This window comes from Pseudoliparis swirei, chromosome 17 (genome assembly GCF_029220125.1).
Source record: "Pseudoliparis swirei isolate HS2019 ecotype Mariana Trench chromosome 17, NWPU_hadal_v1, whole genome shotgun sequence".
In the NCBI taxonomy this organism is placed as follows: domain Eukaryota; kingdom Metazoa; phylum Chordata; class Actinopteri; order Perciformes; family Liparidae; genus Pseudoliparis; species Pseudoliparis swirei.
The window spans coordinates 6,107,666-6,251,844 of record NC_079404.1 but is presented as its reverse complement, the minus strand read 5'-3'; the positions used below and the strand labels follow the sequence as shown (position 1 = coordinate 6,251,844).

The 144,179-nt window shown below is 43.3% G+C and overlaps 4 protein-coding genes and 1 long non-coding RNA gene across 11 annotated transcripts in view; 3 read left to right on the top strand and 2 right to left on the bottom strand.

Moving 5' to 3' along the window:
• The window catches only part of sertad2b (SERTA domain containing 2b), a 48,313-nt gene extending 27,435 nt beyond the window's left edge, over positions 1-20,878 (top strand). For 2 of the 4 annotated variants that reach the window (XM_056436134.1, XM_056436135.1), the window contains exon 2: positions 15,555-20,878. In XM_056436134.1, coding sequence (XP_056292109.1) covers positions 15,559-16,788 — 1,230 coding nt within the window. In that variant the 5' untranslated portion in view covers positions 15,555-15,558 and the 3' untranslated portion in view covers positions 16,789-20,878. Of the gene's footprint in view, positions 1-13,012; positions 13,352-15,554 lie in introns of those variants that run through there. The other 2 variants (XR_008834298.1, XM_056436132.1) reach the window with 2 other exon arrangements.
• Positions 9,835-12,611, bottom strand: LOC130207497 (zinc finger protein 862-like). 3 transcript variants are annotated; one of them, XR_008834300.1, is made up of 6 exons: positions 11,818-12,611; positions 11,456-11,643; positions 11,244-11,369; positions 11,001-11,151; positions 10,738-10,876; positions 9,835-10,654 (listed from the first exon to the last, which is right to left on the bottom strand). XR_008834300.1 is itself a non-coding variant. In XM_056436140.1 (4 exons), the coding sequence occupies exons 1-3, from the start codon at positions 12,566-12,568 to the stop codon at positions 11,268-11,270; spliced, it is 1,041 nt and encodes a 346-aa protein (XP_056292115.1). In that variant the 5' UTR covers positions 12,569-12,611; the 3' UTR covers positions 10,901-11,151; positions 11,244-11,267. The 3 variants fall into 3 exon arrangements, 1 of the variants encoding a protein (XP_056292115.1); XR_008834299.1 differs by having other exon boundaries at positions 9,835-10,876; XM_056436140.1 differs by lacking the exons at positions 9,835-10,654; positions 10,738-10,876 and having other exon boundaries at positions 10,901-11,151.
• A 5,532-nt stretch (positions 20,879-26,410) lies between the features above and the next one.
• On the bottom strand, positions 26,411-26,898 carry LOC130207510 (uncharacterized). Its single transcript, XR_008834301.1, has 2 exons — positions 26,808-26,898; positions 26,411-26,701 (listed from the first exon to the last, which is right to left on the bottom strand). It is a non-coding gene; the product is annotated as an uncharacterized LOC130207510 (long non-coding RNA).
• On the top strand, positions 26,696-48,070 carry slc1a4 (solute carrier family 1 member 4). Of its 2 annotated transcripts, XM_056436130.1 has the most exons (8): positions 26,696-27,256; positions 31,948-31,990; positions 33,436-33,501; positions 41,434-41,600; positions 42,384-42,617; positions 43,527-43,721; positions 43,820-43,954; positions 44,541-48,070. In XM_056436130.1, exons 1-8 carry the CDS (start codon positions 26,751-26,753, stop codon positions 44,776-44,778), a joined length of 1,584 nt encoding a protein of 527 aa, XP_056292105.1. In that variant the 5' UTR covers positions 26,696-26,750; the 3' UTR covers positions 44,779-48,070. The 2 variants fall into 2 exon arrangements, with proteins under 2 accessions (XP_056292105.1, XP_056292106.1); XM_056436131.1 differs by lacking the exon at positions 31,948-31,990 and having other exon boundaries at positions 27,185-27,256.
• A 1,989-nt stretch (positions 48,071-50,059) lies between these two features.
• On the top strand, positions 50,060-143,557 carry LOC130207499 (stromal membrane-associated protein 1-like). Its single transcript, XM_056436141.1, has 9 exons — positions 50,060-50,318; positions 58,687-58,820; positions 63,357-63,442; positions 67,691-67,766; positions 109,801-109,864; positions 119,320-119,435; positions 136,842-137,013; positions 140,852-141,006; positions 142,368-143,557. The coding sequence occupies exons 1-9, from the start codon at positions 50,201-50,203 to the stop codon at positions 142,488-142,490; spliced, it is 1,044 nt and encodes a 347-aa protein (XP_056292116.1). The 5' UTR covers positions 50,060-50,200; the 3' UTR covers positions 142,491-143,557.
• The last annotated feature ends 622 nt before the right edge of the window (positions 143,558-144,179 follow it).

Below are 144,179 nucleotides of genomic sequence, written 5' to 3'. Positions count from 1 at the left end.
ACGCCTTCAGCAGTGATGCCGGTGCTGCCGTAACAAGGAAGGCACCGTGATAATAGGGCCAGTGCTGCTGTGATGAGGTGCATGCTGCAGTAATATGGCAGATACTGCAGTAATGAGGTGGATACTACCGTACACTGGGTGACCGGGCATATTGACGCTGGAGATTTCTGAGTGTCAAGCTGTGTTTCCCCCCGCCGTCTTCCAAAGAGGCTTGGTAGAAAGAGTGGAGCGGCATGTAGACACGTCTGCTGACCTAAATCTGCTCTCTTCTTCTGCCTCTTATTTATAGACTTAGGTGTGTGTGTATATGTGTATGTGTGTGTGTGTGTGTGTGCCCAAATACACTAATGACCAGACATTTGAGATGCAGCTATTGTGCATGTTTGTGTCATGGTGACTTACCGTGCAATTCGGCAAAAAAAAGCGGTTTGTCCCTTCATAGTCCCTTCAGCCTTAAAGAATTGGGCATTTAGGCAAAGCTCTCTCCGTTACGATTGCCTCGTAGTGTCCGATGCACCGTGCAGAAGTTTGGTTCTTGGTTTAATAACAGCCTCCCGAAATGATTGAATTGTGTTTCTTTACACTGAGAGGTGTTTGTAGTTATTTTTGTCCAGCCCCATTCTGTCAATGAGGGAAGACTGAATGTTAAGACCCCCCCCCCCCATAACAAAAACTAGCAGAATGTACCCAAAGTAACTAGCAACTTTATTTTCAATATGAGTCAGGAAAACCAAGGTTTCTTAACACACCTCAAACTTGCACTTTAAAAAAATCAGATACAAAAAATCATCCAGACAAAATGAAAAATACATAATAGAATTGCAATGCATTCATTGATCACAAAAAGGAATTAAAAGCATCATCAGCTCTTACACCGGTGTCGCTCTATTACCAGGGTGCTGCGTGTTGTGCAGCGGGAGCCCGTGTTGTTTTGTAACCGGGTCCGTCATTACGTAAGAGATAGTAGCGAATTCCCTGTCTGATACCCAGCTGACCTCTGTCATGTGAGTGTTTATGATCGCTACAAGGGAAAACACACACACGCATTTACACACACACACACACACACACACACACACACACACACACACACACACACACACACACACACACACACACACACACACACACACACACACATGGACATTGTTTCCGCATGATTGATTTATTTATCTGGTTATGGCTCTCCTCTACCATGCCCCTCCTCCCTTGTTGTTCCATAAAAAAGTGAAGATTCTTCTGCAATGTTGAAATAAAAGGGTTTTCAAGATTAGTTCAGAGTTGAGCTGCAACTAAGGATTATTTTAATAATCGATTAATCTGTTAACTATTTTTTCGATTAATCGGATAAAAAAGCAGGACTGTAATTTTAACCCTTTATTCAAAACAGGGTTCGTACGGTCATGGAAAACCTGGAAAAGTCATGGAATTTTGAAATGGTTATTTCCAGGCCTGGAAAAGTCATTGAAAAATCTAAAAAAAATATCCCAAAGGTTTTTGAAAAGTAATGCAAATGTGTTATATTAATATGTTCATTTAAGCTGTGTCTATACTTATGCTTTGGGATTATCATTGTTAGTTTAAATACTACATCTACTACAGAGTTTTCACAAAATGTTTGTTCATGCAAATTTGGTTGAAAGTCATGGAAAGGTCGTGGAAATCCATCGGTCAACATGTGTGTGAATCTTGTGAAAAACAGAACTGACAACACTTTACTCGCGTGAGTTTACCCGCTCGACTATTTGTGGTTAAATCGCGTCATTCTATTCAATGTTGCTTTGCTCCGTGGAAAAATCATTTCCGCCATCCACCACAGAAGAATGAACCACCATTTCTACGTTATACTTCTTGTGGACATCCCAAACACGTCGCAGCATCTAACAATCTTGTGTTTGGGTTCGTAACATCCCCCTTAGGCGCACACAGCTCGGTGAATGTCACCGACTTCGTCCGGATAACTTCCGCTTCCAGAGCTACGAGAGTAGCAGCAGCCAGTTAGATTCACCAACGGCGAAGCATCTCAACGCTGATTGGCTTTCACTCTTCTTTTCTGTTGCGACTTATTGAGTGCCGTAAATGGCACAAATTAGTCTCGGAGGGCTTTAAAATCTGTACACACACAACACAGGACCTCGCATCGGATCAGGAACAACTCCCCCAAAAAACGGAGAAAAAAACTTTCGCGGGAAAAAAAGGGAAGACACCTTCACGAGAGCAACAGAGGAGGATCCCTCTCCCCGGATAGACAGACGTCGTAGATGTCACGTGTACAGATGAGTAGTGTTGCAACATATTCAATGCATTATGCATAATGAGTAGTAGGCATGGACCACGATCTAGATCAGTGGTCCCCAAACTACGGCCCGCGGGCCGGATCCGGCTCGCCTCCACATTTGGACCGGCCCCCTGAACAATACCAGAGACGCGTTCCGATTTATTATTTTTTTCACCCTGCCAGCTGCCGTTGAGATTGCAGGAGAAAATGTGAAGTGGTGCTCTTCGCAATAAAACATCTTTGATGGGACGTGTCGAGTCTCGGCCAATCAGCGTTCAGATGTCCACAGCGTTTGGGAAGTTAGGTTAGCTTGAATGTTAGTCCGCTACATCTGCTGCTGTCACGCTGCACGGTGTAGCGATACTAACAAAGTACCCGTACGTTAAACACGATGTGATTTAGCATATTTTTAGTATCGATACTTCATTAAAAGAGCGATCAGAGCGCACGCAATGCTCCGATCCGTTAAATGCTGTCTGCACGCGCATGCGCTCACAGCGAGTGGCGCGCACACAGGTGAGCACACTCTCACCTCTCACTAGCCCCCCCCCCCCCCCCCCCCGGCTGGCCCTCCAGCAGACAAGGGAAATGTTATGTGGCCCTCTCAGGAAAACGTTTGGGGACCCCTGATCTAGATAAACACAATACATGTAAACAGAAGGAGGAAGAGAGGAGGAGGAGGGGGGGGGGCATCAGCAGGGCCACAAAGGCAGGAGGCGGGGCCAATGAAGCAGGCAGCCAGGGCAGTGCCAAGATGCAGCAATCAGGGGCAGGACGATGGTCAAGATTCCTGATGATGTTGTCACATTAAAAGTTCCCTGCAAAAATTGCACTTGCAGCCCCTCGAGATAAAAGAAAAACAAATTAATGAACGTCTATATTTAGTTCACCTTCATTCACCTTCACCAAACTATCAGCATTTCCCCGTTTAAACGACGACAATGTACCAAAGTCTGATTGAGAAAAAGACACACATGCTGTGTCTTTTTCCGTTTTCGGGCGTTGACTTGTTTTATTGCCTGTGCAAAAGAAGAATGAGGAAAAGTAGCTGGAGAGTCTTGATCAACATGGTCTAATTGAAGCACCTTCAATGCAAGTCCTCACAATTTCATAGAACTAGAATGGATAGATTAAGTAGAATAATACATAGTAGTAGTAGTAGTAGTAATAATAGTGGCAGCTCTCGTCATGGTCTACCTTAATTTGTGTGTGTGTGTGTGGAAGTGAAGCTGCTTTTGAGCGTAGTGGGTCTGGTCAGGCAAGCATCTGGGTTTTGTCTGGAATGTGTTTACTAGTATGTGTGTGTGTGTGTGTGTGTGTGTGTGTGTGTGTGTGTGTGTGTGTCGCTCGCAAAGCCGGATGCATTACAGTGCACTTACACGAACGGCGAGATTAATCCGCATCACATCCACCTGCAGCGGCGCGTCCGTACTCCGCGCATCCAGAGAACCTGAAATAGCCCCGGCGAGGGGGGAGGGGTGGACGTGCATCTCAGGCGTTGGAAACCAACGTATCCAGTTACAGGATCAGAACATCACTGCAGAGTCCGTCCACCCGGCACTGCACTACTGCACAGCACACACTCAGAGGCAGCCAGCTCCTGGCGTCACACGCTCGGCCCACATGTGTGTTCGCAAGACAACGCACCCTGACCTCCGAGCTCTGTAAAATAGTTTTACACCATTATTGTACAATTAGATTTATTTTTATATATATATTTATATGTATTAGAGATGCACCGATCAGGTTTTTGGTGCCGATCACCGAAATCAGTATCTGCCGATCCGATAATACCGAGGACCGATCACGGTGTCGATTGAAGCATTCTATTTATTGTGTAGCATTATTGCCTAGGACTATGAGGAAATACATATATAAAGCAACTCAAACATTAAAGAAATTATCGATTTCTTTAAACATTTAGGACTTTTACTTTGAAAAATGTCCTAATTGATACATCAAAATTGTTTGATTGCTATTGTAGGGGATTTCAGATATGTATGGAACACATCTGCATCATTCATTTCCTGGAACTCTTGGGGAAATCTATTTACAGGACTTTTTTTAACATACAAAAGTCTGACTTATTTTTATAAACTCTTCCTTGGTCCAGTAAACATGTTTTAATGTTAGCATAATTTAAGCTAAATCTCAGAAACGATCTATAAAGATACAAAATCAGTTCATTGTTTACTTTTATATGTTAGTGTTTGATTTGTCGTCATCTTATTTTGATAAACGGATGTTGTTTCACGGGGTTCTTTCCGCTAACTTTGCAAAACCGGATGTTGTCACTTAAATCCTTCCGCTAACTTAAAAAAACCTCTCGCTCGCCCGATCGAATGTGTTTACCGTGACCATCAGTCTATAAGGGGACATGTGAGAGTCGGCTGAGTCGACCCAGTGATTCAACTGAGGCGGCGAGCTGCGTGAGGATCTCGTGGACCTCTCTTCCTCTGCGGCCGCTGCGGCATTGTGTCTCCGTGCGGATGCGCGCGATTGAAACGCCTGATAGTTCTCACAGATGTTGCGATCTGATCGGCCGTTTGAACGCCCGATCAAACCGATACGGGAAATATATCGGATATGATCGGCGCCGATCAGATCGGTGCATCCCTAATATATATGCGTATATATATATATATATACACATATGTATATATATATTTTTTATATATATGTGTATATATATATATATTTTTTAATATGTATATATATATACATATATATTCAATTCAATGCAGTTTATTTGTATAGCCCAATTTCACAAATTACAAATTTGTCTCGGAGTGCTTTACAATCTGTACACATAGACATCCCTGTCCCAAAACCTCACATCGGACCAGGAACAACTCCCAAATAACCCAGGGGAAAAAAAAAAAAAAGAAAAACCCAGGAGAGCAAAGAGGGATCCTCTCCAGGATGGACAGATGCAATAGATGTAATGTGTACAGAAGGACATATTTAGAGTTTAAATACATTCAATGAATGTGACAGAGTGTGAAATATTAGTAGTATATATATTCCACGATGGAGACCTCCGATCCATCAGGCAGATGGCGCGGTCGAGGCGGAGCGGGCGGAGTCTAAACAGTGGGCGGAGTCTCAACAGGGCAGGGCGGGTCGGTAGCAGGAATTCCACGACCCAGACCTCGATGATCCATCAGCAGATATGAGGTATCATATAGGGTCCGGACCCCGACGAGACGTGAGAAGTCAAGGACTCCGGGAGAAAGCAGAGTTTAGTAACGGTGATTGAGAGATGAAAATTCATCCCTAAGGAGAGGAAAAAAGAGGAGATAGGTAGGTAGTGTATCCTAAACGCCCCCGCAGCTATAAGCCTATATCAAGGGGCTGGACCAGGTGAACCTGATTCAGCTAACTATAAGCTCTGTCAAAGAGGAAGGTCTTAAGTCTACTTAAACCAGAGACTGTGTCTGCCTCCCGGACTGAAGGTGCCCCATTCTACTTTTTTAAGATATGATGGTGCATCACCAATCAAGGCTTTGTAGGTTAAGAGAAGAATTTTAAAAGTGATTCTTGATTTTACTGGAAGCCAGTGCAGAGCAGCTAGTGCAGGAGTGATGTGATCTCTTTTCTTAGTTTTAGTGAGAACACGAGCTGCAGCATTCTGGATCAACTGGAGGGACCTAAGAGACTTATTAGAGCAGCCTGATAATAAGGAGTTATATATGTGTGTATATATATATATATATACATATATATGTATATATATATGTATATGGAAGGCCACTGCTTGTTCTTAAAAGTCTCCTTTCCTCTGCTTTGTATTATTATCTTACTACAAAGGACCAGCTCCCCGAAGGCATCATCAATTTTTCATGTAATATGTAAAAACGCCAAGCAGCCACACGTGTCCTGTACACTGTGTGGGCCTGGTCTCGTAGACGTTTGCGAATAAGATAGAAACTGTTCTGCCCGGTCTGAGTTGGTTCTCAGTTTTGTGTCTGGTTATCTGGTCATATTTTGTGCTGCAGGGCGAAGTCAGAAGTGTTTATTTTGAGGAAAGTGCTTTTCATAGACCACATTGCCCGCTGGAAGCAGCCATTTGTGCATTGATTTTGAGTTTGGTATCCGTTGCATATTTTTCAAGGTGGTTTAAAGGGTAAGAAAAGAATGTAGAAATACTGCAAATGGGATTACATGTATGGATAGAATTATGTTGGGCTTTTATTCAAGTCAATCCTTTCAGTTGGCGTCATCAGCCTCTAATATGATAGATTTACACAATACTTTTGATATCGCACTAGGGCTGCAACGAACGATTATTTTGATAATCGATTAATCGGTTGATTATTTTTTAGATAATCGATTAATCGGATAAAAAAACAAAAACAAAAAAAAAGTTCAACCCTTTATTCCAAACAGGGTCCGTATGGTCATGGAAAACCAGGAGAAGTCATGGAATTTTTAAATGGCTATGAGCAGGCCTAGAAAAGTAATTGAAAAAAATAAAATCCCAAAATATTTGGAAAAGTAATGCAAATGTGTTCTATTCAAATGTTAATTTACACGGAATATATACGGTATGCTTTGGAAATGTCATTGTTAGTTTAAATACAACATCTTCTCACTTTGTCACGTATAGACAGAGTTTTCACAAAATGTTTAATCATGGAAATTTGGTTTAAAGACATGGAAAGGTCCTGGAGATCCACTGGTCAGCATGTGGATGAACCCTGTTCACTGGTCAGCATGTGGATGAACCCTGTCACAAACAGACTGACAGCGGTTTACTCTCCTGAGTTGGCTATTTGTGGGTTAAACGCGTCATATGTGTCGGTGAGGGGGCGTGGCTTATCTCCGTTGCCTTTCTCCATGGAAAAATATTGTCCGCCATCCGCCACGGAATAAATAACCATGTTTTCTACGTTATACTTCTTGTGGAAATGCCACACACATCGTGACATGTAGCGCCCTGGTGTCTGGGTTCATAACGTCACCCGGAGGCGCACTCAGCTCCGTGAATGTCTCCGACGACGTGAAGGACTTCCGCTTTCAGAGAGCAGCAGCAGCCAATTAGATTCATCAACAGCGGAGCAGCTCAGCACTGATTGGCTCTCACAACGCAGCATCCTCTCCCTCCGCTCTTGTTTCTCCTGTGCCGCTCTGCGCTCAACTCAACTTTTTTTATCCTCCGCATCTTATTAAGTGCCGTAATAATCGCACGACACAACGAATCGATCATGAAATTGGTTGCCAACTATTTTAATAATCGATTTTTATAGATTTGATCGATTCGTTGTTGCAGCCCTATATCGCACTGAAGTTATTCTAATTTTAATTTGATTTCAAGGAGTAAGATTGAATACCACCATACTCATATTTTACTTCTTGGCCGATATAAAAGTAAGGAGAATAGACGAACAGATCTTTCCTGAGCTTCAGTTCAAAAATGTCTGACCTTCAAAACGGAAGGCTGGGTGGTTTTTAGTTGTAGCTGGTTGCTACTTTGCTCTGACCTTGAGCTGTATTTACCACAGTTTTGAGACGGCAGCACAGTTAAGTTACGGTGACCTTGAATGAAGATCCAGGCTCCATTTTGGAGCGCCATACTTCTGAGCTGCTCTTTATCTACTCTGCTCATTGATCTGCCTTTCTTCTTCTTCTTCTTCTCCTGGCATGTTAATATCTAGACGGTTCATAGGGTGTAGAATGGTTCTGGGCTTGTGAACTTTGACAGTCAGTGGAAGGAAGGAGGGAGGGGAGGTGATGGGGGAGGGCGTGGGGGGTAAAGACGGAGAGAGGAGGGAAAAAAGAGTGACTGAACAAGAGGTGGAAGAGAAGGAAAAGGGAAGAGGAGGATAATGAAGCGGAATGTAATGGGTGGGGCACTGTGTGTGTGCGTGTGCGTGTGCGCACCCCACCGTGAGTCAGACATGCGCAGCTGCTTCAGCCCTCGATCACACACCCGTAAACTGCTTTGAAACTAACTCTGTTGCTCTCTCTCTCTCTCTCTCTCTCTTTGACTCGCTCCATGTCTGTGTTTCTCTGACGCTCCGATTCGCCAGGCTCCGTGAGCAGTTGCAACGAATGCAGGAAACTCGAGTCGTAAGTCACAGAGATCTAACTGGTTTTTAAAAAAAAAGAAAAAACAGCAGCACATCATAAATTACTCATTTTATACCCCGTTGTTATTCATTACACACGCATAACATAACCGTAACGCGGTGCCTTGCTCCTGCTACGTCTCCAGACTCCTTACCGTGGTTCATGTGGGTTGAACCAGCAACCGTTTCTGTTACCAAGCCAAGTCCGGAGTATACACTGAGCTACTGCTTCTTGTTGGCACCAAGCGGCAACCTCCGAGGCAAAAAAAATGAAGCCAACGCTGCCAAAAGTTGCAGTACCTCCAACGGCCACCGTAGGCGGGCTCCAAAAGCAAGTCAATCCCCATAGACCACCATGTTAAAATGCCGATTTTACAGCAGAGATTAACATGTTTCCAGCCTGGTACAAAACACAGTTTGGGTCTCTAAATGCTGTCCTGGTAGTGAACATTGGTGTAATTGAGGGTGTGGTCACTTTGAGTGACAGGTGGGTGCAGTCTCAGGTCGCTAGTCGCTAGCTGTCAAAAACACCCAACAATGTGAATTTGGGCTAAAAAATTTGAATTTAAAGTTGATGGACGTACGTACATGGAAAAAGAATGAAGACATCTTAGACAAACAAATATACTTATTATACAAATATACTGTACTCTAATGGCATTTTCCTTCCACTCAACGACCGACATGAATGCCAATCTTTGTATCTGCAGTAAACTAATATTGGGATTTTTGTGGGATTACGCTAGTCCTGTCATAAATTAGGTGAGATGCATATCTGTGTGTCAGCTATTTATATACGGCTTGGAGATGTTCAGTTTAGCATAAAGACAGAAGGGAGTACAGCTCTATTAAATAACTAGAACGGGCACTCGGTAGAGCGCATACCTTCGCATATCACAAGATTGGGCATTGAATTATGAACATTTTGGCATTAGTTGCATGCCAATTGGATAGAAATTGACCGCGCTATGGTAAAAAGAAGATTTGCACCTTTTCATGACCTTGACCTTTGACCCGATCAATCCCAAAATCGAATCAAATGGTCCTCGGATAATAACCAATCATCCCACCAAATTTCATGCGATTCGGTTTAATACTTTTTGAGTTATGCGAGTAACACGCATACAAATAAATAAATACACGGTGATCAAAACATAACCTTCCGCATTTTCAATGCGAAGGTAACTGGCACTGTAGAGAGCGCATACCTTCGCATATCACAAGATTGGACATTGGATTATGAACATTCTGGCATTCGTTGCATGCCAATTGGATACAAATTGGGAAAAAGAAGATGTTGACCTTTTCATGACCTTGACCTTTGACCCGATTGATCCCAAAATTTAATCAAATGGTCCCCGAATAATAACCAATCATCCCACCAAATGTCATGCGATTCGGTTTAATACTTTTTGTGTTATGCGAGTAACATGCATACAAATAAATAAATAAATACATGGCGATCAAAACATAACCTTCCGCATTTTCAATGCGAAGGTAATAATATAATATATCCTTTCTTTATCCCAGTGGGTACATTCTTCTCTGTATTTGACCCATCCTGGGATATTAAGGAGCAGTGGGCTGCAGTAAAGCCCCCAGGGAGCAACTGGGGGTTCAGTGTCTTGCTCAAGGACACTTCGACACGCAACTATGGGGAGAGCGGGGAATCGAACCGGGTACCTTCTGGTTACTGGACGAATCCCCACTGAGTTACAGCCGACCCAATACAGACATCAGGGCTCCAGACTAACTTTTTTTACAAGGAGCACAGTGGCCCCTAACTTAAAATTGTAGGGGCGCAAGCAGAAAATTTAGGGGCGCACACTATAAATCGACTTGCAAAGTTTTCCCATCATTTTTACTGTATTACTGATAAATAATTTGACAATATACAATCTTATAAACTTGTGCAATAGTTTTAATAACATACACCAGTTATACAGCTTAAAAATACAAAACGAATATTTATGCTCTACTGACAACAACAGAACAAGTTGTAGACATAACTTGTGCATTAACACTTCCTACAAAAGATCACCCCTTGGTGGGGGAGAAGGTGCCTGTGTTGGCCAGCCCTTGTAATTAGGCCTCCTTGATTGAGCCACATGTCAACAGCCTCTTTGGCATCAAAATCATCGATGTTCGGTCCCTCCACACTAATTCTGATGAAGTCCTCAACAGTGTCTACATGAAGAGACCCCCTGACATCTGACTTAATCCTCTTCTGGGAAGAGAATCCTCTCTCGCACATAGCAGAAGACACTGGGAGTGCAAGCATCATGTGTACAAGATGTAGGATGTTCTCCAAAGAATAGAATAATAGTTTAGGTTTCAGTCAATCAAAAAGTCATATGCCAATTAAATTAATGAGAATATCATATTTACTTTGTAGTCGGAGCAGAACGGCATTTTGGTCAACATCATCCCCCACAGGGCATGGTATGACTTGTCCATATAGTTTGTAACAATGGAAATGTTCATCGACTGATACTCCTCTCTTGCCAGCTTGGTATCACAGGCATTTCTAAAAATAGTGAAAGGAAAAAATTATCAAACTAAGTTTCTGTAGGATCAAGGTAAATGTTTGAAATGCTGTTCTGTGTTATAATGTTTATATGTTGTCATGATCATTGATAAGAGCTACTAACCTTGTTAGGATGGGGGAGAAGTGGTCCAGCAGGAAGTCCAGCTCCTCTGCACCATAATCTGTCAGGAGATGTCTTTGTTCAGGCCAGGAATCGTGATTTAATATTTTGAATGACCTCACTGCCCTCGTTGTTGCTAATGAGGACCCTTCATCTATCAAAAAAAACAAAGAGAAAGAGAGATTAAATGAAAAGAAAAATAGATGTGTCATAATTATATACAAATTGTACTGTGTTTTCACTTGCCAAGTAGACTGCTGAACCTCTGCTTCAGGTGCAGCACAGTGCACTCGACTGTTGCAGCTGAGGTGTGCTTTCCATTGAGAGTCCATCTGCTCCCAGACCAGAGACTTCTCCTTTGATGGTGACCCCCTGCGTTAACAAAAGATTCAACATTTAGAGAAATATTACAAATAAATAAATAAAATCTAAAATAATATAATATAATAACTGCTCACCTGATATTTGTACAAAGGGTGAGCCTCACCATCACTCTCTTGTTGTCTTCTCTGGGCCTGACGGTCTGCCAGTAATTCTGCTCGCCTACCACCTGGCTTGCATCTCACTGACATGGCAACTGTCTTGTCTAACCACCCTGTTTCTGTCCCTAGTTTCTTGAAGGCCTCTTTGGTGGCATCATATACACCTTAAAATGAAATCACATATTGTGCACAATTATTTATGTGTTAGTCCTACCACCAGCCTAACAGCTTAATCATCATGGTGCCTGTTTGCCTTCATGAACTGCAAAACATTCACAACAGAGAACTCTTCAGAAGTTACTGTCTTGAGTTTAAACTTAATTTGAGAGAAAACATACCGTGAGCATGTGCATGTTGCACTTCGATGTGGCCAATCAAAACATTTGTTGGTTTCCCTTGTTGCAGGATCCTGGCATATATGATTTCACACTCTTTTGTTGACGTATCTGTGTCCCCATCAATCATGATTGACAGATAAGGAGCGTCCTTAATCTTCTCGTACGTCTTCCGTTTCAGTGTATCTGCGATGATGCCAACAAACTGTGCGCATGCTGTGTCGTTATTGTATGTTGCGTTTAGTTTGACACCATTCTTCCTTTGTAGATCAAGTTGGCCTTTAAATTTCGTAAAAGGCAGTTCTTCTTTGGCAATGAAATACGCCGTGTTAAACTTCAATCGCAATTCGGCCTCCTCGGCGCACTGGTTAGCAGCCTCTTGTCTTCTAAATGCGACTGGGAGTGGAGCTGCACTTTCATTGCACGGGTCGCGGCACATTTGATGTTTCAGACTGGCGTTGTGTTTGATCAGCGTGTCGTGTTTTAATTGTGTAGTGCCAGTCTTATCAGCACATTTCGTGTTCCCCGCATGTTGTGGGAATCGACAGCAGAATTTACAGTTCATTGAATTGGTCTCCCTGAAATACCTCAGCCGGGTGAACTCGCGCAGCCACTCATCGCGAAAGCTGAATTTCCTGCCTTTTTCCGCCGCGACCGTTTCCTCACAATCTGAGTCGGACTCATTCTCGGGATTTGTCTTCTCTATATCATGAGGTTTAGGAAGAAAGTACGAACTGATAGTCCGCTTCGCCATTGTCCATTGTTTACAGGAGACACCGCTATGTCAAATCTTTGGATTCGCGATAACCCCCAAGACCCGCCTCTTTTCACACGTTAGCCTATAACCGTGGTCATCCCCCCCCCCTTCCCGCTGTCAATCACCCCCCCCCCCCCCCTTCTTTTGTTGTCTCCAAGGCAAAGAAATCAAATCGTGTGTGCAGCCAGAGAACTAACCGGTCTGCATCATTCATGAGCCGGTCGCAAAGTCTGAAGTCACGACGAGCTCAAAGAGTGCAGAAGTTGTGATAGATGGGTGGAGAGGACGTCGCTCCCCCTCCCACCTTGTGCAGACCAGTCTCTCACCTACTGCTCTACTTCCTCCTCGCCTTCCTTCTCTTCCTTCCTGCGCCCCCGCCCAGCGGAACCCCCCCTCCTCTCTCCTTCTCTTCCTCCTCCTCTCCCCCCCATCTCACTCTTTGTCATCTCTCTGGGTGAATTCCCAGCTGACTCTGTTTGTCATGGCAACCAACCAGTCGTGGTGACTGGGCCTACAGCACACACCTCCTGTGCGTGTGTGTGTGTGCGCGCCTGTTCGTGAGTGTGTGTGTGTGTGTGTGCAGACAGCAACTGTCTGCATGAGCCCGTCAGCCTGGATTAGAGTCAAACACACTGCAGCGACTCCTGTTCTTCCTTCTCTTGTTTCCGTCCATCTCTCCGCTGCGTTCCCGGCTTTCTCCGGAGCGCCGACGATGAGACCATCGGGTAGTTTGACTCGACGGGGGGATCGGTTCAGCTGGAATATGTACAGGATGTTAAGGTGAGGGGAATGCAGCGTTCCTTCAAAGCCGCCCGGCTCGGATGAACTGCAATGAGCTGGAATTAAGGGGAATTCAATGATTCCGACAAAAGAGAGAGAAAAGCGAGATATACAAAAAGACAAATTGGTGAAAATAAAATGTCACTTCTAGCTGGTCAATTCCTGGATGTAATTGTGTGAAACCACACAAGTCTGGAGAGGTCGCAGCCGTCTTATGTGAAAGAGTCCCAACGCGGTTCCACGTGCGTGCCGTCTGAAGTGGTATAAGTAACTCAATGTGCTCTTCTCATATGGCAGTAACAGGGGTGGGCGGCTGGGGGGTTGGGCTTAAAATCTGGCCTTTGATCTTGCTGTACAGCAGGGGGGAACGCTGCCGTTGCATCAGGAGTGCGTGTGTGCTGGGCGACGGCGTGCAGCGGCGAGGCTCGCTCTGCAGCTGCTCTTGGTTTCAATGGATGTGTTTTTTTCCCTTTTCTTTTTAATCCCCTGTTGCAGTGAGCTCGTTGCATTCAAGCAGCTTTTTTAATCGCCACGCTTAAGCTGCTGGGCTTCAGTCTGCAAACGTCACTGGTGAGATGTGGCATGACAATCAGTGCGTTTACGTGATGGTATAATTCGAATCTTGCTTTAGTCGGACTCTGCTATCTTTTGGGGGATCTGCTATTATCCCAATATACATGGCAGTGAGTAATTCGAATCATTGGCCGAAAGCATGTCATATCCGATACGATAGGCGGCGCTGTTTTCATTACAACTCGTGGTGATACAGCCATTTCCGCTTGACCTCTTCACCACTACCAACAACAACCAACAACAACAACATCAACATTTCGAGAAAGATGGCGAACAGAGAGCAAGGCGGCTACATCCTCGACTATTCTTGCATGATGTTAATAGTGATATTATCGTCTCTTTCGACTTCCGGGTCAGACATGGGAGGGAGGGAGGGAGGAGGGCGGCGGGATCTCAAGCATGCGCAAAGACGCAAAGTCCAGTTCCTAATCCAATTCACCGTTACATGCCGCGATAGTCGAATTATCAACCGGATCGGATCGAGTTATCCAGGGGTGTTAATCGGATCGTAGTCGGACCGCACATAGTCGAACAAAGGTGTTTACATGAAACGGATAATTCGCTTTCAGTCCGACTAAGCCAGTTATTCGAATGCATGTAAACACGGTCAGTGATGATCTACGGCTAGATCTAGCAGTGCTAGTGGATTTGAATCAACTAACAAACATTAGCCATGTTTTTTTTTTATTGACTTTTTTTGCAATATCAGAATAATATGTACAATTTCACCAATGTAGAAATACTAGTACTGCTTTAAAAGTGATGGAAAAATGTAACTATTGAACCCCAACTGGCCCACGCCTAAATCATTAATTATGGGTTGTATTTCTATCGATACAGTTGATTAATTAAATGGTCGATCACGACACATTGAATGGCAGTCCCTTTGGCTCACTTTCATGCAAAGATGACACTTTTATTTTTTATTTAAATCTGGGTGAATCCCATTTTTTCCCGAGGGTGACGTGGCCAAGACGGGCAGCAACGTAAGAAACGCATAGTTACGAACAAAAAACACAGAACAAGATGAGTTAAGAGATACTAAAAGTTAAGAGACATAACCGAGTTGATTTAACCCTTGTGTTGCCTTAGGGTCAATTTGACCCGAATCAATATTACACCCTTGTGTCGCCTTAGGATTAATTTGACCCCATTCAATGTTTAATGTGGTGTTCTTTCGGTAGTCAACAAACAAACATAAAGTGCCTCACACTTAAACTTGGAAAACAATATTAATTCTAATAATTTTCTGGAGGTTTTAATTGCTGGCGTCAAATTGAACCCAAAGGGTAAAATATGTTAGTAAATATAAAGGTAACAGGAGGGTGAAACATTGAATCGGGTCAAAATGACCCTAAGACGACAGGAGGGTTAAGAAACATTGACATTTTTGGGAACCCGCCTCCATTTCTTTCATTTTATATTTAAAAGCAGTAAGTCATATCAGGTCTTTGAGTTTTAAATGATTCTGGAAACATATTTGCTCAGCTCCGGGAATAAGGTAAACAAAATGTAAATGCATCAAACACAAAAGGAGAATCATCTCAGAATAACCAGCGGCAACCCAAGATAACGTTTTCTTTGCCTTGTGATGAGCGACGAATTAACTCTCTGCTTTGATGTTTTCCAGATATATGTTCGGTAAAGGTGCGAAGCGGAAGCTGGACGAGGATGAAGAGGGGCTGGAAGGCAAAACGCTGGAGGCGCCGGTGGCGGGAGGGGGACTGGGCCCGGTGCCGGAGGGCCTGTCCAAGGTGTCGTACGCCCTGCAGCGGCAGACCATCTTCAACATCTCCCTGATGAAGCTGTACAGCCAGCGGCCGCTCGGCGAGCCCAGCCTGGAGCGCCGCGTGCTCATCAACAACATGCTGCGGCGCATCCAGGACGAGCTCAAGCTGGAGGGCTCCCTGCGGCCGCTGCTCCTGCCGCCCTCGCCGCCGCCCGACGACCCCACGGACGAGGGTTTCCGCGAGGCGGCGCCCTCCTTTGGCGCCCTGTCCACGGCGGCGATCCAGCCGTCGGCGCTGCTGACGGCGGCGATCGTCCCGCCGCGTTCGCCCCGCCCAACGGTGCCTCCCAACTGCCGGACGCCCCAGGCCGGCCCCGCCCCTCTGGAGGCCTGCCTGACCCCGGTGTCTCTGCTGGAGGAGGACGGCGGAGACTCAGCCTTTTGCACTCCGTCGCCGCCGACTCCTCCTCTGTCGCCCCCTCCGGCGCCGCCTCCTCCGCTACCCTCGGCACTTCTGAGCCCGGCGCCCCCCGCCCCGTCCAGCGGCGGTTTCCCCTCTGCTCTGAGTGACATGGAGTTGGCTCCTCCCACAGCCATAACAAGGACAGCAGCCGCTGATAGTACGACCGTGACTACCTCCCCCGCGCCGCGCCCCCCGCCCTCCCACCACGCGGCCCTCTCCCTTTCACCCGCGGGCCCACTTCGAGACTGCAGGCCCGCGGGTGCTAAACCAGCGGCGGCCGGCGTCTTGCTCGCAGAAGCCCGTTGCGCCGAGCTCAGGCCGATGGACCCTCTGTCCACGCTCCCCCCCGGTGGCCTCGGAGACATTTCCTCCTCTTCCTCCTCCTCCTCCTCCTCGCCCTCGGGGTTTCTCTCAGACTTGGCGCTGGACGACGTCCTGTTCGCCGATATCGACACGTCCATGTATGATTTTGACCCCTGCACGGCGGCGGGGGCCGTGGGAGCGGCAGGAGGCGGCCTCACCAAGTTACCGCCGGCGGTGATGGCGGACGACCTCCTCAAGTCGTTGGCGTCGCCGTACAGCGGCCCCGCCCCCCAGGTCTCAGCCAATCAGCCTTTCAAAATCGACCTGACAGAACTGGACCACATCATGGAGGTGTTGGTGGGGTCGTGACTCGCCGACACCAGAAACACACAGGCAGTTTAAAATGACAAAGACTGGAATTAACTTTTGGGGGTGTTTTCTGGTTGTTGTTGTTTTTGTTTTTTAACTCTCTTCAAAGGTCGGTAATTGTAAACATCGATGGGGATGTCAATTAATACTACTATGACAACTACTACTACACAACACTGTGCATGCACTGCGCTCGCCTTTCTAAATGCAGAAATGAAGGAACTGGGAAACAAAGACAGCCACACGCACACAGGTTTGTATTCCTATACTTGTGAGGACCTTCTTTGACTCCAATTAATTCCCGTATCCTAATTTTTAACCTAGTTTTAACCTGAACCGAAGCCTTAACCCTGGGAAGTAACTGTAAACCGAAAACTATGAAGACCGGCAGATTGTCCTCATTCTGGGGGATTTTTGCAATCATTCTTTTCTTTTGAGGACATTAACTCCTCACAGGTCTAGTAATACAAGTATACACACATGACACACACACACACACACACACACACACACACACACACACACTAAACACACTGAATTCATGGCTTTTTAGCAGATGAGTGCCTTTCAAAATGACCACTTCTTCAATTCCTGTTTTTACAGTATTTATCTTTTTTCTTTTCTAGTTCTTCTCACTTTTTAAATTGTATTTATTGTATGGTGTTCAAACTTATTATGAAGTCAGGTAATTTCTCATGATCACAAACTAATTATTTAATTTGCATCTTATGACAGAGGCTATGTTTTTATGTGTAAAGCGAGCATCGAAAAGGTATTTAATGAGGAATATATTGTTTCAACAGTGTGCCGCATTACATATGAGGTATATAACCACGCTTTGGGAACGGCTCTAAAAGCACATGGCTTTGGGTGTTCGTTAAACGTTTACACTTCATGACTATGAATTAATTTCAGGACTTTTTTTCCCTTCTTACCCTTCCTTATTGGCAGGCACATCTCCATGTAACTGTGCTGGATGCCGTTTTACGTGAGCCCGGACGACGTGCTCGTTATCACGCTTCAGTGACGGCAGAAATTCAAATGAGCGACGCCCACAGGAGAGCTTGACACGTTTACATCGGAAACCAAATGCAGATAATCTGAAAAGTCCAAAACAAGACAAGAGACGGAGACAAACAACTATTGCAAAGAATCACACAAAGAAAACGGCGTTGACGGATTTCCAACATGAGTGGCAGACTAATTACAGTGCGGCATACAGTACTACACACACACACACACACAGTATGTTAACTTAAGTTTGGCAAGAGGATCTCAGGGTTTGGCTCACACTTTTTTTTACGCTGAACCCCGGAGCTCAGCACGTATGGCAGAGGGAGGGCTAAATCATCGCGGGGGGAACACACACCACGGTGTCAACCTGATACTGCAACAATGCAAAAGACTCCCTGTCATCTCCAAACGACAAAGGAATCTTGCAGCACTAAACGACAAAACATGACGGCTGAGTGCGGCATCTAGGATGAGGATACCCGCGGTCTACATGTTTGTTTGTTTTTTGCCAGCAGACCACAACACACACACACACACACACACACAGTTTTAACCCTTGTGTTGCCTTCGGGTCATTTTGACCCGATTCAATGTTTCACCCTCCTGTCGCCTTCGGGTCAATATGACCCGATTCAATGTTTAACCCTCCTATTACCTTTATATTTACTAACATATTTTACCCTTGAGGTCAATATGACCCCAGCTATTAAAATCTCCAGAAAATTATTAGAATTAATATTGTTTTCCAAGTTTAAGTGTGAGGTACTTTATGTTTGTTTGTTGACTCCCGAAAGAACACCGACATTAAACATTGAATCGGGTCAAAATGACCCGAAGGCGACACGAGGGTTAAAGAAAAAAAATAGCGTATTCCTCAAATGTCCGCCGGTGAGCTTTTTCTATCGAAGTTAGAAATAGTCCATTCACACAAATTTCTCTACCTTTTTTAAAAGCAAGTTGCTGTTAAGTTTGGTGTTTTTAATATAACCGTTAACTGAGGTGTTCCGTGAAAAATGGGATCAAACTCGATGGACGAGAGTAGAATGGAGCCACAGCTTTTGAAAGGATTGTCCCAACATTTACACACAGCCCATTGTGAGAGACCAACATGACGGCACCAGCAGGGTTGTCACGTGACAGGGAGCTGAAGACACAGGTATCAGCCAATCACAGACCTGCCATGCAGAGGTCACGCTAATTACTGGACTTGCAGATACTTGGCGTGTTTACGGGAGGTGATGCAACACAAAGCCTTTTCCCTGCTGCACTATTCAGAACAACAGTCAGACAATTCAATGAGGTTTTAAATAATAGGCTGCAACTTTAGAGGAATAATCCACCCTGGGGGACGATTAACGCATCACCAGTCATTCATGTACAATCATGTTGGTACTTTCTGTGGGGCGATGTCATAAGTCATCTTGAGGCTACTTTTGGTGACATTGGATTCTGCCCCTTCCACACTCTTGTGATTGTAAATATCAACGCGCAATGACGACTTTTCAAAAGCACGAAGTGTGAAACACGCTTTGTCGTAGATCCCGTTTGCTTTTGACGCATCACAAGTGAATTACAAATGGACATAGTCATACCGGGGGGAAATAAATGTCCCCGGAAAAGCACGTTCAGAGTGCAGTGAAGTTGTATGGGAACGTGATTTCGTGGAAGATTGAGTTGGGCCATCGGAACATGCTCCAAACATTTCTTATGACACTATTACCCTAGAAAGTGGTTTTGGCAAACATGTTGTCGACGGTTTGCTGCACTTCGGCATTCTGGGGGAGTTCTGTCTCCGGCCGCCTGATGAGTTCAAGTCCCATTTTCACTCGCTCTCTTTTTGACTCTTTCGGCTGCGCAGTTTGGTGCTGCGAGTTCAAGCGTGAAGGCTCATCATGTCACGGTATTAATGTCAAAGATATTGAGTGCAGCTTTAATGTCGACGGAGGAAGATGCCCGCAGATGAACAGTGGCGCAGACATGCAACCAGGTGGATTTTTTCCTTCAACAGCAGTCACTTTTAAGTTGCACAATTAACCCTAAACACTTTAACGTCCGCCAACGCGGCCTCGCTATGGTAACAAAACGGTATGTTCATGTTTTTCTTTCGACGCAGCCGTTGTGAACGGGACAGAATGTGTGAGTCTGACTCATCGTACAGCGCGAGCCAACAGCAGAGAGGTCGGGCTGGTGTCAGAACGCGTTCCGGTGGAAGATCTTAAGTTTCCCAGCATGCATTTGACCTCAGTTAGTACGCAAGGAAACTGCATTGAAACCGAATCCAAAGCAACGTGAGCTGAGCAGAGAAGAGCACCGACGAAGAGCACCGACGAAGACCGTTTGCAGACGGCGGTCTCGTTTCTTTCTCCGTTAAGTGCTTTTTTCCCTCTTTTTTTTGTGGGGTCAATGAAGTTATTTATTCATATTGTTTTTTCTTCTCCGTGTAAATATATTTATTTTTTATGTGAAGTGAACATTTGGATTGTAAATGTGTGTACAGAATGTGTGGTAGGAATGTATCAGATAGGATTGTATCTGAGTATGGAATTATGGGTGGAAGCCATTTTATATATAGATAGATAGATATCTATATATGAATATATACAAAGTTAGTTATTATCTTTTTTTTATGTTTCTTTATCATTGTTTTTTGTGTGTTGGCGACGGCAACTTTTTACACCTTTTTTTGTACACTTTTTGTTCCACCATTTTTGTTCCAGATGTCAAGGCGAACAGTTCATGCAGCAATACTCCGATGTCAACGACTCCAAAGCCTGTCACAGACGCTTCAATGCCAAAAGTAATGTACATAGTATGAACAACATTCGAGCTCCTGAGGCTTTTTTGTTTTTTTTTGTCGATCAGTGTTTGTTACCGAACCTTGTTTTAGCGCTGGACCGAACACGCAGCGGTTTGAATCGGCCAGCGAGGCCGATTTCCTCTGCGAAGGCTGTATTTTACACAGACCTCAGAGCTGTGCCTTTTTCTATGCAATACACACAGAGAGAAACTATCTGCTGACCACTGTATTGGGATCCAAATGTGGACTGTAGATAATAAATACATATATATGTATGTGTATGTGCGTTTTATATTTGTCTATCTATATATATATATACCCACATATGTATGTGGGTATATATATATTAGTATATGAGATAAATGGACAGCTGTCTAGGAATTTGAAACAGTCTTACTTTTGTAGTTTTATATATATATCAATATATATATACACAATAAACTGTAACAAGGGCAGATGCCTGTTTTGTCTCCTTTCTGATATTGTTAAACGTTCTTGTTCTTGATGCATGCACATAAACAAATTGACCTTCACTTACATCATTGACGTTTGACCACTTAAAAAAAACCAACACTTGACTCAAGTTCCACTTTTTTACCAGGCATGAGGTAACCTTATCAAAAGGTCAAATTAAGGTGTAGACTTGATTCATTCATTCACACCTGGGTAGACTACAGCATCTGTTTTCTCATGTTCACCTCTGCGTTCACATGACCTCATTCAATTCAATTGAGTTTATTCGATACAGCCCGATATTACGAATTTCCCTCGGCGGGCTTTACAATCTGTACACATACGACATGGACCTCGCATCGGATCAGGAGGAACTCCCAAGAAATAGAAAAAACCCTTTCAGGGGGAAAAGGGGAAGAAACCTTCAGGAGAGCAACAGAGGAGGGTCCCTCTCCAGGATGGACAGAAGCATTAGATGTCATATGACCAGAAGGAATCATTACAGAGTTACAACACATTCAATGAGTATGACAGAGTGTATGAATAGTTGGTAGTAGGCATGGACCACGATCCAGAAAGGGGGGGCGCATCAGCAGGGCCATGAAAGGAGGCCGGCCCACCAGGCAGGAGGCATCAGACTCAGCCAGGTCCAATGGACCCTATGAGACGTGAAGTCACAAAGACTCCGGGGAGGAAGTCGAGTTAGTAATGTGCAATAGTAAGATGAAAATTCATCCTTAAGAAGAGGGAGAAGAGGAGATAGGAGCTCAGTGCATCCTAAAACATCCCCCAGCAGCCTATAAGCCTATAGGAGCATCTCTAGGGCCTGGACCAGGTGAACCTAACCCTAACTATAAGACTATCAAAGAGGAAAGTCTTAAGTCTACTCTTAAATGTGGTGACTGTGTCTGCCTAGGCGGACTGACGAGGTCGCGTGATGATGTCTTCTCGGCTCATTTAGCTGACTTGTTAGCAACCATTTTTTTAAGACACACGTCAAATTTCCCCCAAAGGGATTGTAGCAGCTCTATTGTCGCTACCCGTGGGTTTCCCCCACAAGCACCAAGGATAGCCAGATAACAGCGACGAGGTTCCGTTATACGACATATTTATTGATATCACACGCTCAGCAGACCGCAAACCTGCACCTCTGCTCACTCTCCCTTCCCTCCAGCTCTGCTGCCCTTTTTATATGAGCAACAATCAGTCAGAGCAGCTGACTGATTGGCAACCAGCCAGCAGCCGAGGCCAGATTGGGGACAGCTGCCACAGGGATGTTTACTGATTTTTGTAATATTATAGAAGAAAACGTTAAAAAACCCAGACCGTGTTTCAGGAATGTAACCAAAAACCATGAAAAAAATGCTGACTCATCTCCTAGTTTTAGGACTTGTTCCTGCAGCACTCTGTAAGCTCTCAAAGATCATGGTTCCCTGGACTTCCTGAACATGCGTTCTTGTTGTGTGGTATTCTTCAATTGGCCGGGAGGTTGCAATGACTCTGAACTCACCTTTGAAAACAAATGCTTGCTCCACCATAGCCCAGTGGGGCTCTACACATGTACACCGAAACAGCGAATGCATTTTCAGCTAACAACAAACCCCAAGAAAAACACCATGCATTTATCTAATCAACTGTTGCCGTGTATTTTCTGCAAATGCGAATAAGGTCTCCACAAGAGTCTCACACCTGCACTCCCACCAGCTAATATACACCACATAAGATGCATAAGCTCAAAACAAAACAACACTTGAATAAACAAAGGGATTTTCATGGGAAAGACATGAAATCAGATCTTCTTTTTTTTTTTAAAGAATGTAAGTTTTTTTGTTCAGGACGAAGGGAAATAACAGTCGTTGTCAGTCGCAGTATCCAGCAGAAGACCGGACGTGGATGGGATCCCATTTGATTTGATAACCGAGCGTTGGCCCCAGCGTGATGCTCTGGATGCTGTGTGTCTCTGGGTAACAGCTCAGTGGTCTCCATTATGAAGCTCGGCCTGTGTCTTTCTCTGTTTTCACAGTTTGCGGCGGCACGGTGCCAACATCGGCCACCGTTACACAGCCGTGACGCCTGATCCGCACGCCGGTGGTTATTTACAGCATTCAGGCCGCCACAGCTGTGGGGGGACAGGGACAGGGGGGGGACGACAATCCGTCTCTACTGGTGGAGGAAGGGAAAAGTTGTGCTCAATTTAGCAACAGCGAAGGTCATGGAGGACAACACGGCGGCTGTATGTTTCTGTCCTCGCTGCTTCTCATTTTCATTGTTATTCGGGCTTTGATGGCAGGTTAAGACAAAAACTTACATTTCCCAAAATGTAATTATTTAGTTTATAATTAAATTGATCAGACAATAATCCATACAAAAATAAATCCCCTTTAAAATAACTTGATTCGCAGTCCACTCCTTGAATATTGTCAGAAGTTTTTTCAGTTTTTTTTTTTTTTACAGGTTTTACAAAATAAAGCGGATTATAACCATTCAATGTGCCTACATTACTCGCAATGCATAATGATGCCTCGGACTGCTTCTCCAGCAGAGATGAGGAGCTTTCTTCCGCCGAGCTCCACATCTACCAGACTTCAAAGGGATCTGGAGACAAGCGAGGCGTTTTCACATCTGTAGCTACTCCCCGACACCGGATGGAATCTTTTCATATTTTACTTGTGATATATATTACACTTTTGTGCCTCCATACCGGGCGTTTTTTATTTAGGATAGTTTGATTGTTACTATTATCCTAATGTAAATATTATTCACGCATGTACAAACCATGTTAATGTATCATATATATATATACACACACACACACACACACACACATATATACATATATATTTATACACACATATACCTGTAAATATATATAAACATATATATAAAAAAACTATATATAGTGCAAGTGCACTCGCTTTATTACAGCGCCATCTCGTGGTTAAATACTAGAGGTGCAACGAGGATTCACACAAGTTCACGTGGACAGATTTAAATTCCAACGTGTGCTCTGAATATTTCAGTCGTTATACCTTAGACAAGAGGAGTCTTTTTTTGTTTTACTCTTTTAAAAGACAATTGTTTTACTACTTTCTGAAAGCTCCTTTTTTAAGTTGAAAGGTGAAGGGAGGTAGCGCCCGGTAGGAGGCGCAGAGCGCTGGCCTTGGTGCTGACAGCCCACCTGCTTTCCAACCTGACAATGAGGGCCAAACCTCATCTCATCTGCTGTGAAAGTGCACATGCACGAATCTGTGAATGAAACTGGGTGAACCATCTGTTGAATTGATCATCTTTGGAAGCTTCAATCACTTCACATATAGTTCCCTTCCTTGCAGACGTATTGTATATGATCAAATGACTGCTATGGACCAGCGTTTAAATGAAACTAGAACAGATACAGCCTTAACAACAACAAAAAGAAAAGAAAACTGTTCTTTTGTGTTGAAAACATAGCTACAGGATATTCCAGGAATAAACAAGGGTGGGAGAAAATAATTACTGCTCTTATTCATTTGGTAACTGACATGTTGTAGCATCATGGACGGATTAAGAAACCACGGGCCCCTGGGCCTGGACGTGTCAAGGGCCCCCCCCCCCCCCGCAAAAAATAAATAAAATTGTAACAAAAAAAATTTGCATATACAGGACTGTCTCAGAAAATTAGAATATTGTGATAAAGTTCTTTATTTTCTGTAATGCAATTAAAAAAACAAAAATGTCATGCATTCTGGATTCATTACAAATCAACTGAAATATTGCAAGCCTTTTATTCTTTTCATATTGCTGATTATGGTTTACAGCTTAAGAAAACTCAAATATCCTTAAATATTAGAATATCATGAAAAAGTATACTAGTAGGGTATTAAACAAATCACTTGAATCGTCTAATTAACTCCAAACACCTGGTAACACACTTTCAAATGTTTGATTTTGTTTTGCTGTTATAAATCTTTTTTTTAACTTGGTCTGAGGAAATATTCAAATTTTATGAGATAGGATTTTAGAGTTTTAAGTTGTAAGCCATAATCAGCAATATTAAAAGAATAAAAGGCTTGTAATATTTCAGTTGATTTGTAATGAATCCAGAAGCATTACAGAAAATAAAGAACTTTATCACAATATTCTAATTTTCTGAGACAATCCTGTATATATATTTTTAAACATCGCTAACAAAACAGTCCGTATGGAACAACGATACCGGAGCTGAGCAGACAACATAACGCGAATTATATGACCATGACATGAATGACTTAAGCCTAGATATATACCCGCTACGCGCATCGTGTCATATCATCATATTCATATCAATACAATGTTAATCACAGCGGCGCGCCGCTGGAGGCTCAGCCCAGGGGCCCCTGAGCTCATGGGCCCCTGCGCCGGTAGGCTCGCTCGCAATCCATCCCTCAGTAGGACTATTGGGGCCCTGTTACTGACATGAATGACTTAAGCCTAGCATATACCGCATACGGCATCGTGTCATATCATCATATTCATATCAATACAATGTTAACTAGAATGGGCACTCTCGTAGAGTATACCTTCGCTTATCACAAGATTGGGCATTGAATTATGAACATTTTGGCATTAGTTGCATGCCAATTGGACAAAAATGTATCGTGCTATGGTAAAAAAAAAAATGTTGACCTTTCCATGACCTTGACCTTTGACCCGATTGATCCCAAAATCTAATCAAATTGTCCCGGATAATAACCAATCATCCCACCAAATTCCATGTGATTCAAGAAGATTTGACCTGTTCATGACCCTTGACCTTTGACCCGATCGATCCCAAAATCTAATCAACTGGTCCCCGGATAATAAACAATCATCCCACCAAATTTCATGCGATTCGGTTCAATACTTTTTGAGTTTTGCGAATAACACGCATACAAATAAATAAATAAATAAATAAATACACGGCGATCAAAACATAGCCTTACGGCATTTTCAATGCGAAGGTAATAACAGCGACGTCACACGCGCGGAGGCTCAGGCCCAGGGGCCCCCTGAGCTCATGGGCCCCTGGGCTCACGGGCCCCCTGAGCTCACGGGCCCCCTGAACTCATGGGCCCCTGGGCTCATGGGCCCCCTGAGCTCACGGGCCCCCTGAGCTCATGGGCCCCTAAACTCAGGGCCCATGGGCCCCTAAACTCAGGGCCCCATGAGCTCAGGGGCCCCCTAAGCTCATGGGCCCTGGTGCCGGTAGGCTCGCTCGTAATCCATCCCTCAGTAGGACTATTGGGGCCCTGTTACTGACATGAATGACTTAAGCCTAGCATATACCGGCTACGGCGCATCGTGTCATATCATCATATCCCATACTATAGATGTTTTTAAATAAAAGGTCAAATGTCTCGGAAGTTTTCCTCTGATGTTTTAATCATCACATTTATTCAGAAGCGTGCCACATTGCCAGAGACCCTGGCAATCCCCCCTACTCTTGCATCATTTGCTCTCGCTATAGAAAGCGTCGGCTTTTGTGCGCATGTTCCACAGGCTGCCCGTGTTGTCGCTGGCTCCCCATTGGCTCCCCACTTCCCCACTCCGCGCTCAGCCTCTCACTCCGGCACCAGCTCCCACACAGCGGACTGCGTGCGCCCAACGTGTCCAGATCTGACCCAGCGCTGCGCCTCGGACCCCGGTCTAATTCTGTAGAGAAATTCAATTTTCACCAACAACAACAAAAAGAAGAAGAAAGATGGAAAAAAAGAGCAAGATCAACGGGTACAAGGTGCCCAGCTCGGCGTCCACCGACCGGATCGTGGAGCAAGGCGCGCGAAAGAGCTGCGTGGGGAAGGTGACGGTGTTCCTGAGGAAGAACCTGCTGGTGATCATGACGGTGTCCGGGGTGGCGGTGGGCGTCGGGCTCGGCATGCTGGTCCGCGACATGAACCTGACCAAGGCGCAGATGACCTACTTCGCCTTCCCCGGCGAGATGCTCCTGCGGATGCTGAAGATGATCATCCTGCCGCTGGTCGTCTGCAGCCTCGTGTCCGGCGCCGCCAGTCTGGACACCCGCTCCCTGGGGAAACTGGGGGGCATCGCTGTCGCCTACTTCCTGGTGACCACGCTGATCGCCTCGGGGATCGGGATTTCCCTGGCCTTCATTATCAAGCCCGGCGTTGGCGCGGGGTCCCTGAGCCTGGGACTGGAGAGAGTCAGCAGCGAAAAGGAGACCACCGACTCCTTTTTGGATCTGGCCAGGTATATATAAACAATATGTAGACCACTGGGGAATGAGAAGCTGGTCTGGTGGAGGTTTGGAGGATCTTTTACGTTGTGTGTGTGTGTGTGTGTGTGTGGGGTGGGGGGGGGGGGGGGGCAGGTTTGCCTACAGGCGGTGCCGTCCATGCGTGGAGAAGGCGTGCGCGCGCACATGCTCCACAACTTCCTCGACCATCCTTGTGTGACATATCGCAGAACAGGTCAACGCAGCCCGCAGTTTGTGTGAACACCCCCTCCCCACACAAAAATAGAAAAAAATGTCAGCGTCTCTAGATCTGCACTCAATCTTTACACATTCATGTAGCTTCTGAATAAAATGAATTCACAAATAATAATTAATTCTCTACATTTAATAGAAGACCATAGTAGCCTATAGGATTTGGGTGGAATTATAGGGATTATTTCAAATAACATTCCTAACTATAATTTAATGTGTAATCACCTGTAACTACAAATAATCAGGTTTTCGTTATCTAAGAATGAGCCCTTTATAAATACTCAGCGGAACCTCTTTGTGGAGTCCGCCCTGCGTTGCAGCGCCCTGCCTTGCATCGCCACCATGTTGCATCGCCACCATGTTGCATCGCCACCGTGTTGCAACGCCTCGCCTTGCATCGCTCCGCCTCGCAACGCCCCGCCTCGCAACAGCCCGCCTCGCAACAGCCCGCCTCGCAACGCCCGCCTCGCAACGCCCCGCCTCGTAACGCCCCGCCTCGCAACAGCCCGCCTCGCAACAGCCCGCCTCGCAACAGCCCGCCTCGTAACAGCCCGCCTCGCAACGCCCCGCCACGCCCGCCACGCCAACGCCCCACCGCAACGCCCGCCGCAACGCCCGCCGCAACGCCCGCCAACGCCCGCCAACGCCCGCCTCGCGCCCCGCAACGCCCCACCGCAACGCCCGCCGCAACGCCCCACCGCAACGCCCGCCGCAACGCCCGCCTCGCAACGCCCCACCTCGCAACGCCCCGCCTCGCAACGCCCCACCTCGCAACGCCCCACCTCGCAACGCCCCGCCTCGTAACGCCCCGCCTCGCAACGCCCCACCTCGCAACGCCTCGCAACGCCCCACCTCGTAACGCCCCGCCTCGCAACGCCCCGCCCCGCCACGCCCCACCTCGCAACGCCTCTTAAACGGACAAGAAAAGAAGGCATGTCGGACCCAAGATCAAGATTGAGTGGGCACCATAATGAAAAAAAGAACTTCTTTTTGTTCTCGTTTTTTGGCCTTTTTCAAGTGCAGTGCAAAGGTGGACAACCACGTTTCTGTCCAGAAACCTGCAGCTGCCGGCTTGTTCAGGAACCCTGTCCAAGAGGAGTCCTAATCAGAAGTTCCCACGTGTGAGGGAAAGCCGACAGCTGTTGTACGAGCAGAGTGTATTTTGAGGAAGGCAAAAGAGGTGGAGGGTTAGCACCCGCGTTGTACAAACTAAAAACACTGTCCGCTGCAGTCAGCATTCCTCCCTTATCACAAAAGCAGGTGGACAGGCTGACTTTATTTCCCATTCTTGTAGAGTTTATATTTGTTCTGGGTACAAGTTGCTTCAAAACATTCCAGGAAGGATTAGACCAGCACAGGATTCTAAACTGTTATGCTTAATGCTGATGAATTTGGACTGATAGTTTGGGGTCTGCGAGATCATTTCCCCACTGAGGTGGGGGCCTTGGATAAGGTAGCTTTCTGGACATGATGCTCAAATCCAAATATTATCTTTATCAGCTCCTTTTCCCTGTGAGGGTTGTATGATTCCTCTCTCAACACGCTCTTCTTTCTTGGACAAACAGGTCTCAGAATCTCCCTTTGAACGTATATTTGAGCTGGAAAAACCTAAACTCCATTCTTTAAAAAAAATCTATCCACAGCTTTGTTAATTTCTTCAAGATCTCAAACAACTGATCTCAAATGTAACTCATTTGAATAAAATACAAAAACACATTGACGCTAACCACTACACACAAACTCTCCAATAGAAGGATTATTATATTCTTATATGACTTATTTTACCTCACTCTTTTTAGGTAACCTACGTCCTTAACTAATGCCAGTTACGTAAGTTACATACCAAACTGTAATAACTCCTTTCACAATCTCAGGGTTCACCCCAATTAGGCCTCTTCCCCGCACCTGTTCCCTGAGCCACTCCCCTCCACAGCTGAGCTTAACCACGCCCCAGCCAGCACACAAACATATTCCACTGTTCGTTATGTAATCTACATCCTAAAGTAATGCGATTGACATATGTCACGTATCAAACGCTTAATAACGCGTAACTTTTTTTCTGAACTAAAACCAGTTACACAGTTACGTAACAAACGTACCTATTCGACATAATAAACGTCAACGTTAAACCCAAACTAGGCACTTTTCCAAAACCTAACCAAGCAGTTATGTTGCCAAAGGTTCTGCACAGCATTGTTGCATTTAAAGAAGAAAATAACAAATAACCTTTCCTAAGATATCAACTGTTGTAAGACACATTGATTAAACGCGCAGTCACAATCATGGGAATAAAGGGAAACATTTTTAATTAACGCTGTTAACAAAGAACAAAATGTTCAGCAGCTGGAGACGGATGAAATTCGAGTTCTAGGAAAATAATATGTTTATATATGACAATACATATCTAACAGGAGAATTTATCTTTTTAAAAAAATATGTTCAGGTGATAGAGAAAACTCCTAAACTGTTGCAATATGTGTTATGTATAGAGCCACCATGAAGTCAGAATCACTACTGCCCACATTAGCTGGGTAACCCTCTTCTGCTGCCTTTAATTAAAAGGATTGTGAACAATGTTCGAATTCAGTTAATTAGGAAATCAAGTTGTTATGTAACAGCTTTAAAAAAGCATTCCTCAAAGAGGAGGCAGTGGGGCTCCCGTTTGGTAAAGCATGCCAGCTCTCAGCTCTGCTTTCCCAGAGTTAATCTACATCCTCACCTCGATCATGTGACGGCAGGAAAGCTAATCGCCTTCGAGGAAAGAAGAAGAGTATGGCACCTTGTGTGGGTGCAAACATTTAACCAATAAATCAATTTTTTTTAGCAGCATAAAGAAGAGAAGAAATTACAAAGTGAGGGTATCATGACTACCTGCCATGTGTGGTCATGTGACTGACATATTTAACAGCTAAAGCAGCATTTGGCCCCTGGACTGAAGTCAGAGTTGACGGGGGTCATGGGGTTATGGATGAATCTCTTGGCTGTGTTCTGGCCATGGGAACAGATGAGAGCAAAGTCTGTATTTTTTTGCACAATATCGACTGGCCTCAGTGGATGAAGTTACAACAAACACTCTTGTCCATGGAAAAGGCCTGCAGGCTTCTAGTCATCTCAGTATGCTTACTTTACATTGAAAATGAACTCAGCTTGACGCCTTTACAGAAAGACTGTCAAGAAAAAAGGTGTCACAATCGATTTATAAATGATAATTTTTACTTTGGTCGAGGCTGAAATAGCTCAACTATTGCATGGATTGCCGTGAAATGTCTGTCCTTCTGTACACATGACATCTATTGCACCTGTCCATCCTGGAGAGGGATCCTCCTCTGTTGCTCTCCTGAAGGTTTCTTCCCTTTTTTCCCCCCTGAAGGGTTATTTGGGAGTTTTTCCTGGTCCGATGTGAGGTCCTGGGACAGGGATGTCTATGTGTACAGATTGTAAAGCACTCCGAGACAAATTTGTAATTTGTGAAATTGGGCTATACAAATAAACTGAATTGAATTGAATTGAATTGAAATGTTATTCAAAGGTTTCAGCGTGCTCGCAGCTAACAGTTCTAACAGCGTCTACAGTGTTAACAGTGCAACAACATATTAGCATGTTGTGTAGGACGCTGCTACAGAGCTCACAGGGCTGCTAGCATGGCAGCAGACTACTGCCCCAGACCAGTGGACAACCACTGCTCCAGCTACCCCAGACCAGTTGAGAACCATTGTCCCAGACCAGTGGGGAACCGCTGCCCCAGACCAGTGGAAAACCACTGCTCCAGTCCACATCCGTCACACATCTTCTTAGCAGCTCACTATTTGTTAGACCAGATTTATTTTCTCAATCAGGCCAATACTTTTATGGATGATAAGTGGTAAAAAATATATATATCCCGGTCTTTAAGCTCCTGAACCAGCAGGAAAAAAACAGCCTGTCTCAAACAAAATGACGTTCTCATTTACATGAATCCTCCCTGATTACGGTCTCTGTTGGAAACGGTTTCAAACACGTAGTTAACATTGTACAATGACATGGAACAAATAAAACAAACACTACAAAACTACCTGACGAGGTTCAGTCAAAATTAGTTTGGCTTAAAACAAAAATGCAACAAAAACTACTCGGTTAAGTTTAGCGAACAAAAGTTTTCCGGTTCACACCGGAAACAAACGTTAGGGTTGGGGTGAAAACCTGTTATCCGCCCCCCTGATCTTCTCTCAACATGGACAACTGGAGACTCATCTGAAACCCATTTGTGATACGCATAAATACTTTGATGACTTGAATGACAAACTACTTTGTGAATTTATCATTCATCATCCAGGTTCCGCTGCTGTTGCTTTTTTGTTTTTTCAACAAACCACTGGCTTAAATATGACCAAAGTTCTTCGTCAACAACAAATATCAAACAGGAAAACAGTATTTTTTCTGTGGAGCTCACTCGTTTGTTCTCTTTCTTTGACAGGAATTTATTCCCATCGAACTTGGTGGCTGCTGCTTTCCGTTCTGTGAGTTCTCGCACCCCACTCCCTCCCCACAACACATTTCCACTTTTTTTCCCTCTCAACTAAATAATAAACTCATGGACAGTGTTTTCTCTTCTTCTTTGTTGTGTGGTCTGTTCATCAGAACTAATTTCACTGCCGTGTTCATTTACAGCGGCAGTAAATCCACCAAGGCCTTTTCATGAGACGACGCTCAGAAAAGAGACCGCTGCTCTCCCCTGCCCACTAACACTTTTCCTTGTCCCTAACCAGCCGTTACCATGGCGAAACCATTCCATTCTAGCCAGCCTAGCAACCTCTCCTCGCCTCGCTGCTCTTGAACGCGTCCCGCTCCACTTCCTAGAATTAGGATCACCGCTTTGAAGCCGATAATAACAACCAGGAAAGTTCAATATTTGGGGATGCATTGATGCACAATGGCTTCGCGCACATGAAAAGTAGAGAACATATTCACACACGTACTCACACACTGACGCATCAACGACCGATTCCCTCAAACTTGCCGAGAACCAGGCCAGTTTTTATATTATTATACGATTATAAACTCACAAACAAGCTCAGGACTTCTCACGGGGAGAGGAAATGGAGTTTCAAAGTGCAGCCCGGTTGCATACTTCAATATTCACCCCCACCAGCCAGCCTGGTACTGTGGCAGAGCCCCCTGTGGAATGGGTCCAACTGTGGATTAAACCAAGAAAGCAGAGAAGAGGGGAGATTAACATAACATGACAAGCAGCTAGATGCTTAAACAGAAGTGTACGATTTTGCATGTGGGGAATGTTGTCTTTTAAGTTTTACGACTACAGTCAGGTACTGTATGATTCTGTATGCCTTAGTATGCTTCAAGAATCTACAGCATCATATAAAATCAGATCTGTCAACATGTTAGACTTTATCCCAGAGCGCTTTTTAAAGAAATGCAAAGAGAGTGGGGGGGGGTATTGTTTCTGGTTGTTTCTGCTGAATGGCGGTCTGGACCTGCACATCAACTCCATGCACATGCTGCATGTCTCATGAGAACAATGTACGGACGTTGTCCTAAAGTAGTGTAATTCCTTTCCACCATTGTCAGCCGATGAAAGCAAGCTTAGCTAAATTAGAAAAATCCGCTATGCACATCTATGCAAACGGTATTAAAGGGGGTTTGTTGTAAACACCACAACTTCTCAACCATCAAAAACTAAACTTTGTCCCATCACTTGAGATTTTCAGTTGACTGTATTTAAGTGCTGCTCTGATTAAAATGTATTTAGTGGTTTGACATTTTGTGGGAATACATTTACTACATTATTTTCAGAAAGTGAGATGAGAACCATGTCGTTGGGTTAAGGATTAGTTTAGCTTAAACACGCGTGGAGTTGTGAGCTTGGACGAGTCTTGTCGTCAACGCGTGACTGAAAACCGCCAAACACAATTAATCATAATATTTTCTTCTCCTTATGTTGCAGTATGCCACTGACTACAAGATGGTTGCTGTAGGGAACGACACCAATGGAACAACACTTTATCAAAAGGTATGAACTGGAAGCATCCCATGCATACAGTCGCACACACACACCACACACACACACACACACACATAGTAGTATTGCCGTGCCACTCAGGCGGTAACTTCTGGGTCTCCTCTAGTAGCAAAGGGAGGTCAGATTGTATAGATTTGTATGAGAAAATTACACTTCTTCGCATTTTATTTATTAGGGTTCCCGATTGTTATTCTTAGGGGAACTTTGAGCGCACATTGGGGGAACTTGCCATACCTCAAAACTCACCAAATTTGGCAAGCTTGTCAGGCTTGGTGAAAATAGCCATTTGATATCGACGTCAAATTTGGGTTAAAAAAATGTGTCTCTCCCTAAGCTCCGCCTACTTCGATTTTTACGCCATTTTTAATCGGGTGAAAAACACAAAAATGCAAACTAGTCCGACACGCTGTGTCCAATTCAAACCAAACTCGTTGTGCCTCATTTTCGAAGTAATATCATCTAATCCCATTATAAACTTGTTGATATCTCACTGTGTTAAGGATATCAGAATCAGAATCAGAATCAGAAACAGGTTTATTGCCACAGAATGAATGTTTTCACAAACAAACGAGGAATTTTTTTTGGTGGAAGGTGCAACATTTGGACATGACAAACAACAATCAACGCAAGGAGGGAGGAGGAGTGGGAGGAAGAGGGAGGAGGAGGAAGAGGAAGGAGCGGGAAGAAGGAGGAGAGAGGAAGGTGGAAGAAGAGGTGGTAGTCCTGGGGTGACAGTCAGTCAGTCCCGGGGTCCATTGATGAGCCCGACCGCCGTCGGAAAAAGCTATTGGTGTGGCGGGAGGTCGTGGTCATGATGGACGCAGCCTCCTCCCGAGGGAGGGACTCGAACAGGAGTGTCCAGGGTGGGAGGGTCGGCGACAATCTTTCTGGCCCGCTTCAGTGACCTGGAAGTGAACAGGACCTGGAGGAAGGCAGATTGCAGCCGATAACCCTCTCGGCCGGCGGATGTTGCTCTGCAGCCTGCGCTTGTCTTTGGCTGTGGCTGCAGGGTGCCAGTCGGTGATGGGGGAGCAGATGATGGCCTCAACGATGGCCGTGTAGAACTGTACCATCATCTTCCTGGCAGGTTGAATTTCCTCAGCTGCCTCAGGAAGAACATCCTCTGCTGGGCCTTCTTGGAGATGGAGCCGATGTTCAGCTCCCACTTGAGGTCCTGGGAGATGATGGAGCCCAGGAAGCGGTAGGACTCCACAGCGTCGGGGAGTCACACAGGATGAGAGGGCGGGTGGGGCTGCATTCCTCCTGAAATCCACAACCATCTCCACTGTCTTCAGGCGTTGAGCTCCAGGTTGTTCTGGCTGCACCAGGTCACCAGGTGGTCAGTCTCCCACCTGTAGGCGGTCTCGTCCCGCCAGAGATGAGTCCAATGAGGGTGGTGTCATCCGCGAACTTTAGGAGCTTGACGGACTGGTGACTGGAGGTGCAGCTGTTGGTGTACAGGGAGAACAGCAGAGGGAGAGAACACAGCCTTGGGGAACCCGTGCTGGTGGTCCGGGAACCTGTGTTTCCCCAGCCTCACGTGCTGCTTCCTGTCGGTCAGGAAGTCTGTGATCCACCTGCAGGTGGAGTCGGGCACGTGCAGCTGGGAGAGCTTGTCCTGCAGCAGGGACGGGATGATGGAATTGAAGGCAGAGCTGAAGTCCACAAACAGGATCCTGGCGTAGGTTCCTCGGGAGTCCAGATGCTGGAGGATGTAGTGAAGGGCCATGTTGACTGCATCGTCTGCAGACCTGTTGGCTCTGTAGGCGAACTGCAGGCGGTCCAGGAGTGGGTCGGTGATGGTCTTGAGGTGTGACAGGACCAAGCGTTCAAGGACTTCATGACCACAGAGGTCAGGCGCCGACGGCCTGTAGTCATTGAGTCCTGTGATCTTGGGTTTTGGGGACGGGGATGATGGTGGAGGCCTTGAAGCAGGCTGGAACGTGGCATGTCTCCAGGAGGTGTTGAAGATGTCGGTGAACACGGAGACAGCTGGTCAGCACAGTGCTTCAGGGTGGAGGGGAGGCGAGTCCGGGCCCGCTGCTTTGCGGGGTTCTGCTTTTAAACAGCCTGTTGACGGCTCTCCAGGATGGAGGCGTCGCTGAGTTGATGGAGGGTGCTCAGAGGTGTGAGCCCCTGATGGGCTGGGGAGGGTGGGCTGATGGTCTGTGGCTTGTTGGTGGGGCTGTGGGGATTGTCTCAGGACTGCTCCATTGTCTTTCAAAGCGGCAGTAGAACTCATTTAGCTCGTCTGCCAGAAGCACATTGTTCATGGAGTGGGGTGATTTGGGCTTGTAGTTGGTGATCTGCCTGAGCCCTCTCCAGACAGAAGCAGAGTCGTTTGCTGAGAGCTGCTGTTGCAGTTTCTCAGAGTACAGTCGTTTAGCATCTCTCACCGCCTTGCTAAACCTGTATTTGGACTCTGTGTACAGGTCCCCACTCCTGAATGCCTGGTCCTTCTGCAGTCTTAGCTTCCTGAGCTCCGCTGTGAACCAGGGTTTGTCGTTGTTATAACTCACCCTGGAGCTGGATGGAATACAGCTGTCCTCACAGAAGCTGATGTAGGAAGTTACAGCCTCTGTGTACTCATCCAGGCTGTTGGTAGCAGTCCTGAAGACATCCCAGTCAGTACAGTCAAAGCACGCCCGTAGATCCTCCAGAGCCTCACTGGTCCACTTCTTGAACTTCCTCACCACATATGGACCAATGAACCTCTGAGGGGCATGTCGAGTTTTTCAATGCTTATAACTTCAACACTATTGCATCCTGTAACATGCAAAAATCTCGTGTGATTTAAACATTATGGGGCACTAAAATAATTCGCCAAATTTGGCTATTTTTGCCGTTTTTCGCTTGTTTTTACTAATTTTTCACGGTTCTTTTACACACTCCTCCCACGAAACTTATCAAATTTACATCAATTTTGTTTAAGGACGATCTAAAGATCTTAAAGATGAATAGTGATAATAATTGTTAGTTTCACCAAAAAATGTTGACATTGTGTTGAACCCAATAAACACTCACTTTATGTGTTCTAGACTGTTGCTTTAACTCATCCAATTTCTTTGGTCAGCTGTTTCCTTGTGAAAACATTTGTTCACCAATTGCAAATAAAACTCCTTGTAGTAACTTTAGATGAATTATCTTCAAGCTCAGGCCATAAATAAATATGACTGAGAGAGAACTCAAAGATAAATCCAAAAATAATCATGCATGATGCCAGTCAAGGCCTGAACACATTTACATGAAGAAATATTCTAATTTGTCATAGAAACAAGTGCTAAAAAATGTAAATGACAAGATTCAGACCATAATTGATTCTATTTAGACCTTAATGTACTCTATTTAGAAAATAAAGTTTCATTCATCTGAGGATATAGCTCACCATGATAAGTGTTCGCCCTATCAGCCAGACATCACTTTTTTTTACATTTAATTTACATGACGTGGTCTACACTTCACATTCGCTAACAGGGGCATTTAAAGTGCGGCTAATTTGGGATTCACTGCTCGCTTGTTGTCTGGTTAGATAGCTGTCTGTGATTTGACCTTTGACCTTTTCAGTGTGTTTTTTACTGAACTCCACCTCTGAACTCCACCGCCTTCTAGTTGCAAAAATATCTAGTTGCAAAAATATCGACAATATCATTTAATGCATGCACAGTTAGCCTGCCTTACGGAGTATGCAAGGTCTTATCTTTATAAAACAGTTCAGATTGGTCTTTAATGGTCTGCATTAGGGATGGGCATCGAGAACCGGTTCTGTTTTAGAACCGGTTCCCAGTGAACCGATTGTTTGGGATCGTTAGCCAAATTCTTTAACGGTTCTGCTAACGGTCCTCTGTGGCGTTGCGCATGCGCAAACTTTTTTAGTTTCTTCAGACTGCAGCAAACATGGCAACGAGGCAGAAGCGCTCTAAAGTTTGGCTCTATTTCACACGACAAAATGACAACTACGCCACTTGTAACGTGTGTCAAAAATCTATTTCGTCGAAGGGAGGAAATACAACTAATATGAATAAGCATTTGAACACAGCGTGGAATTAAATGACAGGAATGTCATGTGTTCGATGCAGCAGCTCAGCTAACGTCGGCGCTTCATCTCTTTCTGTCCAAGGTAAACTCCTCCAAAGTGATCACAACCACTCACTGTGTGAAGCCATTTGCCTTTATTGTGTGTAGTCGATCAAGTTATCTTCTGTCCCGTCGTTTGAAGCATACATTTGAGCTCCGGCATTGGTCTCCCATTATCGATCACTTCACGTTTGGATTGAAAGTCCAGTTTTGAGAAATGTTTGATCGTAACGGTATTAATTATTGGAGGCGTGTGTTATCAGCAAACGTTCGCGTTGTCGTGTTAACCCATTATTAAACTGAGCATATCGATTTTTAATCCATTATTAAATTTAGCATATAGCTACGCTAGCTTAGCTACAGAATCTTCCATTGTCACCCTACATTGAGGCAGAGGTCGTGTTTGCCTCCCCTCTTAATGTGGCTTTATGTCAGCTCAGCAAATTCAGCGATTTTGTTAGTGCCATTTGTTTCATTGTGTAAACCAGCTTTCACTCTATAAATAATCTCCATTGCCATCCAATTTAGCTGATGAGGTTCAGAGTCAGACCGGTTCAGAGGCTGGTAGTTTGTCTGGGTCACAGGCTACAGCACGTCTTGTACACCTCCTCATATCTTTGTGTTCAGGCATCCTCCAGCCCATCTGAGAGAGTGTTCTCCACGGCTGGAGACACAATAAGTCCTGAGAGATCGCGTATCCTCCCGGAGAAAGCAGACATGCTTATTTTTCTGCACAAGAATTGTTGATGATCCATACAATTGATGGTTTCACACTTGGTATTTGCCACTGCTAGTTTCATTTTTGGCAGCTCAGTTCATATACCCTTTAAAAAAAGGAAGGAGCACTGTAATTTCTAGGAACATGTTTAAATTAAACAGAATACATTTTATTTAAGTTATGTAAGTTTTATTTTAAGTTCAAGAGTAATATCGTATAAATGTTTTTGCTTATTTAAAAAAAGTAAATGTGTATGTATACATACTGTGTGTGTGCAGCATTATATAAAAGAAAATTAATGTGAATAAACCCGTTTGTGCTCTTTTTTTCACCCCTTGCCCAAAAGAATCGATAAGAGAATCGATAAGGAATCGAATCGATAAGCAGGAATCGATAAGGTATCGGAATCGTTAAAATCTTATCAATTCTCATCCCTAGTCTGCATATGTGTTGAAATGTGTTGAAATGACACCTACACATTTTTAATTGCTAACTAGCTGATTGCCATCTGGTGAAACAGGGATGGACAGTGCTCTCCGGTTCACTTGTAGAAGTCTGATTTATTTGTATGTTTAAGTCTCGGTTGGTACAACTTTTATACAAGTGCATGAAGCATGACAACATTGTTTCTATTTTTTTAGTTTGGTCAGTTTTCAACAAGTTGAACAGCAGCCAGGCCAGCTTGACCCACCAGATATCCATTGGGACTGTGGGCCCTTCTAGACAGGGAACAAACACGGCCTGGTTGCAGATTTCCAGGTGGCCACATGGACCTATTAGAGGCGATGGATGTTGGATCATAGATGAGAGTTATATCGCCTCCCCCCTATAGACTGCCTCAAAGTGCGAGGTCTTGAATGAGCTGCTTAGACCATCGGTCTCATAAACTGGACTTGTTCTTCTTTAAGGTATGGAGGATTTCCTACACTATGGAGGGTCGGAATGAGAAGATCTGCAATGGGAGCAGCAATTATGCAGATGTTCTTATTCCGCCCCTCCACACTGCTCTAAGCCCATCTCAAACTGCCTTGTCAATCAAAAGTGATGCACTTCTAATTTGTTAAATGTTGAACATAAAGTAGAAAATCCTCTCAATCCCACCACAGTGGCTTTCCCTCACTGACCCAGTATGAGGGAACATTTGGGGGATCTGATCTTGGCATCAGCCCATGGTATGTGTCTGTCGTAGGCCATGCTGGGATGAAGCTGGTGGAGCTGTGGGAGCTCTCAGAACAATGGAAGGGGATCGAGCTCAGGATGTATTCCTGTCTTTATTTGTTATCCATCATCCAGTTCAGTGAATCCTTCAACTGTCCCCAGACCTATGCACCTACACACACATACTGGGTAGCAAGAGGTGCTGTATAAACGACTGCAGGATATATCGACACTGTTGTTTGACAGGCCTCCACCACCACACTGAACACATGCTTCCAAGCTTACAGTATGTGTTGCTTCACCACAGTGGTCCAGACCAAAATATTTGCAATGCAATATGTACAGACAGTCAAAATATGTTCAATCCAATACAACCTTGTACAGACAGTCATGGTCTATATAGGAATAATCCCAAAGACTTTAGTTATCCCCTGATTTAGAGTAAGATCTCTATTGGATGGATTGGCCCAAAACGAGGCAAAGACGTTCATGGCTCCTGGACAATGTGTTGTGATGACTGGATGACCACTGATTGCCTTGAAATTTGATGCAGACACTGATTGTTCCCGAAAGGATTATTCTTGGGTGGTCTTCTTAAATGTTCCCGTAGCGCCATCATCCGGTCAATTTGGAATATGTTCAATACTTTGCTTTTTGACTGAATACCCGCAAAACTTCCAGCGCTAACAAGCAAATGTGCTAAAACGCTGCTAAACAGGCCGCTAAACCGGCTGCTAAACAGGCTGCTAAACAGGCTGCTAAACAGGCTGCTAAACAGGCCGCTAAACAGGCCGCTAAACAGGCTGCTAAACAGGCTGCTAAACACGCTGCTAAACAGGCTGCTAAACCGGCTGCTAAACACGCTGCTAAACAGGCCGCTAAACAGGCTGCTAAACAGGCTGCTAAACAGGCTGCTAAACAGGCTGCTAAACCGGCTGCTAAACCGGCTGCTAAACAGGCTGCTAAACCGGCTGCTAAACAGGCTGCTAAACAGGCTGCTAAACAGGCTGCTAAACCGGCTGCTAAACCGGCTGCTAAACAGGCTGCTAAACCGGCTGCTAAACAGGCTGCTAAACAGGCCGCTAAACAGGCTGCTAAACAGGCTGCTAAACAGGCTGCTAAACCGGCTGCTAAACAGGCTGCTAAACAGGCTGCTAAACAGGCCGCTAAACTGGCCGCTAAACCGGCTGCTAAACAGGCTGCTAAACAGGCTGCTAAACAGGCTGCTAAACAGGCTGCTAAACCGGCTGCTAAACAGGCTGCTAAACAGGCTGCTGAACAGGCTGCTAAACAGGCTGCTAAACACGCTGCTAAACAGGCTGCTAAACACGCTGCTAAACAGGCTGCTAAACACGCTGCTAAACAGGCTGCTAAACACGCTGCTAAACAGGCTGCTAAACAGGCTGCTAAACCGGCTGCTAAACCGGCTGCTAAACAGGCTGCTAAACAGGCTGCTAAACAGGCTGCTAAACAGGCTGCTAAACATGCTGCTAAACATGCTGCTAAACCGACTGCTAAACCGGCTGCATGCTAAACAGGCTGCTAAACCGGCTGCTAAACACCAGCATGATAGTGTTGACATTGTTAGCATGCTGACGTAAGCATTTAGCTGAAAGACGCCCTGTACAGCTAACAGCACTGTTAGCATTGTTTAACTCTTATATTTGTTTTAATTCATTATGACATGCTTTCCTAAAGCCAAGGATGACTTTGTTCAATAGGGAAACTATTTATTTTATGTCACACCGCTGTTCAATGAATGTTGTTAGCTGCTAATAGAGCATTTTTCTAAGACTGTTGTTCTCGGTGTTTAACGACATTTTCAATGAAATGATTCCCATGTGAAAAGTAATACATCATGTCATCATCTTAGCAAACCAAATTCAACATTCTGCGTGATGGTCCGCTCACATTTTGTCTGTTTTTCCATGTTTATTTGAAACCTTCACCGAGTCTGTGTGTGTTTTTTGTAGGTGCCTATTGGTACCGAAACAGATGGCATGAACATCCTAGGTCTGGTGTTATTTGCCATGGTGTTCGGCGTGGCGCTGAGGAAGCTGGGAGATGAGGGGGAAGAACTCATCCGCTTCTTCAACGCCTTTAATGAGGCCACCATGGTGCTGGTGTCCTGGATCATGTGGTGAGTGGAGTTGAATGCGTGTGGGATAATCAAGTGGAATCCAGAGTGGTATCGTTCGGACTGCATCTGATGGTATCTGGTGGAGAATACTCACGAGGAAGCAGGCACTGAGTATTCTAAACATTTGTTATTGTTATCATCACACATTCCAACCGCTTTCCTTCCCTGTCAACGCTCACCTCTTTTCAGGGTCGGACATTTAGATCATATTTAGGGGGCAATTTTTGCCCCCACTGACTGAAATCCAGGGGCATTTAAAAAGAAATTGGGCACTTTTTGAAACTTGTGAAATAAATAACATTTAACCTTTGTACAAAACTAATACTTGTACTTATTTCGGCTTACAGTATATGAGCAATTGTCATACAAATGGCAATAATAAGACTATTAGGCAGTAGTCTACAGATTCAATGTGTTTTCTGAGATTTTTTAAACAAAAAACAAACAGAACACATAAATCAGATAATCATATTAGATTTTATTGTTATTTCTTTGTGGTTATTTATTGTTATTACATTTTGTATACAACTATTAACAATTATAACTCATTTATTTGTTATATAAATTATATTTATTGATTGTTTTGTGTGTACCTATCTAGTACAGGCAATACAGATTGAACAGACGAAACAAAGAACAAATATAAAACGCTATTAAATTATCTCAGTTATGGGGGCATTTTTTTGCCCCTCTCCTTGTGATATCAGGGGCAAAATTATATTTCTTTGGGGCAGTTTTGCCCTTTCCCCTCGTATTTCCAACGCTGCCTCTTGTGTCTCTCAGGTACATCCCTTTTGGCGTCATGTTCCTGGTGGGCAGTAAGATTGTGGAGATGGAAAATGTGGTTCTTCTAGTCACCAGTCTGGGGAAATACATCTTCGCCTCGATCCTGGGCCACGTCATCCACGGAGGCATCGTCCTGCCCCTCATCTACTTTGGCTTCACACGCAAGAACCCTTACAGCTTCCTGTCAGGCCTCATCACGCCCTTCACCACAGCCTTCGCCACCTGCTCCAGGTACGCTGCAACTCCAGTGTACCCAGATGAACATTTCAACGAAAGAATGAAATGTCGATTATGCATGTCTCAGCCTGATTACAAAAAACACAGTTGTCAGAGGGGTGCTTCTCAGTTAAATTAGGAGTGGCAGCATTGCACATTTATGGTAAAGCACACAGGAATGAAACGAGCAAAAGGTTTACCCTTTTCAGCGTTACCTTGGAGACCCTGCTCTTTCCTTGAGCTAATTTCCATGAAATTGATGGAACACATTCGTGCTCCTCGGGATAAACCCTAAACAGTTCAGTGACCCCACAATGACCTTTTATGGAGCACCACAGTCCAGAAATACTTTCGCATTTAGCTTTGGCGTCAGCTAAATGACATGTAATGTAATGTCATACAGCCTCTTTAACCCTTGTGTTGCCTTCGGGTCAATTTGACCCGATTCAATGTTTCACCCTCCTGTCGCCTTCGGGTCAATATGACCCGATTCAATGTTTAACCCTCCTGTTACCTTTATATTTACTAACATATTTTACCCTTGAGGTCAATATGACCCCAGCTATTAAAATCTCCAGAAAATTATTAGAATTAATATTGTTTTCCAAGTTTAAGTGTGAGGTACTTTATGTTTGTTTGTTGACTCCCGAAAGAACACCGACATTAAACATTGAATCGGGTCAAATTGACCCGAAGGCGACAGGAGGGTTAAATATTGAATCGGGTCAAAATGACCCGAAGGCAACACAAGGGTTAAGAGTCATTTGTAAAGGGAGTGTCACAAAAAAATGTGAATGGAAAACTACAATCACACACACAATCCTTATTAGAAATATCTGTTAATTAATTGCAACTATTAATGGTATTAGTTTCACCTTAATGGCTGGTAAAGATGATGCTCTATCTCTTCCATTTGCTCACCAGCTCAGCAACTCTGCCCTCTATGATAAAATGTGTGGAAGAGAACAACGGTGTGGACAAGCACATCAGCCGCTTCATCCTCCCCATCGGGGCCACTGTCAACATGGACGGGGCGGCCATATTCCAGTGCATTGCTGCCGTCTTCATCGCTCAGCTCAACAATATTGAACTGAACGCCGGGCAGATCTTCACCATTCTGTGAGAAGACAACACACAGGCAACTGTTTGGGCCATTTCCCAACAAGAGGTCAACTTTCTAATATAATTCATACGATTTTTTTCTTCATTGCTCATAGGGTCACAGCCACAGCATCGAGTGTGGGAGCAGCTGGCATCCCAGCCGGCGGCATCATCACCATCGCCATCATCCTTGAGGCCATTGGCCTGCCGACAAACGACCTGTCCCTCATGCTGGCTGTTGACTGGATTGTGTGAGTAAAGACACACACACCTGCACACAAGTTGCCAATATTACAATATGGGAAACAAGACTGGTGTTCGCAACTGTTATGCCAACTGGGGGAAACGGAGTTTTAAAACAGAAAAGTCGTTGTTTTTTCCCTCAATCAACATTTGCCTTGCGGTAGCAGAGCAAACAAGCACACACAGCAGCAGGTTAAACATTAACACTTCACATCTATTTCACAAGAAAGTCACTTCTGGGTTTATTTTCTCGTGTTGTGGGACAAAAACATCTGATTTCCAAATATAAGACCTTATACCTTGTTGCAGTTTGAATCCATGTAGTCGCTGGAAGTGTCTCCTACCCCTTTCAGTGCTTTCTTTTAGTTATATTAATGAGGAATTACTGTACCTGTAACTAGGGATGCTCCGATCTGATTGGTCTCAAAACGGCCGATCAAACGTGGCACCAAAAAACCTGATCGGATCATCTCTACCTGTAACTTTAAACAAGAGTTCAAACACAAATAGAAGCAGCTTAAAACAAAGGAAAAAACGATTTGTGGTAGTCTCTGTCTCCTCCAAATGTTTGCTCTTGGTCCACTTTGTGTACAGAGATCGCACCACCACGGTGGTGAATGTGGAGGGCGACGCTCTGGGTGCCGGAATCCTCCACCATATCAACCAGCAGGAGATGAAGAAGAAGAAGCAGGTGCAGCCGGACTGGGAACTGGCGGAGATCCGGGTGGAGGCGGTGGCCAACGTTCAGGCGGAGGAGGAGACCTCGCCACTCGTCATGCACCAAACCAAAGCCTCGGCGGTCCCGTTGGAAGCCATTGAGTCCGTCCTGTGAATACGCCAGACTTTTTTGTTTTTCTTGCCCCCTGACCTTTTTGACCTTTTTACGGTACTTCAGATGTTGCTGCTGACAGGACACCGTTCTGACTCCTTTTTAATAATTAAGGTCACTGGTTTCACTTGAGAGGGAGGTACCAGATAGTAACAGTCTGCCTCTCAAGCATAAATAGTCTACAGTGTACCTGCCACTGTTGTGCTTTTGAAATCTGGTCACTTGATCTCATTAAATGAGTTACCATACAATAATCTTAATGCAGAATAGGATATAACAAATTTGTGAATTATTAATTCGGAAAACATTTCCTCAATTTATCTAAACCCTAACCCTTTTTTTTATTTTTTACTTGAGTTCAACATGTTTATATTTTTTACATTTTAATTAAGGTATTGTGTGAGACACAGTGTGTGTAAAATATCCCTAAAACATTCACAGAAATGCCGTAGCAATTGTCTGGTGTGCTGTGTGAGATGCTCACAGCCGTAAGTTTGTACGTCATGCGCATTTCTTTGTTTTTATCTTCAAACAACAAATACAACAACCACCACTAACTGTAGAACACTAACAACTCATCAAATGCTGATACATTTCTGTCATAACTTAATTATACAATTCGGGATACCTGTTCAAGCTCCTCAACTCCGCTTGTAGAATGTATTTGCATTTTATTTGTTCACCTCATTGGCTTTACATTCTTTGCTGGATGAAAAGAGCAGCAAATCCGAATGAAAAAGACAACAGTTTGGTCCTAGGTTTTAAACTGGTTGTTTGTTAAAATTCAGAGAATGGTTTACAAGATGTGCGCAGGCTTTTATTTACTGACCGTTATCAGCCAATGTCAAACATTAATCTTAAATGACAGGTTAATAATTTGGTATTTTACCACCTGTTTATCTCAAAATACACTGGTATGGTTGGGAAAGCATTTTGAACATTGGACCATACGAAATGGTGTCTTGATATCCATGATTTATATTAAATCCCCCGACTAATCCTAATACCACCATGAACCATTTGGACTTTGTTTGCTCGCTAATTAGTAAGTTAAAGCAAATATTAACATCAGCTAACTATTTTTGTTGCTCTAATTTCTTAGCAAATGTTTGCTGAGTTAACACATCAGGTGTTTAGACTAAGTTGTGAATAGCTTACCTGGTACTCGAGTTAGCCAGCGATTGTAATAAACTAAACAGATTGTATGAAAAGATTGATTTATGGTGAAAATATCTGCTCCCAGTCCAAAATAGGACAGGAATAAATATTTCCAGTCCCGCTGAGATAGCAAACAAGCTACGTAAATGCAATTCGCTATTGTTAAGCTAAAGACCTCCAAAATGGTGAGAACTATTTGAAGGCATCTTTTTGCGGCTTGTGTAGAGAAGGTAACCAACAAGTTGCAAAACTTTCACAAGATGATAAACGGTCAGGCCATGACATTGAATGGTTATGATTATTGAGCTTGAATGGTTAGTTATTTACCCTGAATGATTAAGATTACTGACATTAAATAGTTACAGTTTTTTTTACCTTGAATGGTTAAAGGTTACTGACCTTGAATGGGTAGGGTTAGTGACCTCAAATGATTGAGGGTATTGACGTAGGGTTGAGGTTAGGCATTTACCATGGAAGTTTTGCGAGAGTTTTTGTGTTTTTGCAACTTGTGGGTTAATCTTCTCGACACGGCCCTTGATGAGCTGACGGAATGCTGTTTAAAACACAATCACAGGACATAATCGTGATGATGGTAGTGTCTAGAATGCCACCCACAAATTGTGAAATGTTCAGGGTATGCTAAGGTTAGGCATAGACCTTAAAAGTTATAAGGCTAGACATGGACCTCCAAAGGTTCTGCTTGGGATAAGTTCTCTGGCAGCGAGTCTGGCGAGAGATTTCGCAGGTTTTCAAACTTGTTGGCTGCCTTCTAGACATGGCCCTTGAAGACATTGTCACGGGACATAATTACAGTTGATCGAACGCTAGTTTGCAAGTAGTTTGTTCGTCGAGAAAAAACACTCCAGTCTCCCCTTTTAAAGGACAGATATTCAATGTGTGGTTGTCAGTAGTTCAGGATTGAGAAATCCCAGAAAATCCACAAAGAATTCACACAAAAATATCTCAACCTCATCAAATGTTTACAGGCAAAAACCGGACCCAAAATGCACGATGAGTGCACACTGTACAGTGTATTTTAATTGTTTTACTGACAACGTACTGCATTTTTTTAAATTCAGTCTTTTTGATACATAAATAACTGGTTGCTACTGTAGATCACTCGAAAGGGAACATTGGGCATTGCCATTATCATGGCTCGTTTTCCAAATGTTGATTTCCCCTGATCTAGAGATAAAAACGGCAAGACTTGATTTGCCATGACGTAGCTGATGTCGATGTGGTATGGTATACAGCTTGGCATGAAGGAAACTGCCAACTTTCTGATGATTCAAGCAAAAAACATCTCCCTTTAGGATGCAGGTCTCTGCTGTCCTCTATTGGTGTCAGGCGTTAGTGGGAAAGTAGCAAACAAGGTGACAGCGTCAAAAACCTTGGTTGGACCTGTTCTGTGTGCATCTGAAACACCTGACAGTTTTTAAATCTGTGGTAATATTTCCTATTTATTTGATCCAACATTCACGGGGAACAATTGGTGGTGTGACTGCTCCTGTGATATACTGTATTTTAAAAGGTGAAGGAACATCATATGTGGACATGAGTCTGGTGCTGCTTTAGTTTTATATCATGGTCTGTACGTTGATACCGTCTGCCATCAAGAGAACATGAACTATCATTTCTTGTAATTTTAGATTGAACAGATTACTTTTCTAAGCTAACAAGTGCTCTGTTAACCTAAAGCTGTGAACGTGAACTATAATTTCTTGTAATTTTAGATTGAACAGATTACTTTTCTAAGATAACAAGTGCTCTGTTAACCTAAAGCTGTGTAACTAGATTTTGTTGAGTATATCTGCTCCATGTGAAGACACAGAATGAGGTACATGTACTTTATAAATACGTATATATTTGATATTAATTTATTGTAATTGTTTGTACTTTCTCATTTTAACATTTTCTCAGTGTGAATTTTTGTATTATGACTTGTGCCAGTATTTCTGATAACCTGTTGTCAGCAATTAATTCCTGCTGTGTTATACTGTTTTTTTTATTTTTAGGAGTAGCTTCTGCCTTGATGTGCCATGTCAATGTGTAACTCTGTTAACAGCTGTCTCTTTGCTGTTGGTCCTGCTGTCTGTCAACATTAAAAGTGATACAGTATGTTTTTCATGCAACCCAAACAAAAGGCTCCTCGTCTTTGTGTTCTTCATCTGAATGAAAAATAACTAGAACTGCACATTTCCATACAGCTGGTAACTTGTGCGCAAACAATGGCAGTTCCCCTTCTCTTACCGTTGTAATAGCTATTCGGAAAGACTGCAGTGACGTGTGTGATGCGTAAATGCATAGATGACTATGATACGTCTGACTGTTTCTACAGAAAGTCCTAAAGGTCGCCAGCAACGGGCATTAATGCAGCATCTAATGACGCATGAGCAAATTCAAACTTAAGATGTACAGCTATTATTTAGTAGAAAATGGCCTGACCCTTTGTGGCACCTGTGAACTTTAGTTTTAAAATTTTTGTAGAAACAATAATTAACTGTTCCACTGCAGCAGTGGACACGGCCGAATTATGAGACAATGGACTCCTGTACACAGGAATGTAAAGGCCCCTCCTCCATAAGCCTGAGAGCCGCATATTCAAAGAGGTAATTTATCGGCTGTTTTGCATCTCTTTGTCGTCGCTTATGCCTCTTTGTGGTTGTAATCTCTCTTTTTGGTTGTAATCTCTCTTTTTGGTCATTTTGTGTCGCACTGTGGTCATTTTGTGTCTCTCTGTGGTCTTATTCTGCCTCTTTTACACCTATTTTTGATGACTTTGTGTCTCTCTTTGGAAATGTTGTGTCTATTAATGGTCGTATTCTGTCTCTTTTTAGGTGTTTAATGCCCGTTTTTGCTTGTGGATTGTGTATTTTGGGTATCATGTGTCTCCTTTTGGTTATTGTGTGCCATATTTTGGTTATTTCCCATCTCTGTGGTGGTTTTGTGTCTCTTTGTGGTTGTTTAAAATGTCAAAACTGGTGGGCCTGTCGGCCTCTGCCCATGTGTCCTTGGGCAAGACACTTAACCCTAATTTGCTATCATAGCTGTGTTTATGAATGTTAGTTATTTGGCACCTTAGCTATTAACTATTAATACACTCTGTCAGAGGATTATCTGCCTCACCCTGCGCCTTTTCACTGCGGTTTTATTTCCCATCAGCAAAGCTAAATATGTCACTTACAAACATTAAACTGTAATGGTTAAAGACCTTAGCCAGACTGTGGAAAATCAGGGCAAATAAACATATCTGCAAACATTATTTTGGCGACATGCAGAGATACGGCAACCCGCACAGGCCAATTGCATGTCTCAACCCAGTTTGTGATGGATTGCGCAATCAGCGGTGAGGCTCAACTTGTCGCTGCCTCAACTCTCGTTTCATCCTGTATTTGAACAGGAAATATGCAAATTCAGCGATTTTGACTATAAAATGTTCGAAATTAGTCATACATAAAGATCGGTGGACAAATATTAATATACATTTGATGTTATCATTATTTATTTTTTAATTTGTATTTGTTACTTTTTTAAAACTCATGATGACAGGTGAGGCTCTGCTTAACTGATTGAAATCTAAAGCCCAGAAGGGACAGGGGGGTTGGGTGTGTATCACTCTTGCTATTACTACTACCATTAATATATTGTGTAAAATGCAGCTCAGTGTCATATATATACATATATATACATATATATACATATATATATATATATATATATATGTGTGTATTTATATATACATATATATGTGTGTGTGTATTTATATATATATATATGTGTGTGTGTATTTATATTTATACATAACGTTTGAGCTTCTGGAGCGCAATCCCTTGTTCAATAATGCCAGTTCTGTTTGTCCATCCTGGAGAGGGATCCTCCTCTGTTGCTCTCCTGAAGGGTTCTTCCCTTTCCCCCCCCTGAAGGGTTATTTGGGAGTTTTTCTTGATCCGATGTGAGGTTTTGGGACAGGGATGTCTATGTGTACAGATTGTAAAGCACTCCGAGACAAATTTGTAATTTGTGAAATTGGGCTATACAAATAAAAACTGAGTTCTGGAGAAATTCCGACAGCCTTGAAGGCACCAAGGATGCTGCTGCTCTGGCTCTCCATATTACCTTGTTAGCAGGTTGCAAACTAGCGGAATACAGGCGGTACAGTGCGGCTACGAGGGGGATGTCCCACCCTTTTTAATACAAGCTGAGGACTCCTTGGGTTTTTCATCGGCTCTACATAAACCAGCGGGACCAACTTGCAAACTTTGGCGAAATGACGACGCGGTCGGAGCGAGAAAAAGCCCAGAAACTGAATGAGCAGCATCAGGTCATTCTGTCTAAACTGCTGAGGGAGGCAGACAACAAGCACTGTGCCGACTGTGAGGCAAAAGGTAAGCATGAGAACCGCGTCAGAGCTGTGAGTGATGAAAATATGAAATTATTTAGGTAGGCGGTAACGGTGCGCTGAAGCTAGCAACATATTGTAACATTCGTCGAGGAGTCACTGATGTGGCGCAACGCGTAACGTTACATCTGTCTTAGCTTCACGCTCGTAGCTTAACGCAAAAGTGAGTCACGAAATTACTATTGAAAACACATAGTTTTTATTCTCAGTGTATTTATGTTGTACAATGCAAACAGAGTCAGTGCCTGTCCATTCATGCTTAAGGCAAAACGAGTACTATTGATTGAACGATAGGTGTGCATTTAACCACACGCGCACACACAATAAACTATTTCCGTTTAGGATCTTCAAAATAAAAAACCCTCGAGCTGTTTTATGTCGTCAAAAAAACGAAGAGAGAGATTGTTTTTAATTTGAGGTCAATGGCACAATAAATGATCTACAATAATAACATCTTACTTATCTGAAAGTATAGAAAACCACTTTGACTCGCTTCAGTGCTTGATTCAAACATGCATAATTACACTCTGAATACTTGATACATTACAGGACGAGCGATGTGTGTATGTAATTCGTCGTTAAGCATCGTAGGCTGATGATACTATTTTGTTTATGAGGTTTTAATATCGTATTTTATATCCTTCCAGCCTAATACGTTTTGGGAGGTCGCCGCGGAAATTCACGTTTAGAAAATCCGACATGGTGTACTTCCGGTGTCGTATTGCATGTTTGAGGCTAACTTGATTCAGGTCTGAGCCCACAGTATTGATGCCATGTCCTTGACTGGTTTATTAATGAGCGGAAAAGGTGCGTGTCCTGTGGAGGCAATATTCAGCTAGAGGAGTCGTTTGCTCGCTGAATGTACCGCGTGGAAAAACATGTCGGGCAGCAGATATTCCAGTTTTTATTTTTGTCTTCTTCCCAGCTTCAGCCAACACCTTATCTCTGACTCGCGATGCGCTCTCGGGCAAAACCTCCATGAAAAAAAAATAATGAAAGTTTGAGATCCCCGTGCACAAACTCTTCCTTATAGTTTAATCTCGAAATTCCCCCTAATCTATAGAACCCAGTCTTTAATTCGGCATACATCAACCATTAATGTCTTGCAAATCTTTTTCAAATGTGCACGCTGTAATTTGTTAATTCATAGTAGTGAGTGGTAACAACATAAACACATGAATACAAAAAGACAAACATTGAATAATATTTTGCACAATTTATTCAGCAAAAATGATTATATGATCGTGCTGTTACCTTAAACGTCTTAATTATATTGTATTTTTGTAAGTATGGAAGCATGAAATTCCCAGACTTTTGAGTGGAGTATGAACGTCTCATATTGGGGCTACCTATGACTGAGATTGTATGCCTTCTGCATCATCACCGCGCCTTTGCTGCCTTCTGGCAAATGTAATCCGTAGCACCAGATCTCCTTCAAGACCATGAATCAGATTTAATCATGATTAGACTGCTGCAGCTTCATCTTTTGCCCATTATAAGATATTAATATCTGTGTAAATAACATTTCATTATCATAGCCTGGGAGTGTAGCATGCACATTGTGAAATGGGAATGCACCTCAACTTGAATTACCAACATTTTCCAGGATAGGATACAGTAACTCCTTCAGACCAAATAGCATTTTGCTATATAAATGCATTATATTTAGACCACTTACTAGCTTTTTTCAGATGTTTCAACTGCCTCAGTCTGTCTTGGCGGATTGTGTCATTCTGGACCTTTTTCAACCAGCACTTTGACTCGATCAAATTCAACACAAGTCGGGAAGCACATGTTGTTTTCTGACGCTTTCAACAACAACTCCTCAGTGGAAGGAGCTGCTCGGGTACCATGGATGTGGTTCTATACAACCACCTTTTATCACATGAAAGTCCACACTGAGGTCCCATGATGACAACCTAACTACAGCCATGGCAACTGAATCCACAGAGGAATAATTGGGCTTTGAAAGGAATAACCTCATAAGTCCAAAGTTGAATTGTTAATTTGGGGCCAGTCGCTTACACACACACACACACACACACACACACACACACACACACACACACACACACACACACACACACACACACACACACACACTCTCAGTTTATTTGGGGCTAGTAGCTTGCTCACACACACACACACTCTCAGTTAATTTGGGGCTAGTAGCTTGCTCACACACACACACACACACACACACGCTCTCAGTTAATTTGGGGCTAGTAGCTTGCTCACACACACACACACACACACGCTCTCAGTTAATTTGGGGCTAGTAGCTTGCACACACACACACACACACACACGCTCTCAGTTAATTTGGGGCTAGTAGCTTGCTCACACACACACACACACACACACACACGCTCTCAGTTAATTTGGGGCTAGTAGCTTGCACACACACACACACACACACTCTCAGTTAATTTGGGGCTAGTAGCTTGCTCACACACACACACACACGCTCTCAGTTAATTTGGGGCTAGTGGCTTGCACACACACACACACACACACACGCTCTCAGTTAATTTGGGGCTAGTAGCTTGCACACACACACACACACACACACACACACACGCTCTCAGTTAATTTGGGGCTAGTGGCTTGCACACACACACACCTGCTTTTCCATGCGTCTTGAAAGGTGTGGCTAAAGACACGCATTTCAGTGTGGTTGCTCAACAGCTGATTGCCGTGACGCTACAACAACAGACAGTTGTATTTATGGTGTGACGTCCCTCTGACACACATTCATCTGAAGACAGTGCAGCAATGAACACTTTATTATAATCTGTAGTGATCCCAGCGAAAGGTTTGAGACTTGAAAGAAAAAAGGTTAACAATCAAATATTACAACGACAGATTTGTGACAAGAATATGGCTGACGCTTAATGTGAGGAAGCTGCCATCTCTGTTATCCTGTTCCAAAGATGGGTATTCACATATTAATTGTATTCTTAGCTGACAGTTGCTTTTTAGATCAGTTGATCTAATCGATATGTAAAATGGAATTCCTCCACAAATAATAACGACAACAACAACAACGCCACTTTAAATCTGAAATCTAAATGAGTTTTCTTACAAATATGTGTGCTGATGCAATAAACCCTTTTAGAGCAGTTTGTGATGACAACATGTTGATGGCGGCTGGTTGGTACACTACCCTGGTGAAGTGAAAAATATTTGTATGAAAAATATTACAATTATTAATCAATATGTTTCTTTCTTTATCCTTTATTTATGCAAGGAGACCTTCTGATTTCTGATCACCTGATTTAAGTCTGTTTCTCATTTCAAAAGGATGCCCGCAAAAAGAAGAAGACGTGTGTCCATCTGTGATGCAATAAGAAGTCTTTTAAAAACGTTTTCCCCCCAAAAAAGTGAGGTAAAATCATTTCAATATGTGTCAGTGCGGTTTGATTATAAATATTATATATTCATATATATATATATATACACGTCATTTTGGCCAGGGTAATAGTGACATGAGAATTTAATCCGGAGCCATGCTTCAAATGCGTGAAAAGAAGCAGCACCACTCCTTCGGATTGTTCAACTAAAGAAATCTTGGATTTAAAAAAAGGGAACACCTCACTCCCCAAAAACGACCTTTTGTATATCAGGTACTCTGTCACCTTAAATTCATGGATGGTGTTTCACCTCGACTCAAGCTGAATAGTTTATCACTGGTTTCTAGCATTGAGAAGTATCGACGAGGAAACAACAAACAAACAAAACAAGCGGGCTCTTCCTCCATGCTCTCGAGCTCCATACACTTGCCAGTACATTAGGTACACCCTAGCTAAAATATATCTGCCCCGCAATAATGGTGAATCCATTTCACAGCATATTTAGTAATAAATAAATAATGGTTTCAGCCGATGACTTGTTTCAGCACACTGCCTTCTGTCGCCAGCAGATGGCACCCCAGATTCACTTTCTCCAACCAGCCAACAATTACATTAGCTGACGTGAATACAAAAACGCTCAACTGGTCAAAAATGATTCTGCATGTCGCTGTTGCTTCTTCAGAGAACACCCAAAGACGCCAACCAGGTGCCAGATTGTGGGGTAAAAGTCCCCCGTGCCTGGTGTCCGGCTGCAGTGATTTAAAGACCCAGATGTTCCTTCATTTGTTTAGGGCACGTTTTCTTTATTTGTGCCGTGATAATGAAGCTGACACATTTCCTCCCCCTCACAGGAGCAGCCTCTCCGATCCTCTTCATCCCTGCTGACTCTGAATCACCCTAACAGACCAGCAGGGGGCAGCACAGAGCCAGTTTAAAAACACGATCCCTGTCACTCAATGATTTTCCACTCTCCTCAGGCCTTCCTGAGGACTGTTGGCAGCCTACCGGCGATTTTTTTACTAAGGACGTTTAATTAATTAGAAACTGGACATTGTTAAACTTCTTTTTAAAGATTGCCTCTAAATTTGTGCACGCCAGTGTTTTTCTCTCTCGTCTCAGAGAACGCTTTTATGCGGTTTTGCGAGCTGAAGAGACGAATAAAGTTGGTTTCAGCTGAACATCATTTAAGGAACTCTGAATATTCTGGAGCTCTAATGCTGAGTTTTCACTGTTTTACAAGAGGACGTTAAGCCTAAAGGTCCACTCGACTGAAAATGAGGATGAAGGATGATTTGATCGTTAGCGGCACGTCCAACATGGCTTTCTGGGAGCTGTGGTTCAGAAAACACAAAGTATTGTTCGTACTGCAGGATCTGTGCGAGTCAAGCCCAACGACTTGGTTGAAGTTCACAAAGTCTGTCTTTCAGCTTTGAAGCTTTAAACTTTAGCCATGACTCAGCCCCCCGCCCCAGAAGGGGGCGCTTCCTCGCCGCAGACTTTTTTCGAGGTCCAATCAAAGGCAAATTATTTGATTTAAATCCCTCTTGTAGCTGTAGACCCGCAAATACACTCTATTAGACAAAAAGAACATGTTAAAAGCTCCGCCAATGGTTTTGTTACGGTATAAACTTCCTGTCTCCCATAAGTGGGCGTGGTTATTGCCATCCCACCTCGCTTGGAGGGGCTGTGACCGTCGTGGGAACTGCTGAAAGCAGATTGTGTCATATTTGTCTAAATGTATTTATACTTTCTTTTTATAACGTTAGATATTTACACAACTTATTACAGCCTGATTCAGCCCTACAAAAAACCTGCTAGCTTACGTTGAGACTCCGCCCACTGTTGAGACTCCTCCCACTCCTCCTCTCTACCGCCATCTGCCTGATGGATCGTGGAGGTCTCCATCGTGGAATATGCCTACTATGAACTATTCATACACTCTGTCATATTTATTGAATGTATTTTAACTCTAAATCTGTCCTTCTGTACACATTACATCTATTGCTTCTGTCCATCCTGGAGAGGGATCCTCCTCTGTTGCTCTCCTGGAGGTTTCTTCCCTTTTTCCCCCTGAAGGGTTATTTGGGAGTTTTTCCTGGTCCGATGTGAGGTTTTGGGGCAGGGATGTCTATGTGTACAGATTGTAAAGCACTCCGAGACAAATTTGTGAAATTGGGCTTTGCAAATAAACTGAATTGAAACTGAATTGAATTGAATTACGTTAGTCACGTGTATGTGTGTGTGTGTGTGGCTCATTTGGGTCAGCTGTCTATTTTTGCTACGTTATTGAGTGTGAACAAGCCACATGAGACGCTCCTGTTTTATGCTATTTATTCAGCTCGAAGTGATCGCAAGCATCAGACGCGCACACTCTTTCATTTGGAAACTCTCGGTGAAGGTTGTTCTCAGGTTTGGGCGGTAAAGGTCGTTTTCTACACCAGTTGAAGGGTTTTGGGAACAGTGTTGTTCTAAAAAGGCCAACAGATAGAAATGGCTGCATCCAAACAAACGCTCGGTTAACGGAGACCGGTGCAGTAGGTCAGCGGTCATACATCCGAGTGGCTTTCACCCTCCTCAGACGGGACTCCTCTTTAAACTATGGCTATTATAGTGCGCACGCCACAGAAGTGTCATGTCGCCAAAGTACTTGCAGCCATAGATAAATAATGCTGCCGCGTTAGCCTTCGTGCTAAGGTCTGACTCTTTGTGCTCACGTTGGAACCCTGTTGTGTCCATACTTGGCATACTTGCTGATCGGATATATTCCATGGTGAAAGGAGCGTCTGTAAAAGGGTGGATAAATACATTTCATTTCCGATAAATTCTTCACAACAAAACTTTTTAGTTATTACCTTCGCATTGAAAATGCGGAAGGTTATGTTTTGATCGCCGTGTATTTATTTATTTATTTATTTGTATGCGTGTTACTCGCATAAAACCGAATTGCATGAAATTTGGTCGGATGATTGGTTATTATCCGGGGACTATTTGATTAGATTTTGGGATCGATTGGGTCAAAGGTCAAGGTCATGAAAAAGACAACATCTTCTTTTTACCATTGCGCAGTCAATTTCTATCCAATTGGCATCCAACTAATGCAAAAATGTTCATAATTCAATGCCCAATCTTGTGATGTGCGAAGGTATGCGCTCTACCGAGTGCCCGTTCTAGTTTTTATTGTGTTCCTTTTTTCCCTACAGGACGCAGAACAACACAGTTTAGAACTAGAACACTTCAATTGGCCCACAAAACTCTGAACTAATAAATTAGGGTAGCTGGTTGAACAGGGACTGTTTCTATGCACACAAAAGTAGAACAGATTACTATCATGAATCCGGATAAACCACAGGAGCCTGATTACCCATTTAGAAATGAGCAAAAACGCAGTTTACACAGATGTTGTCATCAGTTGGATTTGGCTGCTCCATTTCATTTACAGTAACATTTTCAAAGTTCTGTGTTAATTTTGAATTTTTTTGTTTTTTTTTCACGCGTACATTCTGGACATTTTACTGCACTTCTTCTGCTGCGATGCACGAAGGAACAAGGGAAAACTCTGGTTGCGGACAAAAGTGAGGAATATTCCGATGACCCAAAACTACTCTGAGGAATGGCTGGAACTCGCCAGTCGGAGCGTCAGCCCCTCAGCCCATCATCTCGGGGAGAAATGTCACTGACGGGGTTGCAATCAAATTGAAAGTATAATTCTTACGAGCCATTTTTTAGGAGATGCGCTTTCGGGGAGGTTATTGCGGAGCGGACCAAAGAGAAGTCCGGCTTACTTTGGCAGAGCTGCTTTGATTCTGGCTTAACGGTCAGTCATCCCTGCCTTAATGCTCCTTTAGGCCGTCTATAGCGCATTAGGGTCACCGCATTAACACACTGATGCGCTCACTCGGGCCCCCTAGAATGGACGCCTTCTCCCCCCGCCGCCATCCCACCAACCCTGCTGCTCCACCACCATCATCATCATCATATAACCGGAATCCATAAAAGTAGATCCTGTGGGCGTGCTGCGTTCAAAGTTGCTTTTTTAAAATTGCCAGATCGGCGGAGGGTGAGCGCCGCGGCCCGGAGGGACGGAGCCGACGCCAGCCACTAGGCAATGACAATTATTTGACTTGTCGTGTCCGTGCCATCTCCTATTTATCCCCGTGCAGATTTGGCAGAGCGAGGGCTTGTTTTATGCTACTTCTATACATGATGGATGATGCATCTGTTCGACAGATTTCCGGTAAGGATGCTCCTTACCACAACTCGCAGCAACATAACATTTATCAAGATATTATGTTGGTATGCACGAGTGTGTTAATGCTCAGTGGGTTTAATGGCCTCTAATATGCTTCAAAGGGCTTCTCGGTGCATTTTAAATCACCCTTTTTCCCTTGGGGGGGGAAAAATAGGACGGAGCTTCGTCTGAAATTCTTTTTTCTTTAGAATTTGACAATCATGCCCACTTTGGTCGGCAGTAAGCCGGGTTTCACATTTCAGGACACTTCCACATTGGCTTCCCTTGGCAGAACCGGAGGTGCCGTTCCCATTTGTACATTGCTGCGAGAATATAAACATGTCATAATGGCAGGCCCTGCCTTTGAGTGTGGCCGCTCTGAACTGAAGGTAAAAGAACTTTAACAACAAGATTGGATGACTCGCTAAGTCGCTAATCTTATCGGAGACGTAGCGGAGCTGCCGAAGGGCCTGTCGATGGCGTTGAAGGTACGAGGCCCTGTACGTGTTTATGGGCGGTTTGTTGGATTACATCCAAAGTGGCCAACACGAGAAATGGAATGGTTTCCTTTTAGTCCTTCCTCCGCCAGGTGATGTCACTGTTATTAGGATCTGCTCCAGAGTTTCAGCAGTTTAACGTTTCATGCATTCTTGACCTGCCCACTATTTTTGTTTGAGCTAGTGGCCAGGCATTACACGTTGCACCCTTTTAAAAATAATTGAACCAATGCAGCTTTAAAAGCCGAAACTCTCCTTTTCTATTTCCCATTGCAGGTCCACGATGGGCGTCATGGAACCTCGGGGTGTTCATGTGCATCCGCTGTGCTGGCATCCACCGCAACCTGGGTGTCCACATCTCCAGAGTCAAATCTGTCAACCTGGACCAGTGGACCCCTGAGCAGATCCAGGTACACACACACACACACACACACACAACCCTTTACACCAGCATGGAAATACTGCAGTGACGCGTTCAATATTAACGAGAAAATCGACCTGAAGTGACAGTTCTTACGGCTTCTCAAAAGTGTAGTCTGTTTGCTTTGAGAATTTCAACTGGTCTCTCTAGAAAGGAAGAGGACATGCTTTATAATGTTTACACAGAATTTATTTGGGATTTATATCTGAGACCAATTTGGACCCAATTTGTTCTCATCCTAGTATCTCCTTTAAAAAAAAAAAAGAAGAAGAACAATTTGACACACAATCACAGAGCTAGAAGGAAGAATATTCACACTGTACAGGATCCAGGATGCCGAGAAGCTCATGGACTCCATTATCTTTGGTCCATAAATCAACACAACTAGAGACCGTGTTTCTGCCGTCGCCTCCCCTCCTCGGGTCTCAGTCCCTGAGGAGTCCTGGCTACGGCTCGAGGCTAAACCTAAAGCCTTGGCCAGCTCCACACCTTCCCACCACGAGCCTTGGTCCTTGGTCCGTGCTCACAGCAGCTCGGGAGGCAGGCATCCCTCTACTGCCACTCAACACTTCAAAGTCCAGCTGTCCAGTAAGTCAATCCCTTTCCCGGGACCTCACATCGGATCAGGAAAAACTCCCCAAAAAACTTTTCAAAAGGGAAAAAAGTGAAGAAACCTTCAGGAGAGCAACAGAGGAGGATCCCTCACCAGGATGGACAGAAGCAATAGATGTCATGTGTACAGAATGAACAGAGTTACAACACATTCAGTGAATATGACAGAATGTATGAATAATTAGTAGTAGGCATGGACTACGATCCAGACCTCCACAATCCGTGAAACAGAAAGAGGAAGAGAGGAGAGCAGGCAGCATCAGCAGGGCCACAGTAGGAGGCCTCCCCACCAGGCAATAGGCATTGCGAAAGAGCCTTTGCTGCAAGAGGCACAGAGAAGGAGGCAGGGCCATTGGGAAGGAGGCCAGGGGCTGGATGCAGGAAGCAGGGGCAAGGAGTCAGGACCCAGGACCAGCTTCACACACAGCCACACCCAAAGGACCCTATGAGACGTGAAGTCACAAAGACTCAGGGGAGGAAGTGGAGTTAGTAATGTGTAATGGAGAGATGTAAATTCATCCATAAGGAGAGAGAGAAGAGGAGAGAGCCCAGTGTATCCGAAACTTCCCCCAGCAGCCTATAAGCCTATAGCAGCATATCCAGGGGCTGGACCAGGTGAGCCTGATTCAGCCCGAACTATAAGACTATCAAAGAGGAAAGTCTTAAGTCTACCCTTAAATGGGCGTGGCCTGACTCCTGGACCTCCACCCACTCCTCCTCTGTCATCAACTCCTCCCTGTCTACCGATCCATCTCCATCTAAAATATACATATCTCAGCACAGCACAGAAACAACCTAATCCAAGTCACCAATAGCCTCCTCCTCTCTGATGACCACTCCCTCAACAACCTTATCCTACTGGACCTCAACGCAGCCTTTGACACGATCAACCACTCCAGCCACCCTCCACTGAGCCCTTTCCTGTCATCCCCATCTGACCGCCAACAGTTAATTATCATCAATAAATCCAAATCCTACTCCACGATCAGCATCTGCCTCACAGATATGAATTCAATTTTCAATTCAATTCATTTTGTATAGCCCAAAATCACAAATTGCAAATTTGCATCAGCGGGATTCACAATCCGTACACATACGACGCACAAAGACCTGGATGCAAGTCGACTTCATCAAACTCGACAGCGACACATCTGAAATCCTCATCATCGGCCCCAAGTCACGAAGCGAATCGCACCGTCACTTCTTCCTCTGAATCGATGGCACCACTGTTCCTGTTCCACACACAACCTTTGACCTTGGCGTCATCTTTGACGCCACGTCAAGCACATCACAAAAAACACCGTCTTTCATCTTAAAACATTCCCCCGTTCACGCCGCTCCCTCTCCTCTTCAGCCGGAGAGACACTCATCCCCGCCGTCTTCCCCTCTCGGCTGGACCACTGCCACAGCATCCTGTTCTGCCTGTTTCCTCTCCCGCACCAGAGATCCCAATCCAGTTCAAGATTCTCCTCCTCATCGCCTACAAAGCCCTCCACAAGCTCGCCCCTCCATTCCTTTTCCTTTTATGACCTTCGACACTGACTCGCCCACCACCTCAGATCTGGAGACACCAACCTCCTCACCCCCTCCTAATCTCTCCAAGCATTGGACCTGGGGGGACAGGGCCTTCTCCATTGCTGCCCCCTCCCTCTGGAACTCTCTCCTCCAAGCACCTCAGATATTCTCCATCACTCGCCACTTTCAAAAGGGCACTTAAAACTAATTTATTTACCCGTCAGCTAGTTTTTATTTTGTGTTTCAATATTGTCATCTTGTTGTTTCTAGTGTTTGTCTTAGACAAACAATGTGCTTGTTGTGGCTGGATTTCTTCTTTCTTGGTCTAATCTCTTGTCCTGACGCTTATAAACTTGTATCTCTCCTATCTGACTGCTGGTGAGACGTCACAGGACACTCACCCTCTGGACCTCAGTAATCAAACACCCACAGGACACAGAGTTTGGATCAGAGTTTAATTCACGTAGATTTATTTGTAACTAGAACGGGCACTCGGTAGAGCGCATACTTTCGCATATCACAATATTGGGCATTGAATTCTGAACATTTTGGCATTAGTTGCATGCCAATTGGATGAAAATTGACCGCGCTATGGTAAAAAGAAGATTTTGACCTTTTCATGACCTTGACCTTTGACCCGATCGATCCCAAAGTCTAATCAAATGGTCCCCGGATAATAACCAATCATCCCACCAAATTGTATGCGATTCGGTTTAATACTTTTTGAGTTCTGCGAATAACACGCATACAAATAAATAAATAAATACACGGCGATCAAAACATAACCTTCCGCATTTTCAATGCGAAGGTAATAACAGTTTCACAAATAAACCTGGTCTGGGTCCGGTATTAAAGACAACGACCTCCCTCCACATCTGTCTTTCCTAACCCCCGAACAAACACACTGACATATTATTTATACATCACACTCAATGTAGGTGCCGCCTCCGTCCACTCCCTCATTACATATTAGTACTCGTCACTCAGTGTGACCGCTGTCCCAGTCCAAGCCGGTTACTTTAAGGAATGTGAGGTTTCTTGCTGACGTCTCCCCCCTCGTTACTTCTCTTATCGTTATTGTGTCTGAGCCTCCTGGTCCTCGCTCTGCAGTCTCCTCTCTACCGGTTACGACTAGGGATGCACCGATCTGATCGGCGCCGATCCATATCGGCCGATATTCCCATTAACGGTTTTGATCGGCGTTCTCAAAACGGCCGATCAGATGACGTGACATCTGCGAGAACTATCAGACGTTTCAATCGCGGCGCATCGCAACGGAGACGATGCGCCCGGCGAGGGCCGCAGAGTGAGAGGTCCACGAGGGGATCCTCACCACCGAGCGGCGTCCCCGTCCCCCGAGTTGAATCACTGGGTCGACTCAGCCGACTCTCACATGTCTGCCCCTATAGACTGATGCTCACGGTAAACGCATTCGATCGGGAGCGCGCGAGGGTTTTGATAAAGTTAGCGGAAGGATTTAAGTGACAACATCCGGTTTTGCAAAGTTAGCGAAAAGAACCACGTGAAACAACATCCGTTTATCAAAATAAGATGTCGACAAATCATACACGAACATATAAAAGTAAACTATGAACTGATTTAGTATCTTTATAGATCTTTTCTGAGATTTAGCTTAAATTATGCTAACATTAAAACATTTTTACTGTACCAAGGAAGAGTTTATAAAAATAAGTCTGACTTTTGTATTAAATAAAGTCCTGTATATAGATTTTCCCAAGAGTTCCAGGAAATGAATAATGCAGATGTGTTCCATACATATCTGAAATCCCCTACAATAGCAATCAAACAATTTTAATGTATCAATTAGGACATTTTTCAAAGTAAAAGTCCTAAATGTTTAAAGAAATCGATAATTTCTTTAATGTTTGAGTTGCTTTATATATGTATTTCCTCATAGTTCTCATAGCAATAATGCTACACAATAAATAGAATGCTTCAATCGACTCGGTGATCGGTATTATCGGATGGGCAGATACTGATTTCAGTGATCGGTGATCGGTGATCGGCACCAAAAACCTGATCGGTGCATCTCTAGTTACGACTGGAGCAGCACAAGCCCGCTGGGTCTATCTATGTCTGGCGTTGTTGACCCTCGTCTGAGTGTGTGTGTGTGTGCCCTCTCAATCATCTTTGTAGATGTAATTTAAGCCTAATATAACACAATGGAAACGTTTAATACACCCTATGTATATATGTTCTGGAAGCACCCAATTTGAAACATTTTAACCACCACATGCTGTAAGTAGCTTTACATCGGTGGTCAAATTGAGTCAAATACAAATGCAACAAAAGAAAGAACCCAGCACGTGCCTTTGACATGTCCTTTAACCGTTTTACCAATTTTGGTATCGTTCTGTGTTCCTTCCTCTCCTTGCAGAGTATGGTGGACATGGGCAACAACCGGGCCAAACGGCTGTATGAAGACCACCTCCCGGAGAGCTTCAGACGGCCACAGACGGACCAGTATCCTCCTCCCGCCTTGAGTCTGTGTGCTTTACTCTCTGACCGTCTATTTACTGCCCTGTGCGTTCATTCGACCCCGACTTCATTTAACACACAAACTCGGTTTGAAACAATACATGTCGCCACACATTGGTGTGGAAAAGTCCCTGACTTTGAACGCTTGTGTGCAGATACGATGTGCGCCCTATACAAACGCCTGCATCGAGCACCAGAATGAAATCTGCTGCCCTGATCGGATGGGATTTATGACAAATCCTCCCAGCCGCTGTAACGGTCCGTCGTGAGAAATGGGGGCAGTTTGTTCTCGAAACCTCAGCCGGCAGTGAGGCGCAGTCACGTTTGATGCATTCTTCTTTGGCAGGTCAAATGATCTAGTCCATATCAATGATGTACTCCGGACTGATTTACAGCACGTCGGCATGCTGATCAGTTCAACCCGACCTGAAATCACTCCACCATCAAACTAGAGCTTTCGTCTGCGCCTCCTCAATCGCCTCCGGCGAGGCACAGGAGGAGTGACGGGGGGCGCCAAGTCGACGTCACTCCATGCAGTTAAATCGGGGACGCCTCGAGCAGCGTCTGCGACAACGGCGAGCAAAGTGGCATCCAATTCCCCCTCACGATACGGGCCGAGGCAGCTGTGTGGTTAACGTTGCGGCATATGTTTATATTTCCGCCAGCAGACTGAAATAAATAATCTCCCCGTGTGAAATGCGGCTCTAATACCCTATCTTGTATCTGGCAGGCCCGTTTGTGCGGGTGGTCATCATTCCTCACTCTTTTGAAGGCCATTAGTCGTTCCCACAGCAGCGCCGCTGGCTGAAAACGGCAGATAACGGACCCGGGATTAGAGGAGCTATACTGTCTGAGTGTGTGTGTGCGTGTGTGAGCGTTTCCCATGTGTCCTCCGGTGTCCACACTCGCTAAACAATTTGGGTCCTGCCATTTACTGTGCTATGTATGTAAATGACATAGCCCCCCCCCCCCCCCGGCCATTATTTCTCAACTCCTACATGAGTGCTTGTGTAATTACAGATGTTTTTTCCTTCAGTGTGGACACATTCATGTCGCCATGCCTATATTTACAGTTATAGAATTTGACTAATTTGTGTTCTCATTTGCCGATGAACATTTTTTTGTTCGGGGGAATTCCACTAATTAGCTCCTGTAATTAGCCATATTCTAAATCGTCATTTATGCACGTCACACTTTAAAAGTCTTGAAACCCCCGATTGCATCCTCGTCAATCCTCCCTCCGCCCAAACAACGCTCAGATGTCCCTGGCTCGTGGCTAACGTTAGTGCATCGTGACAAATATCGCATATGGAACTAGAATGGGCACTCGGTAGAGCGCTTACCTTCGCATATCACAAGATTGGGCATTAAGTTATGAACATGTTGGCATTCGTTGCATGCCAATTGGATATAAATTGACCGCACTATGGTAAAAAGAAGATGTTGACCTTTTCATGACCTTGACCGTGACCTTTGACCCGATCGATCCCAAAATCTAATCAAATGGTCCCCGGATAATAACCAATCATCCCACCAAATTTCATGCAATTCAAGAAGATTTTGACCTTTTTCATGACCTTGACCTTTGACCCGATCGATCCCAAAATCTAATCAAATGGTCCCCGGATAATAACCAATCATCCCACCAAATTTCATGCGATTCGGTTTAATACTTTTTTACTTAAGCGAATAACACTCATACAAATAAATAAATAAATACACGGCGATCAAAACATAACCTTCCGCATTTTCAATGCGAAGGTAATTAATCTGCAGATGCTCCGGTTGAAAATGAGTCTGAACCTTCTGATGGATGTCTTTTTCTTTTTTTAAAGGCAAAATGTGCTTAGGTCCGGCTTTGTTTTACCCTCACCTCACCCTTAATCATTTGCAGCCCCAACCGTAAGAGGAGTGAGGAGTCAGCAGTGGGCGTCGGTATAAAACAGCACTCGGCAATCAATGAAACCACGAGAGGTTCTTGAGCATAAAGAGGCTGTCGGGTCCGGCAGTATGCAAGATATTCCGCGGACAGACATCTACACACGTGAATGAACATGAGCCTCTCTCTAGTTTTGCATTCATTGTCACTCATTGACATCGCCACACCACATCAGAAGACTCTTTAAGAAATCTAAAATGTTTCACAAAGAATGTCTTGCGGTTATAAAATGTTTTGCTTCTTAGTAGAATCGTTTACATGGCTGGTATCCATAAACCTGTCTGAGGTTTACTCAAAAGAAGATAATGACGATTTACTGTGGAACTGCTGCTTTTTCCTAGCCTTTTGTGAAAACACACATAATATAAAATATAATCTGCATTCAGCATTAGTACAGCTCTACACTGGTGATTTTGTTTATTTTGTTTACACCAGTTTGGCAGCTGTTACCTGCAGCACCTCGATATAAATCTAAAATGTACCGGCACATGATTTTTTGTTTGTTTGTTTAGTTGATAACAAGTAGAATAGTTGGTCACTTAAAGATATGAAGTGAATTCAGCTGAACGAAGCCCATCTCTTCAGCGGGACAGCACTGAATGGACCGGCACTGATTCGTGTCAAAGTTCAGCAACAGGCCGTCCTTCTTCACCTCGCGCTCCACTGTGGTCATGTGACGAGTGCAGAGTGTTGTTGCGTGGCGTCCCGTCGGTTCTCACGTTTCTCTTAATGACATCCTCGTGAAATTTTGAGAGCTGTTATGGAAAATGATAGAATTTGAGAATGCTGTCTCTTCTTCCATTTTTGTAACCATTTTAAACATGACCCTTTTTCGACCATGTGGTAGTGGTGCACTTTAGTCCACGTGGTGATGGAAGTGATGTAATCGGACTAAATTCTAATGCCACTCGCGGTGTTGTCGAGACTCCATGGAAGCACAGAATACTGCAGGCCAAATGTTTGACTCTCCAGAGCCCTGAGGCCCCGCCCCCGCCGCGGCACAAATGTTTCCAAATTGCACCAACCGCAGTGCTGCACGTTCTCGGGTCCCCGTCGATACGCCCGCCCAAGAAGGCAAGATGAGCTGTTCTCGAGATATGCAAAGGGCACACGGAAAGACAGTCATTGCTTTATAATTGGATGTACATTTTCTGACCTGATGCCGGGAGCAGTACCTTCAGAAACTGTTACAAGTCAATTTTACAATTAAGAATGATAGAGAGATACGCATTCCTGATGATCTTCTGCCATGGTGGGGATTTGGTTGGTTTCGGTACAAGTATTACTCCGGGGTCTGGGAAAGAAAGATTGTGGTTTGCGTTCAGTCCTTTTCTTGAGGGATAGCTTGAGTAATTTAGAAGTGGTGTTGAATGGAATACTCATCCATTAACGAGCAGCTGGCATACTTCCAAAATGTATGATGCCTAAAAAGATAAATATCTGTTTAAGTGAACACACTGTATATATATATATATATAGCCCAGATAATATATTTTGATAAGATAGATAATCATAATAATGTGTGTGTATATATATATATCTATATAAAAGGTGGCCCTGTCCACAATAGGATTTGAGTTTTCTAATTTGTTTGGTGATCTGTCCGTCATTGTTTTCTGGTGTGTGAGACCAATCGCCAATACAGCCTCACTGTCAGGTAGAGGGGTGGGACCTAAGCGGGAGCATATTGCTGTGAAGTGTATATATACTGTATATATATATTTTTTATTTACATTTTTTCTGGACGTGGAACTAAAAACAAATCGTTTTGTTAAAATAAAAAAAATGCATTTACAATTAAGTTTTGTGGCTATGAAGAGAGCTTAGGTAAGTTTCAATGCCAGTTCAGTTCCCTGTCAGAAAGGGCTCTCCGACAGCAAGAGAAGGCAGAGAAAGATTTTTCAATATGATGAACATGTATAAAATCATTTACATGTTTTTAAACTGATGAGCACCTCATACAACCTGACTTCAAAACACCCAGACTATCCCTTTAATGGACAAAAAAATGTTTTGTCTTCCTCTAAAGGGCAATTTCTCACTCATTAGCTCCTCCTATGTTTCTGATCGTACCAGCAATTCCAGTCGGCATCCTCCTGATTACAACATTATTTTTCTTTTTTAAAACGCCTGCTGTATCATCCACTAAAATGTGGAAAACAAAAACTTGGCACTGCCAGGTTTTCTCTCTCCAGTATTCCTGAAAACTACAACATGTTAAAGGTTTGGATCTCCCGTGTGTGCAGAATAGATATTTTTGTCGTATTATTTCAATCCTTAATCCAAGCCTTTAGAGCAGTGGAGGTCTTCATCCGGGACAAGTACGAGAGGAAAAAGTACTACAACAAGGAGGCCCTGACTACAGCTCCGGTAGGCGTAACCCTCTCTTGTTTACATGTTAGCCCATGTTCTTGTCATGACTGTGTACAGAGCTGCCATTTCATGGACCCGTGTGCATCACATCGTTGCATACAGTATATTTTCATGGAAGACGCCATGTTTGATGCCAGCATCTTCGAAAGACAGAAACCAACATGTGTGTGTCTATATATATATATATACATATATATATATAATACTGTTCAAAAGTTTTTGGGTCACCCAGACAGTTTCTTGTTTTCCATGAAAACTCACACTTTTATTTATCAAATGAATTCCAAAATTAATAGAAAATATAGTCGATACATTGACGAGGTTAGAAATAATAATTTCAAATATTAATGTTGTTCTACAAACTCAAAGGAAGGCCAGTTTTATAGCTGCTCTCACCAGCATAACTGTTTTCAGCTGTGCTAACATAAAAAGGGATTTCAAGGGTTTTCTAACCCTCCGTTAGTCTTCTAAGGCGATAACACAATGTACCATTAGAGCACTGGAGATGGGCCTCTATACACCTATGTAGAGATTTCATTAAAAACCAGACATTTCCACCTAGAATAGTCATTTACCACATTGACAATGTATAGAGTGTATTTCTAATTAATGTAATATTATCTTCATTTAAGAAAACTGTGCTTTTCTTTGAAAAATAAGGACATTTAGAAGTTTTTTTTCTTCTTTTTCTAAGTGACCCCAAACTTTTGAAGGGTCGTGTGTGTGTGTGTACATATATATGATCCCTCCATCTTGTGCTTCTAGCTAAAACATCGTGTCATAGAGGGTGCGATTTAGGCTGCTGTTGTGCTAAAATATAAAATGTGCTACATGTCAAATTTGGCATCCATTCCTCACACAAGACATTTGAATGAGTTCCAGCACTGACTTATTATCTGTGCCGAGGCCTCGTGATTGGATTGGATTTTGGATTCAATCTATTGTCATTGCACAGAGTACACGTACACAGGCAACGAAATGTATTCTCTGCGTTTGACCCATCCTTAGTTATTAAGGAGCAGTGGGCTGCAGTGAAGCGCCCGGGGAGCAACTGGGGGTTCAGTGACTTGCTCACGGACACTTCGACTTGCAACTAATGGGGAGAGCGGCGATCGAACCGACGACCTTAGTGTTGCAGGACGACCCCCTCGCCCCCACTGAGCTACAGCCGCTTCCAGTATCTTCTTATCCATCAACTGTAAAGTTTGTTTTTATTTACACCAGCGCTCATGCCTTTCTATGCAACGTGCGTGTGTTCACGCACAAAGTCCCACTTTAACAATCGTAACACTCCTCAGCAGACGATATACTCAGCAGGCCCCGTCTGTACGGTGTGTATGGTAGAGCAGAACAATTACTGTTTCCTTGGTCTGTCGAAGAACACCTCGCTACTCAATGTGTTCACATTCAAGGAAGTTCACTGCATTGCTCCCAATGTACTGACACAGCAATAGACTTAACGGCTAGGAGCAAGAACAACAAGTCTGAACAAATAAAGGTAAATAACTAGAATGGGCACTCGGTAGAGCGCATACCTTCGAATATCACAAGATTGGGCATTGAATTATGAACATTTTGGCATTAGTTGCATGCCAATTGGATATAAATTGACCGTGCTATGGTAAAAAGAAGATTTTGACCTTTTCATGACCTTGACCTTTGACCCAATCGATCCCAAAATCTAATCGAATGGTCCCCGGATAATAACCAATCATCCCACCAAATTTCATGCGATTCAAGAAGATTTTGACCTTTTCATGACCTTGACCTTTGACCCAATCGATCCCAAAATCTATTCAAATGGTCCCCGGATAATAACCAATCATCCCACCAAATTTCATGCGATTCGGTTTAATAATTTTTGTGTTATGCGAGTAACATGCTTACAAATAAATAAATAAATACACGGTGATCAAAACATAACCTTCTGCATTTTCAATGCGAAGGTAATAAAAGAATAGACAAGATTTTTATGTACATATTATTTCACTCATACGAGTGGAACCCATACATGATATTCTCTCCCGATGTACGTTGTTATGTATCTCGATACAGAGCATGTTTTCTGGTAATTCCATAAATAAATAGTCAATACGAAATACCCAAATGGTCTTGAATACCCTTGTGGAATACTTCACAAATAAAAAGTGCTTTACTCATTTGATTTAAGAACTTGAGTGCAAAATATTCAGATCTTCTGAGAAAGTTGAGGTGGTATGTGGTCGTCATTGTCAATCAAAACGATGTAAATGTGTGCCACGTTTCTCGATGCATAGCTTCATAACGATTCCATTGCAATACAAACCATTATCATATTGAACAAGAAAGGGCACTGGGTAGAGCGCATACCTTCGCATATCACAAGATTGGGCATTGAATTATGAACATTTTGGCATTAGTTGCATGCCAATTGGACAAAAATGTATCGTGCTATGGTTAAAAAAAAGATGTTGACCTTTCCATGACCTTGACCTTGACCCGATTGATCCCAAAATCTAATCAAATGGTCCCCGGATAATAACCAATCATCCCACCAAATTTCATGCGATTCGGTTCAATACTTTTTGAGTTTTGTGAATAACACGCATACAAATAAATAAATAAATAAATACACGGCGATCAAAACATAACCTTCCGCATTTTCAATGCGAAGGTAATTACCGGCCTGGCTTGAATGGTGGCATTTTTAAAATCCAGTTGAATCATTATTGCCTCTGCCATAATTTTTCTAAGCGTTCCCCCGTCGATGAGCAATTATGAAGCTGACTGCTCTTCTTAGAAAGACGCGGGACAAGATGCAGGGAGCGGGAAGCGCTCTCAAACACCAACAACACCGGAGCTACACAACTGCAAAATGTCTCTCATCCATCTCTGGCACGTCTTTATTTCATCTTCCCGTTTCTTCCTCTCCCTGTCCCTCGTTCCGATTCCCTGAGTCTTTTCTTTCTGTCTGTTTCTTCAGTTTGTTCTTTTTTCTTTCTCCTTCTCCCCCCCCCCCCCTGTTTTCTCTGAAGCGTTGCCAGCAGCCAGACTGATCTAGGATCTGTTTCTGCCGCCCCCGCAGACGGCTTGGCTTTTATATGCAAATGAATTATTAAAAACAACTCATTATCACTTTAAGCAGTTTGGTGCAGATGGGGAAAGAGGAGGGCGGGCTACTCTCTCTCTGTGTGTGTGTGTGTGTGTTGGGTGTGGGATGTGTGTGGTGTGTGTGATAATGGTGTCTATGAGCTTCTCGGCATCCTGGATCCTGTACAGTGTGGATATTCTTCCTTCTAGCTCTGTGTGTTGGCCTGACTTATTTCTTGGTTTGCCTCGATGTTTGAAAGATAGCAGCAGTTAGTTGACAACTAAATATCGCCTTCATGAATGTTAATAATTGTAATACGATGTAAGATGTAAATTGGATTAGATGCAGGCAATATATCTTGTCCAAATGATCTCTCCTTTGTTGATTGTACCAGAATAATTTCTAAATATGTATCCTCAAACAAAACGTATAGGCTTTAAAAAATCTTTTATATGCTCATTCTTGTGCATATAAGAGGTTGAAGATGTGAGTGAGAGAACAGAGCGGTAGAGAGAGAGGACAGTGGGGTTTTGTAATGGACAGCTTGCGGTACTTTGTTCCCAGTTGGAGTACACAAGTACATCCACTTCATGCAGCATGAGCTCACTGCTCTGGAAGGAGTACGTTTCATTGGTGCATGTGTGCGCGTACAGCGCATTATTTCGATGTCGGCCGAATCTAAAAGACTTCACAGTGCATCTCGCAAACCCCTCTGTGACTGGCCTAAAAATGTCACGAGAGAGCGGGGAAGTCACCCTGGGGGGAGACTTTACTGATTTCCAACTTATTTGCCGGAGTTAGTCATACAAATACGGTTGTATGCTGTGTCGGCTGTGTCCACAGTGCTGGCCAATGTTCCGCGCTCCGACAGCCGCCGTGGCAGCCGACTTAACGTCTGCCAGTGCAGCCTCACGGAGCTGCGAGCATGGTGGATAGAATGGCAAAAGTTCAGTGCAGATTTTATTCTACATGTGTGTCGCTTTGTCTCGTCTTCCTTGTCTTTGATTGAGCTCGTTACCGTCGCATTGAAAATGCGGAAGGTTATGTTTTGATCGCCGTGTATTTATTTATTTATTTGTATGCGTGTTCCTCGCATAACTCAAAAAGTATTTAACCGAATCGCATGAAATTTGGTGGGATGATTGGTTATTATCCGGGGACCTTTTGATTCGATTTTGGGATCGATCAGGTCAAAGGTCAAGGTCAAGAAAAGGTCAACATCTTCTTTTTACCATAGCACGGTCAATTTCTATCCAATTGGCATGCAACTAATGCCAAAATGTTCATACTTCAATGCCCAATCTTGTGATATGCGAAGGTATGCGCTCTACCGAGTGCCCGTTCTAGTTTAGTTATTGTATGTTTACTTTTATTCATATTCTAGGTGTACAGTACACCTTCTTATTTCCAGCTGCAACAACATTTGACTGGTACACAAACTGTATATAAGAAGTGGTTGTTGGTTTGTGAACTGCAGTTTTGAAGCCTCAAGCTCCACATTTTGCCCGTATACATCTGGGTTGAGGAAAAGCTAGTTACATACTTAGTAGGTTCATGAAAATATTATGAAATACTTAGTAGGTTCATGAAAATATTATTAAATTCTTAGGTTTAGAAAAGGCTAGTTAAATATATAGTTAGGTTTGGGAAAAGATCGTTAAATACTTATTAAGAGGTTCTGAAATACTTAGTTAGATTTGGGAAAAGATGGGTAACATACATGGTTAGGTTTGGAATTTAAAAAGATATATACTTGGTTAGGTTTGGAAAAATATTGTTAAATATTTAGGTTTGAAAAGTTTTTTCAATACTTGGTAAAACTCTTTTCACATTAGGAACAAACAGTGGTTTGAGTTCGCTTTCTGCTTTTATTCTTACACCTTCACGACTATGGGGATAACATACCAACTAATTGTGTAGGATTTCTATGTATTTATCTATATGTATTGTTTTTCGGAGGTAAAGCTTCTTTTGCTCCATTCACACCAAAATCGTTGCACGTTATCACACCGCTTTACACAAATCTTCTCTTATTTGCTTTGTCGCAGAGTAAATCCACCGATCAAGATGATTCCAAATCAGAGATCCCACATTTCTCTTCCCCAAGACAAAGCTCAAGGTCATTCAGCTCTTGTTCTTTTAGAACACTGTGGACTTATGTTTCAGCTTAAAAATCTCACTGTGCTGCCACAATGCTTGTTTCATTAGACCCTGTATACCTCTGGACTTCAGCGAGTTTCCTCTGCAAAAGCACAAATGAAGCTGTGAAAGGTTTGCCCGGCGGTCATGTTTCGGTTTAGACATTTACCGTCTTTCTGCCTCACTATCAGCAGTTGCCACAGCAGATGGACAGATGCGTCTATCTCCGAGTCCTAATAACCTTTGTTCTTCCTCCCTCACCCAGCTCGCACTACTCCCCTTGCTATCTATCCACTCTTTATCTACTCCCCCCCCCCCTTTTCTCTATATCTTCATCATCAGCCCATCTGTGCCCGTTTAGTGCTGTGTCGACATCTCCAGCAGCATCATAGAAGGTGGAGGAAGTTTTGTGAGAGGGGTGGGGGAGAAAAGATAAATAAATAAAATAAAAAACAGAAAAAGCAGAGGGGAGATACAAAGTTAATTTGCATCTCGTCTTTGCTGCGTTCCCCACCATGGGAAACGAGAGCAGGCAGTCGCTTGATGCCTTAACGGTTGAGGACGGAGGGTGATGGATGGTGAAAGATGAAATATTGAGAGAAAAATAAAAATGTTCTGTTCTACCCTCAGAAAGACACAATCAGTGGTAGTTTCCTCCTGCGGCTCATGTAAGGGAGCAGAGGAGCAGGAGGAGGAAGGAAAGGAGGCTGGGCTCGATGTAACCACTTTGGAGATCACTGACCCATGTCTATTTCGGTTCCAATGCCAATACCAATCTGATATTGGAGCTCCTTTTGAATTACATTTCAATTTTGCGCGACACTTACGTTCAGTTTTTTGTGGATAGCCTGAAATTACAAATTTGCCTCAGAGGACTTTACAATCTGTACACATACGACATCTCTGTCCCAGGACCTCACATCGGATCAGGAAAAACTTCCCCAAAAAAGAGAAGAAACCTTCAGGAGAGCAACAGAGGAGGATCCCTCTACCCTATGGACTGAAGCAATAGATGTCATGTGTACAGATAAACAGTGTTACAGAGTCACAACACATTCAATGAATTTGACAAATGTATGAATAATGAGTAGGAGGCATGGATCACGATCCAGATTTTCACAATCCATAGAACCATGGCAGGAGGCAGGGCCAATAAGGCCAAGCCCTTGAGGCAGGAGGCACAAAGAAGGAGACAGGGCCATTGGGAAGGATGCAGGAAACAGTGGCAAAGAGTCAGGACCCAGGACCAGCTTCAGACACAGAGATGTCCAATGGAACCTATGAGGTGAGAAGGCACAACAACACTGTTGAAGAAGTAGATTTAGTAATGTGCAATGGAGAGATGAAAATTCATCCATAAGGAGAGAGAGAAGAAGAGATAGCTCAGTGTATCCTAAAACATCCCCCAGCAGCCAAAAAGCCTTTTACAGCATATCTAGGGGCTGACCAGGGTAAACCTGAGACAGCCCTAACTATAAGCACTATTAAAGAAAGTCTGAAGTTTACTCTTACATGAGGTGACTGTGTCTGCCTCCCGGACTGAAGGTTGAAGCTGGTTCCATAAAAGAGGAGCTTGATAACTGAAGGCTCTGGCTCACATTCTACTTTTTAGGACTCTCAAAACCACAAGTAGCCCCGCATTTAGTGAGCACAGCTCTCTAGTGCCACAAGTAAAATAAAATTGGTCCAAGCACAGAACCTTGTGGAACTCCGTGATTAACGTTGGTGGTCATCGAGGATTCATCGTTTACGAATACAAATTGAGATTGATCTGATGAATAGGATTTAAACCAACTTAGTGCCATACCTGAAATGCCAATCGAGGGATCCAGTCTCTGTAATAGGATGTATAGGAATTTATTTTAACTGTATGTTAAGTAGGCGTCACAAACAAACAAGTGTAGAAGTGCAAATTCCTATGACAACAGCGTTAATGTTTTTAAATCTAGTGCACAGCAGTTTTGGGTCAGCTGTAGCTCAAGGGGGAGAGTGGTTGTCCCGTAGCTACAAGCTTCCCGGTTCGATCCCCGCTCTCTCCATAGTTGCATGTCGAAGTGTCCTTGAGCAAGACACTGACGCCCCAGTTGCTCCCCGCACGCTTCACTGCAGCCCACTCTCCTTAATAACTAACGATGGGTCAAATGCAGAGAAGAATTTCCCCACAGGGTTAAACACAAATTTACATTTCTTTCTTTCTTTTAAACTGCGAGTAGATTTCTGTTTGTGAGTTCCCAAGGCATAATACATTTCAAAGAGTAGGGCAATGGTTAATTGGCAACTCCTTAGTCACATTGGCAATGTGAAGTTAATTAGGAGTTGAAGAAGAGATATCAAGAAGAGAAATAAAAATCGAAAGCATGCCAACAAAAACAGTAAGTAAAAACAAGAACAATTTGTGGAAGTTCTCTTTAAATCAGATTTTGCTACGAAATAGTGTGGTTGGACCATAAATCCACACATTCGTTTTGATCGGGTAATAAAAAGGTGATGCTAGAGGTCAGTTTTTTTCAGAGGTTGAATAAAAGGAAGTGGTGAGAGGTTGCTATTGTTAATAAGCAGAGTTAATAGCTGGACTAGTGGTAAAAGTACAACTATCTAGATCCCAGCTAACCATTATTACATATTTACATGGATCTTGTAATATCAGTTCGATATCCGATTCGTAAATTACGTCGTAGCTGAGATACCAATATTTCTAAAGTAGAAAAAAATACAACCAAATACAAAAAACACACTGCAAGTAGCGAATAACACAACGGAAACTGTTTCAAGGATGCACTGAAAAGTGATGCACACGGCTGAAATTAGCCTCGCGTTAGTATTTTTCCTAATATTTGCCAATTAAAAAAAATCTGACAACATACACGATTAATTATGAAACAGGCCTATGGTTTTTTACATAACTCCGTGTGAAACAGACTTGAGGTATGTTAGTTGGCCATTACATTAATGCCTACTTTCAGGACAAATACAATTAACCTAGAACTTTGTTAGATTAGCTTTTTTTTATGATTCTGGTAGTAACTTTAGCCAGGTAACAGTATGGCTCGTTTCAAACGTAATTTGCAGGATATTAGTTAGGTCATTTTAGCTCATTTTCCAACGCCTGACTTTATTAATTTTATAATTCAAAAACAACGGCAACAATACGTTTATCCCAACTGTGCAGTACTTTTGAGCGTCCCCATGAAACCGTTTCCTTTCTTATTAGTCTTATTCGTGTTTCCTGCATTTGTTTGTTTTGTTCTTTTTGATTGTGTTTTCTGTTTTTGCAGTATTCTTTTTAAATGGTTGTGTTTTCTGAATTTGTTTGCATTTTCTGTACTTTGTGTAACATCTTCAGGAACATCCATATGTTTGCTTTTTTTTCATGACCTGAATTCTTTCACTTTTCCTTGGAATAATCAATCCGTTCAGCCGTTGTATGGACAGGAGGCACGTATCTTAAGGGAGGTAGCTGGAGCTGTGGTGCATGTAGAAAAGCAGCGAACTGCCAGATGGCAACAAATAAACAAGGAAGTGATAAGAGACCCAGCCACGGTAGCATCCGACTTGTTTATTTCAGTCTGTTAACTGACGTTCGTTACAGGCGGGAAAGATTTAAGCAGCTGATGGCATTTTTGTCAGATTGGATTAGTGTGGATTTTGAAAACATAATGGAAATGGCAGTAATTACTATGGCCTGCTTACATGAAAGATTGTTTGCACCGAGCTGCTTTTCCCCATCTAAAGAATAAAAAACAATTCTTCCCGGGTTTGAATTCACTTGGGTCTTCTAAACATGAAAGAAGTCATGTAATATGGATGCAAATGGAGTGTTTGGGAATGATGTTTTCTTGATTTTCTCCATTCTGTATATCCCGCCTTTCTCCATCTCTTTGATTCTCAGTCCATCTGATACTGTGATGTTTGTCCGTGGAGAAACGCGTACATACTTGGCTGTCTTTCCTCCGATATGAGGGAAACTGTGCACTTGAACACACCTTTGGGCCAACATGTTTTAACGCTGCAGCAATCAATATTTTCTTGATGCCACTCCCAGATCCGTGTGTTCAGTACGAAGCCGGAGTCTTAGCTCAGCATGCTGGCCTGCTCCCCTACATCTTTAAAACTCACTCATCGAACGATGTGTCTCTTAAAACAAAAGGTCATCAAACAACATTTTACAGCACGTAACTCTCACTTGTGACGATGCTGTTTGTGTATGGATCAAATAAATGTTCTGTACATGTAAAGATTTCCTGTTGAGACCAAGTTTATTATTTAGAACTGAGTTTATTTAAAACATAGGTTCATGAGCCAGGCTAGTTTTTCCCGTAGGGTTTCCTGTCCTTATGCTAAGCTAATTGCCTCTTGGCTCCAGCTCCATACTAAACCCACAGACGTATTGCCATCTCATCTCACTCGTGTCAAAAGGCAAATCAACTTCCTATAAATAAATTTTTTTCTAATAGCAACGTGTCAAATGTGAAATCGGTGGCTCATACTCACTAACCTACGGAGAATCATCACCGGAAACTGCAAAGAACCTGAAAAGATAGCGCTGGGAACCATATTCAGGCTGCAGAGATGCCGAATGAGTCTCTGGTAGCGGCGGTAACATGTAGCCACAGGAAGCCCGCGCTATAGCTTCCTCTGCTTTATGGTCTATTTGACTCAAAATGGATCATAATTTACGAAATGAACATCATGCTGTATTGAAGGAGACGTGGAACTATAGATTGAAACCATGAACTCATGTTTACTGAGGGAATAAATCAAGAGAGAAGTAAGGTGGTTTTTCTCATAGACTTCTAGACAATCAGACTTCTTTATGCCACTGGACGAGTTGCTGCTCAGGAGAGAGAATGCAAGTTTAAGGCACTTTATTGCTATGTTTGACTCTCACTGCACTCGGGCTGCAACAACGAATCGATAAAATCGACTATTAGAAAAGTGGGCAACGAATTTCATGATCGATTCGTTGTGTCGTGAGATTATTACGCCACTCAATAAGTCGCGGAGATGTTTGAGTGTATATATAAAAAAAATAAAAGTTGAAAGGCGCGATTAAAGCATAAATAGTCGGGCGAGTGAGGCGTGAGTAAAGCGTTGTCGGTCCTGTTTTTGAATAAAGGCTTGGAAATTAATGTTTAAAATCCGATTAATCTAAAAAATAATCGACAGATTAATGGTTTATTAATAGAATAGTTAGTTGCTGGGCACCAATCAGCTGTGTAGCAGCTAAAGAGACATACATTTCTCTCAGGGGGGGGGGGGGGGGGGGGCAAAACGGAGTTTAAAGAGGTTGCAAATTGGACTTGCATTCATCAAACGCGGCCCCGAATGAATACTCATGTAACTGCTGGATGCTGGTTTCCTCACGAATTCACCAGATCATCTTTAAAATCAAAGACACATCTGACAATATGCCCTCTAGCAAGTTGTTGCCGGTTTACGCGTTTCTCTATGACGTTGAATATTCACGACTGAATAAGCAACAATCAAAGTCAAAGCTTGGGGGGGAAAATACAGCTTTAGATAGTCTTCAGAAGCTTAAGACTCTAAACTCAACTAATCTGCGCTTGATCACACTCGACAGTGCTCTGGCTTTTTTTATGTGTGTGTGTTACCGTTGCATTTGATTTCCTTTGCACCGTTTCCTTCCCTTCACTGCACTGTTTCGAGCCAAGAGTTAACAAATAAAAGGTTTGAGATAAACTATTGTTGGTCGACTGCAGAGTTCAACTCATGCATGCTCTCTCCGTCTCACAGGTCAACGGCAGGTTAATGGAGGTCATCCTTACACTCTGTCACTGTGTGTGTGCAGGAGACACGCTCTTTTGACACCATACTTTATGTGCAGCTGTGAGGCAGCTGTGAATATAACATTGACTCGCAGCGTCTACTGAAGCGAACAGTACTGCGCTGCAGATGAGAAAATCCTCTTTCGTTCCCTTCTAATTAACTCTGCTCTCTCACACTCTCTCTCTCTCTCCTCTTTCCCCTTTCTTTTCACCCTGCCCTCCTTGTTCTGTCTGTCTTCATCCAACCTGCCGTCTTTAATTGTCGGTCTTCCAGCCAAAGTCTTCCCAGTCTTCCCTGTGTCTAGCCGTCCCCCCCAGGCTGACGGGAGCAGACGGGTGGGGGTGCAGTATTCTACGCTGTGGTGCTGTTTTGCTGTTTGTTGTGTTGTTTACCTCGTCAGTAGTCCGAGTAGACCAGTCGTTCAACGGTACATAGTTTGGTTACGCTCGGGATGTAATGAGAATTCAAATTTCAATGTTTTCAAAGAAGATGACCTACCCTGCCTTTTTAAGACTTGAACGTAACAATCCATCATCAGCTTTTGTTGGGTGAGAGGGCAGAACTGGCAGCGGGATGAATCTCCCAAAAACCTGCATACGCCTGAAAATGAGATGAGCAGCAACTCAAGTTTTATCAACTTAAAATGAAGAAAAAAATTATACTTTTTAAAGATACTGGGGACCCATATGTGAACTATTGTATAGTTGATGTGCTTGAAGTAATGGTGTGAATGTTCACTGGCGTCACAGTTTGATCGAGTCAATTTGCATCCTCAATTTTCTATATTGCTGCACGTGGGCACCTTTTCCGTCAGAGACATCTGAACTTGTTGTTTAGAGAGAGTGCTTTCAAGAATCGCACTACAATACTATCTCTGTGGCCCGCGTAAGAATTTAGTTAAACATTTTAAATTCAGAATCCTTCCACAGTTAATCACAATTGTGCCGTAATCTACAAAAGCCAAGTTTTCAGACCGCAGTTCTGAGACGGGGGCCACTGAATGCCGGTGGCATTTCACGCCGCATGAATTAGCCCAGCGGCTAGCGGAGGTTTCCTAAAGGTGCGTTCACACCAAAAGCGAAACTATTTTTTCGCGCGACCAAATCCCATGAAAAGTCAACGTACAGACGCTTGTGGCTGCGATAGACGCGATATTTTTCCGGGCGGCGCGTTTGGGGCGACGCGATGTGGGCGACGCGTTTACAGCGGCACAATTTTCGCCCCGAGTTGAAATATTTCAACTTTGAGGCGGTCGTCTCGCAACTCGGGCCAATCAGCTCTCGAGTTCCGCTCTCGTAGCGCTGGAAGCGGAAGTCTTTCAGACGTAACAGTAACTTCATCGGTGAAAGTGACCGAGCTGAGTGAGCCTACGGGTGATGTCATCAACCCAAACACGAGGGCGTTAGTGTGTGAGACGTCCACGACAAATATAAAGCAGAACTAGTGGTTAGTTATTCTGGTGGATGAAGGAGATGATAACGGTCTTTACGGAGACGAGACACAGAGATAAATCCCGCCCCTCGCGGAGCGTCTCGACGCTCATGGCGAGAACACGACGAATGGTCGAGCGAGTAAACTCACGCGTTTTGGGCGACGCGAAAAGTTTCGCTTTTGGTGTGAACGCACCTTAACTCGTAGCTCTTCCACTCTCACTCAAGTTTAAGTCCCTGCATCTCCCGTAAGGGTTTGATTTCAGCATGCATGCACGTTTCTTTCTTCTTCTCAGCCTGATATTGTTAACACGACGCTGAGCATCAAAGAAACCCGACTCCCCGTAACGTCGATGCAGAATTGTCCGCGCATGTGCTATAGAATCGGGAAAGTTCCCAGACCTCTAATGTTGATGGATGACACGATCAACGAGATTGTCTCAGAGACTTGTCGCTCTGCTGCTTGGGCCACTCGGTTTCTTTGCCTCGCAAATAGTGTTTGACAGCCCAGCGGCCATGAGTGTCATTTTTTCTCTCCACTCTCTCACTGTCACCGTTGTACTGAAAGCTGCCTTCGGTGTTCATTTTAACTTGCAGAGGTGACGGAGCTGAAAATAAGACGCCTGCCACGTCACTCTTGTCATTACTCACTGTGAGAACGAGTGAGCGAGGATGAAAGCTCTGCGATTTAATTAGTCGGAGCGGAAACAAATCCTGTCGCTTTGTCGGCCGTGAGCCGGATCCTGAACGGAAGCCGCTATCGGAACACAATACACAAAGCACAACTGTAACAAGATGGCACTTTATTTTAATGTTACTATCATTATTTCATTTTTTAATTTAAAAATCTTTGCTGTACTTTAAATGCGGTTATGCTTTTGAGCCGTCTGTGTTTCTAGATTGGGTTCCGAAAGCACTCCCCTGTTCACTCTTTCTCTCTACTCTCTAGTCTACACAGTACTCTAAAGAAATCGTGCCGCTGTATTTTGCCTGCATCACATGCAACACGTTGCACTGTGGGATAATTGGCAGACAATGATTGCCCCATTGTTGATTTCTCTGCATGTAGGGCATCAATTTCACATCCAGCATTGGGATTGGTTCCGACAAAAGCATAATAGTAGCAGCCTGCTCATGCTGCTGGAAGAAATCGTCCAATGCTCGTCTCATAAGCTCCTAGAGTGAGACACTTGGTGCCTGCCACTGCCTCAAAGATGTGATGATTTAATGATTTTTCAACAGAAATGCAGCCAAAATATAGCCCATGATCTGTGCTGAAGAGGAGCAATCAGAGGATGTGAATCAGTGTAAACGGAATAGACGCCATTATCTGTAATCCTGTTCACGTGTGAACAACTGCCATTGTCGGGTCCCTTCCGCTGCCATGAATCTGGAGAAAAGTTCAAATTCAAGCCAAAAAAACAAAATCCCCGGCAGCAAGCCTTGCCATTGGGCCTAGTCTCTCTGTGTTTCCTGTGCTCTGTGCTCTGTTTGGCTTTTTAATGTGTCAGTCCATTAGTCTGAAGTAAAAAAACAACAACAAACTGACTGAATGCACGCTCACTGAAGACAGTGGCTGTAGAATAATGATAAATCCTGTCACTGTCAATTCTGATTTGCATCACTGTAAATATTGATGATTATTGTGTATTATGTACTTAACCCTTGTGTTGCCTTAGGGTCATTTTGACCCGAATCAATATTACACCCTCCCCCCGCCTTTGGGTCATTTTGACCCGATTCAATGTTTCACCCTCCTGTTACCTTTATATTTACTAACATATTTTACCCTTTGGGTTCAATTTTACACCAGCAATTAAAACCTCCAGAAAATTATTAGAATTAATATTGTTTTCCAAGTTTAAGTGTGAGGCACTTTATGTTTGTTTGTTGACTACCGAAAGAACACCGACAGTAAACATTGAATGGGGTCAAATTAATCCTAAGGCGGGGGGAGGGTGTAATATTGATTCGGGTCAAAATGACCCTAAGGCAACACAAGGGTTAAGACAAATAACCCCAATCATAAATAATTATGCACATAAACAGCCAGTAAATGAATTGCATTGAGAGTGGAGACAGAGGGAGACGCAGAGAGAATCAGACTGTCCGTTTTATTATAATGGCTAGATTGTAGGCTGTAACCCGCTAAGCTAAAGCTTCTCTCTTTGGCAGCCTGACAGTCATTAGCTAAAGCTGGTTGGTGGCTGGCATCAGCACAGGCTCATTTGCATACAACAAAGCAAGACGGAAGCATTAACCTGCAAACACTACATCAACTCTCCCTACAATAATAATGACTGCACATTAGATCTTCATTGTGAGTGCATTAAAATTAAATTAATGAGCAAGAGTTACTTGTTTTCAACCTGCTATTAGGTACAACAAATCATTACCATTCATGGAGTGGTAAATGGTTTGTACTTGTATAGTGCTTTTCTAGTCTTCCGACCACTCAAAGAGCTTTCACACTACTTCACTCATACACTGATGGCTAAGGATCCACCTGCCCATCAGGACGAACTAACATTCATCCACACACCGTCATAAACCGTCGGCACGGCTACGGGAGCAATTTGGGGTGAAGTGTCTTGCCCAAGGACACATGGACATGAGCTAGCGGAGCCAGGAATCAAACCGCCGATCCTCTGATTGAAGGACAACCCTGCACACAACTGAGCCACAGTCGCCCCATTTCCCCGCCTTGAGAATATTGTAATAATGTTAAATGTTAATTTAATAAAGAAAAGTGGCTTCTTTTAAGCATTATTTCGTGCTAATTATGGTATTGCAGGACACATTTATCACTGTAAGATATTTTGCAGAAATTACTTGCTGTATTTAAATTAAATTGGGATGTGTAAATGAATGTGCATTATTGCCTTCGCATTGAAAATGCGAAAGGTTATGTTTTGAACGCCATTTATTTATTTATTTGTATGCGTGTTACTCGCATAACTCAAAAAGTATTAAACCGAATCGCATGAAATTTGGTGGGATGATTGGTTATTATCCGGGGACCATTTGATTAGATTTTGGGATCGATCGGGTCAAAGGTCAAGGTCAAGGTCATGAAAAGGTCAACATCTTCTTTTTACCACAGCACGGTCAATTTCTATCCAATTGGCATGCAACTAATGCCAAAATGTTCATAATTCAATGCCCAATCTTGTGATATGCGAAGGTATGCGCTCTACAGAGTGCCCATTCTAGTTACTGATGTAGTTAAAAGCCATACTGGCCTAACCATCAAAATTGAATAGCAGTAGAACAGACATGCAGCGTTTTTTTTTCCAATGTCACCAATACAAAAAAAACTGGCGACTGTTGTTCGTTTGTTGTGTTGTTTCGGCGTCCACACACATCAGTGGGAGTGGTTAAGTGTTGTCGTGGCTGGCCCGGGAAGAGAGCGGACGCAGCCCCGGAGACAGACGGTGGGATAGTTAGCTTGTCCTTCTCCGGGGGATAGTGAGGCACAGGGACCACCAGAGCGCTGGTGTAGCATTGAAGCCTGGTGGAATTATTCTAGCTAATTAACGAGCCAGCTGCCCAATATATCGTAGCAGAATTGGCAAGCTAGCAAATAGGCAGCCGGCCAATCGAGCGTGTCGGAATTAACGAGCTAGCGAACGAGCCAGCTGCTCGCTAGTAAGCTGGCTAGCTTGCTAGCTCGTAACGCTACTACGCCACTGTTTCTGCAAACACCTCACCTCACCTCGACGTCAGTCAGTTTAGTCTATGTGGAAGTTAGCTCGCTTTAACCTTGACAAACGGGTACAGTGCGGGCGGTTGCAAATATGACACTTCTTCTGCCATCCTCCAACAACACAAAGGTACAAGTGACGTTCATAATAGATGCCATGTGACCTGGAAAACAACAGGTTAAAGTTGGTTTCACACGGCGGGTTCCTAGATTCTAAGGGCGGAAACGCAACGGTAGAGCAACTTGGTGTAAGCTCAACACGCCACCATTGGGCTTCGTTTTAGAGACTTCAGTGTCTGCACTCAAAGAAATGACTCATTGGATGAACTCAATTAAATTGTTGGCAGGTTTTCCATCCAATAATTATATGCAACTCCAACTCAAATTTAGCACATCAGTGCAATAAAATGTAATTAAGTTAGTCCAACTCATTTGTATCAAATACATCTAAAATAAAATAACGATATTCATTAAATTAAATTAATTTGCGTTTGTCAAACTCAAAATATAAACTAACTAACAAAACATGCAAACTCCACACAGAAGGAACGCCCCGACTGCGAATTGAACCCACGGCCCTCTGGCTTTGAGGCGACAGTGCTAGCCACTACACCACCGTACAACCATGTAAGTGTCTTCACCTCATGTAAACAACTCATTTTCAGCTGGCGCATGCGCAAAGGGTAGTCCTCAATGAAACACATTTATTTTGAGTTGATATGCACACCATCTAACCTAAATAAATCTAATAAATGAAAGTATTCATACATTTTGTGTTCCACCCATTAAATATAAATATCTATTTTTGTAATTGATTTATTTAAATGTATCAAACAATATTTAAATGTGTCACCTCGAAGAAGGGCTTGAATCGTTTTTGTGAGTGTAACCTAAATAAATCTAATAAATGAAAGTATTCATACATTTTGTGTTACACCCATTCAATTTAAATATCTTCGTTTTGTAATTGATTTATTTAAATGTATCAAACAATATTTAAATGTGTCACCTCTAAGAAGGGCTTGAATCGTTTTTTTGAGTGTGGGTGGTTAGTAACACATTTCTCTTTGCAGTGAAAAGGGGTCAACAAAAGGGGTCATGGATCGCAAATGAATGTGCACATCACTGTTAGGCTGTCATTAGTTGTACGGGTTCTTGGCTCTTGGCAGTGGCTGAGGATTTAGTTTATACGGGCCCTTGAATTCAGTTTTAGCAACAAAAGCTGAATTCTGAGTGCACCTGCAAAAAACGAGGCGAGAAGTAAACATGGGAATGCGGCCCTCTGGCATAGATTGAGTAAAAAGAAACACACAAAAAACGAGGACATAGAGAAGTGCTGCTTTCTGTCAGTGTGCTGCCATGAATGCGTTATGTATTGACAGCAGCGTCGCTCCACCTCTGCGACGCAGGAAGCGAATGCTCAGGGGAAACCCGCTCATCAACGTTCATGTTTGCTCACAGACTCTATCACACACAGAAAAAAAAAGTGAAAACTAAAGTGAATCTTTAACTTCAGCAGCATCAACGGGCATTATTTTCAACATATCTGTAATCATTGTTGCTTCCTAAACACTCTCCTGAGTGTTATGTCACTTAGTGTAATAAGTGAAGCTCAAGCTTATTCTTTTTTTAAATTGTAAATGTGTTTAAATGTAGATAGGCTGTAAACGCTTAGTGCACCGGAGAAAGACGCCCTGACGTCACGAGAGGAAACTTGTTTTTCAAAATAAAAGTGTGTGTGTGTTTAAATGTAGATAGGCTGTTAACGCTTAGTGCACCGGAGAAAGACGCCCTGACGTCACAAGAGGAAACTTGTTTTTCAAAATAAAAGTGTGTGTGTGTTTAAATGTAGATAGGCTGTTAACGCTTAGTGCACCGGAGAAAGACGCCCTGACGTCACGAGAGGAAACTTGTTTTTCAAAATAAAAGTGTGTGTGTGTGTGTTTAAATGTAGATAGGTTGTTAACGCTTAGTGCACCGGAGAAAGGCCCTGACGTCACGAGAGGAAACTTGTTTTTCAAAATAAAAGTGTGTGTGTGTGTGTGTTTAAATGTAGATAGGTTGTTAACGCTTAGTGCACCGGAGAAAGACGCCCTGACGTCACGAGAGGAAACTTGTTTTTCAAAATAAAAGTGTGTGTGTGTTTAAATGTAGATAGGTTGTTAACGCTTAGTGCACCGGAGAAAGACGCCCTGACGTCACGAAAGGAAACTTGTTTTTCAAAATAAAAGTGTGTGTGTGTGTGTGTTTAAATGTAGATAGGCTGTTAACGCTTAGTGCACCGGAGAAAGACGCCCTGACGTCACGAGAGGAAACTTGTTTTTCAAAATAAAAGTCTGTGTGTGTGTGTGTGCGTTAAAGGCGTGTATGTGAGCGTTTCTGGGTCATGGTTAGTCAATTCTGAATATTTCCATGGCCTGCAAAGCGGTGAGGGAATAATGTAGCTCTCAGCTGTGTGTGTGTGTTAGATGCACTACAGGGAAATGGAACGAAGGCCACGGGCATCAGTACCCACTGAGAGTGAAATGTAACACAGTGGTCTGTCCTTTGCTGCGTTCATTTCTCACTTTACCTCCATCTGCTCACAAACTGGACTCTTATGTCTTTTTTTATTATTTATGCTTTCTTCGCATGTGTGTTCAAAGGAGGATGCGATACCCGGAGCTTGTAAAGCGCCATGTCTGATTTACTGATCATGGCCGATGGAGAAGATTTATTTTGTAGGTGTTTTAAATCTCTTTAAGAGCCAATAGTGCACACATTCCTGTCTGATAATTTTATCAACATTTTCTTAACTGTTGTTTCTGAAAATGTACAATAAAGTATCATTGAACAAATCGCATCGCTCGTGGGTTGTAACCCTCGACCATGGTTTTGGGATTAACGAGGGACACTAGTTGAGGAGCTTTCCCCACCATTGAGGTACATACATTGTCGCCTGCAGTCACAAAACACAGAATTAAACCGAAGAATCACAATCAGAAATCTTCACATTGTCTTTGCACTGCAGACGGCCAACACGTTAATCCCAGTCTTGGTTCTAGTGGACGTTTGGAAGTCATTTATCTCGGGTAACTGCGGTGTAAATGTATGTGTCCGTATACGACCAGTTTGCTCGTGTGTCAGAAGAAAGCAAATGGTGCCTTTTTAATTTAATTTGAATTAAATCAAAAGCAGTCTGAATGCATTTATTTCCAATCATTTACCTACAGACTCTTTGTATATTGTGACGTCGTATTCCTGCATTAACCCGCAAACGGGGCATTTCAGAACTATGTACCGACATGTTTCTTCGCCATGTTTCTTCGCCATGTTTCGTCGCCATCCTACACGCTGCTCCTTAAAGCTTGTGTGGAACGCATTTCTAATTTCAGGCATGTAAGCAAAATCCTAGAGAAAAAATACAAAAAATATTTACTTTTTTTAAATTATATAATTTAAGGTGAACAATCTTGTATATTGAATTTTCTTGAGTTTGCTAAACATTTCATCTTGTCAATGTTCATTTCTGCCAATACAATACTGTCAAATAAATGTAAAGATCTTACCCATAAAAGTACGGTACTGTAATGTTCTATAGTGGAAATAAAATTTTTTGCTTTAATATTATATATTTATGTATTTTAATTGGTATTCTTTGAGTCTTTTCACATTTAATGAACCATACTTATACCTGTAAAAACCGATACATATGGTTGAACACTTTCATACAAATAATCAGTCTTAAAATTGCAGAAGAGTATTATTTTAGCAAGGTATAATTTATCAAATGAATGTAAATAAATCTTGTATTTTCAACTAATATTTGATGTAATTAAATGACATGCCACCCATACTTTCTTTTAATTTAATAAGGTGAAAGTACTGCGGTTAACCTGGTCGAGGTTATATTTTGATGGTTTCCGCAGAAAAAATTGTATGATTCACAAAGCTATAACAATTCCCCCATTTAGAAACATGAATGTCAACCACATTTCCCAAATGCTCAGCCTCATGATGAGGCCTAGAAGAGAAAAGAATCACGAACGTCATCAGCATGCATCCCTTGGGGGACTGTTAGTGTCTTAATTTTTTTTTATGGCAATCCATCCAATATACACTACCGTTCAAAAGTTTGGGATCACTTAGAAATGACTATATTTTTCAAAGAAAAGCATGTTTTTTCAATAAAGATAACATTAAATTAATCAGAAATACACTCTCTACATTGGTAATGTGGTAAATGACCATTCTAGGTGGAAACGTCTGGTTTCTAATGTAATATCTCCATAGGTGTATAGAGGCCCATTTACAGCAACGATCACTCCAGTGTTCTAATGGTACATTGTGTTTGCTAATCGCCTTAGAAGACTAATGGATGATTAGAAAACCCTTGTGCAATTATGTTAGCACAGCTGAAAACAGTTATGCTGGTGATATAAGCGATACAACTGGCCTTCCTTTGAGCTTGAAGTTTGTAGAACAAAATTAATACTTCAAATATTAATCATTATTTCTAACCTTGTCAATGTCTTGACTATATTTTATATTCATTTGATGAATAAAAGTGTGATTTTTCATGGAAGACACAAAATTGTCTGGGTGATCCCAAACTTTTGAACGGTAGTGTATATCTAATATACAGGACTGTCTCAGAAAATTAGAATATTGTGATGAAGTTCTTTATTTTCTGTAATGCAATTAAAAAAACAAAAATGTCATACATTCTGACAAATCACATATCACAAGCCTTTATTCTTATTCTGATTTATTGCTGATTATGGTTTAAGAAACTCAAATATCCTATCTAAATATTAGAATATAATGAAAAATATAATGAAAAAGTATTAAAGCATTAAACAAATCACTTGAATTGTCTAATTAACTCGAAACACCTGCAAGGGTTTCCTGAGCCTTGACAAACACTCAGCTGTTATAAAAATCTTTTTTTATTTGGTCTGAAATATTAAAATTTTATGAGATAGGATTTTAGAGTTTTCTTAAGCTGTAAGCCATAATCAGCAATATTAAAAGAAAAAAAGGCTTGCAATATTTCAGTTGATTTGTAATGAATCCAGAATGCATGACATTTTTGTTTTTTTAATTGCATTACAGAAAATAAAGAACTTTATCACAATATTCTAATTTTCTGAGACAGTCCTGTATATAATATATTTCAAGCTTGGCTCTTTTATAATATATTCTGTCTATTTCATTCAATGTATGAAAGATTATTATTAATAATTAGCCAATAATAACAAACGTAATGTCAGCCGGCACAGCATTGGTGTTTGTGATTCATGTTTGCAGGAATGAATATCTTTGTGTGTCATCCATCTCTCATTTTTCTCCCGCCTTATCGGCTGACCCCTCGCTTTCGATGAACCTTAGTATCGAGGAGATGTTTTAGTGTATTTCTGGTGTGTGTGTGTGTGTGTCTGTGTGCGAGAGACAGACTTGTTAGTCCAAGTGTCTGCTGACGTGATGAAAGCTGTTCAATCAGGAAACATGCTGACAGCCACGCTTCTGTCTCTCCTTGTCCCTCACCTACCATCGACTTGCCTCACCCTACTGTTCTCAGCCTTCAGCCTGCTTTGTGCCCCCCTCAAACAAAGACACACTGTACTCCGCTTCCCTTTCATCTTTTCACGCAGATAATAAACCGTACGTATCTGCAGCGGAGACACTGGATGGAGCAGTCCGTGCTTTAATCTAGCCTCTGTTTCATTTCCGTTCACATCACTTCATTTCCTTTCCTCCTTTTACGCAAGCAGCTCTGATTAAAATTCAGTGTAGAATACAGTGAATGCACCAGTTACTGGTTGTAATATTGTTGGATTGCAGCTACAGAGAGAAACGTCTGTGCTGATCTTCCACATTGATTGATAAATAGCAACATTTTGCTTTTTATCCATCACTTTTGTGTTTCGGACTGTGCGTTTGGCTGTGAGCTGACGAAACTACCATACACACACGACCAAGTACATTGCTGCCCCTCAGCCGCTGCTAATTTTCTTTTGGGCTAGAGTCTATGAAATGTCTTGCACCACGACTTTGATCCAATTGCCCTCATACATCGCCGCTTGTTTTTGAGTGTGAGTTTTAAATCAAGAATGAAAAAAACCCCATTAACCTTAATTTATAGGTGAAGCTAGATGGTCATCGAAGACGTCACAACAGACGACATTAAGAACACATATGGCCACTGCAGCACTGACACTAACACACAAACTGAACACTTAACAACAATATCAATTGTAAAAACAAGCAAATATCACACCATTCACAAGTGTCACAGTGCTGGTCACAAAAAGAGCATCGGTATTATTCTGCGGCGGTTCTGTAAATCCGTAACCGGTCACTCGACACACTTCTTAACCCTAGGTCATTTTGGGAATCATTTTGAATCCGAATTACACCTCCTCCGCCTTTGGGTCATTTTGACCCGATTCAATGTTTTCACCCTCCTGTTACCTTTATATTTACTAACATATTTTACCCTTTGGGTTCAATTTGACGCCAGCAATTAAAACCTCCAGAAAATTATTAGAATTAATATTGTTTTCCAAGTTTAAGTGTGAGGCACTTTATGTTTGTTTGTTGACTACCGAAAGAACACCGACATTAAACATTGAATGGGGTCAAATTAATCCTAAGGCGGGGGGAGGGTGTAATATTGATTCGGGTCAAAATGACCCTAAGGCAACACAAGGGTTAAACTACTGTAAACAACAAAGAGGTTTGACCTCTTAGTGAAGTTTGGTTTTGTATCCCCACCCTACCTAATGAAGTATAGATGCACTATAGCAAAGTATTCATTTATTATAGTCACAGAACTTCTGCCATTTATTCCCTCGTCGTCAAACAACACCCAAGAGTACACACATCCACATTTTACCACTAAATCATCAAAACATGAGTTGTACCAAAACAAAATTGTAATTAAAACAGAAATGGATCATGGGTAATCAAAACCCCCAAAAACCTGGACAACACTGCTACAGAAACTGCAGAGAAATAACGAATGCTTCAATCATTTTCTGGATTAAAAAATATTTTGAGGCCGAGCCAATCAGAGACCTTCAGCAACAGAATTTATTCCTAAATAATTTCTATCTTATTTCCATGAAAAATACCAAATAAATTATAGATGCTGGAAAAGTGACGGCGGAAACCCATCCGATATCGGTCTGACGCTCAGCCTCTGTGGGGCCGGAGTTCCTGGGCTCCAAGTGTAAAGGTGCGTTCACACCAAAAGCGAAACTATTTTTTTGCGCGACCGAATCCCATGTAAAATCAGAAAGCAGAACTAGTGGCTAGTTATTCTGGTGGATGAAGGAGATGATAACGGTCTTTACGAAGACGAGACACGGAGACAAGCCCCGCCCCTCGCGGAGCATCTCGACGCTTATGGCGAGAACACGGCGAATGGTCGAGCGACTAAACTCACGCGTTTTGGGCGACGCGAAAAATAGTTTTGCTTTTGGTGTGAACGCACCTTTAGAGACATCCTCCTTCTGCTTGTCGGCCATTGTTTACAGTCCAGTTAGCAACGAGAGCTGAGAGACGTCGTGAATGCACATGTCTTTCTAGAAGTTCAGCAACCTGATCCTCTTTACTCTGCTTTAATGCGTCTACATTGATGAGATGAACTAAATAAAATCAGGCTCGATGCTGATTTGGATCCTTACTTCTTAACCCGTCACAATAATTCCTATATTGACTTATTGTGATGTCTGGACATGACTAGGGCTGCAACTAACGATTATTTTGATAATCGATTAATCTGTTGATTATTTTATCGATTAATCGATTAATCGGATAAAAAAACAAAAACACTTTAATTTTCTACCCTTTATTCAAAACAGGGTCCGTACGGTCATGGAAAACCTGGAAAAGTCATGGCATTTTTAAATGGCTATTAGCAGGCCTAGAAAGGTAATTGAAAAAAATAAAATCCCAAAATATTTGGAAAAGTAATGCAAATTTGTTTTATTCAGATGTTAATTTACATGGTATATATACGGTATGCTTTGGAATTCTCATTGTTAGTTTAAATACTATATCTTTTCACTTTGTCACGTATAGACAGTTTTCACAAAATGTTTAATCATGGAAATTTGGTTTAAAGTCATGGAAAGGTCCTGGAGACCCACTGGTCACCATGGTGATGAACCTGTTCACTGGTCACCATGTGATGAACCGTCACAAACAGACTGACAGCTTTCCTCTCCTGAGCAGTGGTCCCCATGTGGACCGGCCCCCTGAACAATATCAGAGACGCGTTCAGATTTTTTTTTTTTTCACCTGGCCCACTGCCGTTGAGATTGCAGTGAGACGCGGAAAACATGTGAAGTGGTGCTCTTCGCAATAGAACATATTTGATGAGACGTGTCCCGATCAGAGCGCACGCGCTGCTCCGCTCCGTTAAATATCTGCACGCGCAGCGCAGCGCACACAGCGAGTGGCGTCGTGGCTTATCTCCGTTGCCTTTCTCCGTGGAAAAATATTTTCCGCTATCCGCCACGGAATAAATAACCACGTTTTCTACGTTATACTCTTGTGGAAATGCCACACACGTCGTGACATGTAGCGCCCTGGTGTCTGGGTTCATAACGTCACCCGGAGGCGCACTTAGCTCCGTGAATGTCTCCGACTACGTGAATGACTTCCGCATCCAGCGCCACGTGAGCAGCAGCAGCCAATTAGATTCATCAACAGAGGAGCAGCTCAGCGCTGATTGGCTCTCACAACGCAGCGTTCCTTCTCTCCTCTCCCTCTGCTACACTCTTGTTTCTCCTGCGCGGCTCTGCGCTCAAATCAACTTTGTTTATACTCCGTGACTTATTGAGCGCCGTAATAATTGCGCGACACAACGAATCGATAATGAAATTCGTTGCCAACTATTTTAATAATCGATTTTTATCGATTTTATCGATTCGTTGTTGCAGCCCTAGACATGACCTCTGTCACATTAACGCTATTGATTTATGGTAAGATATATAGAGACGACTTCGATGATTTTCACATTATAGAGTTATCATACTATGTATGTATGGATATGACCTCAATAATTTTTCCGATATATGGACTTGACCTCTATGGATTTGTCGTACACTATATATGGACATGACTGAATATTTCTGCTGACCTCGATATTGTTTCTTAATAACAGCAGGGTTTTTCATACAATTATAATACATTGAGTCCACATTCCGCATAACAGAGCCTAAGAGTTCATTTTATTTATTGTTTGGATTGTGTGACTATTTGTTTGATGTTGTATTATATAATTCCATTATCCAAATATTTTTTCAGAATTCAAAAGGTGTATTTGGATTATTCTACTATTCTATTTTCATTATATCAGTGGCAATTATTTCTGGCACAATATATCATCAGGCCTTCAGACCTCTTAGATTTACTGAACCGTAAGCTTTCACTTTCGCTAAATAACTCTTAAATTGCATATTGTAGAACTAGATGGGACATTTCTCTGAAGAAAGCTATATTTGCTGAAACACGTTGGTTTTATAATTGAATCTATTCTTAGGTTCCTTTATCAGGCATACTGAAGTATAGATGTGTCCCTAGTGTACCATAATGCAAGTGTTCAGGCCGATGTTAGACAATGTTGTCCCTTCACGGCGTGTCAGTCTAGTGTGATAGTGATTGAAACCTTTCAGCATATCAGTCCCCGAAACTTGACTTGTGCATTACTAATAACAGGGACGAGGACTGATTCATGGTTCTGGCAAGATAGAAAGAGACACCTCAGGTCACTTAAACGTTCGATGTGACTCAATCAAAATTGTGTTGACTTTGTGAAATCCAGAAGTGCAGTCCATGAGCTGGCTGTTCACATGAGCTGCTTGAGTATTCATATTAAATTGTACTTTCTTGAAAGATACAGTAATGGCTATTTGTCTATGAGGAACAAATATTAAAACAAAAGTTCAAAAGGCCACAGATGCACCATTTCGGTCGGATTGTAACTCAGGCAAGAAGTTCAATGTCATAATTTGAGGTTTAAGTTGATTTTTTTGCAATGACCAAAAGCAACCCGTTTGTCTCTTGCTCTACTCTCTTGCGCTGGTAAAAAAAAACCACGTCTCTTCCTGGTCCATCACCGGACATTGATACAGTCACCATGCATGTGTTTATAATTGGTAATCCATAGAGATAAAGATAATTGACTACAAACAGACACAAGACAACTCCAATAATGACCACAAACGTACAGAAAACGAATACAAAGAGACACAACATTACTGCAAAGAGATGTAAAACTGCTGCAAAGACACAAAATGAGTACAAAGAGACACACAAATCACAGAGATGTGCAATGAATACAAAGAGACACAACATGAATACAAAGATCCAGAAAAAAACTACAAAGAGAATGGCCACAAAGACATAAAGCATCTGTTGAGAAAATGTTTTGAATGTTGTTTTGTCCCAACCTCAATCATATCTCATATTCTATTCAACAATGTCCCCCTGGGGATGAATACAGTATATATCTATGTAATATCGGCATTGCAGAAGATGTTTGGATAAGTTCCAGCAGAGCATATGGCCTCTAAATGTGCTTTAATAATGTTCTGTTAATTGGAGAGGGTTGATGTAAGGGTGTTTAAAAAAAAAAAAAAGTATGGCTCGCGCTTATGGTTTAGTTGTAGCTTTAGAATATTTGAGCCAATACCTAAGTTGGTGTGGCCTTCTTCAAGCCCTGTGGTTTTCAGGACAGCGTTGTTGACAGTATTTCACAAAAATTCTCTCCTCACAGACCAAATCAATTATTTTTGAGTTTTCAACCAAAAGGCTGATGTATCTTTTTAATTGACAGGAGGAACTCTGAAAGATGATGGCTATTTAAATGTAAAATGAACTAAGCATCGACTTTTCTGCTCAGCCATCTCAAAATGTAAACGGTTGAAACATATTCACCAGCAAGAGACACCCCCCGTATCGGAGGTCTGCTTTGAGATTGAACATACAGAATGGGCAAAACTGTGGAAAATATGGGGAACAGACACTGCACACAGGTGTAGTTATGAATGTAGACGGCCATGCACAGACATTCAGACTGACAGACACACTCGAATATCAAGTAGTTATTTTTCTCTGTGTTCAAATGAACCATTTATATTCAGCTTGATTGGGGTTGTCAAAGCTCAACTTTGTCTTCTTCTCCAAACGTGCTACCTACTGCCTGTAGGAACTAATTAAACTACAGCTCTTATTGGAAGCTGGCATCTGAAGGAGGCCAGGTCCAGGCCTGAGGTTGGATGCAGGAAGCAGGGGCAAGGACCCAGGACCAGCTTCAGACACGGCCGGGTCAAATGTACCCTATGAGACGTGAAGTCACAAAGACTCCGGGGAGGAAGTAGAGTTAGTAATGTGTAGTAAAGTTAACTTTTTCCACTCAGTCAAGCAACGGGACGACATCTGATCGGCTACAGATCGGTCCATGTCGAAAAAAAACGCATTTACAGATTGAGCCACGGCAGGGGAGTGTAGCGACCCGCAAACAAATGCAGTGCGATCCACAAATAAATACATATAAATCCACAAATAGACAAATCCACATAGAAATGCATAAATATATTTGTGATTTTTCTTGTACATTTCTAGAAATCGTAATTTTTTTTTACCTGCATTGGAATATATTTGTGAATTGTTCTGTGGGCATTTGTGAATCTTCACGTTTTCATTTGTGAGTCTCTCTGTGTACATTTGTAATTATTGAGACTGATCTGACCCCATCTCCCTCTGGTTGTTTCCCTCCCTCCTCACCTCCATTCATTGCCATCTCTCCTGCATTTGCCTCTCTCCCTCCCCGCGAAGACTACATCATTGTGTCGTCCCTTTGGAGTGCTGGCACGTGTAGTCTTTTTCTTTTCAGCTCCATGAATAAATTATCAAGGAGAACAAGAGGCTGCTTTGCTTCATGCAACACTGGCGTGCGCCTTTCGTTGGATAGAATTTAAGAAGTGTGTGTGTGTGCTTTCCACATGGGGATTTTGGAAGTGTCTTATCGCTAGGTACTCTGCACATCTGGACTGAGTTGGGCTCTCAAAGGTTCCACGAGATTGGATGTGACACACACACACACACACTCATGCGCTTGCTGGGCAGCAGCAGCTAAAGCATATCTGTAGTCGATTGGAGTTAGTTCGAGCGGACGGTGTGAAGGGCAGCCAAAGGAGCGGTGCTGTGACTAATAACGTCACACACACACACACACACACACACACACACACACACACACACACACACACACACACACACACACACACACACACACACACACACACACACACACACACACACACACACACACACACACACACACACACACACACACACACACACACACACACACACACACACACACAAGCAGTGCTCTCTGTGGGTCTGGCAGTCAGAGGATCGATAGCATAGCCACACGCAGGCTAATCAATAAGGTGGATTTGCACCGCTGGAGGAGTAGAATCAAGCCGGTATCACAAGAAAACACACACACACGCCATCTTAAACGCTCACATCCAACCTCCCCCACTATAAATGCACAGACCCCCCCCCCCCCCCCCCTGCTGTGATGCAGTAGAGCCTATATATACCACGGGGATAGTTCTATCCCGGCTTACCTCTCCAAACAGCAGGTTGGCATTCACAGAGCTCAGGGCTTAGTAAAACATATCATACAGCAGGATTTATTGTTGTTTGTAGATTTGTGTCAAGTCCCTACTGAGGTGCGTGAGAGAGATGGTCCAAAACCTATTTATTTTGTCAGCGGTCGGTAAATTTTGCAGAGGTTCTATGTTCCCGGTGCCCCGTGTAGCTATTTTATTGGAAAAGTTTGAGTGGCCTCACATTTGGACTGAACGGCTTTTCTGTTCATGTTAGCCGTTTTCTAAGAGCTAGAAGTGACTTTTCAATTCGTTACTATATTTTCCGTTGACACAGAGGCTTGAACAAACACTTTAACATAATACAACTAGAACGGGCACTCGGTAGAGCGCATACCTTCGCCGCAGCCACTTTTTTGGTACCTTTTCATCACCTTGACCTTTGACCCGATCGATCCCAAAATCTAATCAAATGGTCCCGGGATAATAACCAATCATCCCACCAAATTTCATGCGATTCGGTTTAATAATTTTTGAGTTATGCGAGTAACACGCATACAAATAAATAAATAAATACACGGCGATCAAAACATAACCTTCCGCATTTTCAATGCGAAGGTAACTATGCTGATTTAAAGGTGTTGTTTCTGTAGAGACGGTGGACATGGGTGGCGTCGAAGATGGATGCAATCGGGTGTGACAATTGTTAGTAGTGGTAGTTACCCCACCCCCGCACCCCACAACATTTGTTTTATTGTGGAAAAAAACCTTTTGATTTCCAAAGGTTAAAAACTAATCAAAATCTGCAGCAGTGCACAAGCCAATTGGTGACGTCACAACGACTACGGACACCTCTTATGCACAGACTATTGTACAAACGCTACAATCTAGAGAGAGATTCTCTGTGTTCCACTAACAACACTAGCAAGCTAATCCAGCTTGATTGCGCGTGCCTTTCCATAATCCAATCGTCTGTCAAAATCTGTGTGTGTGTGCCCGTCCATCACATCCCGTTTGTCAATCGTGTTCCCCGACTGGAGTTGGGCATCCGGCGCATGTTTCCCCAAATCGGAGCATCTGTTTGCCTTGCGTGTTCCCTGAACCCACTCGAGAAATTCCAACCTGACGCCGCCTCTTACTCCAAGAACACAGCATAACGGGATTCTCGGTGCTCTGTAAGCCCTCTTAGTGGCAAATAAGATTCCCTTAGAAAACACCTGGGAATATCCTAAATTGGCACGTGTGTCTTTTAGTTGCTGCTTTGATTTGATTAGGTATTCTTTCCCTGAACAGCACCGTCACGCATCATCTGGCAGACTACACCGTGACCTTCCTCAAACACTCAAGTGGGTGTTGTGGTCGATTGTGCCCGTTTGCATGCACCCAAATGTGTTTGTGCTTTTATATATGTGTGTGTGTCTTTTTTTTAAACCTATTTGTGTTTGTCTTAAAACGCCTGCTTGTGCATATGCGTGGTGCATGTGTGTGTGTGCATGTACGTGCTCCGACTGACAGATGAATGTAACCGGGGTGGAAGGGATGCTTGCGTATGGCAGTTTAAGATCGCCTCTCTGTGCTTGTGCGTGTGTGTGTGTGTGTGTGTGTGTGTGTGTGTGTGTGTGACCGCAGTAAATCTGAGGCTGTTAAGTGTGCAAGGCTGCTGCAGTTCTGCACCACTCAACACAATCTGTCACTCAGCTGGTGGCACCAACACGCACACACACTTCCACACGTCCGGATCGACTACATGATATCTCGGTCTGTATTGATAATGCATTTTCAACCAGCTGCACTGGCCATGTCCTCCCTTTTCTCATCCTCTGTCTTTTTTTCTTTTTTCTTTCCTTATTTTTCTTCTTTCTTCTTTTCTTTCTGTTCACTCTCATCATGGCCCCTCCTCTTCCTCTGACTCACCCCCACAGATTGACCCACCTGTTCTTCCCGCGTCTCTTCCCTCCCCGTCTGTCTTCTGCAGCAGCGGCTCGCCTCGCCATTGGCAGTTTTATCATTCTCTTCCATAGCGTTAATAAGGCAGCTGTCAGCGACGAGGAGACAATCCACTCCGAGCAGAGCTTTAACCACGACCGCTACATGTACGACTGCGCCGATACTCGCTTCTGGTGCCATTACGAGTCAAATAAAAGTCAACACCTCGAATAATGGCGCGTGCGGCAAACTCGGCACTGCGTGTTCCGGTTGTTATCGCCGCGTTGGGAAAGTGACTTTCACTTGAAGCTGCAGCGAAGCTTTTACTGTGAAAAATCCGTGCAGGAAGTAGCTACATAGCGGAATGAAGAAAAGGAGCGATGCAAATTAATTTACAAATATTAGAACAGTGTGACATCATAAATCAAGTCCCAGCTAGTGATCGAGTCGAGATTATTTTCACTTATTCATTCGAATCACTTCTTTGCTGCTTGTTTTTTTTTGTTCTTTTTGTCCAATGTTGAGCTTCCTGGACACATTAAAAGGATTTTGGCAACTTCAAGGGACATAATCCCTCCCTAATGTGGAACAACTGGAGCAAGGGGATTTGACGGCGGATAGACGCTGTGTGAGAAAAATGTAACGTTGGTTTAATTTAAATTAATCATGAATAATTGGTGAACGACGGAATTGTCATTGTTGTTGTCCTGGGTTTGCAGGGTTCGGGTTATTCCGAATTCTGAATTTCAATACAGGGCGTATTCTGCTGCTTTCCCCCAACATTTAGAATCTGTTGTCTCAGTTTTTTGTGATTGATTGACCCAATCATCTGTGTTTGAAGAGCTGCCTGGGAGCGAGAATGTGTCGGTCAATATATATATATACACTACTGTTCAAAAGTTTGGGGTCACTTAGAAATGTCTTTATTTTTCAAAGAAAAGCACTGTTTTTTCAATAAAGATAACATTAAATTAATCAAAAATACACTCTATATATTGTTAATGTGGTAAATTAATATTCAAGGTGGAAGTGTCTGGTTTCTAATGAAATATCTCCATAGGTGTATAGAGGCCCATTTCCAGCAACTATCACTCCAGTGTTCTTATGGTATATTGTGTTTGCTAATCGCCTTAGAAGACTAATGTCTGATTAGAAAACCCTTGTGCAATTATGCTAGCACAGCTGAAAACAGTTATGCTGGTTATATAAGCTATAACTGGCCTTCCTTTGAGCTTGAAGTTTGTAGAACAAAATTAATACTTCAAATATTAATCATTATTTCTAACCTTGTCAATGTCTTGACTATATGTTCTATGAAATGTTCAATTCATTTGATAAATAAAAGTGAGTTTTCATGGAAGACACGAAGTTGTCTGGGTGACCCCAAACTTTTGAACGGTAGTGTATGTATATATATATATATATGTGGCCGGCTGTGCATATTCTACCTAGGTCTTCAATGCTTTCTTACTACAGCTGAACAACCTAATGTAAGATATTAGTTCACCAGTGTTCCGGTCCGGGGCTTTTATTGTGAAGGAGCACATGAAGCGCAACACCTACAAATACATACCTGCAGAGTGCAGACACATAAACACCCGCATGGCGGGATGCTGCGTCATTAACGGACAAGAACACATTTACAAGAACCAGCCACATTTATATAGAACAAAACATGACAAAACAATCAGACAGAACTTTGGCGCCTGACACTCAATATAACCAGAAACAACCATGTCATAAAAACAACAGAGACAAATGAACACAACGCTCCTGCAGAACACAACAAGCAGCTCACTCACCAACTCCATTCACTTCAAGTTAAAGTCCAATCTCCTCTCTTTGCCAACACGCAACTCAATGAAGCTAGCCAGCTGTGGTGCGGCCGTAGGTTATAATGTCCGTCTTTTCCTGAAACGTCCTCCTTGAGAAAGGCTTCGAGATTAAATCCGCCACCAAGTCCGCTTCTCCTCCGTCCGCCATTAAAAGTTAAAAGCAAAAAACTTAAACTGTGGTGACTTCTTAACTTCTTGACCACCGCTAATCTATCTCCTTTTCCTCTAGTTGAACTGCATGCGGGCCCACTAACCAATCACAGCGCAGGTTACTCTGACGTACTTTCATGGGCTTCCAGAAGGCCAAAGGACCTCAAAAAGTACACCCAAACTAGCGATATGATTGGTTGAAGAGTATGTCAATCACCGATAAAGTCTCCATGTACTTCAAGCACTTCAAGGCCTGTGTGAAGGCCCGAGATGAGCTGCTCTTCTTCCATAGAGACTGTGGAGCTGACTTCTGATTGGATAAAAGCTCCCATTAAAATAAATTAGACTGGAAGCAGCGCTGTCGGATGGAAGCACAGCAACAGAGGAAGACACTAGTACTATAAAAAAATAAAAATTAAGAATTTAGAAAAATTATTAAATAGCTTTAACTTTGTAATTATGTTTAGGCCTTCAGAGAAGGCTTAGAAGGCCCTGACCTGACAGCCCGCCACTGATATATATATATATATATTAGGGCTGTGAAACGATTAACATTTTTAATCGGGTTAATCACAGGTTTTTGTGGATTAATCATAATTAATCACATATTACCGATATTCTCGGTATATTTTGTGAGAACATAGAGATTTATGACAAAAGACGGATATATACATTTATACATTCTTCTATACAATGGTGCTGCAACTCAGCAGTTATTTAGCAGTTTTCTTCCATATGGAACATTACTTTGTTTGTGTAGAGTTTTTTGACACAAATGCCAATTTTTTAAAAAAAAAAAAGCAATAGGCAAAAACTGTAATACATCTTCATCCTAAACAGAATGTTTAACCCTCCTGTTACCTTTCGGGTCAATTTGACCCCATTCAATGTTTAATGTCGGTGTTCTTTGGGGTCAATTTGACCCCAGGCTGTTTTTCACTGTGTCAAACATATAAGAAATATCAACTTTTTTATTTATTTAAAGGGCTATTTAGGTAGTCAACAAACAAACATAAAGTACCTCACACTTAAACTTGGGAAGCAATATTAATTCTAATAATTTTCTGGAGGTTTTAATTGCTGGGGTCAAATTGACCCCGAGGGTAAAATATGTTAGTAAATGTAAAGGTAACAGGAGGGTTAAACAGAACATTTTTCTGTTGTTTGTCAATCATTAACTCCACCATGATACAATCTAAAGGCCTCTAGTCTTCCTCTAGCAGCTGCTGAGGCAAACTGACTGTGTGGGTTTTCTTCATGAACTGGGCCGTGATGAAAGGGACGGCGGGGACACCGCTGCAAAGCTGAAACCTCACCGGCCCGGACAGGTGGACAGATTGACAAGTGACTTTTTTTTGCTCGGTCCCGATGCGCGCACGGAGCTCTGTGGCGCGAGACGGAGATCGATAAGTGTTAACGCAACGCGAAGAGACAGAAATGACATGCTGCTGTGGAGATACGATCCCCATTTAGTAGTCAGTCAAGTGTCAATGAGCAGGGGCAACCCCCCCAGTTGCTTCGGCTTCACCGCAGCACTCCACCTTAATAATATAACTAGGGATGGTTAAAGAGAAGAAATTTCTTCCTTTGGGATTAATAAAAGTGTATATTCAACAGACGTTTAGTTTAATAAAAGAACAAAGACGTGCTATCGAGAACATGTCAGGGGGCGGGCCAATCTCTTTAATGTCATGCGATCTACCAACACTACGCCGCGATCGACTGGCAGGTCGCGATCGACGTGTTGAGACCCTGATCTACAGGAAGTAAAAGTCGTAACAAAGTTTCCGGAGGTGAACCTGCGGAAGGATCATTACCGATGAACAGACCGTCTGCATGAGAGCGGACAGAGTTCAGATTGAAGTGGTGTATTGGAAGCTCATTCTGCAAGTGACTTTTTTTTCGTCCCGACGACCAACAACAGACGGATTGGAAGCTCATTCTGCGCATGCGTTAAATGCGTTAACAAAAAATAACTAGTTAAACCTGTAATTGGATTAACTGAGTTAACGCGTTATTTTTCACAGCACTAATTTATATATATATATACACATACATGCATATATACACACATACATATATATCTTCTTGTGGATACGTAGCATCCGAGGGATACCAATCCAACTGATTTACAGTGCTACTACTTCCAGATGTGCTCGTAGCAGGTAGCACTACTGCAGCTTCTACCTTTGCGGCAGTTCCATACTTGCTTCTTAGCCGCTCTGTCTGCAGCTGTCTGTCTTATGTCTCCCTCAATCTTCCTCGTGCCTATTTTTTCCTCATTCGTCCTCTATTTCCTGTCCTCCGTGTCTCTCCATTTCGCATCCGCCACTAACCAATTTTCAGTCCTCATCTCCCGCTCGTCTCGTTCCACTCTATTTGTTTCCCACCCCCTCTCCTTCTATCAGTGTTGCTTGCTTTTTGTTTGTTCCATTACCTCGCTCTGCCCTCCCCTCAGAGGAGATGTTTGTTTCATCTCTCAGCCTTTTCGAATGTGCGTGCGAGGGAGGACGGGGGGGGGGGGGGGGGGGGGGGGGGATTCTGTGAGGCTCAGTACAGTCTCAGTAGGTCTCCAAGCCTCTCTCTAAGGGGCTGCAAGTGTGTTGTTCTGTCTCTCTGTGTGTGTGTGTGTGTGTGTGTTTTCCAGTTCTCTGTTGGTAGCTTGTACCTGGCGAGGCCCATGGATGGAGGGCAGGAGTCTCCGCTTGTATACATTTGGTTCTATTCGCCGTATGGTTCTCTTGGCATCCATCACATAAACCGACATTTTTACAATTTTGACACGGATTAAGACCGATACTTTATCAGAGCCAACTCCCACCTGCCATAAACCTGCGGGATCCCTGTTATTGTATGGAGGGGTCATTTTGGGGGGGATCATTCAAAGTACAAGGTTATTTGTATTGTTGTTGTACAACAGGGTTACACAACAAAATGCGAATTGCGGTCCGATTTTGCTAACACAACAAAATACAACTATATGCTATATAACTAAATAATCATATGTGGAGGATGAATTAAGGAGTCACTCAGCTTGAGGAAAGACGCTGTCTTTAACCCTCCTGTTACCTTTCGGGTCAATTTGACACCATTCAATGTTTAATGTCGGTGTTCCTTGGGGTCAATTTGACCCCAGGCTGTTTTTCACTGTGTCAAACATATAAGAAATATCAACTTTTTTATATATTTAAAGGGCTATTTAGGTAGTCAACAAACAAACATAAAGTACCTCACACTTAAACTTGGGAAACAATATTAATTCTAATAATTTTCTGGAGGTTTTAATTGCTGGGGTCAAATTGACCCCGAGGGTAAAATATGTTAGTAAATGTAAAGGTAACAGGAGGGTTAAATCTGGTGGTACAGCAGCTGATACTTCTGTATTTCTTTCCAGACAGCAGGAGGTGAACAGGTTGTGTCTGGGGTTGCTTTTAAAAAAAAAATATGCCTGGAGCTCTTCGCAGGCACAATAGATAGGTACCAATGATGCGCTGGGCGGTTTTAATCACCTGTAGAGCCTTCCTTTCCTGGGCTGTGCACATCCCATTCCAGTTTGTAATGTTTTCAGTCAGCCGGCTTTCTATTGCTCCTCTGTAAAAGATGACAAAGGATTTTGGCCTTAAGTTAAGAAATAGAGCCTTTCTCTCTGGAGATGTGAGAGACCAACGTCAGGTTGGTTATGATGCTGATTCTCAGGAACTTAAAGCTGTTCACTTGCTCCACCTCAGCTTCATTAATGTGGACCGGGTTGTGTCTGCGCTTCCATCTTTTTCTAAAATCAACAATCGGTACAGCAAAGTTCACAAGTACAGTACATTCAAGGAGTGCACATGCAGTATGAATTATGAATCACTTTTCTAAACATAATTGTGCTTAAACAAAGACCGTGTGAGAGCTCTGCTGACCTGAGTGTGCGTCTCTGTACGCACAGGCTCAGGCGGTTTAGATTACATGTAAAGAACCCCATGGAAGGTTGATTGTTTTGCTTTGATTGCCTGTTTTGTATTTGCCTTATTGTTTTTGATGTATGCCTTTTGATATTGTATTGTTTGAAGAATGTACAGAGGTTTTATGTTTCTTCCTCTCTTATAGATAAACACACTTTTATTTTGAAAAGGTAATGGGAATCTCAGTTTTGTTTGAATGCGAACTTGACGGTACGGCTACGGATGTCACGGACGGATGCGCATTTATACATTTAATAAAGTTTAATAGTTTAATGGACCCATATGAGGCTAAAGCTCTTATGGTGGTGATAGTTTACCAGTTGTATTAATGTATTGTGACCCAAAGGAAGAAAACAAAGGAGTAATTTCACCAGCAGTAAGTTTCATGCCACTTCATATCCAGGGATCCGTTACATTGCATATAGTAATAAATAGATCTTCTTTTCTTTTTCAAGCAATTGGAAGTCAATACAAGCGAGGGGTAATGTATTGAAGTTCTTGTTTTATGCCATATTCATGAAAGATATTACTACTTTTACTCTGAGTTTTAGTCTCTTGTTGTTGTAATTAATCATTATTAAGAATTATTACTTTTTTATACATATGTAAATGTTTTGGTTGTGTTATTCTTCTGTTTTGATCTTAATCAAAGTAGAAGATGTTCCTTGGGATAAATATAATTCACCCTAAGTATGACCCGCAGTTTCCGGCTTTGGTGGATATCCACAACAACTAAATGCCATGCCTCGGTGTGCATGTTTTTATTTATATCTCTTTTAGAAGGCACACGGTAGGTTTTACTTCATATAAGCCACAAGTCGAAGCCACAAGCTGCCGCCTGCTTTCAAAGTGTGGCTTATCGTCTCATCAGGCACTTTTTATAATGGCATTATATCATGCTTTGATGTAATTAGGATGCCACAGGTACCCAAGGGATCTTAGGTCCATTTTCATGTACCTAATGAATATTTATATACAGCATTACCATTTCTGGCAGCTAGCTTCCAATCTTGATTAATTATTTGCCTCATGGGTCCCTTGCCGTTTGTTTCCATGCTGGTCGTGACATACATATTTTAACAGAAAACATCTCAAAATGACTTTATTGAGAGATATTGGAAATCAACTTTTACTCATAACCTTGTATGGTAAAAAATAAATGAGATGGGACTCAATAATACCTGGCTTTTGTTCAGAATAACTGAAACATAAAAGAAGGCTTTCATATAATGGCACACATTGCAAATTCAGCATATTTGCATATTGTACAGGTCGGTCCGTCAGTCTGTCTTTATGATCCATGATTGTGAATGTCATATCTCAGTAAATGCTTTGAGGGAATCCCTTCAAATTTGGCATCCACATAAATGCTGACTCATTCCTGCATTTTAGGACTCATTCATGCAGCATTCCATTGTATTTTCTGTCTGCTTTGTATGACGAGATAATAGAAGGGACTCAACAGCACCTTGCTGTCACCCTGTTCTTTTTTTTTGTACATCAGGGACGAACTTCGAGCAGACTTTGCCCCCACTCAGACATCTAGTGTGACAGCCGTCCGCTGATGGCTTTGTGTAGTGTGAGCTTATAACAGCAATCTGACGTGACAGACGGGTTTTTGTTTACTCAGTGGCTTCCATTCAATCTGGCATCACCCTCATTGCCTGAATATACTCACCTGTTGGGGAGAGATGGGCAGGTGTAGAGGGGGGTGTTATCGATTGGTGGCCTCCCTTCCAATTCCACTTTCTTTATCTGTCGTCAAAAACAACTGCCCCTGACATTCAATCACAGTCTTTCGCTCGCGGTCTGTCAACTGCATCTCCCGATCATCCCGGGGAACTAATGGAAAGCCCAACTTGTCTGCTAGTGTTTCGAGAACAATACTGGCGTCATTGTCTATCCAAATCCCCTCATACGGCGGGGGAATTTAAGCTTTTCATTCTGACTGACATTTTGGATCTCCTCCTTTCTTTCTTGTCGTGCCTCACAGCAGCTGTGTGGGATGTAGCGCTCGAAGGCGATGAAATCTCAATTCTGTGACTCTGTGACGCTGTGCATGGTCTGACATGTTGGTAATCAAATGGACAGCCGTACCAAAAATAGAAATTTCGATTATTGTTGCACGCACCCTGCCAATGCTCCTAATGGAGGTCTGTGCTTTTCTGAGGAGAATTTTGTATTGCGGATTGGCTGATATCTTTTTTGGGGGAATATGTGCTTGCATTGTGCTGTAAGATTTATGTGTACCAATTTATTACAATTCTGTTTCCCTTAAATCTTTAGGTTAGTTTTGGGGTTGAGGATACATCAATCACATTTGCCATATTTGTACTGGTGCTGATCGGCTATCGGCAACATGTCACTCGAATAATCATTTCAATTTTTTTTTAATAACTTTTAATTAGCATTTTCCACAAACATATTATTCCTTGACATCAAGAAAAGAAAAGAAAAAATAGATATCTACAACAAAATAAAATCAGCACACATCCAAATCCATCCATATCAACATCCCCTCCCACATGTTTATACCCTCCAAGAGTAGGACCCAATGAGGAGGGAGGGAAGGACCAAACAATCAAACTACATACAACCAAATGATAAGCATGGAGTACAAAGTAAAATAACTAAAGAAAGGTAAAAGGCATTAATGTGAAAAGTAAAATAACAAATAAATACCAAATCAACAGACATTCATTTCATACCCAGATTTTTCATAGACCTCTTTGTTTTGCAGTTGCACTGTATGCGTACAACCTCAAACCCTCTCAGTTATAACATCTACATCCAATATCGACTCTAGATATAACGTCACTGTAGCAGCTTCATGGCCACTACCCGTGGGTTTCCCCCTCCAGCACCAAGGATCAGCCCGGAACCACGAGGTTTGGTTGAAAGACATGTTTATTTTGTCTCACACACACACAGAGCAGACCGCAACACTTCGCGTCTGCTCACTCTTCCACCCTCCACTCTCAACTGAGCCCTTTTATGAGGGTGGCCTCGGCTGCTGACTGATTGCCAATCACCAGCAGCCGAGGCCAAATGAGAGACAGCTGCCACAGTCACGCACGCCCATCTTCTTGTGATCTAATGTCATTTGTAGTTTTGCAGTCATTTTTTCCATTGTATGGACCTGATTTAATCTCTGTCTCCACTGAGTTATGGTTGGTGGTTTTGCATCTTTCCAGTTCAGGGTTATTGTCGAAAATAATAATTTTAACATCATTATTGTAATATTCAGTGATAGAGCAGTATTCCACGGGTCATGGGGGTCCTTTGGTACCGGGCCGCACAGAAAGAATGAATTAAAAAATATAGTTGATTTATTATCATGGTTTGAAAGGAGTTTGATAAATGACCAGATTCATCCGTCACAGATACATGTGCCTCTGTGCCTCTTGACACATGTCAAGACCCCAAAAACGAGTGAAAATGAGAGATTCTTTGGATGCCATATTGTTTAATTCTGCAATTCAATGTCAAACCTTCTCGTATAGATATGAGGGAATACTGACTTTGGATTGGGCCAATCTATTCAATTCTATGTTTATATACTATTTACATTATGTTCATTTTCAAGATTGTTTACCAAGTTGCTGGTGCACAATTTATCAGAATCAGAATCAGAATTGTATTTATTGTTAATAAATAAAATGTTGTTAATTTTTTATTCAAAATTAAGAAAGCACTGTTTACATCAGGAACCTTTACACAAAAGAACCAGTTGTCAATTCCACTTCAATGCCGCAACTGCCTCCCCCCACTCAACCTCCTCCTGTGCTCGGCTTTGAGTATTGTTCCAAGATTTAATATGCATATGCACGTGAGGGGATTAGATCAGATTATTTTAGACTTTCATCAAATAATTCTATTTGAATATCTATTTTTTTTTTTTTCACCATATACAAAAAACAATTGCTCTAATGTTTAATCCCTTGACATCGGTGTCTCTGACTCAAATAACATTGTTTGACACTGATAGAAAACATTGACTATGTACCTTAGATAATGCAGCCCTCTGAGGCAGATTTGTGATTTTGGACTTTACAAAATAAGTTTAATTGAATTGGGCACAGAGGAATTTTTTTGTAGTTTGATGGGACTAAATTCTCATGAAATCCATTTTTCCGAACCTAACCTGTTTACTGTTGTACACAAACAACCATCCTGTTGCGATGCATGCGGCCTCTGTACGAGCTTTGCTGCAGTCCCCACACACACACACTAATTTGCATCCAATGCATTCTTGATTAGGCGTGGACACAGTAATTGTTTTCATTGCCTAGGATTGGAACGACATTGAATTTAATGTGGTCCATCGATCTTTTGTTGGGGGGAAATTGGGTTTGTTACCAGCGTTGTAGATCTCTCATGGCCCACATGTTAACCTTCTCCCCCACCTCCCCCCTTTCTCTCTCACACCACATTATTCTCTCCAATCTCGCTATATCTCTATCTAACCTCACCCTCCCCTCTTTATCCTCCTGTCTCATCTTCCTGCTCTTTGACTTTTCCACTTTCCCTCTTTCTCGTTCCCCTCTATCTGTCTTCCTTCTTGTTTCTCACTCCTTCCTATTCCTCCCCCGCTATCTATCCCCCATTCTGCTCCCTGTATTGACTTTCAATTAAAAAAACTCCATTAACATGATTGCCTGTCTGAAATAGTATTGACATGGCAGTTTAACACTGACCAATATCTGAAAGATGTCACCAGCAAATATTTGTGTTGTACTCGATATATGACTTCAAAGATTATCAACATTGCCATTGACAGATTTTGTTTTTGTCATTGGGTGTGAAAATGTAATCATTCTGAAGGTAATCTGCAAGGTAAATGGGTTTATACAGTGTATCTAGTAAGGCATATGGCCCGTGGATGACATTGAATATCTAATAAACAGGGTTCGTACAGTCATGGAAAACCTGAAAAAAGTCATGGAAATTTAAAATGGTTAATTCCAGGCATTGAAAAGTATTTGAAAAAATGAAATCACTAAAGTTTTTCGAAAAGTCATGGAAATGTGTTATATTCACATGTTCATTCATGCTGAGTTTGAAATAATCAATATGTTTTTTTAAAGGAAAGATGCTCAGAATATAAGCAGGCATAAGCTCTCATACTCGCACAATCCACTATCATGGAAACAGAGATTTCACAAAATGTTTGGTCATGGGAATTTCGTTTAAAGTCATGGAAAAGTCATGGAAATCCATTGGTCAAAATGTGTATAAACCCTGCTAATATATACTGTACTTTATTTGGCGTCAGCATTGGTTTTCTGTATTGAAACCTAAATACACAGGTGAAGTCATTGCACATAGTTTCAGGATCTATAATAATATAAATCTGAGAACAGAGCAAATGTGACAAGTTGGGCATCTGACTAAATAATTTCCTTTTCCCTTTCTCTTTGTCTTTCCCAGCAGTCCGAGTGTAAAGCCGTTCCCAAGGAAAGCGCAGAGCCGGCCGTGGACCTGCTGGGCCTGGGTAAGACGTGACCGACCTGCCAATATAATATCATGTCAAACTTTAGACTGACTCAACCGCACAGAGGTTTGAATTAAACCAATTACTGAGTGATGTAATAACATTTCTCGATTGATATTGTAATAATTGCAGGTTGAATATTGCTGCACGTTGTAAGGGAAAGGTGTCGTGCTTTTACGGAGACCTTTTGTCCCACTTTGATGACTCATTACTCCACCTGGCAGTGAATGCATCATCAGTGGCTTCAGATTACAACTGTGAGCAGACTACAGTTAAATCCACACAATGGTTCAGTCAGGTACTGGACTTTCTAATTATGATTTAAAGATATAGAAAAAAAGGGACTTTTGGGGGTCAATTTGGCAATGACACATATAAGGAAATAATCATTACGCTTCAGAGTGTAAAATATTAAGTTATGGATCTGTTTACAATCTATTAAAGTTGTGAATTTTGTTGGTAGGACATCACTTTAACCCTCCTGTTACCTTTAGGGTCAATTTGACCCCATTCAATGTTTAACGTGGTGTTTTTTGGGGTCAATTTGACCCCAGGCTGTTTTTCACTGTGTCAAACAAATAAGAAATATCAACTTTTTAATATATTTAAAGGGCTATTTAGGTAGTCAACAAACAAACATAAAGTACCTCACACTTAAACTTGGGAAACAATATTAATTCTAATAATTTTCTGGAGGTTTTAATTGCTGGGGTCAAATTGACCCCGAGGGTAAAATATGTTAGTAAATGTTCAGGTAACAGGAGGGTTAAACTGGATTATTCCTCAATCTTAAAGGAAAGCAATACGAAGGACATGTTAAAACATGTCAGTGTGCACTTGCCATCTCAAAAGCAGCGAACCGAAGATGGCGACGGCCGTAATCCAAAATGCCGATGGTCAAAACGCCAAATTCGAGGCTTCAAAACGGTCAATGGGTCACGTCCCGACGACTACGTCCACTTCTTAGAATACAGTCTGGCTGAACCACGTAAAGTAACTGAGGGCCGTTCAGAAGCTCCAAATGGCCCTAACATAACCTAGTATTAACCCAGCATTTAGTTCAGTATCTCGATTCTCGAAACATTTATTTTCCAGCATTGATGCCGATGCCATTCCCAGACTGCTAAGTATTCATGAAGATAAAGAGCTTGTTTTTGCCCAGCTATCAAAAATGCAGTTTTTGTAGGAGTTTGTAGCCACAGCTGTCGGTTCCGAGGGAGAACTGATCGTTAAGCTCCTGCGTGCATTTTAATGCCATTGGTGTCCAATTGAAGAACACAACAGCAGACGAGCCGAATGCACCAAGACTTTGACCTTCAGCGAAGGTCACAAGCTGGACTCGAACCTGTGACATTTCGATTGTACGTTGTCTTCCGTGCTTGTTTTTTTAGGCCGGAACAGCAAAAACACAGCCGGTCAGAGTTGGTTCAGGGGTTTTTTCTCCACCATAAATGTGTAATATCCAATCACCTTGTGTTCCGTACACAAGGCTGTATTGTATTAGACCCGGCCGAGGGGGTAAGCTGTACTGACAAAAGAAATAGCCGTTGGATACGGTGTTGATCAGATATTCCCGGCCGCAGCATGGAAGAGTGAGAGTGGAGGCCCTGCGATGAATAACCAATGCTACACACCTCGCCGCCACGTCAAGTGGATGAGATTTCACACGTAATCGATAAATCAAATTTGTGCCAGTACACTTTCAACGCACACACACACACACACACACACACACACACGTTCATCCATCCATCCAACCAACCGTGTCTCTGGTTATTTGTTTTTTTTGGTCAGGCTGTGCTGGAATGAAAGCCTGAACAATATTGTGAGACCAGCCAGATAAGCATGTTTACACATTCTCTCTCCATTCTTGCTTTCATCTCCTTGGTTCGCCAGACATATTTGTTTTGTTTTTATCTTGTATTATCTATCATTTAAAAAGGCTTCTTTTCCACACTTCAAACTAAATGTTTGTATTTATCTCAGGTTTGTGTTTTCAGCTTTGCTCTCCCCTGATGATGAATGCCGTCTCAGATATGCTCCATCCTGCCAAAAATAGATCTCCTCAGCAGCCGCTGAATCGATTTATAAAAACCTCTGTTGATGGAGCACCCCTGTCTGTTTGTTTCTCTACGTCCCTTTCACTTCCACCTCGGCCTTTCCCTGCTGTAAAGTCCCTGACACGCCGAGTTGACACTTGAGTCCAGACGGAGAGAGTAAACAGGATTCGTCCTCCATGTTGTCTCCTGTATTCTAGCTTCCCTTGTCTTGGTCCCAGCTCTGAATGAAACATTTAGGTGACTCTTCCTCTTGATATTGTTGATTGGGTGAAATACAACTTGTTTTGTCGCTCAGGATTTGTCTCCATTCACATACACTACCATTCAAAAGTTTGGGGTCATCCAGACAATTTCGTGTCTTCCATGAAAACTCACTTTTATTTATCAAATGAATTGAAAATTGAATAGAAAATATAGTCAAGACATTGACAAGGTTCGAAATAATGATTAATATTTGAAGTATTAATTTTGTCCTTCAAACTTCAAGCTCAAAGGAAGGCCAGTTGTATAGCTTATATCACCAGCATAACTGTTTTCAGCTGTGCTAACATAATTGCACAAGGGTTTTCTAATCAGATATTAGTCTTCTAAGGCGATTAGCAAACACAATGTACCATTAGAACACTGGAGTGATAGTTGATGGAAATGGGCCTCTTTACACCTATGGAGATATTTCATTAGAAACCAGACACTTCCACCTAGAATAGTCATTTACCTCATTAACAATGTATAGTGTGTATTTTTGATTAATGTTATCTTTATTGAAAAACTGCTTTTCTTTGAAAAATAAAGACATTTCTAAGTGACCCCAAACTTTTGAACGGTAGTGTAACTTAACCCATTCCAAACCGTAAAAAAAAAATACACGATCCAATATGTTTATATTTTGCAACAAAAAAAGGAGAACTGGGCGGAGACGCGAAGAGCTGGGTTTCGTCAATAACGATGAAGCTCATCGGCAATTTATGTGACGCACTTCAATGTGCTAAGACGCCAAATGGGCTACATTTGCAAAGCCGATTATTTCAAATATATTTTCCTCAGTCATTGTTTACGTCCATGTGTTCTCGCCAGCAGCCTTCTCTGTCGGTGCGTTGCTATGTTTCATCATCTGTTGATGAGGGGATTTGTGGGAAACTGGCGACTGGGACGTGTATCATGTTGCCCGTCCTTGTCTGCTTTCATGGTACAAACAAAACCGGGGTCAACTCAGGAAACATAGCTCCATAGAGCCATTTAAATTTTGTAATCTTTAAAATCCAAAATGTCTTGATTTGATCAATTTCTCAGTGCAACATTGAAATAGTTACTCTTAGCCCAATCGCAGAACACATTGGCGATTTTCGCCACTGTGGTCAACGCCCAATTTTTCTTGGGAACTGGGGAAGCCAGCTCATATCCAAATAATTTCCAGGTGCTGGACTCTTGCATGAGCTGGTCAAGGTTAACATTCGTATGCAGATTTGTCAAAAGGTCTTCATGAAGTGCAATTAAATCCCACTTTTAGATTATTTCCGTTGCCTGCCATCTGAAACTGAAAATATGCAAGAATATTATCTAGAGTTTTGCTCTGTTAGAACGCGGTACAGACTGGGTTGTTAAACAAGTCTGTGTCATCGCCACTCCGTACTCCTGATGTGTTGGCTGTGTTGTGTTAACAAGACAAATAAGAAAGGATTAACTCTCTAGGTAAGAGTTTCAGTCAACAATCTATAGAACCTGAACATTATTTTGAAAAATAAATTATGTGGATTGCATAAACCAGTCAGGGGTAGGGATGGGTATGGTTTTTTCTTTTCTTTTTTCGATACCGGTGCTAAACCGGTACTTTTAAAACGATACCAGTGCCTAAACCGATACTTAGAAAAAAAAGAGCACAAAACGACGATTGACAATGACTACATTAAAAACCTCTTCGGCCATATTCCGTGTAAAAGCCGTTCTCATGGCCGCACTGACAAAAAACGGATATCAGACACTTTACCTCGAAGCTCGCGCTAGCGTTTTTTCATTGCTATGAGCTAGCTTAAACATGGTTATAATGGCTAATTTATTATTTGTTGGCCTACTTTTATGAATGCAAGATTTGCAATCAAAGTTACTGTACTAACCTGAGTTAAGGCTGCCCTTGTCGTTATCGGTCTCCACGTTTTCAGGGGGACGGGTCGCGCCCAGCCTGACTGCTGATGTGCTCGGCACGGGCTCACTCAGTCATATACGGTGCATGCCTTCACCTTTAAAGTTCAATGATAGGCTATCGCAACCTGCTGACAGGGCGGAGTCACCAGAGAAGTTCAAAATAATTGTTTTTATCAATTTCAATCGGCTCAGCCATTGAAAGGAAGCACCGAAATGTGCATTGCGTTTCGGTCCGGTGCCAATATGTCACTGGTTTTCGGTAGCCTAGTCAGGGGGGCAAAAGGAGAAAAATCATTCTTTACAGCAACAACTTTGCCAAGTTTAGGAATAAGTGCCACCTGAGCGCAACATTAACTAATATAATAAAGTTAGTATTGTTAGAAATTGATACGCTACCCCTACACAAGACGGGGCCACACAATTAGGTACCTGCCTTCGTTGATGAGTGCTGCACATGTTAATGAGCAATTCATCAAACGACTAAAATCAATTGATGATGTGCAGTGAAACTGGGGCCTCGGGCAGTCAGGGCCCCAGAGGGCAGCTGCTCACTTTACACAGGCTTGACTGCAAAAAAAAAAAAAAAAGTGTCATCAATTAAATTAACAATTCAGTTTATTTCGTATAGCCCATTCTCACAAATTACAAATTTGCCTCAGAGTGCTTTACAATCTGTACACATAGACATCCCTGTCCCAGAACCTCACATCGGATCAGGAAAAACTCCCAAATAACCCTTCACGGGGAAAAAAAGGGAAGAAACCTTCAGGAGAGCAACAGAGGAGGATCCCTCTCCAGGATGGACAGGTGCAATAGATGTCATGTGTACAGAAGGACAGATTAGAGTTAAAACACATGAATATGACAGTGTATGAATAGTTGGCAGTAGGCATGGACCACGATCCAGTAGAAAGGAGGATAGGGCATTATCTGACTTTGTGCTAACCGACCTTAAAAATCATAAAACATTCCGTCTGTCGGTTGATGTTTGTTTGTATGGAACTCTGGTTACATCATCGCTCAACTCTCAAAATTGTGGATATATGGCACTCACTATGGCACCAACATCACAGCATAAACTATCACATTATCTGTTCACCTTTATCATCTGTATGCACATATATTTCACACAAGTATAATATTTTAGCCCTCTTTGCGGCGGCCAATTCCCTAATGTGACAGCCTCCCGGTGCTGAATGAGGTCGCTGTATTCATTGAAGCTACTGGGAAGCTGTGTGTTTTTCTTATTATTTGGGGTGCTTTAAAAATTAAAAACATACGCACACTGGACCGCGGTTCTGTTTCCATGGTGAAGCTAAGACTGCTCTCAAGAAGCGGCTCCATCCCGTAATAAAAGGACATGGCAGTCATGATGATGTTGGACCCCTTTTTTCTCCCTGCAGCGCATTTCCATGGCGATGAGCTTTTGGTTAGAGAAGTGGGTGAAGAGAGGAGGAGGAGGGGGTGGTAGTAGTAGAGGGATAAGAGGTCTAATTGATGCACAGGAAATCCCATTTTATTCTTTTTTCGCCCATTTGAAAACTGTTCAATGTGACGAAAGATTATTTGGCACCCGTCATTCTTGCCTCCCCCTAAAGTAATAATCGTAATAAGCTTCCCTCTTCAAGCAGCAATTTACAAGGTGACTTAACTGTCCAAATAACAGCCAAGCTCATATATCCAAGTTAAATCAAGTGCAATTTATTCTCATAGCCCAATTTCGACAAATCACAAATTTGCCCCGGATGGGCTTGAAGGCATAGCGGGATGGATGGAGGGCAACAACTCAACGTTTAATAATTGGGGCCAGGGCTCCAGACTAACTTTTTTAACTAGGAGCACAGTGGCCCCTAACTTAAAATGTTAGGGGCGCAAGCAGAAAATGTAGGGGCGCACACAGGGTTTTCCTGGGTCAAAATTTTTGCACCATCTATTCATGCAGTCGAGATGTTGAGTGAGTGGTCAGCAGCTGGCCGCTCTGCCGTGATGCGCGCACACATCCGCGCACACTCCTCACTAGCACCCCCTCCCCCCGTTAACAACTCTTCTCGGCTCGCCCAAATTTTCTCTATGCAGGAAAAACCCTGCGCACAGTATAAATCGACTTGCAAAGTTTTCCCATCATTTCTACTGTATTACTGATAAATAATTTGACAATATACAATCTTATGTCTTTTTGCCTTCATGAACTGCAAAACATTCACAACAGAGAACTCTTCAGAAGTTACTGTATTGAGTTTAAACATATTTTAAGAAAAAACATACCTTGAGCATGTGCATGTTGCACTTCGATGTGGCCAATCAAAACATTTGTTGGTTTCTAGAGATGCACCGATCAGGTTGTTGGTGCCGATCACCGATCACTGAAATCAGTATCTGCCGATCACCGATAATACCGATCACGGTGTCGATTGAAGCATTCTATTTTTTGTGTAGCATTATTGCTATGAGGACTATGAGGAAATACATATATAAAGCAACTCAAACATTAAAGAAATTACAGATTTCTTTAAACATTTAGGACTTTTACTTTGAAAAATGTCCTAATTGATACATTACAATTGTTTGATTGTTATTGTAGGGGATTTCAGATATGTATGGAACACATCTGCATCATTCATTTCCTGGAACTCTTGGGGAAATCTATATACAGGACTTTTCTTAACATACAAAAGTCTGACTTATTTTTATAAACCCTTCCTTGGTCCAGTAAAAATGTTCTAATGTTAGCATATGTTAAGCTAAATCTCAGAAACGATCTCTAAAGAGACAAAATCAGTTCATTGTTTACTTTTATATGTTCGTGTATGATTTGTCGACATCTTATTTTGAAAAACGGATGTTGTTTCACGTGGTTCTTTACGCTAACTTTGCAAAACCGGATGTTGTCACTTAAATCCTTCCGCTAACTTTCTCAAAACCCTTGCGCGCTCCCAATCTAATGTGTTTAGCGTGAGCATCAGTCTTTAGGGGCAGACATGTGAGAGTCGGCTGAGTCGACCCAGAGATTCAACTCGGGGGACGGGGACGCCGCTCGGTGCGTGAGGATCCCCTCGTGGACCTCTCACTCTGCGGCCCTCCGCTGCGGTGCGCCTCTTTTCACACATTAGATTACCATACAGTGTGTGCTGTGTCCCCCCCCCCCCCCCCCCATACTGTAGTTTGAACTGCTTAAAGATCAGCTATATTTACAATGTAGCTCATTATTTTTGAGCTGAACAAGAGAACACGTGGTCGTTAGAAACGACACGAGGCTTGAATTTGACTCGCAGCTGAAGTGTTCCTTCGTCTTCTTGGGACCGCAACCGGCAAATAAGGCTCTTAATTAGCTGAAGACGTAAGAATAAGTAAGCCAGTATGGCTGCGTCACCCAACCACATCCTGGTCCTGTGCATTGCTCACAGACTGGGAGATTATTATCGATTGATCTCCTCGTCTCACCCTGGGAAAGCAAAATACAAGCATTTCTTAAAAGGTTGGACTTTTTTTTCTCAACTATAGATCGTTATTGACAGTGCTGTCCTTGTATAAAGGCAAAAGAGAGGGGACGTCATCATTAGGTAAAAATGTAACTACACTAACAGACACTATAATATACATTTAAGTTGTAAAATAACAACATGGTAAACTAGAACGGGCACTCGGTAGAGCGCATACCTTCGCATATCACAAGATTGGGCATTGAAGTATGAACATTTTGGCATTAGTTGCATGCCAATTGGATATAAAGGTAAAAAGAAGATTTTGACCTTTTCATGACCTTGACCTTTGACCCGATCGATCCCAAAATCTAATCAAATGGTCCCCGGATAATAACCAATCATCCCACCAAATTTCATGCGATTCAAGAAGATGTTGACCTTTTTCATGACATTGACCTTTGACCCGATCGATCCCAAAATCTAATCAAATGGTCCCTGGATAATAACCAATCATCCCACCAAATTTCATGCGATTCGGTTTAATACTTTTTGACTTATGCGAATAGCACGCACGCATGCATACAAATACACGGGGATCAAAACATTACCTTCCGCATTTTCAATGCGAAGGGAACTATTCTTGACGTCAAGAGGTAGTGTATCAGAGTTATAAGGGAAAGTCATAACTCCATATGTTTCCTCTTCCCTGGAGTGCTATTTATCCATCTCTTTTTGGCGCAGGTTGCCGAGTGTTGGATGTATATCGTCCGTCGAGATCGAGTAGAAGGATGCATCTATATTCGGCACCGCAAGCTCCCTTAGAGCTAACATTACGGCAGACACCTATACGGACAATAGCTCCAAAACTAGGCCACTCGCACCAAAACGATCTAGATCGATAAATAGCACTACAGGTAAGAGGAAACATATGTAGTTTTGATTTTGGGGTGAACCATTCCTTTAAGTTTTTATCTGCACAAAGTTTTTATCTGCACTAAGCCACTGGTCACTCACCATTCATTAGTCCGGTGTCATTTCTTTTTTGGTGACTTTTAAGACTTCTTTTCCCCACAGCATATATTTTGTCAACAGTTGGCGGTTCTCTCATTGATGACGGCTCTGTTCCAAGTCTGGGTCCTGGACGGCAATGGAACCGGACATTTTGTCTGGTCTGAGCCGGAAACACAAAGATGCAACTAATACAAATACCGATGGCTCATTTCCATATGGACGCACCAGTAACAAGTCAAACAAACACCATATACCAGTGCCTTGGAACTGGCTCACCAAAATGAAATGCAGACATCAGTAACTATTGTTGCCCTTTCTGCACCGACATCTCAAAATGTCTGCTGTTACAAAAAATGTATTCATTTTCAGAGTCTCTATTTTTTGAGCTTTTGGAACTCTCAGACATGATGTGCCTTTTTATACAGTTTTTCAATATTAGAGACCAACTGAAATGAAATGAAGACAGCCAAAGCGAAACCAGCTAGTTTACACAATGTCAAATACTTTTCCACGGGCAAATGGAGAAGCGTGAATTAAATCCTTTTTAGGGCGAAGCAAAGTACAGAAAGAGTGCAGTCATAATATTTTTTCTTGAGGATGTTCCAATTATCTTGTGTGGTAATTTTGAAAATGCTTGAAATGTAGATATACCCTTGCATATGCACGTACAAGTCTGATTAAATTATTCCTATGTGTGCCAGTGCCTTCCCTTTTCACTCTGTTTTTGAATTTATGAAACTCCCTTTGTAATAATCCTAATTTAAAACAGCAGGTTAAATGTTGTTTTAATGTCTCTCTCTCTCGCTCACACACACACACACAGATGCTCCAGAGAGCGATGGGAGGGGCTTGGTTGATGCCGCACCAATCGCCGAGGAACTGGACATCTTTGGACCAATGGTCTCCAACCCTCTCCCCTCTTCTAATAGCACACAGCAGGTAACGAGCACACAAGCTTTCATCATTTGCTATGATTGCACTTATTTTTGCAGATGTAGTGGTAATACTTATATTTCTAAAAAATAAGCAATAACAATGCATTTCCCTACATATGTCTGTTATTTCTTCAAGTCTACATCGCAGAGTCCGGTTAAAATGTACAACCCAAATGTAGAATAGGCTATATACCACATATTTATACTTTAAAACAGAATGCAGCTGACCAAATAACAAATGGGTAAACGGTCTTGGGAAATATGGGGAAGGACTAAACGCACAAAACACTTGTCACAGCCGTGCAAAAGGACAAATTGAGAAGGAATAAGTGAACTAAGGAGGGGCAAAGACCAATTTGCCGAAGCCGCAAGAGGCATGAATTGCCGACCCACAATTTTGCAGGGGAACTGTCAACAAACTTTAAATAAAATAAAAATAAAAATAGAAAAACCTCTTGGCTGTGGTCTGGTTCATGTGTCACAGATATTTGAAAATAACGTGATGGAAAGAGCCTCGATGGAGTTGTGCGCTCCGTGAGTGTCGGCAGCCATATTGGATGACCTTTATTTCTTGGGGAAACAAAACAAAACTGGGTGTGTGTCTGAATAACACGAGAGGGGAAAAAGAAATGAAGGGCAGAAATGGACGGCATTCTTGACAGTATTTCCAGATATTTGTCCTCACTGATTTTTTCTTTCCTCCCGTCACACCTTCAGCAGCTAGTCTCAACAGAGTGAGTACGGCTGGTTGAATGAAACATTTTCAAGGAGCAGCGTTGATTTTTAAACGCCGTTGTGGTCCCCCAAAGCGTGGCCTTTGACCTTGACGCGGCTGGAAATGAGGACACGAATGAATGCGACCACGTGTCTGAACTGTCAGATTCGGTCAGTGCGTACAGGACGCAGTTACACACTTCTATTCAGGGGATGAAGAAACGCAAACAAACAAGGAGACATGATATGCATTTCAGAGAAGACACACACAACATACACCATGTACAAATGCAGAGTGACCTCCATTCCTTCGTTCTTTCACTCTGACCTATTCCCTGGTACACACACACACACACACACACACTTGGCGCCTCCTGGGAACCCACCAGGCAGTGGCTCCCTGGGGACCCAAGCATGACGAACAATTATGGGCTGCTGTAATTGCAATCTCCCCCTCTGACACAACCAGGCTCCCACTTACCCTCTAATGTCCCGTCCACGCTCGCCTCCTCTGCAACTCAATCTGCTGCAGTTCGGTGTGCGCCTCGAACCTCTGCTCATCTCTATGAATCCATTAGTCCTGAATCACCCTCCTCTTGCCTCTGTTCTCTACGCAGTGAGTGTTCGTGCCATATGGTAATTACCGCAAATACCGCTTTCTGACTTGTAAATAGGGTTTATGTCAACATCCAAGATGTAATTACCACTGGGAGCCTCAGACTTTTTCTAAGTTCAGGTAAATCCAGCTTGCGGCTTAATAATAGCAGAAGTGCCTGAAAACAAACAACTTTGAACGCCTCATGTGACCAGTCGAATTTAGTATATAGAATGATATATTTGAATATATATTGTGATATATTGTCGATGCACATTACTTTTAACGCTAATTAGATCGGCAACCTCCGGATTTTAAAACCGAAGCTAATGAGAAAGTGCTTTAAATTTGCCAACTTTGTAATAACCAGCAGGGGGCGACTCCTCTGGTTGCAAAAAGAGTCTGATTGTATCGAAGTCTATGAGAAAATGACCCAACTTCTCTCTTGATTTATGTGATCCCAACAGTGTTTCATGTCTTTTTATCAATACAGCATTTGGTAAATGATGTTCCCATTTAAATTAAAACCCATTGGTTTGTGGACTGCCGTTTTGAAGCCTGAAGTTCGGCATTTTGTCCTTTGCCTTCTGTTGTGCACCGACAGATATGCTAGAGAGGTTCATGTCATTTATGTTCGCTTTCTCTCATTCCAGGCTTCCTGATTGTTTTCACCTGTCATCACACCTGTCTCCTATGCTCATCAGTGTCAGCCCCGCCCCTGATTGGTCCCACCTGTGTCTTGTTACCATGTGCTTAAATTCCCCTGTCTCCCAGTGTTCCTTGTCAGTTCGTCTGGTCTTTTGCCATGATCAGGTCGGGTTAGGTTGTGCTCTTGAAAAGTTTTTGATCCTCACCACGTGAGCGCTTTCATTTGTTCACGGCAGAACCGAAAAATAAAGTACTTACAAATACTTTATCTCTGTCTCCGGTCGTGCAATTGGGTCCTACTTCCTAAGTGTCTGAGATCGTAACAGAACGAACTGACCACATTATGGACCCAGCCGACCCAAGAACGCTTCACGCCGCTCTGTCGGTACAGGGCGTGACGATTTTTCATCACGAGGAAAAACTGGACAAAGTCAGCCGGAAATACAAGAGCTGAGAGGACGCCAGGCCGGGTTCAGGAAGAATTATCTACACAGATGCAACAACTGGTTGCCCAAATGAATAATTTTTCACTCATCAACAGACTGCTCCTCCGGTGACGTCATCCACAGCTGAGAATTTGCCTGTCAATACTCCAGCTGACGACCCAGGTCAGGCTGTTTCCTCCCCGGTACGGCTGGCTCTTCCGGAGAGATTTTCCGGAGACTCTTCGAATTGCAGAGCCTTTCTGGTACAGTGTGATCTGCATTTTCAACACAACCCAGCAGCATTTTTATCTGAGCATGGTAAAGTGGCGTTTATTGTGTCTCATTTAACGGGAAGAGCTGCAGCCTGGGCTACTGCAGAATGGTCTAGAGACACCGAACTATGTTACTCATTGGCCGATTTCATAGAGACTATGAGGCGCATTTTTGACCACTCATCGCCTGCTACGGAGGCCAGCAGAAGACTGTTTCAAATACGTCAGCTCAACCGTCAGGTGGTTGATTATGCCATCGAAGCCGTACAGCAGCAGCGGACAGCGGATGGAATGTTCCGGCTCGTGACGCCTTCATGACAGGACTTTCGAACCGATAAAGGACCAGCTGGCTCCACTTCGGGGAACACCGGGATCTGGAATCCTCATCGCTGTGGCCATCCGGATCGATAACCGTCTTCGAAAGAGAGAGGGTCGACATAACCGAGATGTTATTCCCAGCTTCCAGAATTCGCCTCGAGGGTCGCGCCGCCAGCGGAGGATTTCCAGCTCATGTTACCGGACCATCAGAGGACTACACTGAATGACTCCGGTGAACCCATGCAGCTTGGAAGAACCAGGCTTTCTCTGGAGGAGAGGCAGCCCCGTCACGGAGGGTTGCTGTTTCTACTGCGCCAGCCGGGTCATCAACTCGCTTCATGCCTGGGAAAAGATCGTGCTCACCAGTCAAAAGGAGGCGCTGGTGAGCAAGTTTCCCGCAGACTTCCCTCCTCGACCTGTTACTCAGGTAGACATTTGTATTAACAATCAGACCATTGACCAGGAGGTGGTTATAGACTCAGGGGCTGACAAAAGGCTTATAGACTGGGGCCTAGTCAAACAGCTAAAAATAAAACTGTCCCGCTATCTCATCCTGTTAGTGCCAGTGCCTTAGACGGCCGCTTGTTGTTCACAGTTACCCATTGCACTGAGCCCATACGGATTACTATAAATAAGGACCATACCGAGAGCATGCAATTTCATATTTTTGAGTCGACTCAGCACCCGATTATTTTGGGGTTTCCTTGGCTGAAGATCCACAATCCTCACATAGACTGGCCTTCAGGAAAGTTAAGGAATGGGAGAGGATTGTAAGGGCAGGTGTAAACTGCAACCTGTTAATGCACCAACAGACTCTAGTAGGATCATTATAGATCACCCTGACTATCCTGATCTACACAAGGTACCTTCCTGTTACCATGATTTAAAAAGCGGCGTTTAACAAGTCTAAAGCCTTGTCGCTACCTCCTCACCGAGATTTTGACTGTCCCATTGATCTCTACTGGAGCCCCCATTCCCGGGAGACTTTACTCGATTTCGAGACCTGAGAGAACAGCAATGGATGAATACATCTCCTCTTCACTCAAATCAGGGATTATCCGTCCTTCATCGCTCCAGCCGGAGCGGGATTCTTCCCTGTGGGAAAGCAACACGGGTCTCTGAGACCATGCATAGACTACAGTCCACTAAAAGACAATAGCGTGAAGAACCGCTATCCTCTGCCACTCATGTCATCTGCTTTTGAACTGCTTCAACGGCCACGCCAAGATATTCACCAAGTTGGTTTTAAGAAATGCAAATCAGTTGTTTAGAATGAAACAAGGGATGAGTGGAAGACTGGATTCAACACTCAGTATGGTCACTATGAGTACTTGGTAATGCCACTTGGACTGTGCAATGCACGGCTGTTTTCAAGCTTTTGTGAATGAGGTTTTGGGAATTCTTGAATATTTCAGTGTTTGTGTATCTGGATGACATACTGATTTTCTCCCCAGACGCTAAATCTCATGTTAACCATGTCCGCCAAGTTTTGCAGAAACTACTGGATAATCAGCTATATGTCAAGGCAGAGAAGTGCGAGTTCCACACAGAAGAGGTGTCTTTCTTAGGATACATAGTCTCACCTAATCATATCCAAATGGATCCTGCGAAAGTCAGTGCAGTATCCCAGTGGCCCACACCAGACTCCAGGAAAAAGGTTCAGCAGTTCCTAGGATTTGCTAACTTCTATAGGAAGTTTATTAGGAATTTCAGTTCTGTTGCTGCTCCTCTGCATGTTCTGACTTCTCCTAAGGTTCCTTCAAGTGGACCCCAGGCGGATCTTGCTTTCAAACTTCTCAGAGATAGATTCACCTCAGCTCCCATACTCACCATTCCAGATCCCCAGCGCCAGTTTATGGTCGAGGTGGATGCTTCCAATGAGGGAATTGGAGGAGTACTGTCTCAACGTTCTGCAGAAGACAACAAGATGCATCCATGTGCTTACCTGTCGCGGAAGTTGACAACGGCAGAGCGGAATTATGACGTGGGAAACAAGGAATTGTTAGCTGTAAAAGCTGCCCTCGAGGAATGGAGACACTGGCTAGAGGGTGCAGAGCAACCGTTTTAGTCTGGACAGATCACAAGAATCTAGAATATATAAGAAAGGCTAAGCGTCTCAACTCCCGTCAGGCCAGGTGGACACTTTTCTTTAGTAGATTCAACTTCACACTCTCTTCGTTCGTCCGGGTCTCAGAATCAAAACCCGAGGCTTTGTCTCGCCTTTACGATCCCGAACCACTTGCGGTAGAGCCCAAGACCATCCTTCCACTTAACCGGGTGATCGGAGCCTTTTCCTGGCAAGTGGAGTCAGACGTTAAAGAGGCAAATGTCATGAATCCAGCGCCTAGCGAGTGTCCCAACAATCTGCTGTTTGTTCCTGAGGCTCTTCACTCCAAGGTCATCCACTGGGCTCACTCATCTGTGCTTTCGTGCCATCCGGGAGTAGCAAGAACAATGTTCAGGATTCAACAACGTTTCTGGTGGCCATCCATGAAGAAAAGTGGCCGAGTATGTAGCGGCTTGTCCGGTGTGTGCGTGTAATAAGACCTCATCTCAAGTTAAGATGGGCTTGCTCCAGCCGCTGCCGATTCCCCATCGTCCTTGGTCACACATTTCGATGGATTTTGTGACAGGATTTCCCTCATCCAGAGGCAAGACTACGGTTCTAACAGTGGTTGATCGATTTTCAAAGATGGCTCACTTCATCCCATTGACCAAGCTTCCTCTGCCAAAGTCACCGCAGAGGTCATGATGAATCACGTATTCAGGATCCATGGATTCCCTAATGACATTGTTTCCGACAGGGTCCACAATTCATTTCCGCCTTCTGGAAAGAGTTTTGTCGACTCATAGGTGCCACCGTCAGCCTGTCATCAGGATATCACCCTCAGTCAAATGGACAGTCGGAGCGCCTGAACCAAGAACTAGAGACACGCCACGCTGTCTCGCCTCCGGAACGTGTCGTCGTCCCGGAACAGACCACCTGGAGTGACCACCTCACATGGGTCGAGGTTGCCCACAATACCCTTCCCCGGCGGCCACAGGTCTCTCTCCATTCCATTGTGTCAATGGTTTCCAGCCTCCACTTTTCCTAACAACGAGGAAGAGGTGATGGTTCCATCGGCACATGCCATGATCAGACGTTGTCGCAGAGTTTGGGCTGGTGCTTGCCAGTCTCTTCTCCAGTTCAGCTCGGATGAAGGCTGTTGGACGCTCATCGCAGGGTCGCTCCTCCTACAGTCCAGGCCAAAAGGTTTGGCTCTTCACCTAAAGACTTACCCTCCATGTCGCCTCAAAGAAACTGGCTCCGAGATTTGTGGGTCCGTTTCCAGTGTCCAGAGTCATCAACCCGCGTCGATGCGCTTGCAACTCCCAGGACCTTGAGAGTGCACAACGTTTCACGTTAGTAAAATCAAGCCGGTGTGTGAGACACACTTGTTCCGCCTCCACTGTTCCCCGCTCAAGCCCCTCCACCGCCCCAGTTCTTTGAAGGGGTGGCGTTTACAAGGTCCGTAAGCTACTGGAGGTCCGTAATAGGGAGGGCAGCAATTCCTGGTAGACTGGAAGGGTTACGGTCCTGAGGCTAGAAGCTGGATAGCTGCTTCATTTATCGTAGACAAGACTCTTATCCACGACTTTTACAATCAGCCTGGGCCATCAGGAGTTGGCCCTAGAGGGGGGTACTGTTGTGCACCGACAGATATGCTAGAGAGGTTCATGTCATTTATGTTCGCTTTCTCTCATTCCAGGCTTCCTGATTGTTTTCACCTGTCATCACACCTGTCTCCTATGCTCATCAGTGTCAGCCCGCCCTGATTGGTCCCACCTGTGTCTTGGTACCATGGGCTTAAAATGCCCTGTCTCCCAGTGTTCCTTGTCAGTTCGTCTGGTCTTTTGCCATGATCAGGTCGGGTTAGGTTGTGCTCTTGAAAAGTTTTTGATCCCTCACTACGTGAGCGCTTTCATTTTGTTCACGGCAGAACCGAAAAATAAAGTACTTACAAATACTTTATCTCTGTCTCCCGGGTCGTGCAATTGGGTCCTACTTCCTAAGTGTCTGAGATCGTAACACCTTCTTGGTTCGGCCTCCTTGGCTTTTTAGAACCAGATGTGACACTTGAGGGTCTATGCAAGTACAACTGAATGCTGAATTAGACATCTTTAGGCAACCAAAAAGGTTCCAATTAACTTTCATGAACTGAAAACACACCTTGAAATAGTTTAAGTTGAAAGACAAAAACACAGACTACTCCCTGATTGGACAACACCGTGGTCACGGCCTGTCCATCACATGGTTAGCCTCACCCTCAAGCATACTTTGCTCATATACATCATATATAAGCAAAACTTACGAAATGAACATCATGCTGTATTGAAGAAGACTTGAGATTGAGACCATATACTCATGTTTACAATGTGTATTGAGGTACTAAATTAAGATTGTCATTCTCATAGACTTCTATACAATCTGACTTGCGTTTGCCACCTGAGGAGTCGACCCCTGCTGGTCAGTAGAGAGAATGTAATTCTTAAGAGTCTTCCACATTGGTTTCACTCTTTGGAACGGAAGGTTGGTGCCTGAGAGTTTCGACAGCTAACCGCACACTAAAGGTCCGTCTCCCGTGTCCAAAGTAAATTTTGTATAGACTTCTATACAACCACACTTCTTTTTGCCACCAAAGGAGTTGCCCCCTGCTGGTCAGTAGAAATAATGTCTTTGTATGTCCTCTTCCTTGCCTCATTAATCAACGTTAACTATGTACAATCACACGCATTTCTTAGAGTCCTTTATGAACCTGGATTTATGCTCACAATATATGTGCTTGAATTCAAACACAGCCGACACCATGCTGGTGTATGGCGCCAAGGGTACATTGGGAATTTATACTTAATTCCCAGTAAAAATCCAATTTTTTAAAAGTACATTTTTACAGAGGTGCACTTCCATACGATTGGCTAAACATGAAGATCATTGAAATGGTGAAGATTATCTCCACTGATTGAATGTACTGATTTTAAAAGTGAGAAACATTGAGGTTATAAAGATGCAGGGCTATAGAGGAGATTTCCCCCCCCCCCTGAGCGCTGGACAGACTGGAATCCCACATCGACCATGAGCTGAAACATTTTGGAGGCTCAGCGATGCAAATAGTTTTTTCCATTGTTCCGCACAACAGGGGTTTGAGAAAAATCTATCCACCCTACTGCCAACTTGTTACCAACACAAGTGCACCAATTATTCAGCAGCGCTCGTGGAAGCTGCAAGCAAAAGTAGCGAGTTTGGAGAAGCAGACACTAAGAAAGGGGGGGGGGGGCGTTTCACTGCAACTCTCACTGCCGTGACTTGTGTCGCATCAACATGCCGCCGATGTCGGGAGATGTTCCTCGCATGTTGACCTCAAACTGCGCCAAAATTCAGTTGTTTTTTTTGGTGCCTCGGGTGACATGTGACAAAGGCTTGTCACCTCGCAGTGGTGTGGATAATAATCTCCTCTGCTTTAGTGGGAAGGTTAAGGTGTGATTGTATGTTTGACAAACTGGCATGTGCACATTTCTGCATCCCACAGGACGACATTTGGATTGGGCTGACCTTCTCCTGTGGAATTCACCATCGGGCCAAACACTCTGCTGTATAATGCGTGTATGACCTATGACCGCTGACCCGCCGACACGCAACATTTGGAACCTCCGTAAACGTACCTGTCGCGCCACCATTGCGGCGTCAACCTTTCTCCTCCTATATATACAAACCTTAGACACACACACACACACATGCCTCTTTCTGAATTTGGGATTCAGCGGGCGGATATTGCTTTACAGACGTGATTAGCTGGGTGTGTGGAGAAAGGGGAAGCCTGCTGATTCACGCAGCTATTAACCGGCTTCGGGGATTGCTTGCCTATCTGAGAATACGTCAATTACCGAAATTCGATTACAGCCTTGTAGGAGGGGAGGATTTGTGTTATCCCCTTCTCCCCCCGCCCCCTCCCCTTTATCTCTTTTTCACATATGCACACACGTTCTCCCTGTGTCTTGTCCTCTAGCGCCCGTTCAGCCCCCCCCCAAAAAAAAATATATAACTCTATTTCTCGATATATATCTGGGAGGAGTGGGCGGAGAGCAGGTCAGGAGAGGAATGAAGGAATAAGTCAAGTTGGAGGGTAAGGACAGTTACCCACAAGACCTGGAGCATCAAGTCACACCAGCCCTAAGACAGCGGTCCCCAACCTTTTTTGAGCCACGGACCGGTTCCGTGTCAGAAATTATTACCGGCAATATAAATGACGTCATAAATATGACGTCATACAATTATACGAAGGGCATAAAGTGCCAAAACTACAACTCATCATTACGCCGAATTCGTGTGAGCCGTGCGCTTGTTTACCTGCAACGAGCCGCTGATGGAGACGGCGACACAGACGTGTGTTTGGTCCGCTGCTCCGAACCGAGTTCTGGTCGCTGTCATTAGAACAGGCAGAGTTGTTGTGTGAAATGTCCCTTAAGGCCACTGTCATTTGCATCTCGAACACATGTTCTTATAGCTCGGACGGGCTCGATTCACGGGGTGGGTTTGTTTACAAATGGGTTGCAGGTCTATTCTTTTGCAGTCGGGTCTTTTGTGGTTGGAGTACCGCTCAAACTCTTTTAAAAGCCTCTTCCACTCGGTCAACGTCTGAAACATGTAGAATATTCCGCTGTTCACTCGCCCACACAGCAGCGACTTTATCGGCCAACTTGAAAACAGTTGTCATTTCCCTGAAGTGACAGAATTCATTGAGCAGGTTGAATATGTTTTAAGATTCTTTGTCACTGAAATGTGCCGCCAGCAGAGGGTTCGGCGAGTGAGACTCGCCTGCAGCGATAAACCCGAACTTTAAGACTCCTGAACGCGGCTCAGACGTACACACGGGTGTTTCCGGTCCTTTTTCAAAATAATATATTTTTCCGACTGATTAAAAAAAAAAAAATGTAAACTTTATTTATTCACCAACCAAGCCGCGGACCGGTACCGGGGCGCGGCCCGGGGGTTGGGGACCCCTGCCCTAAGAGACTGAGTGCGTTGGTGCCCACGCAGCTGAAGTGTTGGCTTGAATGAGTCATCAAGAGACACCGGAGCCAGATATACTGAGGCTTTGCAGTGTACAACTAATGCCAAAATGTTCATAATTCAATGCCCAATCTTGTGATATGCGAAGGTATGCGCTCTACCGAGTGCCCGTTCTAGTTACACCATGGTTTAAGGCTACACTGGTCCCAGAAACAGAGCTGAACAATGTTTCACTCATCTGTATTCTTATGCTCTCTGTGCTACGTAACTTTATGGTTTAAGTTGTGACCAAAACGTCACCCTAGTGAGTGTGTGACTGGCTGTAAGTCGGTTTAGTTTATGTGGAAGTTAGCCCGCTGTGATGGTCTCAATGGCAACAGTACACATCAAAATGTCCGTTTCTCCGACCATCCTGCTCTGTCGATTTGAGGGTGATTTCAGTTCTTCTCATTTTCTATTTCCATGGTCTCTCTCCTCATTGCATGTGCATTTAAGGGCGGACCCTGCCAATAACAGGAGGAGAAGTGTCAGCACAGGTTGAGTGGGGATTTACGAAAGGCAATCTCTTTGCAACTGTCAGTTTTGTGGGGGAAATTATACGCCTCTGAAAAGGAGCAGGTGGGATTTATACGAGCTGCAAGGAGACATGCATCAGTAATAAGGCTATTAATATAACATTGCATCTTAACACAGTCTACCTTCTTCGTAATGAGCTGCTTTCTTTGTTAAAAAAAGTGATTGCATAATCAATGACATTTTCACTGCACTTTTGTGCAAAACCATTTTCTTAGTAAATCTGTTTCTCAGTCATTGTCATTCTTCAATGACTATTATTGTATTTTATTTAAATACTCAGATGCTCACAGTTCAACCTGTACTATATATTATTGGCCAGATCAGTACAATGTGGTAGCCATAATTGTCACTATTACTAAGGGGACCAAAATGTTCTCCTGAGTGTGAAAAACAATCCGACCGTTGTGCCGAATTGTGATAAAAATCAAATTTCAAAGAGCGGGGTTTCATTTTCATCCATAGCAAGACGTATGGACATGAAGACTATTCTCATCAGACACACACAATCATTTGAAGCTGGCAGCCCACTTGAAAGAAAGCATGTCTAAAACGATGATGATTAAAAACAGTAAGAGGGGAGGAGAGAGCTTTGACCAGGAAACAAACCAGAGCTTATTGTTGTTTGTTTACCTGTTACTGAATTTGGTAACTTACATTATTAGATCAACTACAAAGACGATTTACACTCTATTTAACAGTTGTTGTTTGATATTGGGGCCACTTGTAACTGTAAATCTCTTTCTAGCTCTGTTTTGTTCTCCTCCAATTATCTGGCTCTGCATGTCTTGTTCGACCCCCTGATCGCAGTGACAGTAACAGCGCTCGCCAGTGAAAGTCAACCCCAGTGTCAACTGGCTTTCTGGAACATTCTCGATCCGCTTGGCTTGGTCTTGTCTGCCATTTTCCGAAACTGACAGTCTGGCCACTGATTGCCAAGTTTTTAGAGAGTTTGATGCCAAAATATGTCCAGTCCCATTCTCGCCCACGCAATATGTACGGAACACCTCGAGGGCATTTCTTCAAACGCGGTGCAAGCGTCCACCTGATATCAAGTATTAACACATTTCGATTTTGTGGTCAAAGGTCACCCTCACAAAACCATTTGGGCCATAACTCAGGAATTGATATGCTATTTGAGACAATTTCACAGGTGGTGGTGACATTTTAGGGGGACATGCATAGAACTTCAATTGGGCTGGATAAGGGAGGCTTTCGAATGCTTATTTTGTTGAGGAAAAATCCCTCTCCTTCTGCCTTTTTAAAGATGCTCAAAGAGAAAAGTGGGGAGATGATTCTCTGCGGGTTCGTCACGACAGGCGCCACATTATGTCGAAATTTAATCCATTGTTAGAATAAAAAAATACAGATTTTTGCAGTTTACGTTGCATTCTAGTGCATCTCTCTCATATAACGTTCGTATAAAGTTATGAGTAGTGTTCTTATCCAGCAGGAGTATCCTAAATCAAATCTCAAGGTCTTATGAGACGCAGTGAATCCGAATAAGCATGGCTTTCAGTCCACTCTGTGTCACTAAAGTCTACTTTTCTCGTGATCGTCGCATGGTGCCTGAAACAAAACTCATCAGACCAACACCTAGCAAAGCGTCGCCATGCCAAACACGGCTGGTGTTGTGTAAACACGACGAGCATCGGATTAAAGCGGAAGCTTTCGTGGCAAAAGAAGGAAATGCCGTTGATTCCCAAAGAAGGGATGAGGAGCGAGAGGGAGGGCAGTGTGCCGAGAGCAGAAGAAAAAGTCCGGGGGATGATGTAATGAGCTGAACAGCGACGTCTTGTCCTCGTTCTTCCTTTCATTTGGTCTTTCCGTCCTGTTCCTTAGTGCTACTCTCGTTCTTAAATTCAGATTTCCATGGCAGCTTTGCTTTTGTTTTCAGTAAATTAACCCAAATCCTTCAGTCAACACACACACACACACACACACTCTCTCTCTCTCTCTTAGAGCCCAGTGAGGTTTTAAAGCCACAGATGGTCTATCAGAGGGGAGTTTATATGTATTTCAAGCAGTGATGGAAAACCATATAGAAAAGTGTGTGTGTGTCCGTCTGTAGAGGTCTATGAATAGTGATGCAAATGGTGTCGGAGTGGAAATTCACACATCAACACCAACACTTGTTGAGAAGAATGGTGCCTTGTTGAAGAGGCTTTCTTTTCCACAGTGTGCTGCTAGGAGTCCCGCAACACATCCCACACTATGCGGACGCTGTGTTTGTTGTGTGTGATGGAGAAAAACAAAAGGAAACGGGTTTGAGATGCACTTGAGACCGACTCCGCTTTAAGTTTTCTTCCCTCTAGTTGGAGCTTGGACTGATACGCCGCTGCGTTTTGCGTTTTGCCTTTTGTGCCATCAGTTTGGCTTTGGCAGACGGCCTCGCTGCTCTTAAGTTGAGCTACGACTCCTGGAGGGTCTGGCAGTCGCAGACGGGGGCCAAGCAGGCCTTCATTTTAAGTAAAGCGGGCATCAATACGAGGCCAAATTAATGTAATGTAGTATTACAGTATATAACTAGGGCTGCAACAACGAATCGATAAAAATCGATTATTAAAATAGTTGACAACGAATTTCATTGTCGATTCGTTGTGTCGTGCGTTTATTACGGCGCTCAATAAGTCGCGGAGTATAATAAAAGTTGAGTTGAGCGCAGAGCGGCGCAGGAGAAACAAGAGCAGAGCGGAGGGAGAGGAGAGAGAACGCTGCGTTGTGAGAGCCAATCAGTGCTGAGCTCCTCCGCTGTTGATGAATCTAATTGGCTGCTGCTGCTCTCGTGGCGCTGGATGCGGAAGTCATTCACGTCGTTGGAGGGACATTCACGGAGCTGTGTGCGCCTACGGGTGATGTTATCAGGGCTCTCAAGTGTCACGCATTGAGCGTGAGACTCACGTATTTCGGTCTTTAGTCACGCACTCCCGCCACACATCGTATTTCTCACGCTGAAAAAAACTCTCGGCTATTTCATGTTTTAATGTGCCGCAGCGCGCCAACATGAGCTGGCCGCGCTGCCCTCACCGTGGAGGAATCAAGCGCTCCCCTGGAGGTCTGCTGTGAGGAGCCACTTATCAGCCAATCAAAAAGAAGAAATGGGCTACACAATAGCCAATCAGAAAAGAACGTATCTGTTGTATCTGGGTAAGATTTAATCCAGCAACCAATGAAAATAAAGCATCCTGGAATCGCGCGCGACTGATATAACACTTTGCATTACTTTTCCAAACATTTTGGGATGTTATTTTTTTCAATTACTTTTCTAGACCTGGAAATAGCCATTTAAAAATTCCATGACATTTCCAGGTTTTCCATGACCGTACGAACCCTGTTTTGAATAAAGGGTTGAAAATTACAGTTTTTTTATCCGATTAATTGAAAAAATAATCAACAGATTAATCGATTATCAAAATAATCGTTAGTTGCAGCCCTATATATAACTAATCAATATACAGGTTCTCCCAGTCGTTCAGAAACCTTTTCTTTCTCATGGTCCCTTCGGAATACAAAATAGAGTGGTGCTCTTTCTTTCGTCTTAATGCCTCCACACCAGCGCCAGCGGTGGCCACAGGCAAAAGGTCACTGTGACTTCACCAAAAACTGGACATAACTCAACAATTGAAATGCTAATTGTGCCAATTTAACACACATTTATAATGACATCATGACATTATGCGTCGCAGCTGGTTTCACTCACCCTGGTCCTGCCCAGTTTGGTTACCACTGCCTTCACGGGAATTTCTCAAACCTTTCATCATCGATTTTTCTGTCCTCTTTAGTAGCAAACAGGTGCTTATTTAAACATAAAGCAGACGTAGAGTAATGCTAGAATTAATTGAGAGTCATTTTCCTGGTCATGCAAGTCCAATATTGACTCTCTTTTAACTCTTGCTTTGGTCTCCACCAACCCCTGAGAAGAAACGCGTGCCTGCTTAGCCGCTAAACTCTCAACAGGAAGCTGCACTGCTGGCGATTACTGCAGTTTGGGGGGATTTTAAAGCCTGTTAAATGTCATGTTCACCTGTTGGGAACGAGCTTAACAGCAAAGAGGCCGCCCCCCCCCCCCCTCTCACACCCAGACGGATCAGGTGAGGACAGTCTGCTGCCTCTTCTCTTCTTCGATTCGCTCCGATAATCAGGAGCCCGTACCATGCCAATGTACTCCATCCTGCCTCCGTCAACACCTGACTCACCTTAGCTGGCTTCACTGGAGAGAAAAGGGAGTGCGTGAATGTGTTGTGGTTATCTTTTCTCCTCATCTGCCCCTGCATCCTTTCCTCTCCATGTGCCCTCCTTTTCCTTTTTCTCCCCCCCCCCATCTTCTCTCTCTCCTTTCCAGTGTCTTTATTTTCAGCTTGCAATCATTCTCTCCTTCCTCCTATATGTTCTACTTGTTCTTCCCTCCCCCCTTTCTTCTTTTGCCTCCTGCCCAACTTCTCCCTTCCCCTTCTCCCCCCATCCTCTCACCTTTTCTTGACTTTTTTCTCCCCATCCTTCCCTCCTCTCCATCTCCTCCCGCTATCTGTTCTCACACCGCCACACTCGCCCCGCTTCTCTCCCCCCCGCCCCCCCATTCAAAGGAAGTCAGCAGAAAGGGATGGAGAGGAGCAGCACTGCCTGCTAAGCAGTTGAGCACAACACACTTCCAAAGCTGTGTGTGTGTGTGTGTGTGTGTGTGTGTGAGACTAAGAGAAGTCAGTGTTTATTCACCAGAGAGAGAGAGTGTTGCAGTAGCCACTGTTTATCATAGTCACCCTCATCTTATTCATGCAGTCTAGTCGACTATCACCTTCCCTTTTCTCCCTCCATTATCTGTTCACCACACACACACACACACACACACACACACACACACACACACACCTGTACAGCGCTCTTAAGCAGGTGTTACTTTTCTGGCAGCTCCATCCATTAGACATAATGGTTGTGTGCCTGAAGGTTTAAAAATTCAATAAAAAATGCTTCTCTTCTCCCATCCTTTTATTCAGCTCTTCCTCTCCTCGCGCTTTTTTTCAGAGCGTCTCTTCCCGTCGCCTCTCCTGTTTCTCCTGTCTCGTTTCATCTGTTGTCTCTCTGGTGTACAGAGTATGTCTGAGTTACATATACTCCCGGTCTGTGTGCGCGGTTTGTCTGCGTTAAGTCTCGGTTATGCTTTCCGCGAGGACAACCTTTGGATCTTATATTCTCCGTGCATGATTTCTCCTCGTGAAAATCAGATTTTCCCCACAACTGTATGCTGCAGTGGATTGAAAACCCCATATCTACGGCATTGGTTTCAACACGGTTCCCATCAGGCGGCTACCTCCGCTTCTGAAGAGTGAAGCCAACGCGGAAGAGTCTTACGTTTGCATTCTCTCTGCTGACCAGCAGGGGGTGACTCCTCTGGTTGTCCGTTGTATAGAAGTCCCTACTTCTCTTCATTCCCTTAGTAAACAATGTAAACGCAGATGTATGGTCTCAATCTCTTGTTTCAAGTCTTCTTCAATTCAGCATGATGTTGATTTAGGAAATTAAATAGACCATAAAGCGGAGGATGCTTTAGGGCGGGCTCACTGTGATTGTCAGGTTGCTTCCAGAGCTGTATACGGCGTCTCTACGTTATTCCTGCAGAGTCCAAATATGATAACTTCTGTGAATTGGTTGCATAAAAGCCAAGACGCCAACCAACGTAATCCAAGATGGAGAGAACAAAAACGAGATCTCGAAGCTTCAAAATATCAGTCCACAAACCAATGGGTGACACGACGATGGCTACGTCCACTGTTTACTTACGGTCTATGGTTTCCACCCAGCCGCAGCCACACAGAACACCCCCACATAAAGAGGCGTATCTGATGGTGTGACTCACTCGTGTCTCTCGTGGATGCGTTAAACATAAATGAAGCGTCACCTGTTCAGACTGAGAAGACTCATTGAAAAATTGTCAGATTGAGCTGAAGACTTGTGAAACTCTAAATGAGTGGTCTAAGAGAGAGAATAACTAAATGTTCAGCGTTAACATATTGGCCAGTCATACTTCAATTGTTATCTCATCAGTTAATTCCAATTGTTCTACTTTCCAGTTGTTTTTATCGTCATTGAGCTACAATCAACAACATTTTTCCTTCATATGTTAAACATTAAAAGTATTTCATAATAGGGAGCTGCTGGAGGCTTTTAATTTCAATTCAATTCAGTTTTTGGATAGCCCAAAATCACAAATGACAAACTCCCCTCAGAGGGGTTTACAATGTGTACAGATACGACATCCCCGACCTTTGACCTCACATCAACAACAAAAACATTTACAGGAAAAAAAAGGGGAGAAACCTTCAGGAGAGCAAAAGAGGAGGATCCCTCTCCCCGGATGGACAGAAGCAATAGATGCCATGTGTACAGAATGAACAGCGTTACAGCACATTTAATTAATATCACAGAAATGTATGAATAATTAGTCGTAGGCATGGACCAAGATCCAGATTTCCACATTCCATGAAACAGAAGGAGGAAGAGAGGAGGGGTGGGGCCACAGCAGGAGACGGCAATTCAGTTTATTTTTTCTTTACGGAGGCAGAAGGCCGGCCTCCTGAAACTGAGTTGAATTGAATTGAATTGGACCAGGGACCAGCTAACAGAACCGTATCAGAGGACCTCAGACTACGGGCCCGTACCAAAGGAATTAGAGGTTCTGCCAAACCCTGCCAGGCCTTAAATGTCAACATAAACATTTTAATGTCAATTCTCTACAAGTATGCTCTACACTCTGAGGTTGAGAACATGTTTTGGGGAAACTATGCATATTTCATGCCCCTCCTCCCCCCTGTCTCGCTAACAGTCCGGTACAGCACCTGTACAGGCAGACCCCTCTGCCTCCTCCTCCACCTCTACCACCACCAAGGCGGAGGAGAAGAAGAAGCTTCTTTCCAAGGACTCCATCCTGTCGCTGTACGCCAGCAGCTCAGTGGCCAGTCAGCCACAGAGCCAGCAACTTCCTGCGCCGGGACAAGGTGTGACACACACACACACACAGACACACACATACACACACACACACAGGGGCGGACTGGCCCGGGAGTTACTGTCAGACCGGCCCACTCAATGCATCGCACATATCAACCAGTCAGTGGCTTACTTGGAAATATACCCATACACGTAACATAATTTTGGATGATTAGAAATCAACTCATATTTGTTGTTTTTTTAATAACATTTTGGCTCCACCAATATATAAGATCCAAAGGTTGTCCTCGCGGAAAGCATAACCGAGACTTAACGCAGACAAACTACGCACACAGACCGGGAGTATATGTAACTCAGACATACTCTGTACACCAGAGAGACAACAGATGAAACAAAACAGGAGAAACAGGAGAGAGGCGACGGGAAGAGACGCTCTGAAAAAAAGCGCGAGGAGAGGAAGAGCTGAATAAAAGGATGGGAGAAAAGAAGCATTTTTTATTTAATTTTTAAACCTTCAGGCACACAACCATTATGTCTAATGGATGGAGCTGCCAGAAAAGTAACCCTGCTTAAGAGCGCTGTACAGTTGTGTGTGTGTGTGTGTGTGTGTGTGTGGCGGGTGCATAACAAAACAATAAGTTAAGTAACAGAACCTAAACTAACTTTCCGGCCCAGGTGCATTACAGTATATTATTATTATTATTATACGAAACAATATCAGTATACTCGTGTGTTATTATTACTTGACAACATGAGTAGTTTTTGCAGCAGCTCACTCTTTTCTCCAACACCGTCTATGATTTTCTCACCGTCCAGCATCTGCAACACATCTCCACCTTTTTTAAAGGATTTACATTTTTTTGCCACGCTGTCGAATCGCGCTCAAAAACGGCTTTGTCTGCGAGCGAGTGACGCAAGGTCGCCATGGTAACGGGCCGCACAGAGAAAAATCTGTTTCGAAGTTGTTAGGAGTTCAACCAAAGAAGGATTAGTATGGTTGAGTAGATACAAACTGGCCTAGAATAACTAGCTAGGAAAAATAATTATATGTATATAGCTGATACAGGTGTGTTTTCTTTTTCTTCTTTCTTATCCCTGACCACTCAGGTTTACTTCATGCACCTCTTTGAGGGGCCCCGCCAGGTATGAAGCCAATTATGTGAAATACATAGTATATGTGTCCATAATAAAAGAGAGCGGTACAGGGGAGGATCCTTAACCCTTGTGTTGCCTTAGGGTCATTTTGACCCGAATCAATATTACACCCTCCCCCCGCCTTTGGGTCATTTTGACCCGATTCAATGTTTCACCCTCCTGTTACCTTTATATTTACTAACATATTTTACCCTTTGGGTTCAATTTGACGCCAGCAATTAAAACCTCCAGAAAATTATTAGAATTAATATTGTTTTCCAAGTTTAAGTGTGAGGCACTTTATGTTTGTTTGTTGACTCCCGAAAGAACACCGACATTAAACATTGAATGGGGTCAAATTAATCCTAAGGCGGGGGGAGGGTGTAATATTGATTCGGGTCAAAATGACCCTAAGGCAACACAAGGGTTAACAGCTACCATGTATTTTTAATTCAACGGCCGGCAGGTAGAGAGCAAACCAACACCAAACACATATCTCATAGACGGAGGTCAGAAAACAAACTAACATATAGCTCAACGCTCTAAAGACAGTGGAGATGGTTGTGGATTTCAGGAGGAATGCAGCCCCACCCGCCCCTCTCATCCTGTGTGACTCCCCCGTCGACGCTGTGGAGTCCTTCCGCTTCCTGGGCTCCATCATCACCCAGGACCTCAAGTGGGAGCTGAACATCGGCTCCATCACCAAGAAGGCCCAGCAGAGGATGTTCTTCCTGAGGCAGCTGAGGAAATTCAACCTGCCAGGGAGAATGATGGTACAATTCTACACGGCCATCGTTGAGTCCATCATCTGCTCCTCCATCACCGTCTGGCACCCTGCAGCCACAGCCAAAGACAAGTGCAGGCTGCAGAGCATCATCCGCTCGGCCGAGAGGGTTATCGGCTGCAATCTGCCTTCCCTCCAGGTCCTGTTCACTTCCAGGTCACTGAAGCGGGCCAGAAAGATTGTCGCTGACCCCTCCCACCCTGGACACTCCCTGTTCGAGTCCCTCCCCTCGGGGAGGAGGCTGCGGTCCATCATGACAAAGACCACCCGCCACACCAAAAGTTTTTTCCCGTCGGCAGTCGGGCTCATCAATGGAACCCGGGACTGACTGACTGTCACCCCCAGGACTACCACCTCTTCTTCCACCTTCCTCTCTCCTCCTTCTTCCCGCTCCTTCCTCTTCCTCCTCCTCCCTCTTCCTCCCACTCCTCCTCCCTCCTCCTTCTTCTTCCCTCCTCCACACACGTCACTTTAACATGCACTTTAACTTGAGGCCTCCTCCACACACATGCCACTTTATTTGCATGCACTTTAACTTAAACACACGCCACGCGTAACATACACTTTTAACTAAAACACACCACTTGAAGCACACACCCAAACACTTTCACATTATTTGTTGTCTTTCTGTCGTGTTGATTGTTGTTTGTTTGTCATGTCCAAATGTTGCACCTTCCACCAAAAAAAATCCTCGTTTGTGTAAACATTCCTGGCAATAAAACTGTTTCTGATTCTGATTCTGATATACACAAGAGCACACACTCGTGGGTGTTTACGCACTCACACACACATCCATCAGAGGAACAGATGTGTCATATAATTGGAGGAGAGTGAGAGGCAGATGAAAGGTCAGCGTGTTTAAAAGCTGCCAGGTCCACTTACCGGAGCGCCACCGCAGCAGCAGCACAGACAGATGAGCAGATTCACGCTCGTCTCACAGCTGTTTGGTGTAAACACTGAGGACTGCAGGCGCCTTCACGCGACCGTGTGCATCGGCCCGGGCCGTGTTTGGCAGCGTGGGGGGGGGGAGCGTAGCGGTATGCGATTTCCCGAATGGTGGAGGGGAAAAAAGAGCAGGAGGCAGCTGATTTGTGCGCATCGATTGCATCGCTGCATGATCACACCGTCACACAGAGGATTAGGGGTGGACATCGGCATGAAGGGCTGTCTGCCGCCCGATTGTCCTCTCTTGAGTCCAAATAGATGCTGCTGGAGATCAAAGCCAAGAACACCTCGCCAAGCTAATGCCTCTGCAGGGTGCCTGTGCAGCGAATTAACTTTTAAAGTACTCCGAACAGTCCGCGTGTCCGTTTATTGATGTACACTTTGAACCCGCACCAATGGAGGATTTGATCAAACTTGGAGGTATGAACTGTGCTGAAAGAGGCCATACTTCAGCATCAGCTTGACGTCTCTCGGCATCCTGGAGTCTGCACAGCTGACGGACATCAGAGGAGATTGTGTCTATTTCGGAAAAAAAGTGTCAAAACTCACTCCGCCACGAACGAGGAAGAACACTGCACAGATGGATAATTGCATAATGTGAATACATTGCAGAAAAAAACCCTGTGTTATGTCATAAGGCAGCTATTAAGCATAATAACTTTACAACACCCCCGAAGACATCAGTCTATATATAAAATGAACTGAATTTAATTGAATCAGTCAATAAAGTACGATAACTAGATATAGTAAAGTAGCTGATTTCCTGGATTTTTTACAGGCAGCCTGCAATCAAGGACCCAGGCAAATGGGGCGTAGCTTATCAAAAGGGAGCAACTATTTTCTTTTTGATTTATTATTTTCTGACATCTTCTCGTCAATGGAAGAAAAACTGTATTCTGAAAAAAACTGTGTCTCTATTTATTTATTTCAACACAGCTGTGTTGTGTTGATATGAGCTAACCGGCAGGAAGGTTAACGCGTAAAACGTGTGTGTGTGTGTGCTCGTGTCTTTGCTCCAGCAGGAATGTACGGGGGCCAGCCTCAGATGCAGTTCACCCCGCAGGGGATGGGCGGAGGGGCCGCGATGCCCAACGGCGGCTACGTGGGCCTGCAGCAGCCAGCCAACCAAGGGCAGAACATGTACGGCATGCAGCAAGGGCAGTGGGGCACGAGCCAGGTAACACTCAGAGAGCTGGCGCAAACTCAATGTCATTGTAATTCCTCTCCAGTTCTCTGCACATTAATGGTTAGTGAAGCACACTTCCATGTTTTACTGTGTGTCTTGTAACCTACATAAAAATGTCATAAACAGAGCGTCTTATTTCCTCCACACCACCCGTCAAAGAGTTCCATTATCCCGGTCCTAAAGGTTAACACATGCTCTCCCACTATTTTCTGCTCCCTTTTTGCAAAGCCCAGTGCATCGATGACCTCGTCTCCTTTCAGCTTCTTTAAAAGCTAAAGAAGAAACTGCTTCAATTGTCTGTATGAAAATGAAAATTGTAATCTTAAATTCTGTCGAGTTACTTTCTTCTCCCTCTGTCCCTCAGTACCAGGAAATGACTGTGTGATGAATTCACCAACATTTCAGGGGAGATGATGTGGTGATGATATTAAAAAATGTAAAACTAGCTGGGAGTGACCGGGAGGAGAAAAAAATATATATATATATATATATTATATATCTCAAGTATTCACAAAGATTGGGAGGTTTTGTTTGGGTCACCAAATTACATTTGCAATTCAACTTTGAGGAAATCCCAAATGTTCAAGTTTTCATTGTTTTGATAATTGTGTTGATCTGTAGTCGAGATCAAGGGAGGAATGACATCAGATCTTCAACAGTGTGTGTTGTCCCTTGTATGGAAATGAAGGTCTTCCCTGTCCGCACCTGAGAACTATATAGTCATATCTATACTGGATCAGAACTAGGAGGTCAGTCGACCTATCCGTCCGGCAGCTACACAAAAATGCGAAATACTCGCCGTATATTTTGTATCAAAACTATTCATATCGACAGTGATGTGAATCTGTGACAGTTTCAACACTCGTTCAGTAAAATGTTTGAATATAATGCAACAACTTCCAAGATCCTAGTGTGTGTGCTGGGAGAAGTAATGGAGTGGTGAGTTGATGAACGAGCGCTCGGTTTGCTGGACGCACGTGCATAACCGCACACACACACACACACACACACACACACACACACACACACACACAGACACACGCACACACGCACTTAGCCACCAGCTCTCAGATGACCAGATAAGTGAGTGGCGCTGCACCAAAGCACATTCATAATGGATACGGCAGGATAGGGCGAGCAGAGAAGTGTGTGTGTGTGTGTGTGTGTGTGTGGGGGCCACTAAGAGCAGAGGTGAAGGTAAAAAGCGAGGGATGGAGGCATGGGAGTCGAGCTAGAGGTCAGCGAATCCGCCCCCCCCCCCCCCCCCCCCCGGCTGAGAGAATAGCTCTCTATTTCAGCTCTGATGGATTCTAACGCTGACTTCTCGGTCCCCCCCGTCTTTTCTCTCTCAGATGACCCAGCAGATGTCAGGCATGGCTGTGAGTGGAGGCCAGTCAGGGGCCCCTGCGGCAGGCTGGCCTGCGACTCCCCCGCCGGCTTCCGGCCAGACCCTCAGCACTCAGCTGTGGAAGTGACGAGCAGGAGGTCCGGAGGAGGAGTTTATGTGGGGGGAACAGAGGGCAGTCATATATGGCAACAGAAATGGCCCCTGACCCACCCGGCGCTCATTAGAGAACGCACAACGGGGTAGTTTGACTGCCTTTAAAATATAAATGAATAAATACCACCTGCCATCATTCCTTTAATTAGATAACAACAAGTTGACATCAAACCGGACGGAGCGGGGAAGAGGGAAATAATCAATTCAATTCAGTTTATTTGTATAGCCCAATTTCACAAATTACAAATTTGTCTCGGAGTGCTTTACAATCTGTACACATAGACATCCCTGCCCCAAAACCTCACATCGGACCAGGAAAAACTCCCAAATAACCCTTCAGGGGGAAAAAAAGGGAAGAAACCTGGAGGAGAGCAACAGAGGAGGATCCCTCTCCAGGATGGACAGATGCAATAGATGTAATGTGTACAGAAGGACAGATTTAGAGTTAAAATACATTCAATGAATATGACAGAGTGTATGAATAGTTCATAGTAGGCATATTCCACGATGGAGACCTCCACGATCCATCAGGCAGATGGCGGTGGGGAGGAGGAGGGCGGAGTCTCAACAGTGGGCGGAGTCTCAACAGGACAGTGGCGTAGTCAGGAGCAGGAATTCCACGACCCAGACCTCAATGATCCATCAGGCAGATAGGATCTATGTCGTCTCATAGGGTCCGATGACCCCATGAGACGTGAAGTCAAAAGGACTCCGGGGAGAAAGCAGAGTTAGTAACGTGTGATTGAGAGATGAAAATTCATCCTTAAGGAGAGAAAAAAGAGGAGATAGGTACTCAGTGCATCCTAAAACGTCCCCCGGCAGCTATAAGCCTATAGCAGCATATCAAGGGGCTGGACCAGGGCAAACCTGATTCAGCCCTAACTATAAGCTCTGTCAAAGAGGAAGGTCTTAAGTCTACTCTTAAACGAGGTGACTGTGTCTGCCTCCCGGACTGAAATTGGAAGCTGGTTCCATTTAGAGGAGCTTGATAACTAAAGGCTCTGGCTCCCATTCTACTTTTTAAGACTCTAGGAACTACATTTAGTGAGCGTAGCTCTCTAGTGGGGCAATATGGTACTACAAGCTCCTTAAGATATGATGGTGCATCACCAATCAAGGCTTTGTAGGTTAAGAGAAGAATTTTAAAAGTGATTCTTGATTTTACTGGGAGCCAGTGCAGAGCAGCTAGTGCAGGAGTGATGTGATCTCTTTTCTTAGTTTTAGTGAGAACACGAGCTGCAGCATTCTGGATCAACTGGAGGGACCTAAGAGATTTATTAGAGCAGCCTGATAATAAGGAGTTGCAGTAATCCAGTCTCAAGTAACGAACGTGAACCAATTTTTCTGCATCTTTTGAGACAAGATGTGCCTGATTTTGAAATATTACGTAGATGAAATAATGCAGTCCTTGAGATTTGCTTTACGTGGGAGTTAAAGGACAAGTCCCGATCAAAGATAACGCCAAGATTCTTTACAGTGGTGTTGGATGCCAGGGCAATGCCGTCTACAGAATCCACATCACCAGATAATTGATCTCTGAGGTGCTCAGGGCCGATTAAAATTACTTCGGTTTTGTCTGAGTTTAACATCAAGAAATTGCAGGTCATCCATGTTTTTATGTCTTTAAGACATGCTTGAATTTTACCGAGTTGGTTGCTCTCCT

Excerpts from the sequence above, each read along its gene's own strand:
- LOC130207497 (XM_056436140.1), bottom strand. The coding sequence starts at position 12,568 with ATGGCGAAGCGGACTATCAGTTCGTACTTTCTTCCTAAACCTCATGAT. Across the intron at positions 11,644-11,817 it reads GCAACATGCACATGCTCACG|GTGTATATGATGCCACCAAA; the intron begins GTATGTTTTCTC and ends TTTCATTTTAAG. Across the intron at positions 11,370-11,455 it reads ACCCTTTGTACAAATATCAG|GGGGTCACCATCAAAGGAGA; the intron begins GTGAGCAGTTAT and ends TTGTTAACGCAG.
- slc1a4 (XM_056436130.1), top strand. The coding sequence starts at position 26,751 with ATGGAAAAAAAGAGCAAGATCAACGGGTACAAGGTGCCCAGCTCGGCG. Across the intron at positions 27,257-31,947 it reads TCCTTTTTGGATCTGGCCAG|GAATTTATTCCCATCGAACT; the intron begins GTATATATAAAC and ends TTTCTTTGACAG. Across the intron at positions 42,618-43,526 it reads GCCTTCGCCACCTGCTCCAG|CTCAGCAACTCTGCCCTCTA; the intron begins GTACGCTGCAAC and ends TTTGCTCACCAG.
- LOC130207499 (XM_056436141.1), top strand. The coding sequence starts at position 50,201 with ATGACGACGCGGTCGGAGCGAGAAAAAGCCCAGAAACTGAATGAGCAG. Across the intron at positions 109,865-119,319 it reads CGTGGACCTGCTGGGCCTGG|ATGCTCCAGAGAGCGATGGG; the intron begins GTAAGACGTGAC and ends ACACACACACAG. Across the intron at positions 137,014-140,851 it reads ACTTCCTGCGCCGGGACAAG|GAATGTACGGGGGCCAGCCT; the intron begins GTGTGACACACA and ends TTGCTCCAGCAG.